The 142,657-nt window shown below is 47.2% G+C and overlaps 2 protein-coding genes across 3 annotated transcripts in view; both read left to right on the forward strand.

The window, feature by feature from the left end:
- The first annotated feature begins 5,770 nt into the window (after nucleotides 1-5,770).
- PRICKLE2 (prickle planar cell polarity protein 2) lies at nucleotides 5,771-109,792 on the forward strand. Of its 2 annotated transcripts, XM_053989700.1 has the most exons (9): nucleotides 5,771-5,845; nucleotides 6,109-6,194; nucleotides 77,565-77,748; nucleotides 89,066-89,179; nucleotides 90,876-91,013; nucleotides 91,655-91,858; nucleotides 93,524-93,710; nucleotides 96,003-96,866; nucleotides 107,103-109,792. In XM_053989700.1, the coding sequence occupies exons 1-9, from the start codon at nucleotides 5,804-5,806 to the stop codon at nucleotides 107,969-107,971; spliced, it is 2,688 nt and encodes an 895-aa protein (XP_053845675.1). In that variant the 5' UTR covers nucleotides 5,771-5,803; the 3' UTR covers nucleotides 107,972-109,792. The 2 variants fall into 2 exon arrangements, with proteins under 2 accessions (XP_053845675.1, XP_053845676.1); XM_053989701.1 differs by lacking the exons at nucleotides 5,771-5,845; nucleotides 6,109-6,194 and adding an exon at nucleotides 67,700-67,788.
- Nucleotides 109,793-137,061: 27,269 nt separating this feature from the next.
- The window catches only part of PSMD6 (proteasome 26S subunit, non-ATPase 6), a 6,580-nt gene continuing 984 nt past the window's right edge, over nucleotides 137,062-142,657 (forward strand). The window contains exons 1-6 of the mRNA XM_053989593.1: nucleotides 137,062-137,305; nucleotides 138,338-138,543; nucleotides 139,057-139,202; nucleotides 140,161-140,380; nucleotides 140,489-140,597; nucleotides 141,685-141,853. Coding sequence (XP_053845568.1) covers nucleotides 137,161-137,305; nucleotides 138,338-138,543; nucleotides 139,057-139,202; nucleotides 140,161-140,380; nucleotides 140,489-140,597; nucleotides 141,685-141,853 — 995 coding nt within the window. The 5' untranslated portion in view covers nucleotides 137,062-137,160. The remainder of the gene's footprint in view (nucleotides 137,306-138,337; nucleotides 138,544-139,056; nucleotides 139,203-140,160; nucleotides 140,381-140,488; nucleotides 140,598-141,684; nucleotides 141,854-142,657) is intronic.

The following is a 142,657-nucleotide window of genomic DNA, read 5'->3' on the forward strand; positions in this document are numbered from 1 at the left end:
GCAGGATGGCTTCACTCCTGCCAGCTCACCTCCTGCCGTGCCTGCTGACACCTGCCTCTCTGCCAGTTGCCCTAAATTGGTTTGTTTTTCCTTGTCTTCATAAATGTTCCTGAAAAGTCAAAGTAGCATGGCAGAAGTGTGAATTTACAGCATAAAGCAAATCATTCTGCTGCACCAAAGAGAGCCCCAGAGAGTGAGGGGAGATAGTAGAAAGTTACTTGTTGCTATAGCACTAGGATGTTGTGTGCAAATTGGCAGAGTCCCACCTGATTGCTTTGTTTAGCCTCAAATTGAAAGGCATTAAGCAACCACGTGAATCGGGGCCATCTCCCACCCCCTTTGTCAGAGAGGCTGGGGGAGCTGTGCTGAGGGGTTCCTGAGCTTGACAGCAGAGAAATACAGATCTGGGAAAAGCTGAAGCACTGGCATTTCATTCTGGAGATCAACAGCCTGACGGATGAGCAGAGGGGTTGGAAAGGAGCAGGAAGGAGGGAAGGGGGCCTGTGACACTCTGCCACGCTGGTACCAGAGGCCAGGGTCCCTCCAGCACCTCAGCAATGCCCAGCCTGCCCAGTCTGAAAGGGGCAGGTCCCTTTTTGAGAGGGTAAGTTTTATGTCTCCACTTGGCTCTGCATTTCATAGCAGGTGCTCCTCTCCACAGAGTGGGACTGGGCTCCAAGTTTTTATTGGTGTGGACTCCAACTCCCAAATGCTATTTACAGGGAAATTGAAGACCGCCTTCAAAATTAACAATAGATGGCTATAAATCTTACTCAGTTACCTAGCAACTAACACAATAAAATCCTAAGGTTAAAAGGAGAAGGGTTATTTGGAGATACCTTGGGGAGCACATAATGGCCATTTGCATTCCTGGGTGGGAGGACACAAAAAAAAATTCCTAGGATATTTACAAATGAGTGTATTGATGAAAGAAAAAAGGTGCAATTACTCAGTACTTTTTTAATCAAAATACCTCAGAACAGAGAAATCTAACAAAAAAAGTAATAGTCAAATGGCTGTGATAAAGAGCACTGAGAAAATGTATGGTGATCTAAGAACTTGTAGAAGGGTTTGTTAAGTTGCTAAGCCCACTTTGTTGCCATTTGTGACATTTGAAGTGTGTGTACTGCAAAGTATCCGTGTAATAAACGTTCCAAGTGAATCTGACCATTAAGTGCCTGATGGAATATGCCCCAGAAAATCCTACGCAGTGCAAAAAAAATTTAAAACCAAAGTAACATAGCATGATTCATCCCGGCCTGGGTTCCTGTTATGCACAGCACAGATTGAAATTCCATATCCCCACCTCAAATTTGGGTTTATGTACAGCCTTTTCTGCCTGTAGTAATCGCAAATCTTGGAGCTGGAATGAGTGGAAACACTGAGAACTCCTAAAAGACCCTCATGGGGGCACATTTACCCAGGAAGAAGGAGGCTTGGTGGAGGAATGCTGCAGCAAATCAGATGTGTAGTCCCCATCACACTCCTTCAGCAGCTGTGGCACTTAGAGGTATTTTTAAACCCTCCTTTTGCTGTTTGAAAGGCTTCAGACAATAACTTCCTAATAACAGTCAGACATTTATTACCTTCAGGGTGCTAGATGGAGACAGGATTCATGTTGAGCTGTAATTCACCTGCACAGGCTGCTGGCAGGAGGAACCACGAGGGAACTGACTCGGTCTGTAACAGCCAAATTCACCTTGACATCACAGAGGGGAGAAATGGATGGGTCCAGCATAAAAATGAGAGCTGCTTTCTGCCTTACTCCACTGCTTGCTGTTGGTGCTACCCCTGCCTTGGTGCTGATGGTCAGGGCTGGACTGTAAGAGGCACAGGGGTGTCAGAGCTGATGGAGGGATGCTGAGAGCTTCCTGCATGTGAGTATTTTGGAGGTGATTTCCTGACATGAGACATGGTTTGCAGGATAGAAAAGTCAGGGGCACTTTCCTGGAAAGACTAGCAAATTTTCCTGGCTTCAAACACAAAACTGTTTTGTCTGCCAGCTAACTCCCATCCAGAGCTGCTGGACCAGAGCTGGAGGCAGACTTTCCATGGTCTTTGGTGGCACAAGTCGTCCCCATATTTCCCATCCCCTGGTTGCAGCTACTGCTGTGGACCTGCAGCTCCTCTTCCCAGGTGGTAAGGACTGCCCACTGGGCTTGGACACAATCACTGCTGCTATTGCACATGCTGGTGTCCCACACGGGATGGAGGCCACCAGGAGAACAGAGCCCTAATGACAGCTCTGCCCTGCATCCCAGGCTGCTCTTTTGCACAGATCTATCCCATGCCAGTCCCTGTTCCACCTACCTTGTGACCAAAAGCTAATGCAGGAGCTGTATTTTACCTCTCCCTGAGCTCTTTGATTTTCATCATAATTATTTTGGTAGTATCAGGTACAACAGGAAGCAGGAAGCAAAGAGCATCCCTGTCATTTCCCTCCACAACTTCAAAAGGGAAATGGGTCCAACTCACAGTGCATGAATGGAGCAAACTGGGTTTTAAACTGGTTTAGTCATGAGAAGGGCTGGAAGGAGAGTCATCCCTAGGCAGGTTTGATTGAAACAGAAATGGGAGTGGAAGATCACGCATGGAACAATTTAAGTGACAGCAGAAACAATAATTTGTCAGCCAAACTGTCTAGCATGTATTATACATGTGTGTCTGTTTCTGAGCCTATTTGACAGCAGTATCTGACACCCCCCACCTCCAAGCTGAGTCTGCCTCCACTCAAGAGGAAGATCTCCATATCTATAAAAATAATCATGCAAAATCCCCTTTTGAAAGTAGCTCTCATGGTAGCACAGGTAGGGCTGGAGCTGTATTGCTGTCCCCTGCCTACCCAGCCATGCCAGGATGGTGCATCATCCCCTTTGCACATGGTGAGAACAAGGGAGTGGGAGTTTATTTCCTGAGAGATCTTTACTCTTGGCAGCTTTTCTGGGGGAGGAAAGAGAAGAGGAGCATTCAGGCCAATGAGATAATGTATCCCCTCCCTTTCCCGAATGCATCCCAGAGATGATGTTCTGGCCTGGCTGTTTCCTTACGGAGATGGAGCATCTGAGCATCCCTAAAAGTGGATGGGGTCCTCCCGAATAGCCCTTCATTTACCCTGGATGTCTCAGACCAGAGAGAAATTGTTGTTCCCAGGAGATACTTAGGTGCCCAGGAGTCCCTAAAGACCTGACTTCACTGGGGTCTGTGCTACCCGAACATTTTTATGGCTCTGCATGGACCTGATTCCCCCAGACCCCTCTGCAGGCACAGCAGAGCAGAAGCAGTGAGAACCCCCTCACCTCTCTTATCTGCATCTTCTGCACTCCCAGGCTGAGCCCTCATTTTCCCTCTTCTGAACACGCTGATGCAACAGCATTGATGTTCAGATCCTCCCCTGTGCCTGCACTATCTGCTGGCATGAGCCGGGAGGACACAAGCAAGCAGGGTGACAGGGAAGTTTGGCAGCTTCATGGACAGCTTGGGAGGGAACCAGCCAGCCTTGTTTTAGGTAGCAATTTAGGACTTGCATCTTCATCAGAAGACTGGAGCTGTGATTCAGTACAGCCACACCTCCAAGGAATTTATCCTCCAACTTTGACTTACATTTGCTGTTTTAAACTCATAGCAGATGTCCTCACCAGCCCTGTTATTGAGGGCGCACAGCATCTCATGCAACAGCAGAGCAATTAAAGAGGATTTGCAGGTCACCTTTAAAGCATTTCCCACAGCACGTTGAATCTTGTTATAAGTCCTGTATCCAATACTGCTTTTATTTCAGCAGTTTTAATTGGAGTTTTAAATATTCTGAATCTTATGCAAGACACTCAAAGTGCTGGAGATTTTCAGGCCTTCTCTTGCATGACAGCCGCTCCTTGAAATCCCATTGTCCTTCTGTAGAGCTAACAGTAACTCAGCACCCTGATAATGTATTAGACATTGGATACAGGCTTGAGATGTTTCAATATGAGGTCAAACCCGTCTGCAGCCAGTTGCCCACTGTGTGATGAAATGTATACTTGGAGAGATTGCCTCTTCCCTTGAGAGTTTATAATATATTCCTGCACCACTGTATGAGTTGGAAACTGGGAGAGAAACCAAGAAGGAAAATGATGAGGAACTTTAGCAGAAGGGAGCAATAGAGAGAAGCTTGGAGGGTTTTGGAAAGGTAAAAATAGCAACCACAGAAAAACAGAGCAGGGAGTATTCAATATTTTCTCAGTGCCATGAAGAAAGCCCATGAAGAAGGAAATTTTCTCCATGATAAAATTCTCTATGTGGAGGGTTTTTTTTTTTTTCCTTAGGTTGGGTTTGTTTGTTTTATTTGGTTTTTTTTGTTTGTTTGTCTGGTTTTGGTTTGTTGGAGGTTTTTTTTTTTGCTTTGTTTTTTAAGGAAGCACAGTATTTATAGCAGGAGAGAGTGAAAATCTCCCTGAAACTTTTTGTCTGAGACTCTTCAAAAGGCCACCTCAGCTACACAGCTCCCAGCCCCATTTCAGCCTCCCAGGGAAGAAGATACAAGAGAAGAATTGACAAAAATGAGAACTGACTAAATGAAAGAAATTATCAAAGGGTTACCATTTTAACCAGCTGTGAGGCAGCAAGGCAAGGGAACAAAGAGGCAGGGAAGGAGGGGAAGGACCTGACAGGATCTGCAAACAACCACAACCCTGGGTGAAGCTGTGAAATGCTAATGGCGAAGCTGCTCCAGCCCCACTGGGGAAGAGTTTCGGAGGAGCCCTGTGCCCTGTGAAGCGTTTGCTGCTCCTCCTCTCCCCACGGTTCATTTCGCTCTGCCTTGCGCCAGATGTGCTGTTTGATTGCAAACCTCAGGGGCGTGGGGGGGGGGCATTGCTTTTAGTGCACTGTATGTATGACAAGAGTGGGCTGATGCATGGGCAACCCCCCGGCTCCCAGCCCCATGGATTCCAGGATCACAGCTCCCGGCCCCATGGATCCTGGGATCACAGCTCTCAGCTCCATGAATCCCAGACTCCCAGCCCCATGGATTCCAGGATCACAGCTCCCGGCCCCATGGATCCTGGGATCACAGCTCTCAGCTCCATGAATCCCAGACTCCCAGCCCCATGGATCCCAGGATCACAGCTCCCAGCCCCATGGATCCTGGGATCACAGCTCTCAGCCCCATGAATCCCAGACTCCCAGCCCCATGGATCCCAGGATCACAGCTCCCAGCCCCATGGATCCCAGGATCACAGCTCCCAGCCCTGCTGGCCCACAAGTAGCTCCGGGAGCACCGTGAGCTCCGGGGCTGTAACAGGTGCTCTGTGTCCCGCTCCAGCACCTCAGGCCGCAAATATATTTCCTGCGACAGTGTTCTTCCTGCACCCTGCTCGTGTTTGTGGGCTAAATCTGTTCTCCTTGAGGAGGGGATCAGACGCCCGGCAGGAACCCGGGATGATCGCTCCCTGCCTGGGCCAGTAAAACCCCCCTGCAGGGCGCAGGTAACCTCAGCGTGCGCCCTGCAGAGCCCCACCTCTGCCCTTGGCGAGCTCAACTTCTTTATCGCCACCCAGCTCTGATAACGAGGACATCGCGCTGCCCACTGCACACCCGGCCGAGCGCGGCCGGGGCTCGGGGATCGAGCTAACCCCGACGGGAGCGCCGGCAGCGGGCGGGGGCAGCCGGTCGCTGCCGGGGCGGCGCCTGCCGGGCCGAGGGGCGGGTGAGGGGCGGGAGCGCGGCCGAGGGGCGGCCGCCGGGGGGGCGGGACGGGCCCGGACGGGGCGGCCGCTGCTGCCGCGCACTCGGGCTGGGCTGCGCCGGGCTCCGCGCCGGGAGCGCTGCCATGTTCGGCCGCGGCTCCCGCAAGCGGCTCTCCAGCCGCTCGGTGAGTGCCGGGGGGGTCCCTCGCCCTTCGCCCCCCGCCCCGCCCCGCTCCAACCTGTGGCTCTGTCCCGCCGCCCGCTCCGGCAGGTCCCCGCCGCCCCCATGTGCCGCTTGCTTGGGGTGCGTCCCCGCTCCAGCCCTTCCCCTGCGCTCTCCCAGCCGTGCGGGTGCCTTTCCCCCGGGCGTGCCCCTTTCCTGTCCCCCGGGTGCCTGTTCCCGTCGCCCTCGTCCCGCAGCCGGCGCTGACTCTGCTGTTCCTTGCAGCTGACGGCGTCGGGGGAGCCGGAGCGGGGCCAGCCCTGCAACACCTGCGGGGACCAGTGCCCGGGCTTCGCCCTGCACAAGTGGAGGTAAGCCCCGGCGAGACCCCCGCCTTTCCCCCGGCCCATCGCCCCCGTCCCATCGCGGTTCTCCCTTCCCGGGGCTTTGCGGCGCCCTCCCAGTTCCGTGCGCATCCGGCGTGCAGGTGTGGCTGCTTTGGGAGGGCTTGTGTTAGTCCGAAGCGCGTTGCCCACCCACGGTGGGGGTTCTGGGGACACGGGTGGGCTGCCCCCACACAGGTATGCCCGTGGCCGGTGCGGGGCGCAGCAGGATCCAGATGCGGGACTGGGGTAACTGGTTTGGCAATTACCAACTCGCAGCTTCTCCAGTGCGGTCAGGAGCTCGTCCTGCTGCTCCGGGTCATGCCAGGGGCTGAAGCCGCCCTCACCTGTCAGGGACAACCTGGGTGGGGTGGGAAAAATGAGGCTGAAGGGGTTCTTGCGGTCTGCACCAAACCGCTGCGTGAAACTCCGGCAAAAATGGTATTTTTGGTTATTTCTGTTGTGTCTCTTTACAAACCTGACAGTGCCGGTGCCTGCTAAGCGCAGCAAGCCCTGGCCTTCTCCTGGGTCAGCCCTTTCTCCCCTCCCCAAATTCTGCTGCGTCGAAATGAGTTCCTGTTGGTGTGCGATCTGGGACTTGGTGATATTAAATCTGGGCTGTTGCTCCTGGGAGCTCTACACAGCCTTAGTAGGCCAGGGAGCCCTTGGCGACCTTTTAACCTTATTTTCAGGGTTTACCCTTTTCTCCAGCATCTGCTGTGCTTGGCGTTCCTCCAGCCTCTGCCCTACTTCTCAGAGCTGTGTCTCACCAGATTAGAGCTTGGATTCAGAGCAAGGATGGGGATTGATATATTCCTGTTGAGTTGAATCTTAATGTTTAGCCTTGCAAATCATTGTTCTCTTCGGCATTTGCCCCAGGGTGTGGTGGGACGGGTTCCATAGGCTGAGGTCTGCCCTGAGGGATTCACAGCAGCAGGTGGGGCTGGCCGTGGTCCTCTGGCTGTCCTGGATTTCCTCGTGTCCCTGCAGAGCCGCTTTGTAATCCTTAAAAGTGCCAAGGAGAACTTTCAAATGCAGGATAAAAAGCCGTGGTCACCAACAGTATTTCTCCCTTGCTCCAAGGACTTGTGATGTGCTGTGCTGTGCTTCATGTTTCCTTATGTCAGAGAGCACATCTGTACAGTAGCTTTTGAAGAATTAAGTGAATTTTGATAGGATCCCACCAGAGGCCAAATGGCCCAGCAGAAGGGGCACACCACTGCCTGGGGAGTGTCAGATGAGAGGGATGTTGCAGCTCTTTTCAGATTGTGCTCTCTGCGTTGGCACACTGTGCCTCTAGGCCAGATCCTGCCAAACCCCATGTGCAGGAGCCTCCAGCCTGCCAGGACTACCCATAACCATCTCCTTTGCTGAGGGCCCCCAGACATGGGAGAGGATTTTTGCTAAAACAGTGTGCATTTTTCCAGCAGCTTTCTCGCAGGAAAGAAGTGGTTATGTCCCCTGGGGCAGGAGAAGGATGGGTTCCCTTTGGGTATGGGTGGGGTCAGCCCCCAGAGGCATTGCAGCCTTTGTGCTCCAGCTTTGCATCCCACTGAGCCGGTTAGACCTTACACCGAGTTTCCTTACACCAGGACTCGATTAGCTGAAAGCCCTCCTGCAGACATTCCCATTTAATTGCCTTGATGTAAGAGTAATTACGCAATTAAACCAAATAAAGGCAGTCTATTTGCCAGAACACAATAGAGAGGAAATGTGTTCATTTTTAACTAGCCAGTGGTCTATTAATGCCAGGAATAGGTAAGCAGACAAGTTATTCCCAGTAGTTTGTAGGTCGAATACATGCTGAGGAGCCTGTGCCCTCTCTGTGCAGGAGATGTTGGAGTCACTGATTGGTGGGGCTGCTCACCTGAATGAGACTGAAAAAAACCAAGGGTTTGCAAGGAGATCCTCAGATTAGGGGTATAAATCCAGATCAATTTACCAGTAGAGATTTGTAAGGCTTTTTATAATCCTATGACAGCAGAGTTTTGCTGATAAATGTAAATGGGGCGGGTTTTGCTTCAAAGATGCAGAGTGGTGATAATGCTATAGGGAATTTATAAACTTGCAGACACTGAAGCCATTGCTGAGACAGGCATGGTCTATACCTAATGATGCTGGACTGTGTATTTTCTACTTACCTGTGATTTTAGGTGTGATCTGTGCAGGCACTCCCTCAAGCAAGCAGATTGCTTTGTTAGATGATGAAGATTCCTGTGTTCCTCTGTTTCCTTAACAGCCACTATTCTCGGAGATGGCTCTGAGCATTCGTTGAATTTATCATTCCTAGAAGCACAGGCATGCTTCCTGAGACAGGGAAACCTCTTGAAAATAAACTGTATTCTGCAGAACTCTTTTCAGAATATGCCTGGTCTCTGTAGTGTAGGTGATGTGCAAAAAGATGACAGGGGATTGTTAAATAATTAAATAACGTCCCTGGTTTTTGAAGTTTGTGGAATCTTTGTAATTTTATTCTGAAATTATAATCCCACATTCAAGGTAGTGGGTGAATGATCCTGTAGCAGTGTCAGTATATTTAATGCTAATGTGATGGAAGCAAGGAATTGAAAACACCTCAGTAAACTAGAACCCATCTAGAGCCTACATCTTACTCCCTCAAAGAGCTCTCTTCTGCATGCCACAGATCTCTGCCTCTCGTTGGGAGGCAGAAATTCAATTTTTAGTTTTAAAACATTTAGTCCCAAAGAGGAAAAAGAAACTGGTTTTTCTGAGAAGGTTTGGGGGCGAAGTCCATGAAGACACAGCTATCAAACTATAACCAGTAAAACCCTGAATTTCTCATGGGCTGAGCAGAAAAACGACTCCTTCCTCTCGTCTCATCACTTTCTGCTGTGGTGGGTTGTCAGCAAAGTGCCAAAGGACTGAGTTCATCTGTGTGGGCTCCAGTCTAGAAAATGGAAATGGCGTGTACGTAACCAAATCCTCATTAATAAAGGTGGCTTTGTGTGGAAAAAGGGAAATCAAATTCAATAAAAATTGAACTCCTTTGGAGCCCGGTTGCTGTTTTCTAATCAGATCTGCATTACATTAAACTGTGTGCCATTCAGCTTGTTAACAAGCTTTGGCATTAAATAAAGCTGTCACTGGAGTTTGGTGAATGAATAGCCATTAGCAGTGTCTTTTGCATAATGTCTTGCAGAGAAAAGCCTTCGAGGGAGGTGGTCCAGGAGCAGGGAAGGGAATTTATAACCTAGTCCCGGTGCAATTAGTGTGAATATGCAAACCTTAAAGGTGACAAATGGTTCACTTTTGCTGCTGTTAAGCTTACTGTGAAGAACTAATTTCAGGTTTATTCTGGGTGAAGTAAAATTACAGCCTTAGTGCCTCAGTTAAAATAGTGGAGCCTTCATGTTGGGAGATTGGCATGTGTTTAGCACACAGAACCATGGTTTGTTTGCTCCTGGAGAAAGCCAAAATACTCTTGCAGTTCAGCAGACCTTGCTGTTCCCTGCTCCCTGCCTTCTCCAAACCCACCAACTAAAAAGATAGATGCAGGACACCCAGGTCTCAGGATGGTGTTTGAGCTTGGTGTGAGGAAGGGGGGATGTGCCACCTGGTTTGCAAAGCCTGCAGGGGCAGTGGCATACGGCTGGTTTCTGAGGGAAGGAATTTGGATACTGTGACAGAGAAGACAATTTTAAAAATAGAGTCTGAAACCCTTTGGAGAAGTCTTTGTTGCCATAGTTATTCTTCTGGTTTGCAGAAGCATTTGAAAAGCAGTAATAAACATGACATGAAGACAAAGACTGGTTTGCCAGGGTTTTAGTTTCAATGTAAGATTATGTCTTACATCTTTTCTGGGAGCATCTTTTTCCTTGCATACGTCACACAATCTTTGTCCCTCGGAATCACATTTTGCCAGGGAAGAGATCTGCTTCTCTTCATACGTTGCTGTCACAGGTTGTGCTCTTAATATCAGTGGTGCGTGTTTGTACAGCACACAGTGCCTGGCCCTTGCCTTTCAGGGCAAATTTAAGTGACCTGATGTAGTATTCAGTGATATTCCATATTAGCAAATTTTGCTGCACACAGTTGTTTCGAGCATTTATTTATTTATTTCCATAACTCAGCATCTTGCTATAATCTACTGCACTTGGTCCTGCTGAAATCTGATCTCATCTGGCCTTGTTGGATCAGGGAGCATCTGCAAAGACAAACTTCTCATCTTCTCAGGAGAGAGCTGCCTGGAGATCCCAGGTGATCAGCCCAAAGGGTTGTGATTGACCACTGGATCACAGAAACCTACAGACAAAGGAAAAGAGACGTGTCTCATGAGACAGTGACCCAAAATGTGGTGGTGGACCAGAAGCCCTGTGATGTTTGATGTTGTTGGGTGATGGTGCACAAGTCGTTTTGCAACTCCCTTCTCTGCCTTGTTGACTGTAGGCAGGGAGTTGCTCGTGGCAGTGGATATTTGTTTTGTTTGTGAGTTTGTTCAGTGCTCTGGAGATTGCTGTGCACGAGCAGTGAGAAATTCTGTGTGTCTGCAGCCTTTGTCTGCATTCCTAGGGCTCTGATCCGGCCCATGGGAGGTACACCCCAGCAGGCTCCTGTATACATCCCTGGGTGCCTTTGGATCTCCAGTTTGCTGCCTAGTTCCTCATCCAGAGAGCAGAAACAAAAATATTTGTAACACAGCACATGAACAAATAACACCAAATTCTGAAGCATTTGTTTCTACTCCCAAAAAAAAAAAAAAAAAGTACAGATTATTGCTTCCATATGTTTTCAGCATTTCTCATAGGTTATGTCTCTTCCACATATACACTCCCAGCTTTTCCCTGGCATGAATAACAGGCTTTGTGCCTCTCTTCTTTAGGATTCAGCTATTCCACACTTCCTTGCATGTTTATTTGAAAGGATTTGGAGATGTGAGAATAGCAATACCTTATCTTGAATAGTCTGATGTTCCTGTCACTGCCATGGTGAATTGTACTGGCCTGGAAGGTTTTAGAAAATTCATCATTTTGCAGTTGGGAACCTGCTGAAATGGGCAGAATTCAGCCAGTGCAGGTCTAGCCCAGTGCAGATCCATCACAGCACTCCTGAGGTGAGTCCCCAGGGGCTGCTGTCCCTGGGGGACCTGTTCCTGTCCCTAGGGTTGGGCAGGAGTCACCTGCTTCCCATAGATACCCTCACCCTGGCAGAGGGGATGCAACAAAAAATCAAAGGCTGGTTTTGTTTGCTGATTTTAAAGCCTTTCACAAAGCAGTTGGTATCATTAGCTTGTTTTTAATTTATTTCTTGTGTGCTTATTTGGTCACAGGTTCAGAAAGGAGAAGCCACTCCCTGCCAGGTTCTTCAGTGACAGTCAGTGCCCTTCAGCCCCTGTGCCCAGGGTGGTTTGGCGTGGGTGGCTGTGTGCACTGGGGCTCAGCTCAGGGGGATGCTGCACTGTGCACTTGGCTTGGCATCACTGACTTTTCAGCTGTTCTATTTTCTTACACCTGAGAGATTAAACACTTGTGTAAGTGTTTGGAAAATCAGGTCTACTTTTCTGGGGGGGCTTTTCACCCCCATAGTAGTAGGGAGAGCAAGGGTAATGAATGATGGCTCGTGCTGCTCCCACTGTTCCAATAGCAGCTTTACCAGGGGCAGCTGGGCCACTGGGATGGGGGTTTGGGTGGATTGTGGTGTAGTTATCAGCTTTGCCCTGCCCTGGGACAATTCTTTTCCTAAATGTTGAGTGCACAGTTACATTTAAGGAACTCCCAACCATTTTTCCTGACTTGTGGGTTCCATTTCTTTGTGCCCTGCTGCTGAAACAGCACTTGAAACAGCACTTAAGACAGCCAAGACTGATAAGGTATCCTGTTTGTGTTGGCTGGGAGACACAGTATCCACATTACCAGAGCATTACAGTGTCAGAGGCAGTGTTGTCCCTGGCAAAAAGCCTAAAATAAATTCTTTAATTTTTTGTATGCGATATACAAAAGAGCAGGTGAGGTATGTATTTGTTTCCGGGCAAGCCCAGGGAGCCTGTTTGAAGTCCTTTACAAGCCACTCAGGATTGTGTTGCAAGAACTCAAAGGCGTTTGGACACTTGTTGATTGAATTTCAGCTGAGCACAGAGCCCTGTTCTGCAGCTGCTCTAACTGGAGCTGCTCTGCCTAGCTCCATTGCCACTGAGCCGCTGGCAAAAGCCAGAAAAGCAGAATTTCTCCTAGGGAACAGGCAGTGTGGGTAGATTTTCTGTCTGTTTTGAAGTGGCCTTGTGCAATTCTATTTTTATGAATGGTGTGAAAAAAAACACTTATAAGCTGTTGCAGGATTTGAGCTGATTTTGTGGGGTTTATTCTGTATCTGGTGTGATTGTGAATTACACTGATGATGGATAGCTGTCTGCAGAGCAGACACACTGAATTCTGAGTTTGTGTGATATTTTACTTCTAAACAAATAATTTTAAAATTTGGTCGGCTTGGGTTTTTTCTTTTTTTTTTTTTTTTTTGTTTTTTTTTGTTTTTTTTTGTTTTGTTTTGTTTTTTTTTTTTGCACTGATCTTTTTTGGAAAGTGACTACAACTGCTTCTTGGTATGCAAAGAGTAGAAGTTTACCTGCCTGGTACGACACAGTGGGGTTTGGCATCCCAAAGGCAGAATTTGGCTGGTGAGAACTTTGCTGGTGCCTCAGCCACGGGGCTGTGCTGCCGGACACTGGCACAGCACAGTTCCCTCATGGAGCCTTTCGAGATGGATTTGCCCAGGAGAGACCCACAAAACTTGGAAGCAGGATGGGTTGGCTTGCACTGAGATCTCCTAGAAGCAGACAGCTGTTGGTGCTGGGGGCTGCAGTCGTGGATTTGGGAACTGTGTAGGCTGTGATTTAGTGGGACGTGGTGAATGATTGAACAGCGCAGTGCTGCAGGATGTAAAATGTCCTGAGCTCCCTGTGCACCCACCCAAGCCCAGGGAAATGGGTTAAATCGCTCGTTGAAGCCTCTGCTGAGCTGATGAGAGGGAGGAGGTGGGAGATGCAGAGTTGTACTGGTCCTGTGACATGCAAAGCTGAGCTGTCATCCTTATCCCCTTCCCGAGCCGTCCTGCCGGTGCCCCTGGCCGGCCGCACGGATCCGCGCTCCCCCGGGGATGCTGTGCTGCGTGTGGCCTGTGCTGGGCAGGCAGGAAAACTCCTACTGCTTTATTAGAGGGTTTGCAACAGGCCTTTGTCCACCAGCGTGGTGTGGCGTGAAAGAAAAAGCTGGCAGCCGCCGCTTTGGTGGGATAAAGGCTGGAACCCGGCGTCCCCGCTGGAGGGGCCGGGCGCAGCTATTTGGCTGACGCCCACTGCGCGCTGCCCTCTTCTTTGTTGCTCTCGGCTGTAGAGAGTCTGTTCAGTGTTTTCAAGAGTTTTTCTTTGGTTTTGTCCTTTTTCTGTTTGCCTTTCAGAAGTCAATCTGCAGTCTTTTAGACTTTTTCAAAGACATTCTCCCCCACTCATCCCCCCCCCCCACCCCCTCCAGTAATCCATCCTTATTACACCAGCGAGTCACTCTTCAAATAAATGAATTGCGTTTTCATTGTCTGGCTCCTAAGTCTATCACGGAGTTTAAGGATGGCCGATAGTATCAGCTGAGACCTTTGGCAGCTGGCTTTGCAGTTTGTGGTGCTCATTTGGCTATTTGCTTTTTTCTCCAATGAATAATCTCCCAGCCCTGGTGGTAGAAAGCCGGACCCTTCCTGTGCTTGTAGCATCTCTGCGGTCACTATCTAATGTTGAAGGAATTTGTAACATTAGCAGAATTGTCTGATGTGAGGAAAACTAATTTCAGGGTAAACCTCATGAGCATGGCTGTAAAGAACATTTTTCTCATGCTTGCAGACCCCAGACATGCTTCAGTGCAGTCCCAATGGTCAGAACCTTTCTCAATTCCCCAGTGCTTGGGTCAAGAGGTGTACAGAAAACTCAGGGTGCTCCTCTCTGCTGCTGGAGAGGCTGTTGGTTCCCACATGCGGCTCTGCTCTTCACAGGACCCTGATACCAGAGCTTATCACTTGGAGAGCTCAGTGTGACAATTATTCTCACTGCGCAGCAAGACACTTTGTACTCAGCCATTGCAGCAAGTATTTCATCCCCTATCCATTGCCCTTGTGTGGATGCTGCCTCTGAGGTGATAAAAAACATAATGGCTGCTTTTGCTGATAAGGAGAGTGTGTAAGTATAATTACTGAAATCCCTATGCAGAGCTCTGTGGATGGATGGAGAGTCCTTCTCCCTGTGAGGAGTTCCTGTTGCTCTGGAGCCTGTTGGGGAGAGCATGAGCCTGCAGCTCCTGGCAGCTGAAGTGGGAGCTGCTTGGACACAGCTGTGAGCAATTAGTAAAGGATGTCTTCCTCCCTCCCTCCACTTTCTTTCCTCCTCTTCTCTTTGAAACCAAGTCACAGGCTCCAAGGAGTCCAGAGGAGAGCTCAAGCAGTTCAGGTTTGAGATGCTCCTGGACCAGCTCAAAGGTGGCCACAAGCGGCAAGGTGAAGGTCTAAGGATCCAACCCAACCTTGCAGGAAGCATACTGCAGCCAAGGATCCAGAGATTATTTAGATCAAGCCAACAACAACAAAAAAAAATTTCCATGGCAGCAGTAACCATAGGAAACCTCCTCAGCATGTCTTGGGTGGTTCCTGTTTCCCTGCCTTCATCTGTTTGCTTTGCAAGTGGAGCAATGGTTGCAAGTGCCCCTGGTGTCACCAGGAGTGGCCCATGGGCCCTGCTGTCCCCAGGGTCTTGGCAGCCACACTAGGGGTTGTGTCACTGCTCCTTGATTTCTCTTTTGCTCTAGTTGGTAAAAAAGATGCTTTGAGAGGCTTCTTTAGATGCCATAAAGTCTCAAAGCCACTTCTTTACCTGGTGTCAGCTCACAAATGTGCATTTGATCCTTAAATACCCAAGGCATAAAAGCGAATTGTCTCCCAGGGTCCAATTCTTCTTCTTTTCTATAGCGCCTTAGAAAGATACTTTTATATTCCCTCTGGCTCAGCTAGTGATGCTTGGCCTTCAACCAAGACAGGGAATCTAGGACAAGAATCCCTGAATGCTCTGAGAAGAGCAAGATGAGAAGTTATAAAAAACCACAGCATTTTGTTGGCGGAAAAAAATGCTGGTAAAAGATTTTGTTTAAAAAAATAATCTGGAATATTTTTGATCAGCTTCATGTGGACACATTTACAGGAGGGTGTAAGAGGAGGCTTGTTTTCCTGGGTAGTGCCTCCTCTAGGAAATCCAAGCTGTGAAGTGAATACAAATGCTGGAAATTGAGAGGTTTTGCAGTGAGTCACTGGAAGGGATGAGGAACCAGTTGTTCTGGTGTGACTGTGCTGATGACAACCAGCTCTTTGATCTGCCAGGACAAAGTGACTGTGTGGAAGCACCTGAGGGCTTGGGCATCTCAAGCCAGCACCCAAGGGTGTTTGGATCCCCCTGTCTCCCTCCCTCCCTCCAAGGGCAGTGTGGAGGTGTCCTCACGGAGCTCTGCAGAGCAGATGGGCCCTGCTTGCAGTGCCAAGGTATTGCACAGAGACAGGTTAAAAAAAGATGTCTCCTTCTGTGGGAGCATGACACAGAGAGGGAGAAAATACATCGTGGTGCCAGGAACTGGGATTTTGATGCTTGTGTAGCAGACAGTGCTGCTCTGACCTCTCCAGGCTGTTGGGTGCTTGTCATGGCAGGGTTTGCTCTGTGGAGAGAGACCTGGCTGCTCTTTGACCCATCTGCCTTGGGTGGAGGTGGAGCCCTGTGCAGGGATGCTGCTGAGCTTGGTGTCCCCTGTCTTGCCCTGACTCTTAGCAGATGATTTAATACCTGTTTTTGCAAAACTCCAACTCTACCAAACTCAGACTTTTGCTTGAAATTACACATTTGAAGAAGTGGAAGCAGGATGGGGACAAGGCTGATTCCCTTTCTCCTCTCACCTGTCAAACAGTGGGAGCACTCATCACATTGCTGTGGCTGGGCCCTATTACCTGCATTTGATGCCATAAAGGCCACGTGTTTAAAGTGCAGCCCCTTTAAATGTCAGATGTGAGAAGAACTGGGACGTGAGAAGACAATAAAAGTTAATATTCTAAAGTCAGGTTTGTGCAGCATAGCTTGGATTTTTAATATCAAGTGCATAATTTATTACAAGGTGTAGCAGTTCGAAATACATATATTTGAATATGATTTAATATTATCTTTCCTTTCAGTAGCAGGAACACTGCTGCTTTACAATAGAAAAATGATTTCATATTGCCACGTGACAGTTTCAGCTTGTACCTCTAATAGACGTGTGATTTGCTGAAGTGTGAAGGCTATCTGATAAATGCATGAATAATAAACCTATATTGTTTGTTCTGATCTCCCTTTGTCATTTTCAAGTGTATAAATAAAACATTTTCACATTGGACCCCGTGCAGTTCCAGCCCAGACTTATTTACTTTCTGCTGATGTAACTTGGAAGGGACATGAATCTTTTAGTCTGACAGGAGAAATCAGGTGGCATCATTATTGCATGTTGCGCTCGAAATGATCAAATGTAATGTTAATAAATATTTTCCTAAGAAAAGTTATAAGTATTTAAAGAATATTTTTAAACAAAGAAGAATTTGTCTCATGTACAGCAGAGGGCACTCGGCATCGCTGCTGTACTACTCGGCTGCTGCTCCAGCTGCCCAAAGGGGGAAAAAAATCCCTGTGCTTATATTATAGTTTGAAGAAATGAAATACTCTCTGTGTGTTTGCTTATAGAGGGGTGTGAGTGTGTATATAAAAAGACGCAGGGTGGCGTATATATAAAAATAATCCCAGCCCATAATGTAAAACTTAAATATTCTTAGTGGTTGCTGAAGTTAGGTGAAGCACATGTTGTGTTGATTAATGCTCTGCCTGCTGTTGTGCTGAGCTTCAGAGAGGACTGAAGTGTGAGAGGAGAAAATGAAGAGGCCCTGGCTAATGAAGGGTTGCAGTCTTCATCTTCTTGAAGGCACAGAGTCTGGAGATAGCCTAGGATGTTGGGAACTACCCAAGCAAAGGAAAGATCTTGAAAGATGGATAATATTGGAGGGTGAAGAATTAAGAGTCCTTCTGTCTATAAAAGCAGCAGATCTGGGAGCTTGGGGGTTCTGTGCTGGAGTTTGCAGTGCTGAGGTCTTGTTCCCAGCAGCACCAAAGCTTGTGGAGCTGCAAGGCTCTTGTGAAAGTCCCTGAGATTGTTCTTATCTTTACTGTATAAGTTATCTGTGTAAGGAGATTTAATATATCGAGGTTTGTGCCTGGAGCAGAAGCAGCCCTAGCCCTGAGGATGCTGTGTAAGGGCTGGATGCTGGCTGGAGTGTTGTTGGTTGGAAGATGAAGCACCTGCTTGCTGGGGGAGGGACCCCATCCTGGAGGTACAGAGGTGTGTGCTTCAAGGTCCAGAGATGATCACAGAGATTGGTGCCATCTCATCTTCTATAATAAGTTTTTTCCAACAAAAATGGGCTTTTTTCATTTTGTTCCCTTTAGCTAATTGCTTAGACACTGCCAAGGTACTGCCAAGGTGTGTTTCCAGTTTAACTCTTAGTGCACCTTGTGTTTTTCTTTTAAGAGGGAATAAAGAACTCCAAAGCCAAGTCCTTGATCAGCTTTTGGCAGCATTTTAGTGCTGTTAAAGTATTCTGTGCAGTTGGATTTTGTGCTATGCTTTGGGTGATGTGTTTCATGGTAAAAACCATATAATGCCATGCTGAATTTTCAGATTTTAGTAATTAATTCAAGAGAAATTCAGATTTCCTCCTGTCTCCCCCAGTGAGCTGCTTGCGTTGGGCTTAATCTAAATCTCTCAAAGCAGGGCTCCTGCAAGAGTCTGGAAATGTCAACACTGTTGTATAAAATATGGGTCTGGTAACAAGAATGAGGGTGCATGTGGTTCAAGATAACCAGTTTATGCAAAATACACAGCTGGGTGGATTTTGCTAGAGAGTATCTGTGGAGTATAATGATCAGAGAAATATGGAAATGCCAGAGGGGCTTTATAATAATGGGTGCTAATTATGATGAAATGGATTTGGGTGGTAGGGAGTAATCCAAGATTACAATAGTAAGGTTTTTTTTTTAAAGTAGCTCCTGCTATTTGGGAGGGCAGCAGAGCTCCTTGTTACATGGCTTAAAACAGCCTCTCCATGGGATTGTCGCAAGCAGCGTTCGCCCTTGGCTGGTTATTTCACAAGGGCTTGGTACAGCTCAGACATGACATATGTGAGTAATTTCAAGGATACAAGCTGGCCCACGTGCTGCAAAGCACCTTCTCACTAGGATAAAGATGCTGTTATATCATTGTGCCTGGATAATTACTTTTCTGGAGGTGTCACTGGAGCTGGGCTCCGGGATGTGGTGTTTTGTCCCATTATGGTGGTTCCTGGATTGGTTCCTGGTGGTTTTGGGGCTGTGAGAACAATATGGTGCTGCCACCACCAGTTAAATGCTCCTGCCTCTGCTGGTGGGCTGGGAAGTACTGGGAAAACGCTGCTGGGAATAAAATGTTGCAGTTCTGGGATTGGGACCAAAAGCAAGTTGTAACACCACAGCCTGGAGCACAGGATCCTGGTTCTGCCCTTCTGGCTACAGGTTTTTGGGCAGGAGCACATGTGTAGAGCCAGGCACGTATCTGCTCGTGCTGTTTGGCTTTTCCTTTCTTGTAAGGATTTGCTGGTCTTTTTTCAGTGCTGACCATGCCACAAAGCACTGGACTTAGTACACAGAGTGCCTCAGGTACTTGTCTCCTTGGGAAACAGTGGTTGTGAAATGTTTTGTTGCTGTTAACAGAGATGTGGCAATGCAGAACTTGAAAAGCTGCACTCCTGAATTGTCCAGCCTTGTGCTGGAGACCAGCAAGCCTTGTGACTCACCTTAGCCAGTGTCAATAGAAATGAAACTATTTAAATACACAATTAAAATATGTTGTTATGTTAGCATGTGGACCTCCATGCAAGCTTGCTCTCCAACTAGATCAATTAAAGGACCCCCATGGAAGAGATGTAGGAGGCTGGTTAAAAAAAAATCCCAGTCTTAACTGCTTGTTTGCTGCCAAGTAGATTTTGGTCTGAAGTGAAAGGCATAAAGGCACCTGGGTTTGGGGGATTTATCTCCACTTTGGGACTCCAAAATCTTGTAGGCAGTGAGAAGAAATGTGTTAAAAAGATGCTGCATTCTTCCTTTCAGAGGATGAAATCCAGCTGCCCTGTGTGCTGGCACACAGTGCCCGAGCCCTGGTAGCAGAAAGGGTTGCTAGCCATGGCTAGCACATCGTAGTGATTCAGCTCCACCATCTCCCTCGGCTTTTCCAGATGATCCAGGAGCTTGAGTAGTTCATAAACGGAGTGAGTAGCCAAATGGACCAATAAAAGGAGTTTGTGGAAAGGCCCAATATATTTTATGAAGAAAGAAATGGATCCTCTAATGCGAGGGTTGTGTCTTGTAAAATTTTGCAGGGCTGCAAGTGCTGTTAAACACTGGCTTCCTGCTCCAGCCGCTCCTTGGAGCGCACGCAGCAACTGCCGAAACTTTCCTTTTGACCTGAACTCTTCCAAGTTTGGAGTGAAATCCTGACCTTGGGGAAGTCATGTCATGAATTTCCCAGGGACCAAGAAAGTGGTCATCAGAGCAAGACCTGTGATAACAGTCTTCGAATAAAATCTGTCTGGCCTTTGTGGGATTTTTTTAGGCAATGTGAAACACAGCTTTACATCTTAATGCTCTTTGATGGCAACAGCAGCAGCTGGAAGGCCAACATTTGGCCTGACCATGGTTATTGCTGGGAAATGCCTTTGTGTGATCCAGGAAAAGTGAAGCTGTTGGATGTGAGCAATGAGTGAGTTTGCAGAGTGGGATGCTGCGTGCATGCGCGGTGCTTCCAATGATGGCAACCCAAGGGGTGAAATTTCAGCCCGGCACAGAGGGCACAGAGGTGATCAATGATTTAGATCCCACCTCTCCCAAGCTGTTTAAAGGGTTTGAAGCTGGCTGTAGCACAGGGAGCTGGGGTGCCCTGCCACCTCAGGTGGCACCATCTGTAGCTGCAGAGATCTCATCTCACCATGCCATCCTGAATGCTGTAGGATGGGGAGGCAGCAAGTGAGGCACAGCATCACTGGATGTGGCATTGAAAGGATGGGCAGAGAGCTGCAGGAAAGCAGAAAACAAGGATCTTGCTATTGATTCATTGTTTTCTGTGTCTGCACAGGAGTGTCTGCAGCTTCGATCTTGATGCTAGACAACCTGTGAGATTTTCAACTAAACCTTTCTTAGTATTCTCCTTATGTAGTTTGAATTTATTCTGATGGACTGCAGTGATGTGGTGGTGCTCAAGCCAGGCTTGAGTTTCTTAACTGATAAAAATTTGATTGTATTTCTTCTGTCTTGGCCCCAAAGAGCAAAGCTTCAGAGCTCAGTCAATCTTAGAAAATTCCCTGTCTTATTGATCTGACATCTTCTGAGAAGGGTTTCTTCTGCACCCAGACTTTAAAATAGGACAAATTCCCAATTTCCAACCTGCAATTAAATTTGGCTTCAAAGTCAATGTCTTTGGTCCTAAATGCTGAGCAGTGACAAATTTTGGGTTGTGTCCCTCTGCAAAATGACCACGGAGACAATGCATGCAGGTGCCTGGCCTTTCACTGAGCCAGGGATGGGGTGACCCCAACTGCAACCCAAGAGAAGAGTCCAGATTTTAAGGAAATGGCATTACATTTCCCAGTCTCTGGAAGTCTTTATAGTCAAGGGAGGATTACCTTTGGAGATGATTTGGTCTTTCCCAGTTCTGGAGAGCTGGCTTTGCTAAGATCTCCTCACTGGGAATGCTGAGCTCCCCTTCAGCTTCATGGGAACACAACTGTGTCTCCTCTTGTGGACAGAGATGCTCAAAAAAAGGGGATGTGGGACTGAATTAAGTTGCCATCATTTGGCTACCAGGTCCCTTCCTGTGAGCCTTCTCAAAGGCAAAGGTTGGGTTTCACTGCTGGAGCTTGGCTGCTGCTCTCACTTTCCCCACGGCCACCTCTTGAGGGGATCGATGGTTGGTTTTGGCAGGAACTGTTTTATTTTGTGCTTGGAAACACAGTGATCTCAGCTGTGTGCAGGTCTGCGTGAGGCTGGGTATTAGAGCTGCTTTGATGTCTGCACTGATACATCTTAAGGCAGCTCAGGATGATTTTATGCAGTAGCCCTAAGGTGCTTGCACAGAAAAAGGTGCTTTAGAAATGTAAATTCTGTTTGAAGACAGATTTTCCTCTGCTGTTCTCTCTCAATTCAGGATGAGGCGGTAAAAATGTAGCATTTAATTAAAGTTTGTAAAGGTTTGGAAATGAATTGCCATAAACATAAAGGATGTAATCAAATGTCTGCCTAATCCCCACCTTAAGGGCACATTAAACGCAGAAAGAATATAGTATGTTAGAGACCAGGATTGAAAAGCGATGAGGATTTGGGAGTAGATCTTTTTTACCTGAAGCTTATAAATTATTTTACTTCAGGCTTAGGGATTTAGACATCTACGTACAATAGAAAGCCACGTAGCAGCCCAATTCTCAGTCAGCACAGCTGGCATCATTCTACTGAGTCATTTCAGCTACAAATCCATACGGCACAGCCCTGTGACGCGCGTTGCAGCGCACTGTCCTGACGGAGTGTGGCATGGGAATCGTTCCTCAGTTCATCACTGAGTAGGGGGCTGCTTCTCTGAACTCAATAGGTAATTAGATAAAAGCACCTAACAGGTTTTCATTTGTTGGGGTAGAACAGGATGAGGAAGGGGATGTGGCATTGCACAGTGTCAGCTGGGGAGCTGGGCTTCCTTGGCTGCAGAGATGCCTTCTGCCATCTCCAGCTTCAGTCTGAAATTTAAAAAAAAAAAATAAAAAAAATCATCCAGTTTTTGTCCTGAAAAACTCAGCAGGAACCAAAGGCTGTTATCTCCCTGAGATATTTTTTTTACCTGTGACATATTTTATTTCTCTCTAGAGAGATAAAATCAGGACACATTGGAACTGTCTGGCTCCAATTGCCATTCCCCCTGTATCCATGGGAGCCAGGCATCCCGAAGATCTTCTCTTTCCCATGGAACTGCTGGACCCTGAGGCTACCCCTTAGCAGTGCCCTATCAGCAGGACCATGCTGTGGTTTTGGTTTGCAGTTAGTGACATTTGGCATTGTTCGGTTTTGGGTAGAAACCAGGCTGTGTTCTGTGGTCCAGCTGTGATTCCTGTTGTGGTCTGTATGGAAATCAGGAATATTTCTCTTGGTGGAGAAAGAGCACAGAGGTGTCACCAACACCCCAGCTAGACCCATGTCTTGTGACACTTCGCTGGTGGCAGTAGAGCTTTGCATTCTTTGGGACCGAGGCTTGAGGATGTGGGATGGAAAGGGCTGCAGGGAGTTGGCTCTCATGGATTGTGGTGGAGATGGTGATGACAGCCCTTAGAGGAGCAGAGGTGGTGGTAGGCAATTGCCCTTGATGGTAGGTAGCAGCAAGGAACCAGCAGAGGATTAACTCATCCTCTAACTGACTGGCAGGAAAAGAGCTGGGGTTAAAGGGAAGGGGCCAAAATACTGGTGGCAGAGCTGAAAGTAGCCTGGTTAAAGGTAAAATCAGTCCCATGTCTTATACTGCAGGGCCCCATGGAAACGGGGAGGGCTTTCTTTTTCTGTTGAATTGGGCTCTATGCCAGGTGAAAGAAAACATTTTCCCAACACCAAATGGAAAAATGCAAGGCAGACATCTTAAATGAACTGTTAAAGGAATAGAGCCGTGAAAAGAATACGTTTGCTGTGCACTGGGGTTATGGATTTAACAGATTTTTTACTATATGCGACCTTTGCAGTTTGTAAAAAGTGAAATCTGCTGCAGAAACTCAAATTGTTTCAAGGCTGAAGGCAAACCTCAGGTTTCATCACTGTTCCTGGCCTCAGCTTCACTCAGGAGGAATGGACAGTGTATCTCTGTCCTCCTCAAGTCTTGCTGTGATTTTCCTTTTTCTTTTAGCCTTCTCCTTGCTCTTTCTACAGATCATTGGCAGTTCTGCTCATGCTTTAAAATAACCCAGGCTAAAAAGTGTGATCTGCATTTCAGCGATTTTTGATTACACCCACGTCCTATATTTATTGCCGTTTAAATCATCTATGTTAGTTTGAGATGTGTTTCTTTTGAGCAAGGCAAAAAAAACATGACTCTGTTGCTAACTGTTGCTAAGGCAAAGAAGATATTTATTCATCAGGGCACTTCTTCAGTGCTGTGAGGATGGTAGCCATGGAGGAGGAGTGGAAGGAAAAGAACGGTTATGTATTGAGCCCTTTCTGTTATTGTTGTTGGCCTCTTGCCATATCTGCTGATGGTCAGCAGATGTCTTTTTTCTCCCCTCCCAGCATTGTGCATCTTGGATTAGAGGTGCAGTTTGGGTTATGGTGCAGGGCAGCTGGTCTGAGGAGCCTGGTGTGAAACCCAGAGGGTCCCTGGGATTATCTGCAGGGCTTTGGAGAGTCCACGGTCCCACAGGTGTTATGAGGCTCCCATGTTTTGTAGCTCTTTCCCCTCAGTCTCTTCAAAGACACTTTCTACTTCCTGGCTTCAGAATGTCCTTTTAAAAAATCCCATCAAATCAAAGCCACCAAGAGCCAAAAATGATGCACATGGTTGTGTTCCCTCCCAGAGCTGCTGCTGGGGGATGTGCGGCAGTGCTGTTAGCTGGCTCTTGCCAAGCAAAGAGGTTTTCCTTTCAGCTGTCATAGCAACAAGAAAATATTGTTTTGATGGGGATCAAATTAAAAATTAAATTTGTCTTTTTCCTAGTAAGCAAATTGCTCACTCATGAAAAATATAAATCACTTTGATCAGGGTAGATGTCTTTTTAAGCACCTCTGTGGAATTCCAAAGTGAATTCTGCAAATGCCTCATGCCACGTTATGGCTCTACTGGGTTTATGTAGTGTCCCATGAATCTGAGCTTTATTTAATAATAGACTTGGGTTGAAAACCTCCTTGGTAAAACTTCCTTGGTGCTTATAACCGGCCAAAGCATGTGGGGGAGAATTGGGGAAACAGGTCTGAAAAGTGTCTGGAAGCAAAAGGAGTGACTCGTCAAATGCAGCATTTCTATGTTTTTAACTAAAAAGCCAGACAAGCAGACATTAATTTGGTGGTTTACAGGATGCTCTGGTTCTTGGAATGCAGCGGTGAACACAACCTGAGAGTGGAGAGGAAGGGGGTGAGTCAGGTAATGGGGAGTGTCTGTGGCAGTGCTGGGGAGAGAACAGTGTCGGTCTCTCACATGTGTTCCCACACCCAAAGTATTTCCAGTTTGGAGACTTTCTAAGCCATGGTGAGTTCCAGGTATTAGGTGTCCCTGGGTGCCTTTCTGTCCTATAAGTTATCTCCTTCCTTTGAGCCCACGTGGACTTGTGGCATCCACAGCATCACTCACCGTGGCTCGGTGCCCCTGCATGGGGGACCACCTTGCTGAGGTTGCTCTGAACCCAGGTAACTTCCTTCAGCAAGGTCACACCATCCAGGTGGGGAAGCAGAGGGGGGGGGAAGGACCTTCCCAGACTGCCCACAGGTCCTTGCCAGCACCAGAGCTGCACTGATGGCCACATTTCTTCTCAAAGCAGTACTTGGAAATCTCTTCCAGTATTGGCTCATAGCATAACAGCAGTTGCAAATTTACTCAGCCTATCTCATTCTCTCATCAGTTTATCTGTAATAAAGATTCCTAATAGATAGGGAAGAAACTTTGTGGTTGGATGTAAAGCAAAAAAAGGAAAAGGGTTTTCTTGGAAAGCATTTAAACATCACAGGCATTCTTCTGCAGAAGTGAACAACCCCCTGTCCAGTGTTGTGCAAATAATTGGGTTTGTTTTGTTCAAAAGTCATCCTGGTAGTGCAGATGCTTAGATGGTTTGTGGATGTAGCCAAGTTTTTTGACTGCATGAATGACTCTGACCTGACATCTGCAGTGGAATACAGTATATTGAGGGCTGCAGAAGTCCATGGTGCTTTGATTGAAAATGATCTCCCAGATTTTGGTAACAGAGGGAGGCCAGGAACTTCCTACAAGTTACATGGGGTGTACAAAGTCAAGCTGTCTGTGAGAGGGGCTGTCCCTTTGGCTGTGTCCCTTCAGCTGCTCTCGAGGCAGGCTCTGGCTCTGGGTTGCCAGAAGCAGGGGAAGAGGGAGAAACCATCTAGAAAATAACCATTTTATACCAGTGACTGGTGGGCTTTGTAACATCTGAGCTCTCCACGTGCCCAGGCCTTGGTGCAAAAGTGCTGACTTTTGTAATGACTGTGCCACACTCTCACACACTCTTGCACACTCAAACACTCACAAACATGCAGAGTTACACACTAACACATAGACATGCTCACACACATTTTCCTCTTATATATTTGAAAAAGCAATACTAAATTACATCTATAAATGGCAACATCTGTTACGGGAGCCTGGTCCAGGCAAATTACTGCTTTAGAAAGTCAGTGCAGATCCTCCTGTGATTCACTTTTGTGCTTGCCAGAGTCACATCATACCCACAGTGCTTTTTTCCAGCTATGATAGGTGTGTCTTTTTTCTTTTACACCCACATCAAATTCCTAAAATAAGAGGAGTGTAAAAGGGAAAAGTAACTGGAGTTTATTTTCCTCTGGAGTCCATGGGGCTCTGGAAGTTATTATTAGAGGTGAAGTCATCACAGAGGAGGCTGTAGCCCTTGGGGAGGGGTGTGGGCGATGCTGCTCTTGCAGAAAGAGGGATGGTGGAGTCCTGGGCCAAGGGGACACAGGCACTAGTGGGGAGGCTGGAGAAATCCCTGTCTACACCTTGTCCATGTCCATGATTTTGGCTGGATTGGAGACAGTATTCTGCTGTGTGTTCCTCCTCCAGTGTGGTGGCTCTGGCAGCAGAGCAGAACTGCCCTGGGTGCTCCAAGCTTCACCACGTCTGCAGCACCATCCCGTCACTGGCTTAAAGTGCCCACACCACTATGGTAGCTGGATGGAGCTATTCTTTATTTTTACTTCACATAAAAGAGTTGGATCCTTGTTACCTAGGAAACCAGCAGTCCTAATTATAAGGAGTTTGATTCACTGGATGTAAAATGCTATATGATTCTCCCTTTTCTCTTTAAAAAATAGGAATTAAAAATGCATTTCATAGAATGATAACCCCTTTCCTAATGTGAGGTTAATGTTGAATGTTTAGAGTATGAGTGGTATCCTAGAAATATAGAACATGACAGTTTTGCTGTGTCTGTAGTGGTGAGCCAGGCTGGGATCAGCAATACCATCCTTTGCTGCCCACTGCTTGTGCTGAACCATGGCTGCCTTCAGGCCAGCACTGAAAACAAATCAAAGTCATTGCATTCTCTGTGATTTTCTTGAGGGAGGGTTGGGTTTGGTTTGATTTGATTTTCGGAGATTTTTTGTTTGGTTTTGTTTGTTTGGTTTGGGCTGTTCGGTTTTTTGGCTGTTGCATCATGTGCAGCACGGAGAGAGGAGATAAAGCCAGAGGGCAGAAGTGAAAATATCTCCTGCCGGGAACTCCAGATTGCAGCCAGGCAAAGAGCTCAGCACCGCTTGGTGCAGAAAGGATTAAAGTCTGTGCAGGGCTTATGAATAGCCCCATTGAGCAACTGCTGGACTGGAAGCTAAGCAGTTGGCTAAAGTGTTTTGCCAGATCTGCTGGAATTTGCATTTTTCAGACAGCAGTGAAATAATATTATGGTTTACAACAAAACAGGATGCGAGTCAATATGTAAATGCTGAATAAAGAATGCTGCGTGTGTGCAGAGTGGCCTTTGCAAGTGGTCTCAGAGTTCATCCTCCCCAACCCTCTGTCCTTTGAGGGCAATAGCTGAAAACTGCAAAAATTAGGGAGCGTTTTGTGCCTTGGCTTTCTGGTTTCCTTTACTTGATGCATACAGCAAGGGGACCATCCCATGCCGGTCAGAGCATTGGCTGTATTTGGGTCAGGAAGGTTACCAGGAGGGCAGAGATTTGCACATGGAATTTATTATTTTATTCCATTTTTAGAATGTGCTTACTATGGTTTAAGGCTAGAATTCGTCTTGTAACACAGATATTTAAATCCTGGCCTGGAACTGTAGCTAAGAGGAGAGCATTTAATACTTGCTAAATCCCTGTTTCAAATAAACGTGTGAGAGAGCAGCTTTCTGGTTTATTGGTGAAGAAACAAAGCTGATATTTTAGAATGTATCCAATTAAATTCTGCAGAGTGGGCTTTCATGTGAGGATAAATACATTCAGTGCCATGTCCCTTCAAGCATGAGAAGCAGGGACTGATGAAGAGGTGTTTAGCTGTAACTTCATCCATGGTTTTGACAAGGACTTTTTCCAGCCCTGGGTGTGGTCACTGATGAGCTGGGAGCCTGTCTTCCACCAGGGAGTGGCTGGCATGTTCTGGTTATATGGCATCATGGAAGGAGCAAGGCTCATTTTGTTAAATTTATGCTTGGAGTTGATGATCTTAAGGGTCTTCTCCAGCCGAAATGATTCTGTGATTGCCACCCTTGGTTGGGTCTGCATCACATGGATGAGAAACCAATGTGGGAATTGGTGGGTCACAGCAGCTCAGGGCCTTTGCTGGGGGATCCTGGGCTGCCTTGTGGTCTCTCTCCATGGGCTGCACCCTCTGAGGCTCCAGCATCCCTCTGGCACATCCTTGTCAGGATGCTCCTCCATGGGAGCGAGCGACTGAACAACCTGGGTAGCGGAATGCTTTCTGTCCAGGGCAGCCCAAGGGTGGTTTGATGTGTTACTGACCTTCGCTTTTGTGGGGATGATCAGCACCGCTGGACACTCTTTTAAGGCCTGGGGGAATAATTTGGGAGTGAGGCAAGCAGCATTCCCGATTTGCAGGAGTGGGATGGGTGCCTGCACCATACCTGTGTGCAGATGGGATGAGGGAGCTGGAAACCCCAAGGATGCTCATTCTGCCAATGGTTGTCAGTTAATGGGGTCCTGATATCCCTGATTATGTGGCAAATTGTGTGCTTAAAGTTGTATGCATGAATGGTTTATCAAAGGCAGCAGAACTGACTCCTGTAGTCGGTATTAGGCATGTGTTTCAGTGCCTTGTTGAATTGTAGAGAAAGCAGCTAACCCCAGCCAGGACTTCAGCTGGGCTTTTTCTGGACTGAAAGAATTTTTCAGCCTTTTAAATACATAAGGATTTTCACAAGACATCCATCTCTGGTTTTAAAAACCCATCACCATGGTATAGCCTATCAATGTCTGACAGCTGTGACCAGGTAAGAATTACCATGTCTTGAAGAGAATTTATGAAGCCACAAATTACGTTTTACCCATTGAAAATTAATGCAATGCTAGTGGTTTTGGACTAACACAAAGGAACCACAGTACTTTTTTTCATTTAACAGTCAGCTTGTGACTGATATAATTTTTTAATGTACACCTCCCCAAATGTTTGGAATGTATAACTATATATTGCACATTAAAAAAATTATAAAAACCATTAGGCAAGAATAGCATATTAAAATGTATTTTACGTGTTTTTCTTAGGCTCAGTTGGCCATATGTTAAAATAAGCTTCAGCAATGGCAACAATTCTTGTTTGAGATTATGTCTTAATAAAATAGTATGTGGGTGGTAAATACAAGCAGATACATTTCTGCACAGGAACTGGGATTCAGCTATTTTATATGATGCTTATCTAAACTATCCCCACTGAGTAGCTTCCACCTGCCTCCTCTAGGTTTAGAAAAGGTCCCCTTCCCACTGGAGAAAGCAGGCCCTCTCCAGTGGTATTGGTAGAATGTGCCCATGGGGTAGATGGGCATCCCCAGGGGCATGATACAGAGCTGCTCCTCTGAGAGCATCTTAGAGCTCCTGCATCTACTAAAACCCTTGGTAGATACAGTACTGGGACAGCAGGCAGGACCTGCAGGGCTCGGTGCCTCACAGAGGCTGTCACGTGCAGGGCTGGATGCAGGCGCTGGGAACATCCCACCCTGTGCTCCAGCATGACATAGAATGGTTGGAATGGGGAGGATGCCAGGCAGGCTGGATAATAACTGAATTTTCACCTGAGACTGTAGTAGTGAGGTGCCATGCAGCAGAAAATGAACAGTTAAGTCTGCATTAAAGAAAGTGAGCGGTGACCTGGTGTCACTGTCACCAGTCTAAGGGTCAGGATGGGGACTGGCTCTACCTGGGGTCAGTTTGGAGACCGTGCCATCACCTTCTGTGGTGTTCCAGCCCCTCTGGCTCCCACCTCAATGCCAGACCCATCGCTGGGCTATTTATCTTCACTGCTGATCATTTACTTCACATTTATTCAGGATTTAAAACTCTGCGGCCTGTTTTAATTGGTGGGGCTGCAGCATTGTTGTGCTAAACTCAAGACAGATGGTGCTTGATCAGGGACCACACACAGAGACCACAGAAATGGTGCTGGCCAGTCCAGCCAAGCAGGGTCCTGTGTGGATACCGGTGGGTGGGAGCCAGCCCCAAGTCAGGGATGCTTTGCTGAGCTGCCTTAAACACCCCACATGTGGGGAGAGGCAAAGGGAAGGGGCCATGCTGGATATATTGCCTCTCTAGCTCGCCCACCTCTGTTTTCCCCATGGAATGGAGTTTGTCGTAGAAGAGCAGTGGAGAGTCTGCCAGGTGCTGCTCCATCACCTCGTGGGGAGCCTGTCACTTTTGCTGGAAGGAGGGGCTGGAAGGGCCCTGCAGTGCAATGGCTGAAGTGCTCCCTTCCCCTTGAAGGCAGAAGAGGGAGAGAGGGCAATGCCAGGCAGAGGCTTTCTAATGAGGTAACTGTGTAATGATGTAATTGTGGCCAGACAGGATTAGCTCAGTGCACCAGCTGCCATGGCATCTGGCACATGTTGGCATGAGGGCTGGGATAGCACTCTGCCCAAATGCTCAGACAGTTTGTCTCATTGCTTGGAGCCCAGGAAGGGGCACAGGGATGATTCTCTACCAGGGGATTCCAAAACTTGTGTTCTTCTGCAGCACCTGCCCCAGGACCCCTCAAGGCATCACACATCAACCCAACCCATGTGGCTGTAGTGGTGCTCACTGTGCAGTCACTGTGTCAGTGTCTCTCTGCACACCCTGACAGCTCTTCCTGCTGTTGTTGAGCTGAGGGTGAGGAAGGTGTAGTCCTGGCTTCAACAAGGTGAGGCTCCTCACAGGGCTCTCTCAGAAGATGCTGGTAGAAATTAAAGGGAGGAGCACTACCAAGGACTTATGAGGATTGGTGAGTGAGCTGGCGGGGCTCAGCCTGGAGAAAAGGTGGCTCAGAGAGGCTCACTCTCTACAATTCCCTGAAAGGATGTAGTGAAGTGAGAGTCAGCCTCTTCTCCCAGGCAGCAAGCAAGAAGACAAGAGGAAATGGGCCTCAAGCTGCACCAGGAGAGGTTTAGACTGGATATTAGGAAGTAATTGTTCACTGAAAGGATTGTCAAGGGTTGAACAGGCTGCCCAGAGAAGTGGTTGAGTCATCATCTGTGAAGGTATTTAAAAGCAGACTAGAAGAGGAACTCAGGGATATGTTTTAGTGGTGGGCTTGGCAGTGCTGAGTTAATGGTTGGACTTGATGATCTTGAAAGTCTTTTCTGACCTAAATAATTCTGTGATTCTGTAAACTTGTTCTCTCCTTGAGATGATTACAAGCACCATGGGCACATGTTTGTTTGGTGCCTGCTTTGCAGCTGGGCTTTTTTCCCAAGGTGTGTGGGTGTCCTTCCTTCTGCCCATGCACCAGCTGTTGGAGATGTAGGGCAGAGTGTCCTGAAGAGAACATGTTGATGACCTCAGACTGTGAGAGGACATGATTCACCAGAGCCCTCTGATGAGATTAGAGATTTAACCACTTGAATTTCTTGAGACCTCTGAAGAAGGAGGAAGCCACTGGTGAACAGACTTGTCCTCTCTTGTCCAGTCCTGCAGGCAGGCAGTGAAGCTGGTGGACAGTGTTTTTGTGAGCTGCCAGGAGAGCCAATAGAATGTGCTGACCTTGTGAAAGTGCGGGGTGGTGCAAAGGCTTTCTCATCTCCCTTATGGAAATTGGTTGGCAAGGAGAAGCAGTTCTGCAATTAGAAGTTCATCTGTCTGTGACTCGGTTGTATAAAACACCTTCACACCTTCCTTGGACTAAATGCAAGGTAACAAATGCTGGGATGCTGACAGCTGGATTAAGGGTGATTATCACAGGATTTCAGGGGAATTAACGTGACAGTAAAATCAGAAGAAACCCTGGGAAACAGTAAGAAGTACAAGAGGAGTAGACCCATCGTGTCAGTCTGCCAAATGGCTGAGTGCTTGGTGTGGTCCAGTCAAAGCTGCTTGGGAAACGGGAGCAGATCCAGGGCTGTGGACCTTGGATACATGACTGGATGGGAAAGGCAGAGTCAGATATCTGTCTTGGGGTGTAACTCACCCAGTGTGAAAATGCAGTCCTGGATTGTTGGTTGTGCCGCAGCCAGGGTGCTGTTATGTGCATTTTTATGAGGCTTTTTATCTAGAAGTGCTTTTTCTCTAGAGGACCCTTTAAATTGATTTTCCACACCAACTTATTTTTATAATTGCATCATGTTTACTGATTCTGGTTCATGAACTTATAACATCTGAATGCTGTAACTGCGAGGCAGCCAGCCTTTCTGGGGGGGCTGCCTTGAATAAATACAGTACAGAGGAACAGATAAAGTTAATTAATTAGCTTGTACCGAGCCTCAGTAACGAAGTGGCTCACAGGGTGTTTATCCAGGGAGTTGCACCTTGCCCTGGGCTCTGCCCAGGGACAAGCAGAGAAGTAACCTTATTTCAATTGGCTGCAAGTCTGCTGGTGCAAGATGAAAAGCAGCAGAGTGGAGCCAATGTTCAAAGCTGAAGTCTGAAATCTCTAAATAGAAAATTGAAGTAAACAGAATAATAAAAAGAATCTTTATTGAAATTCTGATAAACAGCTGAAGTAATGCAGATGAAAAGTGAGAGATTTTGTTGTCATTAGTGAAGGGTTAGACAGGATTTTAGATAATTTGATGTGTAGATTTTTTTTCTTTTTTTTTGTACTAAACTCATTTGAGTTGCCTGGTCAGTCATTCAGGGAATACCATTTTACTGGGGAATATTGGTTTCCATCACATCAGCTGCTGATCTGTGGTGCAAATCTCTTGCTGTAGTAGTGCAACTACCATTTCACTCGATTCCTCTGGCAGGATTCCCTCCAACTGTGGGGTAAAGTGGTGACAACAAAGCAAAAATCTGTCCTGACCTTGCCACAGTCAGACATTTCCCCTCAGAAAAATGTGCCTTTTTAGAACCTCTTCGGACTTGCATAAAAGGGGTTTGCATTTAGGGCTGGCTCGTGGTGCATTAAGAGCCTTCCCTGGCATGGCAAGGTGCTCAGAGCTCCAACAACTCCCTGGTAGCAAGCTGGGGTTCCCTTTGATTTACACCCCATCAAACCTTCCCGCATTTCTCAGATTTTCTGCCAAAGTGTGGGTGCAAAGTTTCACAGGCCTTGGTTCAGGTGTTGCACTCTGTGTCTGTCATTAATAAACAGGATTTACATAAGTAAGAGGGTGGAATATTGCTCACAGCCCTCGTCTGATGTAGAGTAGCTCTCCACTGATAAACTGTTTATGTCAAAGAGGAAAATAATGTTCAAATGAAATGGATAAGCAAATAGCTGGATTTGGCAAACAGATGTGAGAAGTGGAGTAGAAATCAAACCGTGTAACAATAGGTAAGATATTGTCAGGATTTAGTGTCCTAGTTCCCCTCCTCCTCTGGTCCAGCATCCAGGCAGACAGGAGGAGCAGGCACATGGTGACCTGCCCCACAGCAACCCAAGCAGCTTCAGATGGGAATTTCAACCCATAGTGAACATTTCTTTAAAATCACTGAGAAGCAGGAAATTTTTCAACAGCTTTGAGAACAGCATGTTGATGGCAACAATGCAAGTTTTTAATAATGAGGAGTGGAGAACAGTGTTATACTCCCAGGATCTATTGCTCTAACACACAAGTTTGTACTAGGATGATTTCCTAATGTGATTTATTACCAGCCTCGTTATTATATGGCCTTTCTAAATGATATTTTATTAATCCCAAGTGTTTGTTTGGTGCTTTTGAAATAGAAAAGAGCCAAATCTGACAGTCTGATAGTTTGATGTATTTATTGAGATCTCTGTACTCTGGTTATCTCTCCCTCCAGCTCCACGATAGGTTTCTTTATGCTCAATAGGGGTTTATGTACTGCACATGGAAGTACTATAAAAGTTAAAACCTTTGTTTTTCTTGCTGTCTGAGCTCCAGTCTCATAGTACATCCCAGCCATCCAGAGCTGGGAGAATTTGGGGGGAGGGCAAAAGCAAGGTGTGGCCATTCTCATTCAAATTATTTTCTAAAGTAGGAGGCCCCATTTTGCATCAATAAAATACCTTACGCTTAAAAGATAAATCTTGGTACAAAAGAGGCACAAATTATAGGAGAGCTGTCATAAGGGCTTCTTGGAAAAATGTAAGCAAGATATATGTGTGCTATAGATATACTGCATATGTAGATACTATTCTTTTTATTCTGTTTTATTTTAAAAGAGAGGTTTTTTCAGTCTCTCTTTACCAGTGGTGTGGTCTCATCTGGAAACCATTCTTTCAGGCCTCCATCCCTACGCAACAGATCACTATTTTGTTGTTTAATATGAGCCCAGTTCCCCTGGGCATTCTGTATATCCAGGCACTGGATGTATTTCTTATCATCTATATTGCCTCATTAATGCTGCACCAACTGACCCTGTAGCTGTGGAGCTGCTTTTGTGTGCCTGGTGTCACCTCCTGCAGGCAAGCGAAGGCACGTGCCAGGGAGCCCAGGTCACAAATCTGGGCATGCAGTGTAAAAATAAGGACTTACAGGGCCATTAACCACCACAGCCTAATTAAAGTTGGACTCCCATTTTCTAACCCTCTGACCCAACAGATTGCTGGAGGTTTTTTGTTTTCTGGGCTTTTTAAAAAAAAAAAAAAAAAAATCAAAATAAGCCTCATATGAGAAGTCTGAAGGAGGGGTACTTCTGTGATGGCTGAAGGGTCACTGCGTGCTGGGCATGTAGACGTATCTTGGAGGCAACGGGATGGGGATCATGTGCTTTGAGGTGTTCACCTGGGGCCCTTTTTTTGGCATCCATGTCACTAAGCAGATTTAAATGAACCCCAAACAATTTTCCTTAAGGTGGGAATGACTTTTTTCCAGATGTAATAAAAGTGAGAACTTTTCTGCTGATGGATAAGAAAACATGGAAAGTTCCCAGTGCAGCTCAATGTGTAAAGAACCCCACTCCTCCAAAAAGGAGGAAAGAGAAGTCAAGTCCATATGGAAAGCCCTGCTAGAACCGGGAGGAGGGCAAAGGTGTGCATGAGCTCAACCTTACTGAAATCCAGCAGGATTTGTTATCTCAGTGAAGAAGCTTTTGAGCCACTGTGTTTGTCTGGGAGGAATGATGTGCACCCAAAGAACCATAGAAACAACAAATAATAACGGCGGCACTAAATGGCTTGCTCTAATCAAAAGCAGACTGTTGTGGTTATATTTGAGCACTGTCATTACAAGAAACTCTGTAATGAGGGTTTTTTTTTTTTAATTTTTCATTTGCATCGTATTCCTTGTATTAGCATTAACATCCTTCTGTGGAGCCCAAGGTATTTACAAATTCGATGGTGCTGCTTCAGTTTTGTGGGAAGATTTTCAGTTCATATTTAAATCACCCAAGACAGTTACACTAGGCAGATTGGAAACATGAACTACGTGGATAATAGCACACATAAGCTTTGCTGTTGATGAGTGCTCTGTGTTCCTATGCCTTTGGAGACCCAAAGTACTGATACATAACATATGTAATATATATAATGTCTATTGATTTACTGTGTTGTGGCTGTGATGCCAAATGCCCAGAGCATCTGGGAAGGTAAAGATGGACCATCCTTCTGCTAACAGCAAGTGAGTCTTTGTTTTTCTCATTTGATTAATCCCCTCTTGTAGAAAACTTTGGATTTTGATAGTTGATAATTGGGTTTATTCATAAGATGGTGCTCTTATTAATTGAAATGTGATTTGCCAAAAGTACTGTGGTTAATATTCTCTTTGTAGGGGGAGAAAACATATCTCAGACTCGTGTTGACATTCTGTAAGGAGATTCTGCTGTGGCATTAGTTTTGTTTGCAAACAAGAAGCATGTTTATGGTGAAAGGAGTCTATCCCTAAATGCTTGGCGTAAAAATGTGGCTGAGGATTCACAGGGGGTTGTATATTTCACCTCACAGTTACCACAGTGCCTCTGCTTCATGATGATTTCACCTCCATTCTCTGAGGTGAAAGCAAACTGTCCTCCAGCCTCAGCCTCTCACGTCACCAAGGGCTGAGCAGGGATCATATCTGCTCCTGAGTCAGTTATACCACAGATAACCCCACCTTGCTGGTGCACTGCATGGATGTGCAAGTCCTAGTACTGCAGAGGTGGTGACTGAGGGTTTCATGTTAGCTCAGTCAGCATCTAAAGTCTGCCCACGTCCTCTGAAAAAAATAAAAAAGTGCAAAAAATCCCTGAGCCAGCCAGTCTGCCAAGGGGTATCCCAGAGGGGTTTAGTGGAGGAGAAGGTAGTGGCCTGGAGAAATGCCTCCTTATTTCTAGGGACAGGTATAATGTGGTGATCCATATTGATTTGCTGTGGGTTAAAGCCTAGAATAACCAGGATTACTTTCTTTGGTAGAAGTCACAGCACACAGAGGACATATGGTGTCCTCCATAAAGCTCAACAGTGAATGTTTAAAGGCACATTACAAGTATTTTAAGGACTTCTTACAAGTGTATTTGTCCATTTCCTGGTCCTAGTTATGTCTGATGGACCTTTAAAAGCAAGGAGACTCAGTGCAACCATACACAAGCAGCATGGGGCTGCCTAACAGGAAAGGACAGAGCTGCTCTGAGGTTTCCAGAAACAAAATTGCAAAGCCAATTCAAGATTCTTTGGTTCCAATCAAAATTTTACATCGCAGCCAGTTGAGCACTGTGATTGCCCTGAGAAGAGAACAGGCCCCCAGTGTGGCGTGTGATGAGCAGGGACTTGAGGTATCTCTCAGGGGATGTTTCTCCAGCAAACCCCCTTGTAGGAGCAAGGCATGGCCATCTGCATCCTTGCCGTGTTTTGGTGGTGCATGAAAGCTCTTTTGTATTGTTTTTTCTCCCCTCCCTGTTTTTTACTCACCAGCCTCCCTTATTTTAATGGCACTCTTTCCAGGCATCTGTGTTGGGGCCACTCCTGATTAATATCTTCACTGATGATCTGGACGAGGGGATTAAGCCTACCAGCAGTAAATTTGCAGATGCCACCAAGCTGGGAGCATGTGTCAATCTGTTGGAGGGGAGGAAGGCCCTGCAAAGGGACCTGGACAGGCTGGAAGGGGAAGTTTAGGTTAGATGTCAGCACTGAAAGAGTGATTGGGCAAGGGAATCGTCTGCCCAGGGAGGTGGTGGAGTCACCATCCCTGGAAGTGTTTAAAAAAAGACTGGATGGTTTACTTGATGAGGAGGTGTTAGGTGAGGTCATAGGTTGGACTTGGTGATCTCAAAGATCTTTTCCGACCTCGTTAATTTTGTGATTCTGTGATTCCACTTGATCATTTCCGAAAAAACAGTTCTGAAAGCAAAATCTCTTCTTGTTTCTGCATTACTGTGTGATCACTCCACCTTGCAAGGTCATCCCTCGTCAGCTGAGACATGGGGTCAACACCCTGGACCAACATGTTTGTGCAATTTAGCACATGTTTAAACTGGGAATGGAAAGTCTCCTTTTCAGGTCAAGATATTTCTTTAGTTTTCGACTATCCAGAGACTTTGCAGAGTTTTGGAATACTTGGATCTTGTGTCAGCTTTCATTCTTTTTGGCATCCAGATGTTAATTATGGATGAACCAAGCAGCACTGCTGATGAGCCCATTCCCACAAATAAATGCATATGAAGTATAAATGAGTATCTTGGCTGGAGCAAGCACACGTTCCTGCTCTGCTTATATGACTCCACATACCTTTGAAATAGATTCAAATCCACGTGTCACCATGTCACCATATGTTCTCAATATAGTGAGCATGTGTGTCTTGGGAGATGGAAATAATAGAATCAAAGTGTAATTCAGAGCCAGTTGTTGTTGGTCCAATTTCATTTATCATCATCATCGTCCTTATCAATTGTGATTCCGACTGTGGGCTGCTGTTGGGCAGATATTGGCTCTTTTGTGGATGGTGTGGTTGGTGTGTTTGGTCGCGGTGCAGCTATTTTGGCACCATAGCATGAACTGGGAAATTCCTTTTTCATAATATTGTTTTTCTGCTGTTCGTGTGTATGGTGTCTTGGAAGCAGAATGTAATTTTTCACATGATATTTTACATTGTGGAGAAGTAGTCCAAGAGTATTGGTATTAACAAGATGTTTTTTAATGGGAAACATCTCTGTAGACACAGACTCAAGTTTTCATAGCTGTCTGTTCAGTAACTACCGGTTGTGTGCTCATTTAAGCAGATGTGTCTCCACCCATTCCCTTCAGTTTGTGTTTATTAGGATGATTTGTTTGCTTGCGAAGCTCGGAGAATTTCAGTCAACCAATTTGCAATAGGAAATAAGAGAATAATAAACTTTGCAGAAGTTGGTGCGTGATCTGTTTCAGGTACAGGGATTGCTAACTGTTTTTTCAGACATGAGCACAGCCGAGGCTGTTACACACAACAATATCCTGCTGCACTTGATTTCTTCCGCTGCCTCTTCCTGCATGCACAGAGGTAGCCAAGGTCCAAGACGCACACGATTACTCACACAATCAATTCCCCTACCTCTTGGGCAGGTGGTTGGACTAAGGGACCTTGCATGAACCCTTCTTTTCTCATTAATGGTCGAAACATTGACTTTGTATCTTGTGCGCACATAGTTTTGCAGCAGGCTACCAGTTAGATACCATTCCCTGCTCTTTAAAAGATTTGCAAGGTGTTAACCATTCATCAGACATTTGCTATTCAATTCTGTGGTTGTTCAAAGTTCCCAGCAGCTCTTGGCTTTGAATCTCCCAGATACACATTGCAGAAACTACTCTTTTCCACAGTAATCATTGTAGCAGGGAATATCTTGGCCCCAGCTGCTTTCCAAGGCTGTCACTGCCTGGTTTGTGGTGTGCACTTTGCCACCTGCTGATATCTCAAATACTGTTTTGTACACAGGTGGACAGAGTTCTTTTAGAAATGACTCTGGCACTGTTGTGTTCATCACAAGACATGAAAAATCAGCCTTTTTTTATATTGTCCTTATACATCATAGTCTTCTGTTGGGTTTTTGAAAGCCAACTGTTCAGTGCACAGTTGGGGTATCAATAAACATGCTTGACACTTTCCTGCAGTGGCTAGAGAATTGTTTTGAATGTCTCTGTAGATTTTATGTGACTTGATAAACATGCTTAGTTTATCATCCCTCCCTTTCTGTTTCCTGCAGTGATAATTGATTGTAGAAATCTTAATAAATAAATTCAGGCCAATCCATCAAATAACCAGCTTGAAAAACATCGTGTCCTTCTCTCACTTGGCAAACAGATGCCAGATATTAGGGCTGCGAGTCACAAACCTGAGTGAATTTAATGGAGAGGTTCTCATCATTCCCAGGGCCTTTGCTGAGAGTTGTAAAATAAATTATCCTCATTAATTTTAATATTTCATGAAATCTCACAAAGTGATGGCATTCTGGGCAGATTAATACAAAAGCTATAAAATTCACATGTGCCATATGTTATATGAGCACCAAATGGGATGCCTAGGCATCAATATCCTTTTAAATTTGGCTTCAGCAGTGATTCATGACATACTTGTCCCTGATGAGAACCTTGATATTGCAAGTGACATTATTTCAATGTGCATTTGCTCTGTGCAACTGGTTATTGGACTGGATTTATGAAATCCCACCGCACATGGTGTTGGCTGGCTGTTTCAGCTGCCTTGGTCTGTGTGGTGGCACAGTACCACCAGTGAAGTCTCATTCACTCTGGGTTAAATAGCTGGGCTCTGTTGGCCAGGTAGGTGTTTTGGTGCAGACCTGAGCTCTTGGACAGCTGCTTCCACACTAATGAGCCAGCTCGGTTTTCTGCATTAAATCCACCCTTACTGTTTTGTTTTCCTGCTTGCAGCCTCCCCAGGCTCCTCACATTTAGACAGCCCTGGCTAAAAGCAGGTTGGAGTGCATCCTCTCTTGGTCCTCCTGACTGTAAAGTTTATTTGGGAAGAGCTCTACTCAAGTCAGCATTATCAGGTGCTGTTTGTAAACGTACAATATTAAACACAACTGTACTTTGGATATTCCTCCAGTGTCTATGCAAATGTCTGTAAAAGCGGTCTGCCAGCTGAGTTAGGGGGTTTTATAATTACTATTTTTTTTTTTATTTCTTCCTTGGAAACCCTGGCAGCATCAAGGCTGGACTGTGCCAGCATAGTCACAGGCTGTGCTTGCTACCTGGCTCTGCATTTTGCCCTGCCTCTCCTCGGATGCTGCATCTGTTCATTTATCTCAGAGCTGTCCATCATGTCTCAGCCTGTCTCACCCAGACTACTTTTTGGAAGGGGGATGCTGTGAGGAGCCTGTGCATTTCGACATGCTGGGCTCCCTTGGCGTGCCAGGCTCCCCCACAGTGCCTGCATCCTGCAGCAGCAGATCCTGGGTCCCTGTGCCAGTGCCAGCCCCAGCGAGGTGGCCAGGATAACTTACTCCAGCCTCTAGCAGCAAAACAGTGGTGTGGTTTGGTTGTGTTCACTTGCTGAGAAGTTAAACCTGTCCCTCAACAGGGATTTGAGATCCACCCTTGACAGAGATGTTTTGATTATAATTGTCTTAATGCACTTTTAACCTGGAGGTTATTCTGCAGCTCACAGAATGGTTTTTAAAATCCTATCCCATGGGTTTTCCTGTGTGCTGGGGATTAGTGCCATTAACAAGAAGCACAAAACTGTGTGGTTTTTTCTTCCTCTGTTTGCTATTATTTAACATAACGGTCTAATGTGCTTAAAATAGCCCATATTCTTCCTAAGGCACCAATACAATTTATTTCTAAAATAGTCAGTTTTCAGTTTTTCAGGCTGCTGCTTTTTCTCTGAAGAAACAGATTTTCAGAGAAAGAGCTGCAAAATAAAAACCAGATATAGTTACTATGTAGGAAAGAGGGGATTAGCTGGCAACATACTTAGGTTTTTGTAGAAATGAGCCCATGAGGCACGAGTCTGTAGCCCAGTGGAAGTGTAGCTGCTGCTAGACAGTATTTTATACCCCTTGCATGCTGATTTCATAGCACTGTAGATGCCCAAGGATGGTGTAAGCAGACCCAAGCCCTGGCTGCTGTGTATGTACAAGAGAAAACAGAGCCCAGCACTCTGGGCTGGCACTGTGAGTTTATGCCTGTCTCTTGGATACCTCTTGAGAGAAAAGTCAAAGGTCCCCGAAAGCATCTAATCAAGGCAATCCAGGAGCAATTAAAAGCCTGCAGGTGTCTGTGCCACAGAGTGGGTGAGGACATTGATGAGGAAAGCATTAAGAAGCATCCGGGAAAAAGGCATTGGGACTGAGGTTCAAAACAGAAAAGATGTGAAGTGTGTGGATGGATGAGAGCATTGCCTCCTGCTGCAAAACATGCCTGAATTCCTGTGCAGCCCCTCGCTGCCTCCTGCTGTGGGGGGAGAGGGGAGAAGCCCGTGCTGGGAGATGAGTGGGAGCCCCACTGTCCTCATTAGCCATCAGTGAGGAATTAGCCGTGTCTGGGATCTCGCTCATCCCCTGGGCATCCTCATTCCCTGAGCATCCTGTTCCCCATGTGTCTTTACTAGGCAATGGCTGCCCTGCAGTGGTTCTCTCCTCTCCAGGCCTTCTTTGTCCCCTTCTTGGTCCAAGATGGGCAGGCAGGAGGCAAAGACTGGCAGGACAAAGGCAGGGTTAGGCTTTGTGATAGTGCTGCCATATCATTCATTGGTGCTGGGCAGGCAGCTTGCTCACAGGCAGCTCTCTGGAGGGAATAGAGTCATCTGGAAAGCTGAGCACACATTTTTCCTGTGCTGCATGACAGTGGGGTATCACTTTAAATAGGTTTTCTTGATGCGATTTCCACTGTTCACTATCCCCTTGGGATTTTGGCGCGTGTGAGGCAGGCGGGAAAGGTTTCCTAGGAGAGAGACGGTGCAGCACTGTGCCTGCTCACCCGTCTGTGTCCCCAGGGGCATGTCACTGGCTGTCTCACTCCTGGCACAGCACTGTGACATCCCTCCCTGGCGTTATCGGCCTGCAGTGCTGGAAACCTCGTGAGGGTGGAAGAGTGTGGAGAGAAAAAAAAGATGCAGCTCTAAAAGGGTTATAGGGGTGTCACTGTGCCAAACCCACCAGGGCTGAGCAGTTCAGCCCAGACCCTGGTACAGATCCCTGCTGTGGGATGAAGATGTGTTGTGGGGGTGTTGAGAGGAAGCTCTCCAGCAAACAATGTGGTTTCAAGAAAGAGAGGAGAAGAAGCCATCCATGGGTCAGGCAGCCCTGGCCACCCCCAGAGCTGTTGGAATTTTTCATCCTTCCCCCTGTCCAGGGACGCTTGTTTGGATTTTCTGGTGCTATTGCTGAGCTGGGTCATTCCTAGCTGTCAGGACACTCGGGGGTTAATCTCAGCATTTCTCCACTCTTTCAGCAGAAGGACAGCAAGTCCTTGCTGTGTTTTGTTTTTAATCAGTTGGCCAGTTCAAGTAAAGCAATGTCAGAAAAAGCATCTTCCAGTGACAATATGATTAATTCCTTCTTAAGGAAAAATAACAAAAAGAGTTGGGTATTTTTTCCCCTGTTTTTTTTGCCATTACCTGGAGATGGTCTGACAGTAAAGAACCTATGATTAATTGCACCAAAGGAATTATAATAGACACCTTTTTTTGGCACCATCTGTATTTCGTATGATTTTGCTGTTATCTCGTTGGCTCCATGCAGAAAAATTATCTCCAAGACCGCTGTAAGGAATGTTAACTTCCTTTCCTTATTACAGATTGATCTTTGATATCTGCTTTTCTTCAGGAGCTTTTATTCCCACAAGTGATACAAACCTTTTGCTGTTTTCCATATATTACACTTAAGTAGTTCAATACCTTTGGAAGCCCATATGGGAACATTTAATAAAGACTCAATGATTGCTGTATTTTGAAGGTTATATGATATGAGAAATCATATATTGTTTAATAGCTGAATATATCTGTGCTGTTGATTTCAGATAAACCAATATTTTTTAATAAGACAGAGAAACGATACCTTCTTTTTGTTGTTTATATCCACTAGAGTGTGACTATTTTCCCATCTGTGGTTTCCAGTTAAATGGATTTTCAATCTCTCTGAAATTTCTGCCCAAGTCTCAGCAATATTTGCTTAAGAGTAATCAGAGTATTACCCAAATCTCTGTTCAAAGCAACAGTGACCTTACCAGTGGTAAGCAATAATTGGATTATTTTCAGAGCTGTAGTGAAGATTCACTGTAATAAGAAGAGAAGAAATACCAAATGATAACACCACTTGTCTTCAGCACTGTAAGCCACAGCACTTTCCATAGGATAGTTTAATAGCTTAGCATATTATGGACACTGATGAGAAAGGCAGATCTGGGAAATAGATGCTACCTTGCAGCTGGGGGTAATACATGTGCTTATGGCAGGGGAGTTCTTTTATTATAAAATCCTTAAATTTGGAAAAGACCTCTAAGATCACGAGTCAAACAGTTAACTCAGCACTAAACCTTATCCCCAACAAAATCCACATGCCTTTTTGTTTATTATTATTATTATTATTATTACTAGTAGTAGTATCAGTATTGTTATTATTGAAGTACTTTTGTCAGGGTGTGATGCTCTGTATGTGTACCCAGGGCAGTGCTCACCTGCCTGCAAGGTGGGTTTCAGCAGCTGCTGCCTCACTGGTGGTGCACACACAGGCACAGCCCAAAACGTCCTCCCTTGGTGGCTGGGAGTCCTGCTCACACAGCCTGGCCCTGGGGTGCAGGAGCAGCAGTCCCATGCGAATACCAGTGGGGTTTCCTCCAGAAGACAAATTGGAAACCATTTGGGAGAGCAAATCCATACCCTGAGCCTGATTGCCTCCCTCTCCTGCTTTTAATTGTAATGAATTATCTGGCTCAGCACAGCGGGGTGCTGAGACTCTTGGCTGAAACTTGTGTAATTCACGTAAGTGTTTACATAAAAGCCAAGTAAATGTTAAGCTTCCTACAGATTCCAATATACATGAAGCCTTGTTTGTATTCAGTTTGGGAGACTGGGGAAGCAAAGCAGCCCATATGGCTGTGCACTGGAGCAGGGAATGTGTGTGTCTGTGCATACACATGCACAGGTCTCTTGTGGCACTTCAAAACAGAGTTCAGTGGTGGATGTGGTATTACTGGTTAATGGGTGGACTCGATGATCTTAGCGGTCTTTTCCAACCTAAATGATTCTGTGAATTGCACATATTAAAATAAAAATGTTGACCTTTAATTTTCCTCTGGAGTGGGTTTTGTAGTGACTTGTCTGGTTACCCCGCCAAAAAAAAGAATTCTGTAAAATTTTGGTTTATTAAGAGAAGCTCATAGGTACAGGGGAGTTTTTGCCTGTTGACCACTAAAAAAAGAGTCTTGTGCTATCGAGGCTACCAGTGTCCTTTGATGTCCAACCATGTGCCTATATCATGCTTCTAATTACTACAAATGAGCCTCCTGCAGCCCAGGCTGCTGTGTAATTCTGACCAGGTCTGCTCGCCAGATGGGATCCTTTCTAGGCAAGACCTTGGCAGTGTCTGTCCCCACACTGGTGACAGGCAGCATGTCACACAAGCAGGACGAGGTGTTGGTCCTGACCTGTGATGGCACCTGGTTGTGGAGCAGAGCTCCCTTAGCCTGGCTGTGCCCTGGTGGGTTGGGAGGTGACCCCTGGCTCTAACACAGGCTCTGCCCTGCAGAGCCCCGGCTCTCTTGGCTTCCCCTTGACCCAAGAGGAGCCCAAATTTGTGATGCTGCACATCAGCCAAGCCCTTGTTATTGTCCTGATGAGGCCAGGTTTGCTTTGAAATAACCAAACCAGACCAGGCTGTTACGAGATTTTGCATTAAGATAATTCCCTGGGCACAGTGCAGCCAGGAGATCTCTATACCTGGATGTAATTTATTTTTAGAAGGCATATTTAGGTGCATAATGACCTCATTACCATGCCAGTTGCAGCCCTGCCTGTTTAGGAGTATTTAATTGTTTTCATCCCCTGTGCACAGCCGTTTGAGTGGATAGGGCAGAAGCAGGAGAGGAAGGGAGGTTGCGTGATGGGAAATACTAAAAAATGCTGAGGCAGAAAGCAAAGTTCTTGTCTTGAAGCATCCCTGTAAGATTCCCCCTCCAAAGCATCCCAATATTCAGGGAACCTGCAGTGTTTTGGAGCCCTTTCCTCCAAAGAGGAAAGACAGCTCCTTCCATGGCCTTCTGAGGAGCCGCCATTTTTTCCTCTCTTAGGTTTTTTGCTAAGAAAAAAATGTTTGAAAGGCGACCTGAGCTCCCCTTCATCAAATGTCTGGAAGGTGGGGATTGAGGAGGGGGACAGTGTGTGCACTGCCCCTTCCTAGCTGCTCCCCAGGGGTTTCTGTCATGTCTGCTTGCCAAAATCTCGAGGTCTCTCTGCCTTTCCCCAGACAACCCCCCCAGAAAAGAGAGTAGCCAGCTGCAGCCTTCCCCCCTTCTCCCTCCCAGCCACATCTTTTGTCTCTTAAGTTACCGGTCGTTATCATCTCTTAGGCAACAAATGGGACAAAATTCCCTGAGATAAAGGGGAAAAAAAAGGAAAAATCCTAACCTCCAACACCTCCTCACTGCTCCTGTGCAAGAAAGAATGTATAAAAGCAGGTAAAAGAGAGAAAATGAAGAGGAAAAAAATACTTATGTTTCTCTGGCAGTGGTTTTCTAAGGAGCCTTGATTATTCAGCAGCAGTGGAAAAAAATACAGAAGATGTAAATAATCGTCAGAATTATGCTAAAGCCAAGGTTCAGTCATTTTCCTGGAAAAAAAAAAGCATGAGGTCTGTGCATTTAATAACGATCAACCAGCATTTCTCTAGGGCTTCTTATATTTTCATTAAAAGGATCAGTTGTCTTGAAGAGAAATGGTAATTCTGGTATCTACAAATACCCTTTGGTTGGGAAGCATGTGGTACAGGTTGGTGTGCTTCTGTGATTGGACTTTTTCTTCCCGTTTTCTTTTCATGATACTAATGTACATTCACATCCATGGTTACACACTAAAGTGATCAAAAGCAAAGGCTGGGTTTATCATGAAATGGCAAACCAGGGCTGTACTTTGCGGTGCAGGATGTATTGAGATAAAAATGCAGCATGATTTTTAGCTTTCCCTGTGTTTATATTTGGTGCCAGAGGTACTCAAGTGATTTTTCAATGTGTATACATTACAGTCAGGTTTAAAAAAAAAATGATAGTATCTGTTGAAATCTATACAGGATCTTACCCTGCTGGGCTTAATTTTAGACTATTGAGTTTATCGTTCAAGTGGAAAAAAAATGGGTTTGTTGTGTGTATTTAATCAAGTGCAGCAAAAAAGTTTCACAGGCATCGTTCATCTTCACAAGCCAATTTTGATTTCTCTTTTGTAAAAAAACCCTACCCTAGTAAATGAACTCATTTATTGTGCAGATCTGATGGCACCAAGATTACAGCTGCTGGCAGGTATCAGCTGGTTTATGGGGACACTCCCCATATGGATTTTTGTTTTTATGGGGTTTCAATGTTGAGAACTGTGTGTTTAATCACTGTAGAAATGCTGGGAGCCAAGGATTTAGAGATGCTTGGAAAAAAGGGATAGTGCATGGTGTTCCCATTGCAGCTTCCAAAACACGAGAAGTGCTGCAGATGCCTGTGGCTGCTGGATTGCCAGCAAATGGCAGGGTTTAGGATGCTCATGCATCCTTAGGCAGCTCTGATCCTTCACATCCATTTGCCCTCCTGGGAAGCCCCATCTATGGAAGAGGCACTCATCCCTTTTGTGGTGAACTCGGGTGTGGTCGAGCAGTTGGCACTGGGCATGAAGGAGGTCTGTGGTCCTTCTCTGCTCAGCTTCTGCTCCATTCCTCAGGCTCTGGGTGTTTCCATGGAGTGCAGCACCCGAGGTGATGAGAGGAGGATGAAGAAGGGAATTGTCCTTCATAACTCGTGGCAAGGAACCACTTGGGCCAGCAATGAGTGCATCTCCTCTGTGTGAGGCACAGCCAAGGTTGTGCTTCCCAGCAGACAAGGCTGCAGCTGAAGCTCCTCTGGGGGGAACCCTATTGGCTACAACTACAGAACATTTTAGTATTTAATAAAGACTTGAAGAAATGTTGTGATGTGCCAGTCTGGGCTTTGGTGGCACGTGGGTAGTTCAGAAGGTACTTTGGCTGTGGTAGTGGTCACACATGGGAGCAGCAAGGGAGGTGCCTGGCTGGCATAGCCTGAGCAACAGGCATCCTCACGTGGGCAAATTTTGGGCAGGCAGGCATGAAAATCCACGTCTCAGGAGCGGGGTTAGTAAAAATACTTGGCTTTGTATCAGATAGCCCTTTGTGTGTGGGACATGCTCTGATTTATTAGTGCAAGAGCTTGTCAAGGTGGGACAGTGGGGCTCACATTGCTCACAAACAAATCCTGGTCATCACTACTCAGACGCCTGCCTGGGGTTTGTTTCCAGCAGCCCTTAACTCAAGAAACAGTTTCTGTCCCTCCAGGTTGAGACATAGGCAAAGAACTGGCAGGGGGAGAAAGAACTTATGTGTCCTAAGCTGGAGGAAGGGAGCACTGGTATTTTTCATAATTTTAAGTGCTAAAACCATAATCTTCCAGTTCTGAGCACCCTGGCTGTCTCATATATCTGTGGGCTGCTGCAGCAATATATTCTTCTTCAGGTCCAGACATGCCAGGGGTGATGGCTTGGGAGCTATACTAGAAATACAAAAAAAAAAAACAAAAAAAACCAAAACAACAAAACAAACAAAACAAACAAACAAACAAAAACAAAAAACCCAAACCAAACAAAGCTACAAACAAACAAACAAAACAAAGGGAAAAAACCTGGGAAGGGGGCAGGGAGGGTATGTGATGCCAAGTGGAACAGCTCTGTCTCACCCGTCTTGAAGAGAAATGATGGAACACTGAAGGAGACAGGTTCCATAGCACAGATTAATGTGCAGTGTTTCAAAGCAGCCAAGAACGTTTTATACACACACGGCGGGGCTGGAAGGAGCTGGGTGGCTCATCTCTGCAGAAACTATTTCTTCCCCTAAGAGAACATTTTTTAAAAAAATAAAAAGGAGAGTACAAAGGTCTCCAGGAGAGCTCAGCTGCTCAGGCAGTTTAATTGGCTGAAAGTAGAGCTTTACAGTTGGGATTAATATGAATATTTCTTAATAATGTGAGGTGACACATTGTCAGGAGTTCCAGGGTCAGGACTGCAAGGCTGCACAGTGGTTGCAATGAAAATTCTTGCCTTTTCCTTCTGGTTTTTATTACTGCAATAACTCCCAATAGTGCGTATTGAAAGGAAGATGTTGTTAAGTTGGTTTCTTCATTTATTCCTCTGGAACTAGTGAAAAAAGTGGAAAGATGAGAGGAAGAACAACCTGCAGAGCCTGGCAGTGATGCCTGCATTGTGGGTTGGCTAGTGGATCCACGCAGGTTTTGACCTGCACATGGGGATGTGCAGTGCATTAGCATAAATCTAAGCAAAACCCACCAGAAAGCAAGTAAAAGTGATTTAGCAGTGCTTGAGGTGGCTCAGAAGGACCTGAGACCATTAGTGTTTTTACAAGCATTTTTCAGCTGGCCTTACTGCCTTTTATCTCTGTGGCTCTTCCCTGAGTGACTACCAGCAGGGGTTGCCTGCAGGGAGGAGGTGGCTCTCCTGTCCCTGCTCCCAGGCAGCCAGGGGATGTCTGTGGCCGTTGTTGAGGGTTATTTTGCTCCTTCTGGCTTTTTTCCTTTTTTCTCTCACCTTCCCTTCCCTCCTGGTAATTTCAGAGCCCGGTAATTTCAGTTCTGGGAAGCCCGCCTCCTTGATCAGCATGTGTAATTGCCACCAGCCCTAATGGGATGCACTCAGAAGAACGTTTCTGTAATTTCCCTGCACTCCCACCTGCCCTTGCCCCTCTCTAGGAGTGATTGCCTCCACAGCTTTATAATCAACATCAAAACCACAGAAGAGAGGTTCCTGTGCCTGAAGCCACTGCAGAGCAGTGAGGCTGAAGCCTTCCCCACTCTCTCTAAAGCCTGTGCCCCTCTAAATTAGTGGCACAACAGCGAGCAGCGAGCACACAGCTGATAAAAGTCTCAGTGAGGCGTTTGTTCCTGTAATGATTGTCTTTTATGCATAGATAATTTTGATGGAGTTAGACTTCCGAAGCCCACTGTCATCAGGGTGGAGTGAGCTGACCTGTTAATCATAAGGGGAATTAAGGGGAATTACAGCTGCTGCAGCCCCCCTCTCTGAAGAGCTAGGTTCAGGGGTAGCACAGGAGGGGAATTCAGAAATGAAGCAGCGTGTGTTGTCCTTAGAGATGCAGATAAAGTGGCAGCAAGGCTGTTCCCTGGGGAGAAGGGAGGTGTGGAGGAGATAAACTCCAGGAGCACAAACACCAGATTAACAGCCTAATTCTCAGGAGCATGAGCACACATGCATTTTCATTGCATCTACTTGGTAACTAACAGAGACTTCTAATTTAGCCAAGAGGGAGACCAGAGCTGCCAGGATTTGCAGCCTTTCTGGTGTCTGTATCCAAAGGAGAGCCAGGTGGGATGATCCTGCATTACCTCTCTTGATGGGACTTCTGTGGTGTAAGTTGATTTAGCACCGTTGATGTGAAGTGAAATTCAAAGGATTCCTGCTGATGTTTTACCCTATCTGAGGTCCTGACTATCTGCAGATATTAGCAAACAGCTACTAGATAAATTTCACCAAGCATTTACTCCAAGTTTTCTTTTTAGGATAACTTGCATTTAAAATGCCATATATCCATGCAGCCTACAGAGATTAAAAAAATGTTTATCTCATCCATGCAGAAGACTAATAAAGTCTTTAAATATACTTTATATTGGTGTTTCTCAAAGGAAGGGCTGATTATCTGGTCTCAAATATCCAGAATGTGATCATTGTGTGCCTGAGCGTGCGTACAAAGAGCTCTCTGATGAGTAGTCAAAGAGGCTGCTCAGGCAGACCATACTTAGGAATTTGTGAAGAATAACACAGCAAGTTGCATTGAAATGCTGTTGTCATTGTGCATTTCAAATGCACGTGCCAGGGTGTGGAAGAGAGGACAGCAATTAGTCAGTCCTGTTAATAATGAGCATGGTGCTGGGAAGGGAAAAATGATGATAGAATGAGTTGTTTCTTTTGTAACAGTAAAAGGAAGGTAAATGGCATTTGGTCAGTTCCATGTGTGCACTTCAGGTGTATTTAAAGTCTGTTTATCAGTTTGGGTACTAATTGATAGGAAGGAGGGGCAGGTTTAATGCAGAAGTAGCAGCAGGCTTGTACTTTGGGAAGTGTGATGAAGTAATCCTTTCAGGGCAGCTGAAGAGAGATGCCCTCAGTGAAGGTGATGTCCTCGCCCAGCACAGGCACTGATGGGACCGTGGGCACCCCTAGGCTGTGCCAGCCAAGAGGAGTTTCTCTGTTCACATGGCTCCCTCCAGCAGCAGTGGGATTCCCTATTTCCCCAGAGAGCAGCAATGGTCCTGCCAGTGCATGGGGAACAGCACGGCCGGAGAGGAAAGGCTGGTTTGGAAATAAAGGGCTGTTTCATGAGCAGGTGCATGGAGCTGAGTGGCATGAGTAGAAGCAGCAACACTGTAGGATGGTGCTTTCCTGTGACAGAGACCAGGAACATGGGTTTTGACACAAAACCCACAGCCTGAGCACATTGCAAAGGCTGCGTGGACACAGCCTTTACCTGAAGTTCTACTCTATGGTTGCAAATGAGGGTGTGGAAGTCCCTGTGCAGAATACTTGGTCAGGAAAGGGTGAGCACCTTTCCGAAATAATTAATTTTGGGATCTTCAGGATGTCATTCAAGGATTTAAGACTGGGGGGGGAAATACATTACACTGATCTCTGATTGTGCTGTCTCTGGCTCAGCTGAGGCTAGCACCAGGTGGCACAAGGGTGGCTTTATCTGTGTTTGTTATGGGGAAGCTCAGAAGGTCCCTGTTTGCTGTCCCATGTCTAGTGGTGAGGTGCTACTGCTCACCTACCGAACAACCCAGGTTAAATAACACAGCGGGGAAAACTCAGACTTGCAGGGGAGGGTGGGGAGAATATATTTTGGGTAGTCTGTCAGTCAGCTTGACACTAATTGGTTGCAGTAAGTAATCGTTCTCCATGTAAATTAGGCTCCAATTTCCTCTGTAGTCTGTCTGTTTGCTGTGTGGGCTTCGGTCTCTAATTAGGCTCTCACGTGGCAAACCTGGTTTGTAAGCTGCTTTTGTTCCTGGAAAGCCAGGCTCAGCCCTCCCCGAGGCTGCCGGTGCTCTCCGAGCCCCGCTCCCCAGTGGAATGTTTCTTAGATTAACACTGCCAAGTTCTAAGTTCTTCTTTTAATGTACATTTTGATTACTTCTATATTTAAAGCTTGCAATGGTGGTGGGGTTAGAATGCAAAGAGGCTTATTGGACTTGCAATGGGAATACTCCTCCGAAATGCTTCCTCTGTGCTCCTGGAAGCCCTGCTCGCTCCTCCATGAATAGACCTCATTGAATCCCCAGCCCGTGCTAGGGCTGGGGCAGCTTGCCCACATCTGGATTCTGCTGCCTGTCGGCCGGGACACCTGGAGTGCAGACCACTGGCTGGCTCCCCCCTCGCTTGGAGGAGCTGTGTGAGCACATTCAGAGGTCACCCAGATGCCAGCCCATGCTCTGGAGCTGCTCCAGGGTTGCACATCTGTAAGTGAGTGCAGCAATGTGCAGTTGCACGAGAGGCTTTTATCCCTGCCTGTCGGTTGTTTGCAAATGAATGCAGGTTTCCAGGTCGCTGCCTGCAGCAGGCAGCTGCCCACAGTGTAGCCCTGTGCTTTCTGAGACCAGAAACACAGAACCCGGGCAGCCAGAGTGTCAATCAGGGTCAAGCATCTAGGTGTGTGTATAGCAGAGAAAGTCTTTTCTCTACAGTCAATGTCTGCACCAAGCTGACAAAAGAAAAAGGCAAACCGTGTGTTTTGGCCAACCAGGCTGTTTGCCAGCAGCACTTTATGTTTCAGTAGTTACCTTTGTGAAATTCAGTATAACTTCAGGACCCATGTGCTGACGGTTTCTGCAAACCTTCTCCGTTCGTGTTACAGTCCTGCCCCAGATGTGACAGGAGCACTGGTAGGCTTTCTTACAAATAGCCTTTTATTGGCATCCTGATATTTACCATACTGATTTTTGATCTGGTGATACAGGCTGAGAGTTGCCAGCTTTCTTCAATGCTCTCACGTGGCTGTTGCTCCAAGTAAGTAAATAAGAAACTTGTTTTGTGAGAAAGAGGTAAAATAAAATTGAGCATGGGGGTGGGTTTTTTTTTTTTTTTTTTTTTTTTGCTTCTCCTTGTGTGATTTTTACATTGGCAAGGTAACTGCTTTCATACCGCTAGTCAAAACTGGAAAGGATGTTGCCTCTGCAGAGAGCTACATTTGGGTAAAGGGACAGGATTGGATCAGGGTTTAGGATTTTCACCAATAAGCTAAAGCTGCGGTGGGCGTCGCTCCGGCAGCCGGGGCAGCCGCCAGGGTCCTGCCCTCCCCAGATGACCACAGCCACCGGCAGGGCACACACAGCCCCGGCTCCGGCTTCTGCCATCGCCGAGGATGCTCCAGGGTCTGTCCTGCCGCTCCTTCCTTCTGCCCTCACCCGTTCCATGGGGCTTTTCCAGCCTGTGAATGCCTGTTTAGCCGGGGTAAGTAATCGCGCCCCATTTACAGCACCTGAAAATATAAGTGGCTTTAATGCTCTGCAAATGTTTGCATTAGGGAATGGTTTTCTTTTTCAGCTCTGATTCCTGCCTGCCTTTGCGACCATCGGTTCCCTTCGCAGGCAGAGTCCAGGGGCAGGCAAGGGCTGTCGGGGGCCAGGCACAGGAGCAGGGTTGTGCCGTATCCTCTGCTAATATTTGGCTTAATATCTGGACACAGTAAAACTTTTCCTTGATGCAGACATGACTTCTGTCGCCAGTCCCTGAGCTGCTCCTGCGTTTTCACTCTCTTTAAAACCCATGAAGAGTAAAACCCCGCGGGAGGCTGCAGCTTATCTTCAGCTCTGGCTTTCCAGACGTGCTGTGTGTCTTCTCAGCTGTTGCAAGGATATGCGTGGAGTGACAGAATGTGGATTTTGGGTCTTTGGCAGCTGTGTTTAATGCAGGATAAAGGGGTATTTTAACTTTGGGATGTTGGATTTCTTATGCCTTTGTTAATATGAATTCAGGAGAAAAACTCCAATTTTCTTTCAGGCAAAACAAAAGCTTCTTTTGAAGGAAACAAAGTGTTTTAAGTACTTAATCAACTTGCCGAATTCAGTTGCTTTAGGATAATTTAGGAATTAAACAGAAGGAGGCTCTGTTAGTAACAAACTGCGGTTTTGGTTGGAAACAAGGATTCATTCCTGCTGGAGAAGGCAGAGGAAGCCGCAGCCTGCGGGCAGAGCTCCTGGGTCTGTTTGCTAGGCAGGGGGGTGGGGGTTTAACAGCATCCTCTATTTGCCTTTGTTTAGGCAGTGCAAATTATTTGTGTACTTTAGGATTCCTTCTCTCCTTGAGCAGATGTTTTGTCTGTGCAACTGGTGGAATAATTAGTGAGAGATGTGGCACTGGTGTGCAAACACCCCTTGGGAGTGGGTAGAGAAATCCCAGAGTCCATCCTGGGAGCAGCTGGCTGAGGAGCACAGTCAGCACAAGATGCCAGAAGCAAAATTCATATGGCCCAATGTATTTGACTTCATTTCTGCAGAGGGTTTGTTCTCCCCGCTGCCAAAAATAGGCAGAGGCTGCTTCTTAGGGGAGAAGACCCTGCTGCTGCTGCTTATTGTGAATTTCTCTCAACATGTGAATCATTCACTTGGGATTTTTATGGTGAAGGCTGGGGATGATTAAATGTTCAGACTGTAGGAAATTACCAGGAGATTTGAGTGTTTTGCTCAGTGGCTTTGCCCTAGTGGTGGTGTGACATGGGAAGCTCTCCCTGTGTGGATCAGGCTGACTGTAGATTTTGAAGTTTCAGGTTGCATGAGCATGTTTTAGCTCAGCTGCCATTTAAGTAATGGCAGCAACATGCTGCTTGCTCTAATGATCTTGATTTAAGTTATCAGTTATTTCCTTAATTAGCTACTTCATCTACTTACACCTTAAATTACTCTATTTGTTCACGCAGAGAAGGGGGGAAAAGTTCTTTATTTTTCCCCTCTTAAAGGGTGGCAGTGGAAATGTGCTGGCATGTGCGGTTCTGACTCCAGGAGATGTTGGTGCTTCTTGTGGGCTGACTCTCCTGGCAGCACAAATTTGAAATGAGATGTAGATGTACATTTATTCCTGGCATCTGTGTTAAGCAGACAAACAAAATGAGTTGAAGTGATCCTTTGAAAGCCCTGCTTGTGTGTATTAGCTGGACAGAGGCTGGGTTATGTCTCAGGAGCAGTTCTGAAGGGGATTTTAATCGCCAGGGGTTCTTTACATTTCCCATACATTAGCACATGGCACTGTGTTGAACACCCACAGTCTCCACACAGCACTTCAAAATCAACCTCTCTAGCTGGCACCAGCTCCTCACCAGTATTCCCCACCATCCTCTGCTGCGCTTTTTCCTGAATCTCAAAGAAACTCAAATGTTTCTCTTTGGAGACTCCTTGTGATACATGTGGCAGCAGCCCGTGCTTCAGACCAGTCCTGCTTTAGTACTGTTTATTACTTTAATGATGTTCTCTTCGTTAGCCTTAGCTTCACACTCTCCCTGGTGCAGAACTCGCTGAAACACATATTGCATAATGAGCCTGCTTCCATATTTAAATCAGAGGGACAAGAGCTGGGACTCTCCCAGCTAAAATAGAACTAAATGCTTGCCCTTCAGTTACATTGAAGCATCTGTGCCAAAAAATTATGTATTTGGGAGGAATCACCAAAAGTTCTGATGTACACAAGCTTTAGTCCTTTGAGTCTTCTACATTTTTAGCCGTTTGGAATGAATTTGGACTGTACGACTTCCCTCTGTCAGAGGAAACATTTCCCATGGCCCATGTGAAAGGCTGAGCATTGCCCTGCAAAGCAAAACCACAGTGAGCAGCACAGACATGTCTCCAGCACCAGCACTCACTCCAGCTGGGACCTGCTTGGATGGCAGTGCTGGAAATCCCACGTGTCACATTTGGCAGCACACACAAACCCCCAGCCCCAGTGCTGCCAACCTCAGCTGACTCTGGGCTCTCAGCATTACTCTTGTGGTCTTGGGTATCCCAGGGGAATTGCAGCTTTTGGGTTGATTTTTGAAATAGCTTAGGGTTGGTGGGAAGGAGTCAAATACGGGAATTGTAATGGCCCAGAAAACAATATCCTAATATTTCTATGTCGTGATTCCTAAATGATTGTCCTGATGTTGTGCTAGCAGGCGTGGTGGATCTTGTGGTCAGCTGTGCTTTGGACAGCACAGTCACTGATTCAGCAATGCCTCTGGGTGATCCACGTTCCCTTACATGTCTGTCCTGGATTGCTTGCGTAACCTTGGACAAATCATGGACACCCTCCAAGCTGCAGAGGCGGGAGAACAGCAGAGTTCCTGTTGCAGCTGTTCAGGAGTTGGTGTCAGAGCAGAGCCAGCCCCAGAGTGGTACCCAGGGATTCATGTATCCGGAGGATACCTGCAGTGGGCCCCCACTGTCACAAGGACCTCCAAATGCAATGGAAAAAGACAGTAAAACCAAATAAGCTAGACTCAAGAAGAAAATACATTGCAGGCTTGTTCCCTCTGCTTTTCTTCCTCTGCTGATCCTGAGAGGAGGTAGCTGAGAGGAAATATTTGCTCTTAACAGGGTTCAATTTCTCTTTGCATTCCTTGGAAATCTGTGTTTGGATTTTGCCCTGTTGGTGTTGGTTTATGCAGTGATGTTTCCAGCAGCTCGATTGTGTGGGTATAATTCCAACTCTCGGTATTTTATGCAAAGATAAAAAAGAAGGAAAGATGGTACTGAGTAATGAGGTGGCTATTTAATCACAGCAGGACTCGGAGGAAAATGTGCATTAAGTATTTATGGGACAGTATTCATTAACATTTTCACTCTGTTGGCACTGGGCAGTTAAGAAAGCTGCCGAGAGAATTGGAGTCTGTGTTGCACAGCCACAGACCTGGAAAGGGCTGCAGCAGAGGAAAGGCATGAACGCTGGCTTTGTTACCAGATGTGTCCCTCGCAGCTGGCATTGCATTTGGAGCTGCAGCAGTAAGCAGGATTTCAGTAGTTTCACTTACCATTCTCAAAATGCTTGTGGTGAATATTTTAGGTCTGATTTTTCTGGCTGCCGTGTATTACGAGAGTGCAAGTGGCTGACACCAAACCCCTGGTTCACAGGCAGGCAATTAGAGAGATAAGCCTAAGTGACTTCATGTGTCTCCTTTTTAGATTGCTCTGAGTTGATGTAAAGGGCTGGGATTAGCAGAGATTGAGTTCTCAGAGTGCTGGAAACCAGCTGTGGCCAGGGGCCTCATCCAACATGAGCTGTAGGTACAGAGTTATGGAGTGAGTTTTCTGTGGGCATGAAATGATGCCAGGAAGATTAGAACTGATGATAAAATGGTATTAATGCTTGCTTCATTAACAGCATAGCAGGTATCAAATTACTCTGGTGCTCTAAGTCAAAAGTGTTTCTTATATTTGTTAAGTGAAGCTATTTAAATGGTTGAAATACATTTACTTGCTCGCCAATGCATCCTCAGATACAGGATCACAGCAAAGTGTATTAGATTTCCCACAGTGTTAATGGAAGGTCTGAAGCAGTAGCAGTCTGATGGTTTAAATTTTCCTTTGAGGTGACATGGGGTCTTGTGTTAGATTTTAGGATGCCTTGTTCTGGACCAGTACTGTGAGCCCAAGACTGGCCTCAGGCTCGTGTCAAAATCTGTAGTGGTTGCACAGGTCTGCTAGATTTGGGATTAGGGGCCAAAGGTCCATGATGCTGGCCCTGTCCAGCCACAGCAAGTGACATGCCCAGATCAAGCTATGCCCACAGGCACCTCTCCTGCTGGAGAGAAAGTTCCTTTTAGGATTACTGTCATCAGGAGACAGCTTTGTCCTACTTTTTAACAAGTGTAAAAGGGACATACAGAGAGAAAATTACCTCCTTTACCTAAATGCCTGTTGGATAAAATAAATGTTAATCTTGACTAATTAGCAAATGGATTCAATATGGATGTTTCTGTGATCCATTTATGTACTTGAAACCCCCATTGATTTCCACTGGAGCCATTCAGCAGAGCAGCAAGTGAAAAGGTCTGACTGTAGCCGTGCTCTTGGCTTCCTGACACCTTTCCCCTGTCCTTTGTATGAGAAAGGAGATCCTGATGGCAGTCAGGACAGTTGTGTGGTTTGTGCCAGGTGTGCAGCACACAGAGCTCTCACTGGGCCTCAGCCTCTGGTTTGTCCTGTTTTTCACTGTGCATGAAGCGATGCCTTGTGGCACCCCACGTAGATGGCTTTGATTAATTTGCCTCTGACTTTTCACTGCCTAACTGGTCATTCAGGGAACATTCAGCAAACCTCCTGGTTGCAGTTATTCCTGAACTCTCCCGCCCAGCCTGGGCTTCTTCCTTTCATGAGAGGGTAAATTTACTCAACATAAACATTTTCTGCTCTCTGAGCTTGTCCTTATTTGTTGTTTTCATACTATCATTTTCTTAAGCACTGCAGGAAACAGTCCCTTGCTTGAAGAGCTTAGAGCTCACACCTCCAACCATGTTCACAGCAGATACTTTCTGAGTGTCATAACACCCACTAAAAATCATTGGGATCTGAATCCTTAACTACTGCCAAAATATGCAGATACCCTGAGGATCTGACTGCTTCCCCTGACCACCTCCATTAGACCAAGGGATAGCAGAAAGGAAGTGAGATGAGCATTCCCTCCTGGAGCTTGAGCACCAGAAATTACTCAGAATTAGTCTGAGTCTAAGCCACGGCATATTTTTGCAATTTAGGTCCTGTAGCTTGCCACATCAGCAGATTTGCAACCTTTGTGCTGACTGTGGATGTTGATCCAGCCCCTAAAACTGGTGGAAGAGCATCGTTTTTTTCTGTGCTATGTGCTCACTGCCAACTTTGTTGTGCTGCAGGGAATTTAGCTTAAAGATGTGTCAGGGAAGGACATTAGACAAATACCCACCAGTGGAGGATGGTTGTATATGCCCACCAAAAATTGTATTTGTCATGTTTTGCCATTTTGTGTAGAACAGCTTGTCTGTGAGGGTTCAGGCACTTCAGAAAGTTGAGTATGGCAGGTTTGCCTCAACACAGAGGAAACAATGTTTTGGTCAAAGTCACAGGCAAAATCATATTTGACATCAAAACTAAACCCAATTTCATGTCCCTTCTGTCAGCACTCAGTGCTGCTCACTCAGGTGGAGGTGGAGAGGCTGGAAAAGCACGTACGTGCTCTGCTCTGTGTCTTGTGTAAGTGAATGAAAACTATGAAAGTCAGAACTTTTTTCACAGCGGAGACGTTCAGAGTGCAGCAAGTGTCAAAGTCCTTGGCCATGGTTTGTGCCGGTGCGTGCAGCAGACGCTCGGGGAGGGCAAGGCAGCTGTTGGGCTGCGATTGCTGCTTATTACACTAATTACAGTCGTCTCGCTGGTATCTGAGCTCCCCTTCTCCTTCCCCCATCTGTCGGGTTGGCCATCCATGGTTGCTCATCTCTTTGAGAGACGTTTGAAGTGCTTATTACCCCAGAGAGCCTGACTGTGCTCCCGCTCTGCTTCTCCCTGCTGACACAAGGGAATGATCGCAGTTTGTACCGAGAAGGGATTTTGGGGGTTGAGCTGTTTGCATTGAATTAAGGCCATGGAAAGGGGAGGTGTTGCCCTTACTCTGCAACTCCATGTTTCTGAAAGTCACAGCCAGGTGTGCTACCCTGGTCTGGAGCATGCCAGCTTGTTTGGGATGGAGGGAAGAGGACTTTCTTCCTACTTTTTTTCTTTTGCCCTATACCACTACAACCAGGCTAACTACTGGTCAGAGCAATCCCCTCCAGTCAGGGCATGCTACAGGAAGGTTCCCAGCTTTAACCCATCCATGGTGTTCCAGAAATAGCCTCAAATCTCTGCTGCAGGAGCCTGGCTAACCCTGCCTTCAGTCAGCTGCTGAGCTGACCCCAAACTGCTGTTGTTTTGTTGCAAGGAGACACTGTAAATTAAACACTCAGCAGAAAGAAAGCCCCACTCCTTGGATGCCAACCTGTTTTTTATTTCCCTGAGGATGGGTTACACCTTGTCACAAGGTGCTGGCTTTGCAGAACAGCCCAAAGAAGCTCGGCTTCCAAAGAAGCCGGCTGAGCCACAAAACAATGGGACTCACTAAGTCTCCAGCAGCAATAGTTGCTTCTAAAAGGCTGATGTATTTAATCTGCTCGTGTTTAGCAAACGTCTCTGCTTTGCCCTTTGATGATAATGTTGCGTGTTCGACACAGCTTGGTAGGAGAAAAAAGAGGAAGAAATGGCCTATAGTTTCATCACGTTTAATGAGCAGTGGCTGGTGGGAGCCATAGCATTCAATAATGCTGGTGTCCCCTGTTAATTGTCAGCAGTTGGGTTTCTCCACCCCTCCTGGTGCTTGAGCTGTGGGCAGGTTGCCCTCGTGGACTCGCATAAGCCCCACAGCTGAGGCTCAGGCTGGTGGAAGGCCAGCAGCAGCCTGGCAGGGTAATGTGGTCTCTGCAAGCCATGCTTCAGTGTGGCTATGATGGAAACAACAGCATCTTACAGGATGGCTTTGAACCTTCCCTAGGACTGTTTCCAGGTCTGGCACAGTGAGAAGTGATTCTCTTGTGACACTGCCTGCATTGGACCCATCCAGGGGAGTGGGGACACTGTGGGACCCTGTGGAGGAGGGAGCCAGTGTAGGAGTCAGTGGCCACGTTTCTGGCCAGCCCTCTCCTGATCCAGTCTTAATCCCTCCCTGCAGGTGCTGATTCCCACTGATCCCCCTTTTCCCAGAGCAGACTATATAGTTGCATTTCCCTATAGATGATGATAAGATAAAAGCCTGGCCGTGTTCTACAAGAAGAGAAGCAGGTTTAGGGGATGACAAGCTGCTGCAGGAGGAAGGGATGCAGGTTCCCAGCTGCCGCCAGGCCGCCTTTGATGAGGGCTGTGATTGATGCTGTGTTTGGAGCAGGCAGTGACGCGCTGACCTTTCCCTGACGGGCTGAGCAGCTCTAATGATCTTGATGGAGCTGGTGATTTGTGTATTGGGTTTGATGTACAAGGCTTGACATGGCATGGAGAGATGGGACTGGAGTATGACTGACAGCCCATTCCCATTAAGGATGGTGAGGCACGGGCTGTTCTCTAGCGATTCCTTTCAGTGAGAATGCTTTGACGAATTATATTGCAGCAGAGAAGTTTTGCTCTTAAATACCATCCTTTTAATAGCTTCAAAGCAGTTAAAAACAGATGAGAATGAAGTAACTTGCAGGCCAGAAGGCTTATCACTAAAAAGGCTGTCCAAATTACACACTTAATTAATATTTAGTGAATTATTTTTACTCTGACTTTAATATTGAGTCCTGAGGCAGATAAAACAATGCAGTGGCTTGCATCTGGGATTCTCTTTTTCTGTAATTCAGCTGTATAAAATTTCAAACCCTGGACTTCTTGCAGGCAACATTAAAAGCTTTTAATTTCCATGAGTTGAGCTGTGTATAAATCACACCCTGGTTGGCACATCTCATGGGTGCTTGTGGCAAGAGTAATGAATTTCATGGTTTGTTATGAGCTACTAAAACCAACAGAAACACAGAAAGCCTGTTGTAATCTCAGCATATCATTCAAGGAAGCAATTTATTCTTAAGTATGAACAAATGTCAAGCCACGATAACAAGTTGTTATTACTAATTAAAACAAAGGGAAGAATAGCAAATATCTCCTGTCATGTGTGTGCAGTTGCCAGGCTGTCTGGAGGACACTGGAGCTCTATCCAGCTTCAACCAGTGGGACAGCCAGGCTGGGAACCTTGCCATTGCCTAAGACAGGACGAACCCTCTCTGTGAATTCCAGGAGGGGCACTGGGCCATGATCCTAAGTGGGCTGGGGCTAGGAAACCACCCAAGCTTAAATAGAGATGCCACTTTTCAGAATTTTACTGTTTTCTATGTTTTGGAGGTTTTTTTTCTAAATCAAGGTTGGAGTTTAGGGTGTACTGAAACAGCACATGCCAGTCCATCTGCTGGCACTAGCTGGTTTTGTATCATCCAAGGCCACTTGCTCTAAGCTGTGAAATAAAAACCCATTTGGGCACCCTTTTTCCTACTGCTCTGTTGGGAGGTGAGGAGCCAGGTGCATTCCTGACCATGTCTGATCTCCCTGTGCTTGCAGATATACTGGGAAATTTAACACTTGAAGACATTGCAAAAGCCCCTTCCTGTTCATGACCCAGCGTGCATGATTCCCTCCCTGACATCATATGAGAGAATTGTCTGGATCCAAAAATGTGCTGAATTTGCTCCCTCCCCGTGCATTTAACACAGTTTGGGTGCAAGCAGCAAACAGGTCTTTTCTCTTAGTTGGCTCTGTGTCTCCTGGGTGGGAGTAGAAGCATGGCCATCTCAGACCTTCGCTGGTGTCAGGGGACAGAGGTTTGTGCAGCCCTGCAGGACATGACTGGGAGCAGGGGCTCATGTCGTGCCAGCCAAAGTGAGGGAAGCACTGAAATCCTGCTGGCAGCCAGGGAAGATGTGCACAGCCTGGTTTAAGGAGGTAAAAACCAGGCTTGTGTCACTTGTCCAGGACTGGGCTGGCTCAAGACTGGCCTCTGAGCATGGAGATGGTCACTTCCCCCGGTGCTGGGGAATGCACAGCTTTGGTGGAGGGGCCAGGCAGTGCATGACTAGTGCAGAGGAGAGCTCAGTGACTTAAGGCAAGAAATCCTCAGTACATAACCACTGACCCGAAACACCCTGTTAGACAGGTTTGAAGCCAAAAAATAAAATAAAAATCATCTGATGTGACAGCGACCCTGACAGTGTCAGGCAGTGAGAAGGGAGGCAGCAAGGGAGTCCTGAGCTGCTGCCAAGGCACATGTCAATGCAGACTTGCAGGGTTAGTTGGTTATCCTGAAAATACATCTTCCATTTTATGTAAATGGAAAATTAATTTGTTGCTGATCAAAGGTTTAGATCTTTGGACAACATACCACCAGATAAGCTGAATATTTATGCATTTCCTTTGTAAGGTATTTTCAGTGAACACTTTATTGTTTGTGGAAAGGACCCAAGAAAAAGATATGTGAAAAAAATAACTGTGTTGAGTTTATTTAGCTTAAATTACGATAGACTGCTTTAATGAGGCTTTTGTAGACATCATTAAAGGACATAATTAAAGTCTTCAGATGAGAAGCCTATCAGGCTAGCAAAGGGGAGAAAACCACAGGAGCATCTGGATTCCTCACATTCAGTTACAAATTTGATTTCAACATATAAAAGTAAAAAACATATTAGTGCCAAGTTGAAGCTGGAGGCTATGAAAGCCTTATTGTGTTAAGCTCTCTAAAGCTTCTTACATTAAGGTGATTAAAAAAAAAAGAGAGAGAAAGGAAGAGATAGTGATTGATGAAACCCTGTTGTTGGTGGGCTCTGTGTGTCACACCAGGGCATGCAGAGCTGGGGTAGGGATGGTCGGTGGGTGAGGGTCCTTTTGGGGTGCCTTGCCATGGAGGGGATTGGGGTACCAGGCAGTGATGCTCAGTGCAATGCTCAAATGCAGGGATGATCAACAGTGTGCTGATCATCCCTGCATTTGTGTGGTTCAGTGCTGCCAGAGGACCTGGGCAGCACTGCATGAGCTCATGGCCACACCTCACTGTCCAGCTCTGGCTGTGCACCAGAGGGTGCCAGCCAGGGTCAGGCCTGTCTTGCTGGGTGAGTTGGTAGGAAACACAGAAAATTGTCTCCAGAATCAGCTGCAGTGTGTATGAGCTGTACCTCCCCTTCTGCGTCAGCTACTGCTGGGCTCGATGGTGTTTTAAAAACTAAATTCCTCCTTGCAGAATGACAGCACAGATCCTTACCCATGGCTCTGCCAAAAATGAGTGGAAGGCAGCAGTGGTGACAGCCAGAGATTGGGTCTGTTGTGGTTGGTCTCAGGCAGCAGCCACGTGAAGGTACAAATGGCAACCCTGAGGAAAAGTGGAGGAGGCCAAGTTTGGGGATTAATGATCTGCATCTCATGTTGGTCTCTCTGCCTCTCTGTCTATCCCATTTTTCTTTGTGATAAGGCATCCCTGCACTGAGAGCCGTGAGGAAGCATTTGCTGCCTTGCTCAAAAAGAATAAAGAAAAAACAAAGCTCATCCACATTTGAAGTCCTGACCTGTATTTCATGACTCAGATTCTCCAAGGAGCTTTCCCCACACCTTGGGAACATGTTTGTGTGTGTCTCCTGAAGAACCAGGTATTTGGCTGGGCACAGTGGGGCTGTACCCTGCCACATAGGGTCATTTCCCTTCCCTGTCACTCACAGCTTTTTGCAGTCATCTTGCCTTTCCCATCCAATGTTTGCAAAGCTGTGCCCTCTCCAGCCTGCTGTTCTGCTGCTTATCATGCCTTGTGCCCAGGGACCACACTGGGCTCATCCTATGCTGGCACTGGGCTGGGATCACTGGCTCTGCCAGTGGGGATTGCTCTGCAAATTACAGGGTGAGTGTGGGAACAGTACAGAAAAGAAACCACTGTAGTGTCCAATTCTGCATTTCTGTGGTCAGAAAGAGCGATGGGAAAGTAATCTCTTACCATGCCTGTGGCTGTGAGCCAGGATGGGCTTAGTGGTGATGGTGGTGGGGACCTGCAACCCTCCTGGTCCAGGACAGGCTGGTGGTGTGTGACATACAAGGGACAGTCTGTGTCCCTGTGGGCAGCATTTTGGGGTGGCAGAGTCTGAAGCCTCTTGTGACATCCCAAAGTAGCAGTGCTGTGCAGTGTGCTGGTATGCTGCAGCAGAGGATGCTCACTAAGTAATTCAGAAAGGCCACTTGATGTGACATTCATCAGGTTAGTAGCCCAGTGACCTTGAGGACAGCAGTCTGCTGTTGCTGCGTGTGGCTCTGCTGTGCAGCCCATTGACATCAGGAGAGTCAACATTGTCACGTGGAACTCTATTGATTGACAGACAATCAATACATCAAGATGATAAAACACAGCATTTATGAAACATAGGCTCTTGCAATGATTTGTTAAATTAGACATAGGTCTGAGTTTGTGCAAGTGGCAGAAAGTTTAGAGTTGACTGGGTTTGGCTCCTTGTCATTAAAACTAGCAACAAAGGGAAGAAAGATGGTGCTACATTTACGAGCAGAGCTGTCTCTCTACACCCTTGAATTGAAGCTGGGGCTTCCTGCTCTTGATCTTTCTTTATTTTAGTAGCTTTTTACTTCTGGTCGTTTGCTTCATTGCTGGCAGTTGTCAGCATCTATCCTTGTAATGGTGCAAATCCTTCACCTAACCTTTGATAATGTGCCCCACCAGCTCAGTATTCTCCTTGCTGCCTAATGAAACACCCATTTCACCTGCATAATGTGCAGAATCCGTCAAGAAATCTTGTGTGCCTTCTGGAGTTATTCCAACACATGACCTTTTCACAAGCCTCACAGTAGGTAACGGTAATATGGAGCAATTGCCAGCAAACCGGCAGCTTTCAAAGCAGGAAGGCTCATTTCCATTTCCCTGAGACAGTTGCGTGTCCAAACGTTACACAGCTTCTGATCTGATTTCTTGTCTCAGAAGAGGCTGTTTGTTGGATTTTGTGAATATTTAGATTTGCAAGTATTGGAACAAGAAGTCTGTCAGAAGCAATGACAGTCATAGACTCTGTTTGGAGACACAAAGCTCTTCTGCTCACAGCTAGCCCTGCAGCTGAAGTGTTACAGACACATTGGTCTTTTACTAATCTTTTACTTTAGTTTGTCATTCTCACACCAGTTTTATCTTTGTGGATGAACTTAGACTGAAAAGTTTGCAGTTCCTGGTATGATCCCTTTGTGTAGATGATCAGTTGGCCAAGAAAGCCAAGCAGAATTCACCTTTAGGGTGGTTGGTTGTGTGCAGATGACACTGCCACATGCCCTGGGTTGGGATCATGTCAGGCTGGTGCAGGGTGACTGAAGGTGCTGTAGATGGTGGCACAGAGGGTGTTGTACAAGAAGGGTGGGGTTAGACACTCATGCCTTGCCAACCTTTCCCAAGGGTGAGGCTGGCTGATGGAGACCCTTGGAGCACGAATAGAGAAGAGTATGTGCAGGTAAAGGGCCTTTCCTCCTTAGAAGTTAATGTTGATAAAGTCAGGCATTCTTATTCATGTTGGGTGAAAATGAGTGCCCACAGGACATGCCCTATGGAGCAGGACATGTTCCTTGTGCCTTTTGTAGCCCTGAGTCACTGCTGAGTGCTTTTAGGGATGTGTTTCCAAGGAACACATGTAATTTCTGCTCTACAGCATTTCTGCTCAACATTATCATTTTATATGCAGGCTTCTTTATTTGCTTCTGTCCAATTCAGTTTTGTCTCATTCCCTTTGTGTTGTAATTAACATGTTCTGAGTGTAAGAGGAAAAGTAAATCATCTTGGGGCCATGGCACATTAACCACAGAGAGGCAAGATTGACAGCCTGCCTGCAGTGCTGATTCAGACTGGAAGGGGCAAAATGGGCCAGTTTAGGAAGCTGAAGGATCAGGGAAGATTTTTTCCTACAAGCTCTATTGCTCTTTGTAGTTGGAGGAGTTGAAGGAGACCATCCTCAGCACTTCAGCCATCTCTAGCAGAAGCCTCTGCTCTGTGAAAGGAAGGTCTGATCTGGCTGGATGCACTAAGAGTCAGTGCTCAACTCTTGAACTTGCTGCTCAGACTTAATATAAATAAAAAAGAGAGTTCAGATCACTGCAAATTCTTGGTTTGTCCCACTTGGCCGAGTAAGTTGGGGAGGCTCTTAGAACTGGGCTGGTTTGTCCCAGCTGCAGATCTCATCCTTGAGATTTTGAGTGTAATTCCATGTAATTAAACCTAATTTATGAGCCTTAATAATAACAATTTAAGGCATTTGAGGCTGCAGAAAGACTCACAGCTGTAGTTTCTGCATCCTTCTGTGTTCTGTAAACATAGTTAATATTGCCAAAATCAAGGGCTCTGAAATCTGGAGTCAGGCATCAAAAGTCAGGAGCGTGCTACAGAATGTTAAGGCAACTTCCCAGCCTGACCATTCAGGAGACTCTCTGGCAGTCACAGTCCCAAGGCCAGAGATTTTGACTTCTGGAACTGAAATCCCTTCATGGTGGCAGCTCCAGTGAGCCTAGAGCCCTGCTTGGCTTCCCCACACACCCCACTCACAGCCAGACCAAGTTTCCTCACCGGTTCAGCCCCAGGTTTGTCATAGCAGTCTCAGATGTCCTGTTCCATAAAGCCATTTATTCCCGGATCAGCAACACAGATGTAGCCTAAGCTGGTGCCTCTGAGAACCCTCCAAGAAAGGAACTCCTGGGCTTTTATCCTCTCCCAGTCTACCCAGGCACAAGTCTAGCCCTTCCCCCCAGTCATCTTCCAGGTCCTGCTCTCCTTTTCCTGTCCACCCACCTCCCTAGCATCACTGGTCTTCAACGCCTTTGTTATCCAAAAGGTCAGCAATTCCCAGTTCCTGCAGTGTCTCTCAATATCCATTCTCCTGGCTGGCATCCCCCATCATGTCCTTTGTTATCCCAAAGGTTGGTAGTTCATGGCCTCTTGTCTCGGGGTCCCACCCAGAGTTTAAAGTACATTTCAATCTCCATCTCAATCTGCAGTTTGCGAGCCCAGCTACCTGGACCAGGTGTATTCCTTAACAAGAAGCGCTACGTGTTGGGAAAGTTTTAGTTGCTTTCTGTGGGGTTTTTTTTAGTCCACAGAAAGGAGTTTTTTGAATTTCACGCACTTTTTGCAGATGCTGAAATCTGAGAAATACGCTGTCCTCCAGACGACTGGAATGATTCATTTGTGACCACCGAATTCCCAAACAACGGACTTAAAGAGCAGCAGAAGAGATTTGGCAGCGTAGCTCCTTCTCTGCGTTTTCTTTTCCAAGGGGAAGGAAGCACAGGGGGAAGAGGCTTAGCATCCCCGTTGAGGTGGTATATTCCTGGGGCTCGCAGTACTCACCTGAGACACACATAAAAAGGTGTGAATCGTTCATCTGTCGTGGCCGTGTGAGAGAAAACGCATTAAAATATGCAGTGACCAAAATGCCACACTAATAACTTGTATTCCCCAGAATATGTAGCCCTGCTGGTCACAGACATGCTGCGCCTGAAAACCAGTAGGGAATCCAACTAGTGTAGAAGATAATTGAGAGGGCATTGAAAGCCAGGAGAAAAATGATCCGTTGCTCGGAGCCAGCGGATCATTGCGTTAATAGCCCGCGTACCTAAGAAGCATTACCTGAAGTTTGACAGCAAGTTGAGGTTCGGTCAGCATCAAATAAGAAGGGAAGGATAATTAGTGTCTTCAAACCATTCCATTTAGGCTGCTGGTGCGCAGCCAACTCTTTGAAACACGCAAGCGAGCGGGGAGGATTTTTTTTTTTTTTCCCTCTCCCATTGCCCAAGCAGCCTACGGGATTTATTGATTTCGGAGAGCGGGCTGATTTCCATGTAAATAAAGGGGCGGGTGGCCGGGCCGTGGCGCCGGTCCGGGTGGGATGCGGTGACTTTGGCTTGCTGACATCATTGCTCATTAACATGCAGGAGAGGAGAGCAATGCAACAGCAGAGCCCCGCGCCGCTCCCGCGCCGCCAATTATTCTCCATGGGCTGCATCGCTCCTCGTTAATGTCTTGCGCTCGGCGAGCAAATTGGACATCCTCTCGCCACCTCCGAGGGTCACTTAGTGAAAGGCAGGCTGGAGGGGGGAGCTGCTGGATCCGTTCGGATTGGGAGCAGAGAGGGAGGGACCCTCCGGAGCCGGATCTCAGAGCGAGGCAATTGACGCGAAAGCTGCAGACGCGGGGCAGGAAAGGCTCGTTTCTCCAGGGCAGGTTTGCTTCGGGAACGAGCCACGGTCGGCGTGTGCCTGCTCGGCAAGGCTTCCACAAAGCCCCGAGCGGCCCCGCTGGCGCTGGCCAGAGCCGGGAGCGAGGGATGCTTTATGGCACTGCGGTGCTCCGGCTGGTCCTGCGAGCAGCCCGCAGGCACCGGGCACAGCTAGGACAGCTGGGCAGCTCCAGAGATCCTTCCCTCCTGCGCTCTCATCGCCAGTGGGAACAGGTAAGGAACTGCCTTTGGCCAGCGACTTCAGACGTGTCGTGGATTTTTAGAAGGGATAGAAAGTAGAAGGGAGGAGGAGGAGGAATAAGGAGCATTCCATGGATGCACGCAGCGCTAACTTTGCTCAGTGTGCTGCTGGTGGCGAGCTGCGAGGGACTGCGCTGTTTTTCCAGCCTTTGCTGTTCTCTTCTCTGTGTTTATGGATGTAAAAGGTTAATTGTTAAATTGTATTTCTGCAGCTGCAGGACGTCAGGGTGAAATGCTGATGCTATTGTAATGGAGTTCTCGTTTTAAAAATAATCAGGAAGGCTCAGCTGGCTCTAATAGGAGTTAAAAAATCTTCATCTCTCCGTGTTAATTGTATTGCTCTGGTAAATTCAGCCCCGCGAAGCCTGGGTTCTCTGCACATTTTCTGAGCAGACTGCGTGGAGGCTGGGGCTGTGAATGAGGACGTTGCCGTTCAGATGTTTATTTTGGTGGTTTTACCTTCCTGAGAATAGGAAGTTTTAAAGTAATAATCTTTCTAAGCCCTTGTTGTTCATGCCAGAATGGCAAACTATAAACCAACCTAGAACTGCAACCTGGGGGTTATGTTTTTCAGTGCAATCTTTTCAAGTCCAATTTCCTTTCTTTTCTTGTCCCTTGAAGGAACATTTTAAGCAGATGTGACACAGACGTGACCTGTGACCGTGGAAAGATTTTAATCCAGTTATTCTTTGTTTTCTAGTCATGATTCCTTGGCGGTGCTAAGCAGTGATTGAATCTTTTTGAGCAGTTGAGGATTAGCGCTGGACAGAATAATGCCAAAATAATTATTTGCACCAGATGCAGTGTCATCCTTTCAGTTTTAGCTCTCTTATCTTGTAACTTATCTGACTTATTTTCATTCGGCGATTATTTCGCCTGCTGTGGGAGCACTTACGTGTCTCGCATCACTGCATTGTGTTTATAAGGGTGCCGGCTTGAGCCTGTGATAAAGATTTGTAAAGTAAAACTGTCTGCAGCTAACAAGATTATATTTTGCTTCGTATTTTAATCTTCTCCCGTTGTGTGTTTTCTGCCAGCCAGACTCGGTTTAACAGAATGACCCAGCCTTGCGCATTTGCTGTTGGCAGCCTGGCTCGGGCTCAGCCAGCACGGGCAGGGATCAGGCTGGCAGTGTTTGTTTTCACATGGGTCAGTATTGCCTGCCTCAGGGGACACCGTGTGAGCCTTAACTTCTGAAATAATGACAATTTTCAGCCTGGCTCATCCTGCTTCTGAGCGCTTTGCCCATCAGCCAGGTTTTTTTTCCCTTTAGGATGTATGGCCTGCGAGATGCTTGGATTGCAGCATGTTTACTGGTTCCCGTGGTTTCTGCTTGTCATGCTGCAAATACAAGTGAAGGCCCTTAAAAGAGCGTGTACGGCCCTGGGGCAGGATGCTGGGAACTCACTTAGCTTAGCTAGTCTGGAGTGATGGCTTGGAGCCTGGAATGGGATGGGGGAAAGAGTGGGGCAGGAAGATAAATACTGTCTGTGGAGAGCCCAGAGTTATTAAAACATGAGAAAACAGTGAAGATCTGCATGCTGAACAGAGATGGGTTTCTCAGTGGACAGCTGGGTTTGGATCCAGAACCCCAGGCTTGGAATTTCTATCTTCAGTTAAGAACAAAGCAGAAAGGACCTCCTGTGATACAGCTCTGCATCTTGTTGGTCTGAAAACCCACCCAATGCTATCATTAAAATCTGACAAGATAACCCTCAGGGTAGGGCAGGCCTTTGTCACACAGACCCACATTGGCTCTTGGATGGGGAGCCCAGAGAGAGAGTTCCTCAGGGCCCAGCTGTGCCTGCTCCTCCACTACCTCCCCTGTCCCACCCCATCAGCCAGAGGCCCCTTTGGTCTCTGGGATCCGTGGGGTTGGGGTTGTCCTGCCATGGGGGACACCAAACTCTTGAGTGTCCACAGCCCCTGCATCTGCCCATCTTGTACCTTCTGCCTTTTATAATCATGAGCTTGGCTTCAGCATTGTTTGCCCACCAGCTTCAGGGTTATTACTGCTGCCGCTGAGCCTGTTCTTCTCTTCAACTTGTAAACTAGTGGTTTGCATTTCTTCTCCATGACTGTGGAAAAATATGTGGTTATTATTATTTCTGTATGCTAAGAGCTGGACCTTTAAGGGGAAAAACAACAACCCTAATATAAATATGCTGAGAGTAGCGGTAAGCCTGTGAGCTGGCAGACTGCCTCCATCATCTTGGATGTGAGGGAGCAGCCTGTTGGATGCCTTTTCTCCTGGTAGCATGGCTGGGCAACAAGCTGGAACTCACTGCAGCTTCTTTTGCCTCTGCTCTCTCTCTCCCCTTTTCTTGATCTGCAGCTCACATGGGTGTAGCACTTTGCCCACTTCTGTCTAACCTCTATTATGAAAAAAAAAAATCATTGAATCTTTTGCAAAATATCCTGAGAGATCCAAGTTGAGGGTTCTTCTGAGAGCTGCTGAGTTATTAATATCCTTTAATTTAACCATCTCATCTTTATGCGTCAGAATTTTCACAGTTTGTGTCAGGGGTTGTGGCTCATGGGAGCAGCCTGGCACTGTGGCTCAGGTCAAGAGGGTGTTTCAACACCCTGCTGCTCTTACCCAGCTCACAAGGAGAAACTGGAGCCCAAGCAGGGACCTGTGTTCACTGCAGAGCACTGGGGTGCCCCAAAATGGCCTGTGATGCACCCCAGATCCCCCACTGTGGCTTAGCCACAGACTGGAAAGATTGGTCCTGTTTTCATTCTCATCCTCGGGTGTTGCTGAAAAGTCTGGCCACAGCTTTGGCCTGTGGTTCTGTGATTCCTTGTTTGCCCAAGAGAGCACCAGACAGATCAGATGAGGAATTTGGGGGGTTTGTGCATTGTGTTGTGTTTTGTTCTAATTTCTTGGTCTGCCTCTGGTGTGCTGGTGGTTGTTCTCTGCCATGTGGTGCCTCAGACCACAGCAGGACTGGGAGCAGCCTGGAGGCTGCCCCAGGCTGTGCCTCAGGGAAGCAGTGGTTTGGGGACAGGGCAGTGGAACCCACGGGCAGATGTTCTACCTGCTCGTGAAAGGGATGGTCCTGATTCAGGATGGAAGCAGAACAAATGGAAAATCCTCAAAGGCTGCTTGTGCTCATATTTGGCTGCAACTGGCAGTACTGGGGATAGTTTTTTTTTTATTTTTCTTTTTCTTAATTAAGCAAGAATAGCTGTTGCATTGGTAAAGGATGAGTTTTTAAATTAAAATTAGTCTCCAGCCTGAGGCCAAGCATGGACAAATCAGCTAGAGAGGAGAATTTCTCCAGGAGTGGAAATGGGCTTTGTCATAAAAGCTTCAATGCCATCCTGGATGCCTTCACAACTGCTGCTGTGGGCACTGCAGGGGTCAAGGGAGAAGTACAAGTAAAACAATACTGTAAAGAAAGTTGACTTGCCTTGAGCAAATTGAGGGGGGACACAAAAACATGAATGGGGAAGATGGAGAAGAGTCTGGTTTGCAACTCCTCCACCCTCTTAGTGTTTCCCCACCTAATGTAGACATGCAAATGGGTGGCTACATGTGCTTTTCCTGTGGCCTTTGGGATCTGAGAGACTTGTATCTGTAGGATGCAACCGGTTTGGTTGCTGGATTATTTCTCTCTTCCTTGGTTTCCTGGCATTATTGTTCTGCCAACTCTGTTGCTACCACCTGATGTTGATCTATCAGGCCAGCTGTTCCCACAACATGTTGTGTCAAGTGAATGTTGGCATCCCTTGACTGTCCTTGCAGGCCACCAAGGGCACCTTGTCCTCAGACTTTAAATTCCTACTATTATAGGTACCCATGTCTAATTCACCTCCTCCTACCTCTACAGTGGGCAGGTAAAAGCTTTTTCTAAGCTTCCTTTTCAACCCAGGTAACACAGAGTCTTTGCAGTTCATTCCCACTGATAGGTTGGTTTGTTTTTTTTTTTCATCTGCAGTGACTGGAAGAGCTAGGAAATTGCAGAAATGTTTTGTCTGGAGAGATGCCCCTTTGTCACTGAGATCCATGGGCCCGGAGGCCATGGGCAGCAGCTGGATGGGGGCTGCTGGGGCCATTTGGTTCAAAAGACAGTGTTAGAGAAGTTGGGGAAAGAGGCAGAACTTCAGCCTGAACTGTCTGTTTTGAGCACAAAAGCTTGGGGCTCCTCTGATGTTTAGGAAGTCCATGGGGAAGCCACAGCTGGGTGCTGTTTGTGGTTGCTCCATGCCTCAGTTTCCCTGTGCTGGAGAAGAACTACTGGGCTCTCCCTGTGGCAGTGAAGGGTTGTTAATTTTTCCATTTAAGTAAATATTTGCCCTGCCTGTGGGGTCTGGAGAAACAGGTCTGTATAGCTGGAGCTCACTTGGGATGGGAAGATGCCTCATTAACTCTCAGTTGAGGGGAGGAGATAAACAGGCAGGGATATTAAGACACCCTTGTTAAGAGACTCAGGGGTCATAGAAGCTGCCCCAAATCCTGAGCCTCCTCTCCCTTTTCCAAGAGGTCTTGGGGTTTTGTCATTTACTGACTGACAGCTGACCCCAAAGCCTTATTGCAGTCAGAATGATGGCACAATGCTGGAAAGGGATCAGGCTGCCACGTATGTCTTAAGCCAAGTGAGAAGGGAATTGTCCATCTGCATTTACACACCCCATCTGAGCGGAGCAGACAATTGCTTTTTGAGGGATTCCAAACCTTGCATGTTAATGTGTGCACAAATGCATGCAAATCCTGTATTAGGGAGCACAGCAGAGCCGTCGCATGGCCGTGCACGGCCATGGCATTCCGGCTTCTCGCTTTGTCTGGAGAGAGAGCTGCTCCCTGATACAGCCCATTTATTTCCATCCCAGAAGAAACAAGTGAGAAGCAGAGATAAGGACTCGCTGGTGGGTGATAAGGGCTGTTTACTGAGTTCCTTCTTTGTCTGAGAGGAATTTTAACATTCCTGCCACAATTTTAAACTCTGCCTTCATCCCTGCTGTTGCTCTGCCCTTTCTCAGAATATCTGTGGATCCCAGCCTGGGCAGGCTTTGCCTTGGTGCTCTTTGCTGTGTTATGTTCTGCATGCCCACCCACTGAACAGGAAGAGAAGAACCCTGTGGTCAGGAGGTTTTCCTGCAGGAAGGGGTGTGATGCCTTCAACATCTTAGGGGGTCCTATCCCAAAAGCCAGACAGGCAGGCTCTCCGTGGGAGAGGCCAGCTTACCTGGCTCCTTTGCTGGAGCTACACACTATTGGCAAGGACCCCCTTTGCCTTGGTGACAGGCTGCCCTCCATCTCTCTTCCCTGACTTTTCAGCTCTGCTCATGCTCTCCCCAGTTGGAGTCTGCTGGTTTTTCACAGCAGGGAGACCTCATCTCTCTTCAGAAAGCTGGGGTCACGCTCGCAGCTCTCTCAAGAGCCTCTTGCACAGCACTAGTGTTTTCAGCATGGTTTAGCTTTTTGTTGGTGCCATTGCTGAGCTGAAAGGGCTGCGGGAGGCTCCAGAGATGGCAGAGGCTGTGCTTTGCTAACAGGGTTGTACAACAAGGGACTGCCTCGTCCCAGAGACCTCGCAGGTCAAGTGGCTTCATGTCAAGATCCATGTGGGTGAACCAAAGCTGGGAGTGTACTTCAGCATCCCAAGCAAGAGGTACTTTGAAGCCATGTTCTCTGCTTGGTGTGTTGGGTTCTTGTTTGCTTCAGATTTCCTTTGTGTGCCTGTTTTCATCTGTAGGGAGAAAAGGGCTGGTGTGGGGTGGTGGATCTATTTGCACCTTCCTCCTGCACCAGTATGTGGGTAAAGATGTGACTGGGAATGGACTTAAGGTCTCCTCTGAGGAGAGGACTTGCCCACTGTGCCAGGAGCACCATGTAAAAGCAGCCAATGCAAAATAAAACACATCCATCTTGTAACTTCGCTGGCCTTGAGGAGAAGAAATTTTTCAGTCTGCTTCTGAGACGTTGCTGCTTTGTACCATGTGAAGTCAATTCAAGGCAGGCTCCTTTCCAGCTAAATCTGACACCAGGAAATGTTCTTTTTCTCCCCATTTGCTTCCCGCCGTCCTGGCCCCAGTACAGGACAGCTCTGTGTGCAGCTCTGTGCAGAGCAGCCCTGCCGATGCTCCCCAGCCCGTGCCTCCTGCAGCAGCCTGGCTGCCGGCTGGCTCCTGCTTGCCTTTCCTCCCTGTCCACAAGCTACAGCTGCTTAAAAGCTCCTTTATTCACCCTCCGTGCTCAAGGCAGGCATGCTGTCAGCCATCCTTGCTTCGTTGTTTTCACCCCAGTGCTGGTGATATCTCTGAGTCACCGGGGCAGATTCTTCCCTGAGACAAGCCTGCAGACCTGGAATGGGAGCAAGATGGAAAGGCTCATGAATGAAGACGGAATTTCCAGACAGTGATTGGTGTTAATTTATTCTTGCTAAAAAAAAAAACCCGGCTGCCTGCACTCTTCTGAAGTCGTGCAAGGCTGCACAGGCAGCAGAGGTTGTTGTTGCTGAGGCTTTGGTGGTGGTGAGGCTTGGCCAGAGCCAAGCTAATGGGTTTCCCTTCGGAGGAGGTGCCACCCCACATGGGCTGCAGCTCCTTGTCCAGGATAAGGTGTGTGACACACCAATGTGCTGAGCATCTGCAGGCTCTGCTGCACTTCTCGTGGCAGGGGCTGAGGAGCTGCTGCTGGCAGGAGCAGCCAGGCAGGCTGCCAGCCATGGCCCTGCTCCTCTCCAACAGCCACCAGCGTGCCGCTGTGGCACCCACATTGTCACTGTGGTCACTGCAGGCACAGGCGAGCGCTGACACGTGCGTTGTCTCGCTTTGTGCCGCGCTGCTCTGAGTGCAGCAGGGGAAAATGTTTTTTTCAATTTCATCTCACATTTGAAATGTACATTCTGATATTAAATTTTTGCTATGGGGAATTATTTTTAATTATAGTGAGCTGGAAGATGATAAAATAAAGTTGAGTAAGTGGGACCTATGTGAAGAAGTCATGGAAACCTGATCATAGAAGTGGAAAGACACTCCTAGGACACTGGGTATTGTTCCCATGAAACAACATATCCTAATGTAAAGAAAATTGTAATTAAAGCTGTTAATCATCTGCTTTTAATGAGGGGGAAAAAGCTGAATATCTCAGAGACAAGATCTTGAATTTTGTACTTAGCCCAGGGATGTGGCAGAAACACCATGCCTGGAGATGGTCAAATTTTAATGGCGCAAAATTGTCCTGGCCTGGGGACATCACTACTGAGTAGATAAGCTACCCATGTTGTTTTCATCCTTTGCTTTTCTGACCAGGGAAGCCACCCACCAGCAGTACTCACTTGCCTGGGATGGAGCAGGAGGGAGGGTGGGGTAAACCAGCTTCCTGATGCAGTCCTCAGGCTGCTGGCTGCACGTGTGTGAGCTGGGGGGTGGGAGTGATCCCTGGAGTCTTAACTGATTATACATCTCACCTATTCAAGTCTTTGACACTGTTATTACAAGTCCTGATTTATTTAATTTATTAAAAGACAAGATGTCTGATGCTCTTCTGCCATGTCCCATCTCCTGAAGGGGATATATTTAGAGTGGGAAGGAGGAAGAAGCCTGTGGCTGGCTTTTTCCCCATCGTAGTGCTCATGCTCCCACTGGACTGTTGGGTTTGTCCCCCTTTGAAGCACATGATCAACATCCCAGAAGTCAAAATTTGGTTAAGTTCCTGAACTCCCTTAGAATAACTAACTCTAGTGACAAATCTGGGGCTCTATGAGTTATTCTTAAAATCTTGTTTCATATTATGTTGCTTTTAATCGTATCATGAAATGAGATGGAAACAGCAATAGTACCAGTGACTTTGCTGAGGCAGAATACCCATTCCACACCCTTCCACGGTAGCTGATTAATTAAAATATTCACATGAAATGGTACCTTGATTATTTTTTAAGGAAACAGCCAAAGGTGATGCCGAGACTCTCCGACTGGACGCAAACCAGACGCTGGAGTGTGTGGGGGTTGCTGTGTGGTTTAGATCTGATGAAAGGCAGGAAATGGGAAAATCTGGCAAATCTCCCTGGCTTGACTTAACGGAGCCTCTTGACTTTTGCTAGAGTGCGTTTTTTGTGCTGTAATGGCCAAATGGAAATTTAGACTTGAAGCTGGATCCGAGCACTGCTATGCTTAGCTGGCTTGTACACAGCAGTGAAAGAGAAGGAAAGGTGTTTAAAAATTCCAACCCCCAGGTTTAACTATTGCTTCCCTCTAAATTTCTTTGCTTTACCGCAGAGCAGAGATACCTGCAATAGCAACTGTACATTTCCCTTGATTTTGTGTGGTACCTTCTTATTTCTGAGATTTCTCCCTTCTGCTACCCAAGTGGAACCTTATCTCATTCCTCAGAAGTCAGTGGTGCTTCATTAGTGCAAATTAATTCAGAATCCTGTGTGGTTGCTCTAAAATAGATACCATTGACCCAGCCTGTGGAAAAGCATTGAGTTTTCAGAAATAGAAGCCAATTTATCAGCATTCCCTTTAACCTCTTTTTCTTTGTCAGGAGATGTTTTCAGCCAGGTTTGTCCTTCGCTGTTACTGTGGTGAAGGGGTGTGATGATTAGAGGGATGAAACACCTGTCCTGTGAGGAAAGGCTGAGACAGTTGGGATTGTTCAGCCTGGAGAAGAGAAGGCTCTTTGGTGACCTTATCAGCCTTTCAGTACCTGGAGGAGCCTACAGGATTGCTGGAGAAGGACTTTTTACAAGGGCATATAATGTTAGGACAAGGGGGGATGGATTTAAACTGAGACAGTAAGTTTAGATTGAATATTAGGAAGGCATTCTTTACTGTGAGAGGGGTGAGGCCCTGGCACAGATTGCCTGGAGAACTTGCAGATGTCCCATCCCTTGAAGTGTTCAAGGCCAGGCTGGATGGAGCTGTAAGCAACCCAGTCTAGTGGAAGTTGTCCCTGCCCATGGCAGGGGGTGTTGGAACTGAATGATCCTTAAGGTTCCTTTCAACCCAAACCATTCTATGAGCCTGTACTGTCCTGGCAGCCCTGCAGATAAAAGTTCAGGTTCAAGCCTGTGAAGAAAATCTGTCACAGGCCACAAGCTGGAGGAACAGCCCCTTTAAAGAAGCGTTAACAGATTCTTGCAGTGAATTAAGCTGATGGCTGTTAAATTGCAGCCTCTGTGGGCTGTTCTTTCAGTTCTTGTGCTTTCCTCCCAGAGCTACTGAGCTGTGGCATGTGCCACCGAGCCAGGTGGTTAAGACTCCACTGCAGTGTGAGTGTGGGTTTTGTAGCCTCCCTTAATTTAATTTAGCTTTGAATGTTCAGATTATAATCAATTTTTATGCTACTTTAATAAGCAAATTTATGCTGTTAGCATGCTAAAGAGACTTGTCATTCACAGCTTCCCAGTCAATCCACCATTTCCCATTTTAGCAAAGTGCTCAGTTGTCCTAAATTTGGTAATGACTCTACAGTTCTGGCTGGTAAGTCAGCCCCCACCAGGCATGGCCTGTGCCTGTGCTGGGCCCTGGAAATACTCTTTGTGGTGCAGTAAAGGGACAAGCAATTGCATATCCCCAAACTTTGGGCAGTCTGACTCGGATGGATTGCCAAGTGTTGTTACAGCAAATATGGACTTTTATTTCCCCCTCATAAGAGAGACAAATCCTGTGTTAGAAAATGCCTGAGCATAAGAAAGCGTTGAGTTTAGTCTCTGCAGGCCAATGACTGGCAGGAATCACTTTCTCATGTAAAGCACTGCTCACCGGGGCATCTCTTTTTCTCTCTCCTCACCTTACAGGAAGATTTGCCTTCACTGTAAGTGCTCCCAGGAAGAGCACATTGTAACAGTTATGCCTCTGGAGATGGAGAAGACAGTCACGAAGCTCATGTTTGACTTCCAGAGGAATTCAACTTCTGACGACGACTCGGGCTGTGCTTTGGAGGAGTACGCCTGGGTCCCCCCCGGCCTGAAGCCTGAGCAGGTAATGATGACACCACCCAGCTACCAGAAAATAGTTGGTTTTGCATAGAAATAGTTTACCTGATTTTTCTTCTAGAGGTGCAAGCACTTGTTGCGTGTGGCTGTGTCTGGGTGCACTAGAGAGACTTTGCAGGGTCTGAATGCTCAAATGGAACAAAACAGACACGTGATCCTTGCAGGACCTGTGGTTTTCTGCGTCTGTGGATGTAATTGGTAATTGAGAGGGGGGAAACAAAATACCTCCAGGATGGGATTTCTTGTGGTTGTGCAAGGGAAAAGATGTATCTAATGTTTCACTGGGAAAGAAGCGATGGGACTCAAGTGTTTCCCAGGGGCTCAGTGCTTGTGTTCTGCCCTCCTGCACTGTTCTTTGTGGTAAGTCCAGGGCAGACAGTCAAAGCTGGTAGATAACTCTGAAAAATGAGCCAAAAGCTTTGTGGTTTGGGTTTTCCAAGCATGATGTTTATGCCTTGCTGGAAGGAATAGCTTAAATAAAGCTCAAGTCTCTTGGTGCAGGATTGAGTGGGACAGATTAGACCTCAGTGTGCTCTGTGGAGCATGCACTGATTCTGCTCCTTCCAGTTTACATGATTCCTTTGACTTTTTACACTGGTCCTTTATATGTTCAAGTCGGAACTTCATTGGCAGTGGAGGTGGCAAAATGAGCTTAGCCTTCATAATTGCAGTATGATATGATATGGCAATAATTTTAAACTGTGTAAGGAGGCTGGAAGGGGGTGGAAAGCTTTCATTCTTACTGCCATAGTTGCTGTCCTTAAGTACTGTGTTTTCCTGTGCTTTTATTCAGACAGGCTTAGGAATTTCCTGAAATATTTTGGCACCACCCGTAGGCTGTAAATATTATCTGTCTGATTAGAGAAAATCCAGTTGTTTGGTGCTTGTTTCTTTTTTTTTTCCTTGTCTTTATAAGCCTTGCTCAGTGTTCACTTGAAACTCCACAGCACCATGTGTTTCATTTGGTGCCATCCAACCGTGCAAATCAGGCAGCAGCCTTGTTTTCTGTCGCCTTCCTTATGTCAGAGGCTCTCTTTTTGCCTCGCAGGAGGTACAAGATGTGGTGTGTGGAGAAATGCAGATGGTTCTGAAGTGGCTCTGCTGGTCCTTCGTGCTGTGGCAACATGAACTGGTTGGGTTTGGGGGTCCTGTTGGAGGACCATACCCAAGCTGGTGCCACCTGCTCTCATTGCTGGTTTCTGGCCAGGCGTGTCAGCAGCTTCTGGAGCTCAAGGTGGCCCATGTTCCTGTAGCTTTGGGTGGAAATACAGGTATTTAGTGACAGGTGGCACCTGACCAGGTAGACATGGTCTCTAATGAGTACATCATGGCATGGGCAGTGATTGAAACCCTCTTTCAGCATGGTGGTGACATTCCAGGAGACCTGTGTGCTTCTTTGATCCCTTAGGTGCTCTTTAAGTGTAGCATCAGGGAGTTGGGGATGCTCAGGAGGAAATAGAAGTCCATTATCTCTACCAGTAGCTATTGACATCTCATGCATTACTCAGATTAATGTGATTTTAGGTTCTTCCAGCATCTATTTCTTGCAAAGGTCGTGGTGCTCCTCAGTCCAAACACTCCTTTTCTCAGTACACTCCTCAGTCTGCATCACTGGGCCTTTCAGCAAATTTGCCACTTCAGACCTGTCTCTAATTGCAATGGAAATAAAGAGCAGCCATAAGCAGAGCCAGAGACAGTCCCTGAAATCCATCCAGCAGAGCTCATCTGCCAGCCCTGTCATGACTTTTCACATTAGATGAGCCACTAAGATGACAAAAGCGAGGAGTGACTTCCCTGGGCTGTGCAAGAGCCACACTGCAGGCCTGGGTTTGTCCCTGGGTGAAGAGCAGCACCCTGAATTTCATGGAATCACAGAATGGTTGTCCCGTGGCTGGGGATGCCCCATAGTGCAGGAGGAGCAATTTACGTCCCATGCTGCAGAGGAAATGCCTCTGCAGCATCTCACTGGGGATGTGCCAGTCTGCAGGCAGATGTGTGGTTTTTTGGTCAATGAGTCAGGTGTGTGCACGTGATGTGGAGCCTCTGCCAGGCTGGTGCCTGCCATGGGGCAGCTGGTGGGCTCTGCCCTGGCTGAGGGTAATGCTGTCAGGCTGGGCTGAAAATACAGATTAACAGGCAGGGAATTTTTCTCTGCCTCCTGCTGTTCCGCTGTTGTATTTTTTTGGATGTGAAACAGATTAAATGAAACAACTTTTTCCGCAATATTCTACTTTATTAAAATCTCAGAGCAGTATATGAACTGGGGAGGTAAGTGTTCCCCTGAAAGACTAATGCAATTTTCTTATTTTACTTGGACGACAGCCTCCCTGCTTCACTATTCTTGGGAGACAGAGCTCATGGCTCACTCAACACAGCAATTTACAGGATTTCAGTGGGGAGGAGTTGGCCTGCAAACGTGACATTGTGTTTTGGCAGTGTCCAAAGGTCATTTCAGTATTTGAAGAGTCCCTTCAATCCAAAGCTTAAATTACTGTCATCTAGAAGGGAATTGACTCAAACCTATAAGGTCTCAGTGTACTCCTGGACACTGACTCCGGCCTCAGCTGGTCTGTGGTACATGTCACTAGTGAAAATCATGTTGGTTACCCAATGCCCAGTACTGAAGACAAAAAAAGCATTGGTCCAATGTTCACAGATACTGATCCAAACATTGTAATGAGGAGTGGAGCTGGAAGTTATCCTTTATATTATGGCTCATCAGTGTGTAAGGCTAAAAAGGGCTTTACTCAAAAGCCATAAATGCAATATATTTCTAAATACACAGGGATATTAGGATAGTAATTTAAAAATTTATAGCACCACCCCTATATAAGGTATGATAAATTTTTTTCTGGTAAACCAACTAAAATGTATCAAGAAAGTAGGGTATAAACTGGAAGGGCACTGGAAATGTTATTTCATTGAGAAGCCTACAAGAGCTTAGTTTGTCCAGCCTAGCAAATTGTTCATTAGAATTGTTCTTCCCCCTGTTCATTAGAGAGGGAAGAGCAGTTATCCAAGCTCCAACTTTAGCCTAAGAACATGGACATAAACTGTCTACAAATGCATTCAGGCAGGAAATTGGAAGAGGTTTGAGACTATCAGAGGTGTAAGGCTCAGAGACAACCTGCCAGCCAGGAAAGTGACAGGTAAAAACCTAGGACTGAGCTCCATAAATCACAATGTGATAAGGAAATAGAGTTTCTTGTAGTAGCAATCAGCTACACAGGATGGCCAGGAGGCTTCTGTGGGGTCTAATCCCACTTGGATTGGATTCAATGAGAAGTTGTCTTACGGCAAAAGAGGGACTTCTCTTCTGGAAGATAGGGATGCAGATGGGAATGGCAGAGATGGGTGTACAGAAGCAGGGACATGGGCTTTGTGAAACGCTCTTTTTTTCTGCCTGCAGTTCAATGACTGGATAAAGAAATAAGTGTCAAAGTCTTTAAATGGGCAAACACCTTTAGAAGTGTGTCCTCAGCAAAGCAAAATCCCAGGCTGAGCCTGGCTGCAGAGACAGAGGAAGACATCTTTGGGAGTCAGTTTGTCTGCTGGGGCTGGCAGTCTGACAGCTGATCCTCCTTGCACTGACATAAGTTTGAGGGCAGATGCTTGAAAATAAGTCCTTTTGTGATGTGTTTTTCACATTTTTAGGCAAAGCATGTGTCTCAGTATTAGGAGCAGCTGGTTATGGGCAGAAATTTCCAATTAAACAAAAGATGGGGCTCTACTTCAGCCTCGCTGTGACTTTTTTGTATGGCTCTGGCATGCCAGCATCTGAGAATCTTGCATGTGCCGTAAGAACTTAATTCCCCCTTGTTGTCAACACAGTTGCTCTGGTCGAGTCCCTTAAAAAGTTATGAAAATCTCAGCTAAAATGAGCAGCATGAAGGTTCAGGGGACTATTTTTCTCTAAGGCAGCCATTAGAACTTGGACCTCAAGAGTTTTGCAGTGGTGTGAAACTTGTAGCTGTCACAGGGAATTTATTCAGGGGCTAACACACATGTTAATCCTTCTTCTGGATATTTTGGAAGACTTGTTGCTAGGGCTTGAGTTATAAAACCTCCAAGTTTCATCAGTTGCTGTTCAGGTCACAAAGTGAGGAAAGGAGAGCAGAGATGAACCTACATGGAACGTGCCTTTACACCTTACATAAAGATTTTCACCATTCTGGTGAGGCAGAAAGTACATTATGTGGGCCAGGCATCTCTGGGGGACATGTGTCTCACCTGTGCCTGTGTGTCACGGTCGTTGTACCATCTTGTTCTTTCTTGAGCCTTCTGAGTTCAGCAAACTGTTTCACTCCTCAAGAGACTGAAGTCTTGCAGGCAGCAAGGAAGGAGTAAAAGAGACCAAAGCAACCCTGTGCCCCACAGTACAGTGTGTAGTACTACACACTACTACCTGTGTAGTAGTGGGAAAGAGACAAGCTAATTTACAACCTGGTAGAGGCAGGACAAAAGGCCCATGAAGAGCTCTTCCTTCCTGGTAGATCCTGATCCTGAGAGCAGAGCAGTGTGGATGGAAAGCTGAGGACCCTGCGGAGAAGCTGTCCCTCGTGTACCCTGCTCCCAGGAGCTGCAGCTGCCTCTCATTTTGCCCACTTACACACGTGCACGCTGGAGTATTTTACCCAAAAGCTGCCTTTCAGCACATTTTCAAAAGCTCTCCAGTTTCACTTTGAGGTAGGGTCAGTCCATCACCTCCCAGGTGAACTCTCTCAGTATCTAAATAGCCCGGCAGTTAGCGGCTCTTATTTCAAGGCTGGAGCTGTCTAAATCCAGCCTCCAGGCATCAGACTGTGCCGAATGCTTCCCAGCTGCTGAATGGAGCAGCAGTCCCGCACATGGAATGCTTTTTCTGCGTGTGATGCCAGTGATGCATGACTTGGGGGCAGCTGGAGTGGGGTAGGAGGTCCTGGAGCTGTTCCCCTGCCCTGGAACAGAGTGGATGGAGATGTGTGAGGACATCCCATGCTGCAAAAGAGCCCATGGCAAAACCACGTGTCTGGACATTTGCTCCATTTCTGTATCCTGGGGTGTTGCCCTGAGCGTCATGAGCCAATGGAAGCTGTCAAAATTACTTAATACTTGAACAATCTTATTATCAGGGAGGGAATCAGCTACTCTTGGTAGGTCACAGAAACCACTCGCCTGACATGGTTTGCTCGATTCTGAAATTTGAAGAATATATATGGAGGTCAGCAGAGGTGAGAGGCAGGGGAGGAGCAGGGAGTGGAAAAGGAAACTGAAAACCCTGGACTACCCAATAGAAACTTCTCCTGGAGCTTTATTCCAGTGTGCAATTACAGCTTTTCTGAGTTGCGGTGTTATGCAAGTGTGCTACCCCATGCCTTAGAAATCCAAGAGCATGTTATGTGGGATACCCAGGGGAATGATCGGTGATGATCAATGCAGCACATGATCATTATCATTCCTGGTGCTCCAGGGGACCCTGAGCCCTGCATGGACCTCGCAGCATAGCCTGCTCTCCATGCTGTTGAAAGCACTGATCTGGCTCTTTTTAATCCAAATTAAATTCCTGCTTAAAAAAAAAGAAAAATCATGTCATAGGCTTTCACAAGTCTAAAACGTGTGGACGTAGGGCCTTCATTCAAACGTTCTCTTTGATGCCAGCAGGAAGCAGCGCTTCCGCGGGATCTCTCGCAGCCCGAGAGCTGCTCCAAAGGCTTGGCAGGGATGGATGTCGTTCTCGACTGGGGAGCAGCAGCGCTCCGACGCCTCAGCTGCCGTGGGAGAGGAGCGTGCGGAAAGCCGCAGAGCGTGCCAGAACAAATAGCACTTAGAAAAACGATTTTTCCTTTGTTCCCTGCCCGTGTCCCTCTGACTTAGGAGCGGGTTTCCAAGAGCAAGCGCAGCGTTGCGGGATGCCGGACTGCCCGGCGCCAGGACTGCATCTGCCTCCCGCTGCTGCGCCGGCGATGGGCGCTCGCAGGTCTGGGGGTGACAGGCCTGCTCCCAGCTGGGGCTTTGGGCTCCCAGGGGACACTCTGGATCCCTCCACGGTGCGTGCCTGCCTGCATCCCCATGCTTGGCAGAGCCAGCCAGCAGTTCCCACTCTTCATTTCAGAGCATCTGGCCCTGCTGTAAGGATTGTTTTGCTTCAAAAAAATAAATCAGTGTTTTGTATCCTAATGGCCTTGGAAAAGGAGGACGTGCCAGACTCAGGCCAAAGCACACTGAACCCGTTTTCCAGGCTCACACGTGCTGTCATCTGTGGAGCTTGTGTGTGAGTCAACGTGTACAAGCACTTGCAATGTTTCACAGACATATTGGGAAGGTTATTTGCATGTGGTTTGTTTGGGATTTTTTTCCCCCTTGCTTTTGCAAGGGAGCCAGCAGGAATGAGAGACATACAAAGCATCAGGTACGTTTGTCTGTCAATTTTACGTGCTCATTGTAAAGGATCATTAAAGCCTGACGTGTGCTGTTCAGAAGCTGGCACTGGGGAGGAGCAGGCAAGCCACAGGAGCAGCCCTGCTCGCCCAGGCCAGCACAGGCTTGTCGGAGCCACTGGCTGCCTTCTTCCCTCAGCAGCCAAATCCCGTGGGAGTTTGCACGCAGCAGTGAGCCAGAAGAAGGGGCCACAATTGAGCACACACACATCAATGTGCCACCAGCTCCCTGTGCTGCCACGGGACATCCCTGGCTGTCATGTAATGGGCTGCCAGGGCTGTGATACCCTGGCATGTTCCCAGGGGTAGTGATGCTGTCCTGGGCATGGGGGGACACTGGGGAACGCTGTATTTTGAACAGACACTGCTGTGTGTGATGCTTTACTGCACTGTGCCTGAGTGCTGGCTGACTCACCAAGATCCCCTTTTTGGGAACATCCGTGTTCAGGCACCCCACTGCACACAGGCCAGCACGTCCTGCCCTCACAGGGCTCTTTGCAAAAGCCTTGCAGTTGGTTTTGCAGTTGGTTTGGTTTCAGGAGAGCCAGGCAGGCTGTGCTGGAGCTGTGAGGGCTGAGCAAGTCGGCACCCGTGCCAGGACACCGTGAGCTCCTTTGTAGTCCATCCCAGCCATACAGTCATCCCAAACAGCCCGGTTTGGTGGGTGCTTTAGGAAGGGGTGTTGTGCTCAGGGCGAGTACAGCCAAATGCTACTTCCCAACAGCAATTTGTGGCGTAAGAAATATGATATTTCCCCTCCACCTCCTTTAATTCATTGATCAAAGAGATCCTTCACCAATAGTTTGAATTTACAGGATGTTTGCAAACTTTTCCTTCTAGGAGGTGTAAGGCTTTGCTCACAGATATGCTCATGTGGGTTTTGTCTTTGGTCACCCTGGGACCGCCAGGACAAGCTCTAGTCCTGCCTTTATTTAGCAGGGCCAGAGTAGGTTTGTAAACTGTCAAAGTTTAACTGGAAACATACTCCAAACCTAAGAAGACCACAGAACACAAAGGCATTTGTAAACTAATGTAATTACTCTCCTCAGTGCCTTTGAATAAAGTTGGCTCCAGTTTAAAGGCTTTTTCCTACCCTGTTTTTACATTATGTTCTTTCCTTTCTCCTGGTTTGTTACTTTTTTAATTCCTACCTCCCCCTCTTCCCCTCCTCCATTTTAGCATCAAGCAGCTGTTAATTTCCAAAATGCGTATCAGTTTTTGTTAGCAAAACCTGGTGTTTGGACATTTTCCTTGTGAAGGTGAGAATAACACCTTGGGAATCTGCTGTGCTAGGTTCTGGTAGCATGGAGCCTGTCCAAGTGGGACCTCCCTGGGGCAGGATGGAGCTTGCCCAGCCTGCCAGTATCCCATGGCACCTAGCACCCACAGCTCTCCCCACATCCAGTGTACTGGCCAGACTATGCCCATGGCATCTGCGACCTTGAGATGTTGTGTGAAGCTTTACTTTAACTCAGCATGATGTTTTTCAGTCTCTTCTGGGATTTCTCTCATGCAGAAGTCAGAGTGAAGTGGAACAAGTGGGAAAACTGAGGATAAAACCTAGTCCAGCCCCACAAGTGGCTCCTGTGTGTTAATAATGTTTGTTGGAGTAACCAGGGGCAGAGCAGATCTGTTGCGAGGGGCAGTAGGAGGATGCAGAGCTGCTGTGTTGTACAGCAGAAGTATTTAATAATAAAACAGTTAGAGATACTGCACAGTTTAAAGAGGAAATGTTATCTCTCCGGGGTCACTGCCTGCACTGTTATCCTTATCTGGATTGCAGAGCCTGTAAGGGCAGTGAGGAGCCATCAGCAGGCACGTGGGGGGTCTGGCCCTGGCCCTGCAAGGCTCACCAGCTCCAAGGCTTGTGCGTGCTGCAACACAGAGCTGGATGGAGGAGGAGTTACTTTAGCATAAAACAGTGACCTTTTATACAAAAGCAAAGTGCAGACTGAGCAGTTTTGGTTTCCCAGCAAGATAACACTTTCTGCAGGCTTTTTCCCTGAAAAGCCAGGTTGATCTAAGAATCCCCTTTTCCTTCTTTATTTTTGGGCATCATGCAGGCCTGTTCCAGCCCAGCTGCCAGCTGCTCCCACGCCAGGTCAGAAATGCTGTGGGCAGCCAGCTGGGCACAGAGGCAGGCACATGGGCAGCCTGTGACCCTGTCCCTCCCAGTCTTGGGTCTCCCATCCAAGGAGCTGGGTTCATGCCATGAGAACAGGAGATGGATCAGAGAGTGTTATATGCACAGGCGTGGCCTAATGTCAGCCTGGGCAAGGGCTGTCCTTCTGCTCTTCATCTGCCCTCTGGGTGGATCTCTTGGGATAGAAGTGATGTCCCGGGTGAAAGGATCTGTGCATCCCTCTGGTTCAAGGGGATGGTGGCTGCAGAAAGCCATTGGCAGGCGTAAGGATTTTCTCCTCATGAGATGTTCCACAGGTACTGGACAAGGATTGGCGGCTGCCTCTGCTCCATCCTCTCCATGAACACTCCTCTAGAAGGTCCCTGTGGCTGATGCAGATCCAAAGCAAACCCTTTCAGGTTATTTCAGGCAATGGAACACAGGTTGGAGCCTGTTGTATTTATTTTGTTTTGCTTCTCAAACCAAATTGCCCATCCCTGCCAAGCTATGTTGCTGGTGTGATGGGAACCAGTTCCTGCAGTCCTGCTGGGAATAAATGGAAAACTTCCCAGCGGAAGCAGGAGCGGAGCTGGGCACGTACGTCCTGCTGGATTGTGCTCCGGGAAGGCAGCACCCAGGCAGCTGAAGGAAGAGCTCCCATCCTTGGTTTTTGCCCAGGGTGAGCGTCTTGGGGTTCATCACTTTAGTAACTTGGCGGCTCTTCAAAAAAAAAAGTAATTTATGGTCTCCACCAACTTCAAGGACTGGGTGGGCAAAAAAACTTCATTGCAAGAAATCAAAACACAAGCTAACCAATGTGAGCACAGGGCACAGTGAACATCCTCTCTGCACGTGGGGAATTTGGCAGGAGAAGCCACAGGAGTGTGTGCTGGCCAGGCACGCACAGCGTGGCCGTGTGGAAGCCTGGCAGCCCAGGAGAGGGTCTGGTGTGGCAGCTGGGGCATTGCTGGGAGATTTTCAACTGCAAACTCTGCTGCAGACTTGCTGCATGAACTTAGGGAGCTCATTTAACATCATGATGCTGCAATTAGTCCTTTGCAATGTGTATATTTGCTACCTTGTGTAGCATGTCATAAGAATTTTAGTGTTTTTAATGTGCTTTGATGTTCCTGGATGAAGGATGCTCTATAAATGCAAAGTAAGTATTCTAATGTATGCAGTTTGTTTTCTTTTTAACATAACAAAATACTTTGCAGCCATTCTTTCTTTGACAGTTTCCATAGCTGGTGGGTCTGTTTCTGCTGTGCCTTAGCAAAACAAATTTAGGGTTTTGCAGTGGCATATGCTCAGCATGTTCCTCAGCTTTGCAACACAAGCAGTTCCCTTGTCATCAGCACTGCAGACCTGCGTGTGGAAATCTGCTAAAATCTCCCTTTCTGGAAAACCTGATGATGGGGGAAGGAGGATGGTGACATCAGTTTGGGAGGAACCATAAATTGAGAAAACCACTGAAGCAGCTCTTGCTCTCAGGTAGTTCTGAATGAGAGCAGGGAGTGAGATGAATGCAGAGCAATTATTCCTGAATAAAGCTAGGTTTGGGTAGTTATTCTGGAGTAAAAGGATATTTCTTTCTGTAGAAGATAACTGCGTGTGAGCCACCCCCGTCAGCCTGCGAGCCCATGGGTGAGCTCCCCTGCCAGCCAGCCCTGTGTGACCAGCTCGTGTCCCCATTCCTCCCAGTGACCCACAGCACCCTGTCATCCACAGATGCTGTGGGGCTGTGCAGGCAGGGAGGGCTTCTCTGGAGAGAGCTGGCCCAGGTGATGCTTTCTAGGCCAAAGTCCAAAGCACACAGCAAGGGGAAAAGCTGATCAGAAACTACTGCAAAGGAAGTGTTATTTGGGAAAGCCCTGTGAAAGCTGCAGGCAGTGCAGCCACTCCAAAATGAATTGCTGATAGCTTAGGGAGCATCTCGGGGCTAATCCCACCATGGCAAAGGCAGAAAGCTGTGTGCACTGGGAGAACAGCCTGCATCTCTCCAGCCAAGAGCAGATTTAAGGAAGCCAGCCAGCCCTCTCCTTCTGCCCAAGCATCTGGAGACATCTGGGGCTGCAGTGAATCCCAGGCCCAGCTGAGCTTACCTTTACCTTCTCCTGGTTCTTCCCAAGCTGGCCATTTCAGAGCGGATCCTCAGCCAGCGAGTCTCCTCCCGGTGCTGGCCCGGCCCTTGAGTGCACATCCCAGGTGTGGCAGTCGGAGGAGAGATGCTGGGGTTCAGGGTGTGCTTCCTCTCCGGGCTGCACTGCGCTCCCAGCGTCGGGCACGCTGCTTCTCAGCCTTTTTAATAGCTGATTTTAATTACACGCTCTGAGACGAAAGAGAAAAACTAAGCCTTCCAACAGATTTTATCTGCTGTTTATTTCCACAAATTGCTGCAGAAAAAGGCCCGGAGGGGTTTGATGGAGGTGGAGGCTGAGATAGCCGGCAACACAGAGACTGCTGGGGCGCAGCCTTTTTAACCTCCCTGCCGAGGCAGGTGCCGACACATCCCCGCAGCCGGCGCAATGCTCACGCTATGGAGGCTGACAGAGCAAACGGTAACGTGCCCACCTCGCCGGGGCTGCCACCCCTCTGCCTTGGAGGACAAAAGAAAACAAACCTGAAGCAGTTCCTGGCAGTGTTTCCCTGCTCAGAATCTTGGGGAAGACCCAGCGCTTGCTGCCTCAGGGGGTGGCTGCTGGCCGGGCATAGGGGCATGGGCTCGGCCAGGGAACCCCACTGCAGTCCCCTCTCTTGCTCCGTAGGTGCACCAGTACTACAGCTGCCTGCCCGAGGACAAGGTTCCCTATGTCAACAGCCCGGGGGAAAAATCTCGCATAAAGCAACTTCTTCACCAGCTGCCACCACATGACAATGAGGTCAGTATCCAGAAAATGTCCTTGGACATCAGCACGGCTGCGGGTGGGGAATGGACGCTCCTCCTGGGGTTGTTTGTGGGAAGCGTGGCTTTCCTTTCTCAACTCCTTTTGCTTTTCAGGAGAATATACTTGAATTTCGGTCATGTTGCTATTTAAGTTGCCATATTTGCTTCCTGCTTTGATTGTTGGCAGTAGGGAGTTGTTTGTTTCTGAAGTTAAATTTTTTTTAAGTCATGTTTCTTCAGCTGTCTGAAATAAAAGCATTTTCTCAGCCCTTGGAGGCCAAGGCCCTGTTAAAAGTGGCTTGGAATGCTGTTGAGATTATCTAGAGACAGATTCAAAGTTGCAAAAGCCTTTTCCCAGGTGCTGCTTCCGACTCACCTTGGAGTGGGAGTAAGTGTGCTAAGGAGGGGCTTTCTGGGCTGAGCCTCACGAGCTGGGAGAGCCTGCGAGGCCGCAGGTTGAGTCAAAACCAGTCAGAGCAAAATAAACCTTCTTACCTCTCACAGGAATGATGTGAGGCAGCAAAAAGGGTCTGGTCTTTGACGTCCTGATCTCACCAGTGAGAACACTGGCTTCTGGTAGCCCACAAAATTTCCCTGTGTAAACAAAAAAATTATTTTCATGCTGCTTTCTGAAGAAGCCGCTCTGGGAAATACGTGCAGGTAACTTGTTTGATCTCAGTCAGATTTTTACAAGTTTGCCTGCATGTGGCTGGGTGCCATGGGCACAGCACTGTCAGCATGAGGGGAGCTCCAGGCACAAAGAAGGGACTTCTTCCCGTACACCCTTGGGTCCCAACCTGCCTGCCTGCTTCCCTGGCAGCTGCTGGACACCTACGGCCTCTGACAGCCAAAAAACATAAGAATAAATACACACAAATGCTGCTACTGCAGCCTGTTTTCCTGCAAGTTGGACTTGCAGGTCTATGTGTATTTTCTGCAAATTGGCAGATTTTACATCCAGTTTCCCTTTATGCTCAGTTTTGCTCCTTTTAACATTCAAGGTGTGCTGGTTGATCATGTCAATAGCCCTGCTCAGCTCCATGAGCCTGCTCTCCCAAGTAACGGAGGGTGGATTGTGTGCTGGTGCTACATTTGACCTCCCTGGCTCTTCAGTTGTATTCCCCATTGAAAAGCAACCAGCCAAGAGCTAAGCCTGCAGGATGGAAATAGCCAGGAAAACCTCAGAGTTTTATAAGCTTCAGGGAAATTGCATCATTCATTGTTTGTATCCTTTTATTTTACTTATTTCCTTATTACCTTCCAATGCAGAGGTTTTGCAAATGAACAAGCTTGATCCTGTGCTGGAAAAATAGTTTACAAGTCACTGGAACTCTGTCTTTTGTGCAGAGAAAAGGGTCTGTGCTCTAGAAATGCCACTGTAATATTATGAAGACCTCTGCCACAGGAGGCTGATGGAGAAAGCAGGAAAACCATCAGTCCAATTGCTGCTCTGGGTGCAACTCTGAGAACCCAACTTTTAAGACTTTTCTACAAATTGAGCGCCCAAAGAGCAACAATCCTCCTGCCCTTTTTTCTCATCTCAACCTCTTGAAATTCTGACCAAACCTCAGATTTCTGAAGCCCATTGTTTCTCCAGCCTCCCCACATCCAAGGGCAGAGGTTTGCAGGGCCCATGGAATGGTGGCAAGCCAGGGACACCCCAGGCACTGAGCATCACTTGTGTTTTTTAGGTTCGCTATTGCAACTCATTGGATGAGGAAGAGAAGAGGGAGCTCAAACTCTTCAGCAACCAGAGGAAGAGGGAAAATTTAGGGAGAGGCAATGTTCGGCCATTCCCTGTAACCATGACAGGAGCCATCTGTGAGCAGGTGGGTAGTGGCTGATGAACTGGTACTTGCATCACTCAAGTGAAACACATCTCCTCTGAAGACAGGCTGAGAGAGCTGGGGCTGTTCACCCTGGAGAAGAGAAGGTTCTGGGGTGCCTTAAAAACCTTTCCAGTACCTAAAGGGACTACAGGAGAGCAGAACGGGGACTTTTTACAAGGGCCTATATTGATAGAGGGAACGGCTTTAAACTGACAGAGGGCATGTTTAGATGAGATATTAGAAAGAAATTCTTCCCTGTGAGGGTGTTGAGGCACTCGCACAGGTTGCCTAGGGAAGTTGGCTACTTCATCCCTGGAAGTGTTCAGGCCAGATTAGATGAGGCTTTGAGGAACCTGGTCTAGTGGAAAGTGTCCTTGCCCGTGGCAGGGGGATTGAAACTGGATGATCTTCAGGTCCCTTCCAAGTCCCACAATCCCATGATTTAATGACACGAAAGAAACATCTGCCTGTGGCCCTGCCAGGTGTGAGTGCTGGGGTCTGTCAGGGCACCTTTCAGGATATTTGACATGGACTTGTCAATCCATCTCCTGGCATTATGCAGGGCAGTGATTGTGAGAGCATCCTGTTGGTGGCAGTGGGGTCACTCACACGCCTCCGTTAATCCCCGGCTTTTCTGACAGTGCGGCGGCCAGATCAATGGAGGGGACATGGCCGTCTTCGCCTCACGAGCAGGACACGGCGTCTGCTGGCACCCTCCCTGCTTCATCTGCAGTGTCTGCAACGAGCTGCTGGTTGACCTGATCTACTTCTACCAGGATGGGAAGATCTACTGTGGCAGGCACCACGCCGAGTGCCTCAAGCCCCGCTGCGCCGCATGCGATGAGGTAAGAGACAGCATCTACCATGAGCTGCTGCCCACTGGGGTGGCACAGGAGAGTTGGGTGGCATTTCCCCTCCATCCCTGACTTTTTCTTGGAGGCATACACACCAAACCGATGGCTTGGCTTTGCCAAGGGCTCAAGCAAGCTTTTCCTGAGGTTTCAGATATTCTTAGTTGCAGTCTGCCTAGGACTGTTATGAGTTAGGACCTCATCTACACACAGGAAGCTGGGGGGTTTCCATGAGTGTTTCCAGTAGAAGCACAGCCCCCTGGCTTTGTGTGTTTAGCCCAGCTGGGTGTGGTGATCTGCCCTTCTCCTCCACTTCCCCAGAAGAAGCCCCTGGTGGGATGAGTGCTGTATTTCTTACAAGTCGGTCATGTCTGAGTACACGCCGAGCTGAAATAGGCTTTGAGAGAGGCGATTAACAGGCTATAGGAAGCTGAACAAATAGAATACAAAACTGAGATAGAAAACCATACAGAGTCGCCTCTGAGCACTTCTCAAGTGTCAATCTCTGTTTAAAAGGCTTGTGAAGGAAATTGCTCTGGTTTTTAAAGTTATGAAAACCATAGTGTAGAAAACTGTCTGTACTATAAAATACCACGTCCCATCCTTGTAAGCATGTAATAGTAAATATCCAAGGCTATATGCACTTCAGTATAAAGAGCATTGACGTATGTGTCCAATTAAATTTGTAGTGTTACTAGTGACAGACAACCCTAACCATTCAACTAGATCTATTTCTTTGTAGCTTAGGCTGGCTAATTTTTTTTTTCATGTATTTTTTATCCCTGCAAATTCTCGTTTAATTCTTTCATTCAGCCCATTCTTCAGCATGCTTTTCTTCCCCTAAAACATCAAGTACTAATTGTGAGAAACAGTAATTCAGGGGTAGGAGGATCTGCAAGGGAAAAGCTTTTGGTGTACCCTGTGCCAGTGTAGAGAACCAGGGAGCAGATCTGGGGCTGCTGGCTCCCTTGGCTTTGGGAGTTGAGATGGGGGGGGGATGAGAAGAAGACACAGCAAGAAAGCATCTGCTGAAGACATTTTAGATGGCTGCTTCTCCAACTCATCCTTAACAGCGTTCTGTGCCTCAGTTTCCTCACTAGCATAATGACTGCAATCACTTTTATAGACACCCAGACTGGGGTAGGAGCAAGATGTGGAGCCAAGGTAGCTCCATCTTTTCTCCTCTCTAGAGAGCTGCCACTTTTCCTTGTGTTTTTTCTCATCCTTTGTGGTCAGGTCCCTGTTTCAGAGATGAGAAAATGTGTTCCAGTAAGCGGCTGCTCTGTTCTTCAGAAGTCCACCAGATCGATAGGTTGTATCTAAGTGTGTTTATTACCCTGATCGACCTCTCTGTTTGATGGGTGAGCTTACAAGCACATTACAGCAGCTCTGCCTTAACACTTCGTAGTCTGGGCACTAACATGCTTCTGAGGAATTTACATTTTAATAGATTTTCCTAAGAAATTATGGGTGCCCCTGCCACAAACCAAACCATGGGAGTTTCTCATGCAGGACTGGGGGAGTTAGCTGTAAAATTTGGAGGTTGCACCAACAAAGGGGCACATGTGCCATGCAGGGTAGGAGACACAAAGATTGGCGTCTGCATCCCGGGTCCCTTTTCTGACCAACCCCTCTCCACGCTCGCGTTTCTTCCCGCAGATCATTTTTGCCGACGAGTGCACTGAGGCCGAAGGGCGGCACTGGCACATGAAGCATTTCTGCTGCTTCGAGTGCGAGACGGTTCTGGGGGGGCAGCGCTACATCATGAAGGACGGGAGGCCCTACTGCTGCAGCTGCTTCGAGTCCCTGTACGCCGAGTACTGCGACACCTGCGCCCAGCACATCGGTACGTGCGCGAGGGCACGGCCCCGCTGGGAGCTTGCTTCTGACGAGAGCTGGTGCTTTAAGTCCTTGACAGCACCGCGGGGCTGCGGGCAGGACTGTGCATGGCTGGGGCGACCAAATGTGCTTGTGACTCTCTCCCATCCCACCAAGGAGGTAACATGGTGATTTATTTGGTTAAACTGCTGTTTATCGCTTTTGGTAGTCAGAGAGGGGAGGATTATCATAGGGCAACTTCAGGAGCAATGGCAGCTAGGGAAAGCTTTCTCTGGCGTAATAAAATTTCTCTGGCACGTTTTTTTCCCTTTAAATCTCATTTTCTTGTAAACAGCCTGGCTCTTCAACTCAGATTTTTCCCATCCAAGCTTGGCAAAGGATCACATGATTTGATGAGCTACTGTCAGAAAAGATGCTTGTTCATTAGGCATCATTATTGTTTCTGAGTCTTTTTCAATCAACTTGCAGATAGATGTTCTCAGAGAGAAAGAAATAATGCATCAGGGTCAATTTATGTTTCTAGAGCAGTGATTTAAAATGCACTTCAGTCAGGGGGCTCGCTGTCCCCAAGCTGGGTGGGCTGGGAAGCCCCTTGCTGCTCTCCCCAGCCCTCTTTGCCCCTTGGCTGAGCACAGTGAGCATGCAGACAGCCCTTCCTTTGTCCATGGAGGTGAGCTCACATGTTCAAATACTTCATATGTTGCAGAAGAAAAAAAAACAAACATTTTGCTCCCATGCAGCAGCCAGATGGCACAGGGAGGGGAAACACAGGGTTTTCAGTGAAGCACTTGGAGGATGCATCTACTGTGACCTGCAGCACATCCTTCCCAAAATCTCAGCTGCAGAAAGGTGAAGAAGCAGCTGATAATGTTTCTTGCATGGTCCCTTCTCTTACGCTTCCCCCATCTGCTGTCCTTCACTCCAGCTGGCCCACTGGAGCCTGCTGACTGTCAGGTTTTCAGGGCAAAATGTCTGGCTTGGTGCATATTTGCACATTTCTAGCAAAGGAGGGACTGCAACCATTTTGCTGCAAGTCGTTCATAGTGGTGAACAGGGCACTGTGCTGACAAGGTACATAAATCAGAGGTAAGCATGTGATGAAGCCTTGTAAGGCTTGCGTTTGGTAGGTGAGGATGAAGTAAAGAGGCTGCACTCCTTCCTCTGCAAGATGGCTTTGGGCAGTGGAAAAGGAGCTGATAAAATCCCACCCACCGTCTTGTCTCTCTTTTGCCCACAAGTGTAGCACTCCCATCTGTATAAAAGCATTTTGCTCACTATAAAGGGAGGAAAAAACTGATTATACCAAACCTAATTTAGCTTGGAATAAAACAGACCATTAACATACTGCTCATTTATAAGTTACCTGGCAGCACTTGGCCCCACAGCGGGTGAGCAGGCACGTGCTGTGCACATGTGGTGTAGCACCCGCCGTGCCAGCCAGCCCACACTGTGCGTGGCAGTTTCTTAGGGAACAGAGGCAGCGAGGGCTTTGGCCAGGAACAGCAGCTTAAACAAGTGTGTAAATGTTATAATTGAAACCTCAGGAGGTTTGCTCACAGCTCTGACTGAGAGCACTGTGCAGATGTTGCTCCCTGGGGTTTGGCTGGAGGGAGACAGACTGTCTGTGTCAATTCCTTTACTGAACCCAAGGGGGGCCTGGTGAAGCAACCCAGGAAATGTGGCTGGGTGCAAGGCAAGGGTGTGTGCTCGACCCCTGGGACCAGCTCTTTTGAAGCCAAAATAAAGTTAGGATGGGACCACAGTAGCATCAAGGGACAGGGTTGTCATCTGCTCTGTCACATACTTAACCAAGGCAGCACAAATTCCTCATTACGGTTTAGCTGGAGGCTTTTTTTTTTTTTTTTTTAATAAGCAGCATATTGCTTTTACTTCAAGGACTTTATGGAGAACTTCTTGCATTCCTTTGCTTTATGATCGGAAATATCCCCATTTAATACAAAATAGCTTGAGGCGTGGGTCTGCTGCCTTTCCCAACACTGAGTAACTCCCAAGCAAAGGCCTGGAATTAGAATTGGGAAGAATTAAAAATGATATTAACTTCATGCATCAGAGAAACCCTGAAAAAGGGCTTTCAAGAGCGAGGCTGAGTGCATGTCACTCACAGGGGATCCTAGAGTCATAGAAAGGAACCTTAGAGGTCAACTCATTCCAGCCACCCACCATCAGCAGGGACACTTTCCACTAGACCAGATTGCTCAAGAGCCCATCCAGCCTGGCCTTGATGCAGGTGTTAAGTGCAGTGCTAGATGGCCCTGACACTGTGATCTTCTCCCTCAAGGCATTGACCAGGGCCAGATGACGTACGACGGCCAGCACTGGCACGCCACCGAGACCTGCTTCTGCTGCGCCCAGTGCAAGAAGTCGCTGCTGGGACGGCCCTTCCTGCCCAAGCAGGGCCAGATCTTCTGCTCCAGGGCCTGCAGCATTGGTGATGACCCCAACGGCTCCGACTCCTCCGACTCGGCTTTCCAGAGCGCGCGAGCCAAGGAATCCCGCCGCAGCGCCAAGATCGGCAAGAACAAGGGGAAGGGCGAGGAGGGGGCGCGCAGCCCCTGCAACCAGCTGCAGGTCACCTCCAACCGCCTCTCCACCGACGTGGACCCGCTGTCCCTGCAGATGGATCTGCTGAGCCTGGCCAGCCAGACACCGAGCCTCAACAGGGACCACTTGTGGAGGAGCCGGGATGAGCTGTATCACTATGGGGGCAAAATGGAGCAAAGCCAGTCCCAAACCCCCTTGCAGCTTCTCAGCCAGTGCAACATAAGAACCTCCTATAACCCCACCCAGGTCCCAGGCTCGCAGTCGGATTTATGGGCAAAACACTTCAGCAACCAAAAGAGGAGCTCCTCATTGGCCATGAAGAGCCATGGTGGCAGCTTCATCCAGGACTGCAGAGAGGACTACTACTCAGGGAGGCTCCGCTCGCAGGAGAGCTACAGTGACATGTCCAACCAGAGCTTCCCAGAGACCAGAGGAAGTGTCAAAGTCCCCAAGTATGAAGAGGAAGAGGAGGGTGGGATGCCAGCATCACAGTGCCGCACACGTCACCCCATCAGTGCCCTCAAGTTCACAGAGGACCTGACACCCACCGAGCAGACTCCCCGGGGCTCCATGGAGTCCCTGGCACTCTCCAATGCTACAGGTAAGTCACCCCTGCTCCTGCCACCCTGAGACCACCCCGGCACACCCTCCATGCAGTTGAATCCCTTGTGTTCTGGTGTCTTCCCAATATGAGGGTAACCAAGCTTGGGGACCACTGCTCAGTGACACAGACTTGTCTGCCTGGTCCTGACAAGCCTGACAGTTCCTCTCCATTTGCTTGCTTGTTTACCAAATGCAGAGTTTTATAGATAGCTGGCCTTTCTGTGCAGCTCAAAACAAATGTTTTCAAAGTCTTTAATCCTCTCTTTTGTGAAGAGAGGGGGAAAATCAAGGCCAACTGCTAACACAGAGGCAGATTCCAGTTTTCAGCACTTGAAGGACTGCTGTCAGCTGCCCTTGCAAGCTAAAAATATTTTTGAATGCCTTGAAATAGGCCCAGTTAACCCCTTTTGAATGTTATGCAGTCCTCAAGCACGTGACTAGTTAAAAGAAGTTCCTCCCCCTCTCTGCACAGCTCTTTAATTCCTTTTCCCCAGCCCCTTGGTAGAAACTGCAGGGAAAAGCCAGGCAAGATGCTTGCCCCATCAGGCTGAGCTTGTTTCTCACGAGCACATCCCAGGGTCATATTTCTCAGTCCTCTCACCCTAAACATGTTTGGGTTTCACTCGTGGCTGCAGGGGTGGGTGTGTGTGTGCACGGACGTGTCTGTGTGCAGCTCTGGTCTGCAGCCGGCGCTGGGCAGGCTCTGTCCTTCCTGCAGCCTGCTCTGCTTCGCTCGCCCACCACAGCTCCCACGTCCCTCAGCACAGAACTACTCAGAAAAGAGAATACTGAGCCTGGTTTGTTCACCAGAGAAGCTGCCTTGCTTTTTCTTTGCGTCTCCCCTGGCTTTCCTCTGTTCCAGCCAGTCATTGCTTGGATTTGGGCAGGTCCTGCATCTGAACCCCTGCAAAATGGAGCCTTTCTGCCTTATTTGCTGGCAAGGAGTGGCCTGTGGGGTGTTTGTGCCTGGTCCTGAGGATCCCCCACAGGTTCCTGTCAATGGGTGGTGAGGATTGCCAAGTCCACAGAGAGCTAAGCCCTCCTGAATCCCAGTTCTGGGCTCTGCCCTGCCTGGATGGACAGGTTTGCACTGCTGTGCCCATGCCTCCTCATCTGGGGTTTGGTGTGTTTGTTTAGGGAAGCTGCCAGCCCCATGCCAAGATGTGAAATGATCTCTGTTTCAGCCAGGATCTCCCTATCCAGCAAGTGGAAAAACAGGGGAGGGAGAGGAGAAGCTAATGAGCTAGGAAGGGTTTTGCTTAAACAGTCTCATATATACACAGAGGAAAAATAGATGTGAAATGGTGAGGGAATTGGGAATTGCTCTCCAAAACAGCGTTTCCCTAAGCAAAGCTCCACATTTCCAAAGCCTCTTGTGTTCCTGAAAACTTGTATTGTGTAAACCCCATCAGTACAAAAAGTCTTGAGCAACACCAAGCTTGGATGAGCAATCCCTGAGCAGTGGAGAGGTTGTTGCATGCTTTGGAGCTGAAGTGTAACATATTATTGGGGATATAGGTCAAGACACAGAAAATATGGCAAGGCCTCCATATCAAAGTGAAAATCATTCTGCCTTTTATTTTAGAAACCCCTTTTTAAAATGGTGGGAGGGAAACCTCCCAAAGGCATCTGTCCACCATACAGAGCCAGAGTTTGAGTTTTCTCAGGGGCAGTGACTGCTGTGTTCCAGCTTTCTGGAGCAGATGCTCAGCGTGATGAGGCTTGCAGTGAATGTTCATCATTCCTCTGCAGAGTGAGGTGATAATATTTTTATTAATGTGTAAGGTTCTAATAATTTTCCTTGCTCTGGGAGCTGGCTCAGCTGAGCTAGGGGCACTGCAGCAGCAACAGGCAGCTCCCCCAGGGCCATGTCTGCAATTACGGAGGACACAATTATCATCCCATTTAATTGGCAGTGTTTTGAGGACAGGGAGGTTTGGTGACCTGGATGAGGTCTGTGAGAGAGCAGGTTTTTGGTCTAGTGATGTCAGGGCACAGCGTCTCGCTGCCTGGCTTTCCCCGTCCCTGCACTCCCTGCTGTGTTTGATCAAGCTCCCCACAGAGCTCCCCCCCACCACAGCCTGGGGTTCTGGCTCGCCCCATGTCCTCCACCCTGCATCCTCCAGTTCTGCTTTACCAGAACCTCCCAGGCATCCACATACAAAGTCCCTTTGAGCTACCAATGCTGCGCAGTTGCTCCACCTTTCACTTTGAAATAATTAACACCGCATCCATCTAAGGTTTTATGGCATCGCTGAAAACAGTCTGTTTTTTATAGGGAGCTGAAGGGCAAACAGTCCCTGACCTGGAGAGCACATGTTAAAAGCTGGTACCTCCCTGGCAGCGGATTTTGCTGTGATGTTTCTACTAAGACTTAACTGCTAATTAGCCAGATACAGTCAGTAATGCAGATAACTCAGGGCTGTGCAGCAGTAATCCCTGTCCTTTGGCCGGAAGGCTGCCTGCCGTGAGCAGATGTTGTTCCCTGTAATATTTCAGGGTCAGCCATTGTGTGGGTCAAGATCTACGTGACCCCAATCTCCTGCAAGACCCCAGGTTTCTACCTTACCAAAAGGCTCTATTTAATCGCTTTAAAGCCAATTCCCCACGGGTTAGTAAAGAGGTGAGACACCATGTTAATCCTGGGCACGTGCCCTTACAGTGCTGGGTTGTGCTCTGCTGTCACCATGGGCAGTACTGCAACAGCAGACATGTGAGTGGCAGAGGTGGCTGTGACCCTGCTTGTGCTCTGTGTTGGGGCTGGAATTAGGTGGGAGTGTCTCTGCTGTCCTCTGGTTTGTGCGTGTGTAATTGTCACAAATGCTGATGGGATTTAAGCACATCCAGTGGCAAAGGGCAGTGTCTCCTGCTGGTGGAGGGCATCTCTCCTTGCATTCCACGTTTCTATTTGAAAATCCCTATTCTGCCATCAGCTGAAGGCTACAACAGACTCCAATCTGCTACGGCTTCTTAGAGACTGTATCCTCCTGCAATACATGGCCATTAGATGGAGAAGCAAAAGGGAACAGTATTTCTCAGCTTTTCTGAGAGAGAGCTCATTTTTGCTGATTTTCTATTATCTTTTATATTGTGCTTCCATTGTCTATTTTTGGGGCTTTTGGATTGTTGGGGTTTTTTTATGGCAGTAACAAGAACAAAAACCAGTGGATCCTGTAGCAATGTTTGCCTTGTAGCATTAAGCAGGGACAATGCTAAGATGGAATTTGTCCAGGAAGGTTTTCTCATGATGAGAAGCCTGATCTTACCAGAGGTTAATCACTTCCCAAAAGACACTTGGCCCATCAGCCCTGCTCCCTGTGTTTGTGTTTCCCTCCAGAAAGGTTTTGCAGTCACTGCATGTGCCTGGCAGTGGAATTAGAAATCAGGAGCTGAACTCTGCTGATTCCAAACAGTTATTTCCACAAAAGGACAGCTGGTCAAATAGCCCACTTAAGAAAATACCTGCAGGCTAAATGTTGTTCTGTGGGAACAGTCCCTTTGTGTGCTGCTTGCAGAGAGCAGGAGCCTTTTGGAGGTAGAAGTCACATTGAATGGTGATACTGCTGTGTGCAAAAGGAGAAACAGATTTTAAGGATTCCTTGAGAAGATGAGTTTGGGTGAGGGGAACATCTGTAACAGGCATAAATCCAGTTTAAAAATATGTTAAACTGGTGCTGTTACAGGGTGAGATGTGATTTCATTTGTATGGCACACACTGTGCTTGTCATCATGTGTTGTGTGATGCCCAAAGGCCCCAAATAGTTTATTTTTTCCAGACTAGAGAACTGTGACATAACCAGAAAGAGGAGAGAACAGGGCTGATCCCTGCATGTCTGAGCTTCAGAGTGACCTGGCAGCATCATCTGTCTCCAGTCCCTTTTCTTCCTCTGCCTGCACTGGGAGCTAAAAGCTGCAGGGCAAGTGAGGGTAAGAACAAGCCCTGACTAAGGGCCAGGATTATATTTTCTGGAGAGACATTAATTAAGCCAGCCTCTCCTGCACTGGGGGCTTAGGAGCAGCTCCTGAACAGCCTCAGGGATGGCAGTGAGGGGTCTGGATGCTGGTCTCCTTCCCCCTGTGCTGGAGAGGGGCAGCTGCCTCAAGTGCTCCAGCTGAGTTATGCAATCCAGAAAGTGAAACATTGGCTGTTCCTGAGTTTTTCTATGAAAAAAGGAGGCTCCCAGCTCTTCACCATGTTCTTATCACTCTCTTTCTCCCAGACACAGCCAGCACAAAACTACTTCCAAGCTGGAAGATCAGATCCCTGGGGGGAATTCTTGCGATTTTGAGGCACAGGTGTAACATTTCTTAATCCAAAACAGATCATTTCAAAGCCGATGTGAAGATAGAGGTTTTCCACCCCAAAGGCCCAATGCCAAACCACTGTAAAGCTGTCAGGAACATTTCTTCTCCCCCTCACTTACCTTTTGCCATTCAGCAGTGGGAGGTTTGGTGTGCCTGCTGCGGGGGCCAACCTCTTGCACGTCCTCACCCCTTCAGTGTCACACATGGACAGTGCAGAGCAGGTGGGGTAATGCAAACCAGAGGGACAACCAAAATTGACTTCTGGAAGATGTTATTGGTGGAGGCATCATCCTCAACATGGCTTGTTGGCCATCAGCTGGGGAGGATGCAGGAGATTGGAGTGCTGATAAAGGAGCTATAGGGGGACTTCTAGGTTAAAATCCAACTCTTTTCCAAGCAGCGAGGGACTTCTTCCACCAAGCTGGAAAGGACTGATTGGGTGGGAAATACCCAATGACAATCATGGGTCACGCATGGGGACATACCATGGGAGGCTGGTGAGACTGTGACCCACTTGGTGGGGGCTGTGCCTTCCCCCAAATTGTTTATTTTCCATGATTTCCAGTTACATGAAGGTTCTGCTTTATTTCTGCATGCCCTGAGGTCGCTCAGAAGTGAGACAGGGCTGAGCTATAAACAAAGCTCTGTGCAAGCTGTTTCTTCTTAAATTTCTTTTTAGTTCTACAGATTGACCTTGAAATAAACCCTGTTTGAGGGGTGCTGAGGATGCCTGGTGCTGTATGAGAGAGAAGGCTCTGGCATAGGGGACTGGACACAAGAGACACTGTGCTGTACCCTCCTGTGCATCTCTAGCTGCATTTAAACACTGGCTGTCGGGGTTGGGTGCTGGGTTTTGGTGCTGCCAGGCACCTCTGTGGGGCTCTGTGGTGAGAGCTGTGATGCACAGATGTGTATGTCTGCTGTGATAAATGTTAAGGCAAGAAGCAAGCGTCAGCATAGCCCTAGCTGTTTGCAATATCCTATGTCAGGATATTTTGCATTCCCTGGCTGGTGTTCTCCTGCAGTGCGATGCTGGCTCACCCCGTGTTAGCACAGCTTCACGGGGAGTTTGATTTAATGGGGGCTGGGAGCTGCTTCCCCTCATGGGGGGCTCCATTCCCAGCCTCACACCCAGCCCACGCGCTCTCCGGGGCCTCTCTGCTGTCATTTGCCGAGTGCTTTAATAATTCATCGTGCAACTCGCAGCCCCCGTTTAGCAAAGCACACGGCGGGACTGAAGCGCCTCCGAGTGCTTTGTTGTGGCAAGGTTGTAGAGGTGATGTTCACCAGGCGTATCTTTGTGCTGTGGCTTTGCTTATTTGGATGTTAATTCCCTTGGCAGTGTTTATGGGATAAACATGGTTCTCAGGAGGGGTGGGGACAGACTTCAGAGGGGATGGTACAGGGTGTTCTTAGCGAACCTGAATGTTAACCAGAAACCTGCTTGGTTTTCTTGGTGCTGCAGCTAGCTCCACTTCTTTATCGAGCACCCAGAGCCGAGCTGCAGCTTTCCCTTGTGCCCATTGGAAAAGCACATGTTTCCATGGCTGCAGGGTGAAATACTGAGCCTGGCAGCCCCATGCAGTGGAGAGCAGCAGCAGAAAAACCTGCTGTGTCTACGTGTGCTGTGGTGCTGGCACCAGACTGGCTCCAGGACGGCCACCGGCCGAAGCACCGTGCTGGAGGCAGCAGTGACATCTCTTCCAGTGCATGAGCCTCTGGGGCAGCCAACAGTGGATGTGCTCAGAGTCTCAGAGCATCATGCAGAAGTAAATTTTGGTGGGGTCAGCATGTTATACCTGGGTTTTCACCCTTGGAATGGTCTTGGTGATGTGGTAACAACCATCCCACACCACAGGGCTCCTGCTCCCTTGGATGGCCTTGGGAAACAGATTCTCACATTTCTTTGTCGGGAGAAAGTCAGGGCTGCATGGTGGGGTCTCACCTCATGTGCTCTTCCAGACTGCAGCTCTCTTGGGTTATTAGCTGTCTTCCCAGATGAAACACTTCATTAAGCAGGAGCTGCAACAGCTGCACATAAATACTGGCAGCTCAGGAAGATGGGGCCTCATGGATGGGTGTAGCTCTGGAATGGCAAATGACCTCAGGAGACAGGGGTTGGTGCCACCTTCGCCCCACCCAGGGCAGTGTGGGACCAGGAATCTGGAGACACCCTGCATGTGCCTGGGCACCCACTGCCTTTGGGTGCCAGGGAAACCCGCTGGTGCCAGAGCCTGCCCGAGTCACCTTCTGCTGTGATTACACAGGAAGGGTTTTCTTCTTCTCCAGTCTGAAACTTTCGTTGCAGGAGTCAGCAGACCTGGAGAGTAATGTGTTTGCTCCTCTTTGCAAGCATTTTTTTCTGCCTTTGAAGGTTGTTACTATATCCCCTTCAGCTTTCTCTCCTCTAGACTAAACAACCTCTGCTCTTTAAAACTTTATTCCCAGGTCATGTTTTCTAGATGAAATTTTTTTAGACAAATGGTTATTGCTATCCCCTGATCTCACTGCGGTCAGACTGGAGCACTTTTGGCTTGTTCCCACTATGCCTCCTGAGGTCTTGTGGCTCCACAGAGAGCCATAGAGGAACATTTTGAGACCTTAGAAAGACTAATCTGGGCCTAGCCCTGCTCATGATGCCTTGGCATAAATGTTAACTTCAGCCTGGAGACACCTTTGTGTTTTGCAAGGATTCTGAATTGCATCCTGGACCTGTAACCTGCTGTGGGCACTATAAGAGCCGTGCAGAGCTCTCAGTGCCTTCAGCTGGAAAAGCAAAGCTTTGCTCCTGAGCGAGTGGAATAAATCCTCCACTGTCACCTTCAGCAGATAGTTTCCCTCTCCCAACTGCACAGCTTGCTGGGTCACTTCCAAGCGTGGCTCCCAAAAAAAAGGCTTGTGCATGTGCAGCCTTCCCAGTCTACCTGGGAAGACACAGCATAGAGCCTTTTCCACTCTGTCATATGGAGAGATGAAGCCACTGGATATTGGACTGGCTTTGCATCAGAGCCTCCTGAGCACAGGTTCCATCAACCCAAGTTTGGTGTGCTGGCAATAGTGATGGACATGTTCAGTACTGGATTCCTCTTACAATCAGCACTTTCCCAGCGAATCAAGATCTCAGAATATTTGTGCTTCATTACAATCAAGCTGTCTGAATGATCAGCCAGAAGCATCCCCATGACTGATTAAACCTCGCACTCTGAGCATGAGCCATTCATGTGGTCACAGGATCCTTGTCTGAACTCACTGCCCCGTGCTGTCTTCTAAGGGGAAGAGACTAAAGCACTCATGGTTGTCTGCTGGAGGTGTATGAGGGGCTGCAGACACTTGTCCTGCACAAACTAAAGCAGTGAAGCTCTGGCTGTGCCCTTCCCAAGCCAAAGCACCTCATTTATCACATCTTGCTTTACACAAAATGAAACAGGTTTCCCTCCTGGTCGTCCTGCTTGATCTTGGCCACATCATTCCTGTCTGTGATGTGAAGGATGCAGATATGTCTTGTTTAATTCAAAAATGCTGTTTCACTCTTGCCATGTCTCCATAGCCTGTGCCCAGACACTTGTTTTATTCTTGCTGGATGCAGGAGCACAGGAGGGAGATGGCTGTGAGGGGCAGCTGAGACACACAGGTACCATCTGATATGGCTGGCAGTGGGAGCAAAGCACCAGCTCATGCCACACCCCTGTGAGTGAGGCAAGGTCAGCCCCTTTTTAATGATGCTGCCAAAATCAATGTGTTGATGGCACAGAAGTATCCTGTGGTGTTGGAGCTGTATTTCTGCACAGCACTGCTGTTGCTCGTTCTTATTGTAGAGCTGCACCGGCTCCCTTAATGAAGTGCTGCATAAATGTCACCGAGGGCTCATTTTCCTTGGTGTCAGCTATTGTCTGACAGATGTGATTAAGGCCACATTGGGCTGTCAACAGCCATGATTCTCATTGTGATCAGCTCTGCCAGCAGAGTCCCACTGTTGCTCCAGCTTTTCAGGAAGTCTTGCACATGTTACCAAGTTGCTTTTCCCTCCCCAGGGGCTGCTGGGCTCCTCCACGGTGGCACAGGAGGGACATGGGGAGCAGTGCCTGATGTGACAGATGCCTTCACTGGCTTCACAGGCAGAAAATCGCAGCTCCAGCGAGGAGGAGAAACATAATGGGAGTGTGGAGTGTGGGTGGGCAGGTCTTCAAAGGGGACAGGAAGCCCATCCACAGGGCTTTTTCCAAAGGGCAATGAGTGGGGTTGGGCTTGCTCACTCAAAGTCAGTGTGACTTAAGGAGGAAAAAAGTAAGCATGAAGTTGACTTAAAAAGTCAAAAAAAACATGGCTTTCCCTTCTTTTTAACCCAGCCTCTCCCTCTTCTTGTGGTGTTCAGGGATCGCCTTCACTTTACCTTCCTCTGTAATCATAAACTCCAAAAACATCCCCATTAACAACAGAAAAGCAAAGAAGCTGGGACTCGGGGAGCAAAACCAAACCCTGTGAGGGCCAGGCTAAAGCTCTCCATGATGGCACCGAAAGCAGGGTTTGGAAGACTCTGTCCAGCTTTGCAGGTTCTGTTGATCTTTTCAAGGCTGAGCCCAAGGAAACCCTGAAGCAGCTCATGAATGGGGTTAGTGACAGCAACCCTTGTCCTTGTTCAGGTTTAGCAGCAGCAGCTAATGGGAAAGGAGCCGAGCTCTTGATGAAATGCAAGCAGCTTTTGTTAAGGGAAAAAAGGCTTTATTCTTGAATTGTGGGCTGGGTTGTTATTTTTTATAATTAATTTACAAAGTCATAAATGGTTAGTGATTGCATAAAGGCTGTGCGTCATGTTGGAAATTCTGCTGACAATGCACAGTGTTGGGTCTGCACTGGGATGTTGTCGGAGAAGGGACGGGGAGAAGGCTGCCAAAGCAAACATTCCACATTTGATTTGGGATGGAACGGATTTTCTTTGAAATAACTTGCGAAACATCTTGTCCTGAGCTTGCAATGCAACCAGGGGCTGCTGCCAGTTGTCAAGCCAACGGGGAGATAGTCAGAAAATAGTCAGAAAACACCCATGAAACAAGCCAAGGACTAGGGCACCATGGGGTGCATTGAGTTTCTTGTTGACAGGCGGGTGCTGAGCAGACACCCCACTTCTTCCCTGCCGCCAGGTGAAGGCTTCCTGGGCTGAAGGAAAGCACCTTGCAGGAGCTCAGGGCTCGCTGGCATATTGGAGAGATCTAATGGGTCACCTTCCCAAGCAGGGCAGCCCATCAAGTTGGAGCTCACGCTTCTGGCTCCTGCCCATGCACAACTCCTTGGATATCTGCAGGGATAGTCTGACCCTCCCACTATCCTGCTGCTCACAGGGAGCTCCAGCAGACCCTCTGGTGCTCGGGCGTTTCCTTCCTTCCTGGGAAACCCAGCTGCAGCTTTGGTCTCTCCATGGGTATCATTCAGGGGACCTCTGAGGTGCTGCATAGTGAGAACCCTGAATTAAGTCAGTGGCTGTGTTTTCATCTGCCACTGACATTGTTTAGTCCTCCAAAATGTGTTGTCATTGCAGAAGGTGTGAGTGCTGGATCATGGCACCCTAGTTAGCTCGGTGTGCAGGAGGCCTCAGGTTACCTCTGACGCATGATTTCTCCCTGGCATCGTTGGTTATTCCTATCAAGTCGCAGACAGTGTAGACATATGGGAAAGGAAGTCGTGAAAAGCAGCTTGGAATCCAACTCAAAACACCTTAAATTGGTGTGATTTCCCCAGAGGAACTGCCTGCTCTTTATAAAAAAATTAAAGTCCTCCTCTTAAAAAGGGCTCTTTAGGACAGGATCAATACCACTGAGTTACTTTTTAAAGCAAAAGTCTTGGGCCAAAACCAGCCTCCACCCTGCATCTTGGCTGACAGAAAATTCTCTTTCTTAACTTCTTTTTTTTCCCCCTTTGCCCTTTTCATGCAAAGGCCTCTCAGCAGACGGTGGAGCCAAGCGCCAGGAGCACCTCTCCAGGTTCTCCATGCCTGACCTGAGCAAAGACTCGGGCATGAACGTCTCGGAGAAGATGAGCAACATGGGCACCCTGAACTCCTCCATGCAGTTCCGCAGCGCCGAGTCCGTGCGCAGCCTGCTGTCGGTGCAGCAGTACCAGGACATGGAGCCCACCCTGCACGACCTCGCCAGCCCCCTCGGCTACCAAGAGCGGCCGTCGCACGGGCGGATGCACCAGAGCTTCGACTACGGCAGCGGGGTGCCCGGGGGCAAGCTGGGGGCGCAGGAGATCCCGAGGCACGCCCCCATGAGCGAGCGCACGCGCCGGAGAACCGTGCTCCGCGACGACGACCGGCACTACCGCCCGCACCGGCCCCGGCGCTCCCGGCGCTCCCGCTCAGACAACGCCCTGCACCTGGCCAGCGAGCAGTGCTACCGCCTGAAGGAGAGACCCTCGCTCCGAGCCAGGGACGACTACGACCCGTTCATGCACCAGAGGAGCTGCAGGGAGACGATGGAGCAGGGTCCCTGCAGGGATGTCTACGGCCACTGTCCCCGGACGGTGTCGGATCTTGCCTTGCAGAACCACTTGGGCGAGAGATGGGGGCCCTACTTTGCCGAATACGACTGGTGCTCCACCTGCTCCTCCTCCTCGGAGTCCGACAATGAGGGCTATTTCCTCGGGGAGCCGATCCCGCAGCCTGCCCGCCTCCGGTACGTGACCAGCGAGGAGCTGCTGCACAAGTACGGCTCGTACAGCATGCCCAAGTCTTCCACGGTGGGGGCCAGGGGACAGTTGCACAGCCGGAAAAGACAGAAGAGCAAGAACTGTATCATATCCTAATGGCATCCTTGCCAGGCACCTTGGGAGAATGTAAATTAACTCACGATCTTGCACTGTTTTAGATCATGTAAGTGCTTTTATTGTAACAAAAAAAAGGCCCGAAGAGTAGGGATTTGTTAAGAAGGTTATAGACCGGCTTCTATAAATAGTCATAATCCTGGGCACAGTGAATATATTTTGCACATCTAACTTTGGAGATAAAAATTTTAAAAGTTCACTTTAGCCTGTAATATTTACCCAGTAGTTTCTCTTCCTTCTCCCAGATACTGCCACTCTCTTGAGCTCTGTTTGTCCGTATGTTTTGGTTGCCACTGTTGACTCTCAGCATCAGTTTGCTGGTAGGTTTTGCTTTCCACCACATTTTTGTTTTCCATTAGCCATGTTGGTAGGTGATTTGTCTCTTGGACAGTGTGGGAGCCTAAGTTATTTCCATGATTGTTGTAAATGCGATGTAAATGAGAGTTTGGAGAAAATATTTTTGTATTTTGTAATATCAGAGGAATTTCTATATCTTAGGAGTCACTGGGAAAATGCATACACGTTCAGAATTGTTTTTGGTCAGAGCTAACCAAACAGTACTTTGGAACCCCCTTTCCATTTCATCATCACTTAAGTTTATCAGTGAGAGTCTGAGTTTTCATTGGTTTTGAGGGTTTTTTTTTGTTTTAACCCTTTTTTTCTGTTTATTTGTTTTGATCCTGGTCAATAAACAGAATGTTTTTTGATTCATTAAATCTTGACAAGCCTCAGTGGCATTTTGAAGCCTATGATTTGCAGGTACACTCCATTAGTCAGATACAGGAACCTCTGACAGCTGCAAAAGGGCCTTTTTTTTTTTAATTATTACTATTACTAAATAGGAAAGACCAGAACTACCAAATGTCTGCAACATTGTAAATTACCAAAGCTGGAGAAGGAATTTCACACCTCTGTAGAGAACGCTGAAGTTACTAAACATTGAACTATTATTTGGAGTAAATAAAGTGTAAATGGTGCAATTGTGTGATGTCAGCATGACGTTGTTTTGAATATAGACTTGTCTTATGGTGCTCTAGTCTCCTGGGTTAACTGCTGTTCATTACCAAGTGGAAGTCTCAGTATTGCCTCCTGCCTACGACATATGAGAACACCTGCAAACTGCTCCCCATGGGCCCCTCCTGCCTGGCAAGATGCCCTCGCCCCTCTGGGGTTGTTTGTGGCCAGGGCTCGTCCCCTGGGGGGCTCAGCCCAGCCCCTTGCTGCGGCAGAGGGCCCCTACATAGGGCTCAGCTGTGTTGTATTCTGGTGGATGTGAGTTTGTTCTCTGTGTGCTTTAATCCATTGGGGTTCTGCCATCCCAGCTGCAAGCCAAGGCCAGGTTGTCCCAGTGCTTCCCATAAAGGAGCAAGTTTGCAAAAGGGGCTCTTGGCACCCAAAGCACCTGTGGGGGTTCAGATAAGGCTGGGCTTTGAGCCACAGGAGGGCTGAGAGCTTAACCAGCTGTATTGCCCTCGGCCCATGTGCTGCTGGCACCTCAGGGTGTCCCTGCACCTTGAGGCCAGCCCCTCCCTGCACGCAGGGAATGTGGATCCCTGCAGGGATGGCACTGGCAGCCCTGGGCACACACAGGGACACCCCCATGCCTACCCAAAGCAGCAGATGCAGAAAAATCTAGAAGATGGATGTCTCCATACCACAGACTATTGCTAGGATTTTTTTTGTTGTTTGTAAAGGACAATGTGATAATTATTATTCCTTTAAAAAGAAAAAAAATAAATGATACTTAAATATATTTAAAAAAATGTTTTTTCCAGTTGGAATAAATGGAAATATTCATCCAAAGGGAAGAGTCTTGTGTACATTTTTTGCTCTTAAGGAGTGTTGGTTAATTGTGAGTAGAAGACTTGATTTTTACTGAGCTGGTCTTGCAATAAAAGCACAAAAACCAGCTCAGCTCCATCGTTGGCATGGTGGGCAGGGAAAGCTGGTGGAAGAGCTTCTCCTGCACACCACACACCTTCCCCAGGGTTGGTGACCTGCTGTGGTAACATCTGGACCCATTACTTCTTGTTAAAAAAGCCACATCATAGATTCATCTAGGCTGGAAAAAAACTCTAAAATCATTGAGCAAGAACAACCAAGCACCACTATGTTCACCACTAAAGGATATTCCCAAGAGCCATATCCACACAGCTTTTGAAATCTTCACCTGGTAAAAGCCAGCACAGCTCAGCTGAAATCCCTGCTGGGCCTTTGGCATACTGGGGGAGACTATCAACCTGAAATGTATAAATAACAGCCTTTTCTTAGAAGTTCACAGATTTTCCCATGTTTTCTAAAACAGACCTGTTAAGCTGGATAGGGATATTGCTTACAGCAACAAATATGACACTGTAACTACAGGTTATTATCTAATTGGAATTTAATATGTACAGTTTAATTTATTGTCTGTGATTAAAAGCACAACCAATGTCTGTCAGCTCTGGTACAGCTGAGCTGCTCTTGTGCAGCAGGAGCTTGGATTGCTCAGCAAATGGTAAAAAACTAATCCCCAGCCTTTCCCCTTTCCCTGCTTGCTGCCTCTCACCAGGGGTAACAGAACAAGTTCAGTGACTCCTCGCAGCAGAATTGCAGCACTCTGCACATGCAATTTTTGTACTAAAATCCCAGGCACAGTGCATCTGTTCACATGATGGTTTTGCTGCTGGAAGCAACTCTTCAAAATTTCGTTCTCACTGCAGAGCATCTCTGCATCTCTGCAATGCACTCCAGTTTTAAAGCAGTGCTGGAATTGGAACAGATGGGCAACAAAACAGGGGAGAAAAGAGTCTCTCGGGTGATGCTCCCCTCTGATGGACCCTTCACCAGCACCACAGAAAAGTGGCAGTTCACATTTTCTAGGAAAGTCAGAGTTGGTACAAATTTCAGCAATAAAGGCAAATGCAGCTTCCAAACACTTTTGATTTTTCATATGGGCTCCAGAAGTCCAGTACACTTTGAAGCACGTGATTGAAAAAGAAAATAGAAGGGGTTTTTTTTTGGGGTGTTTTTTTTTTTTTCTGCTTAGCCCAGTTGGAGTATGATTAACCATTTCTGACAAACCCACTGAGCTTGAGGGATGGAGCTACAAGTCTGTAAAATCTTGCTCCATTGCCATCTGGCCCTGCTGATTCCCCTCTCTGTGCCCACTGCACGTGGAAGCGGGGCCCATGTGCTGACGTTTGCTTTTGCGTCTCCAGAACTGCTGAAGGTGACACCACCTAAAGCTTGGGGTGAGTGTCAGTGGTTCCCAGTTTCCCTGGGGTCACCTGCAGTTTCCCTGGTTTGGCCAAGCAGGAAGCTTTTTGCTGGGCTCCTCCAGACAGTTGTGCTGCCAGAGCCAGCCTGGCACACTGTCATTGTTGCTTACAAAAATAATTAAATCTGATTGCTAAGATCTATTGCTACCACAATTTTCTTCTGTAAAATATCTCTTTTATCCCCCTTTTTTTCTCCAGAAAGTCCTTGGCAAAACCCACCCAGTGTTACCATGGGATGGGCTGGTGTTTACTTCCATTGCAAAGCCAAGGTTCACATCAAACACTTGGCTGTGAGGCGTGTGATGGTGGGAGCACAGCATCCTTCACATCCATGTTCCCCAGCAGACATGAGGGGCTCCCTAAGGTCCCTGCAACACCTGAAATGCCCCATGACAACATGTTGGCCCAAAAGCCACTAAAACTGTGCAGAGAAGCTTCCAGCACACTAAGGCTTGTTTTTCAAGAAGCCAAAAGCCACACAGCCTTGAACCTGGCAGATACATCATTAATGAGATGAGCAAAGCCTCTGCAGAAAGATCAGAAGTGTAAAGTTAGAAATGTTCAGCAGCACCTTGTCTGGAAATGATCATCCACAGATAATCCCACATTTGCTAAATGCCCAAGTGGCTCTGGCTAGCCCAAAGCACTCACTGGCTTTGAAAACCCAGTTGCTTTTGAAGAGAGGGACAGCATTGCTGAGTGGAGGGTTAATAAATTACATCAGCTTGGCAAAGACCACTGCTCCTGAGAAACAGACACATGTTTACCCTCACAATTTGATACCCTAAAAATCCATGCCTGTGCAGTATGGGCTGGCAGCACCCACCTGGCACTGCTGCTGTGCCCTTTCCCCAGCTCTCAGGTAGTCTGGGCTCCTGGGCTTTGAACTGCCCTGGTATCTGATGAACTTTGCTCTTTCAGGCTTAAAAAAGCTCCCAGTTCCTTGCATTTACATACAATTATGCTATTCTTGAAATCTAGGCTGTCCTCATTCTCCTGAAGATTATCTGCCACCTATTAGATGACCATCCTTCATGTCTAGAAAAGCTCATTAACTTAGAGTCATTCCAGAGGATTTTATTTTAAAGGTTATCTTTTTTTTTTTTTTTTTTTTTTTTTTTTTTTTTTTTTTTTTTTCCATGCAACACACTTTTAACCTAGATCCTTAGAACTATTTAGGAATTCAGATCCAGTTTGATTACAAAGAGGAGGCACTGGAGAGCTGGGGCCCCTTTCCAAAAGCATCCACAAGTGGTGGCATTTTAGTGCAGGGGAGAGGAAGGAAGGCAGGAAGGCAGGAAGGCAGGAAGGAAGTTGCAGAAGGAAGTTGCGGAAGGAAGGAAGTTGCGGAAGTTGCGGAAGTTGCGGAAGTTGCGGAAGTTGCGGAAGTTGCGGAAGTTGCGGAAGGAAGGAAGGAAGGAAGGAAGGAAGGAAGGAAGGAAGGAAGGAAGGAAGGAAGGAATACACTATTATAGTCATTTCTAATGCCAAGAATGCTTGTCTGAATCTCTGAAGAGGGGAAAAAAATTAAAGTTCAAATTATTTGAATTTGTTGCCTCTGCCCCTCAACAATGGACTTCAGTGTTGTGCTGTGTGTTCCCTCCATGTTAAAGCATCAGCTTCATCTGCAGCCAGGCTTCATCCTCAGCTGGGAGGAGCAGAGGAAGCCAGGTCACAGGCTTTACCCACCTATGGGACACTGGCCCTTGGGTCAGTGAGCAAAGGTAGCTCCACCTTTCTGCTTCTTCACTTCTTATTATGCACTCAGCAAATTACGTTCCCTTGTTCTAGGCAAACCCAGTCAGTTGCTAAAGCATTCTCAGGAGAGTTTTCCCCTTGTAAAAGCAAATATTTATATCTGCTGTGCTCTTAGAGGCTCTGGATATGATCAACTCTTAAGGCAAGATTTAGCTGAAAGAGATGATTTATTAAAATGGATAAACAAAGCCCTGTGAAGCAAGTTAATTCAGTCTAAATAAAGCATTACACTCTGAAGAGCACACATCAGATCACAGTATATATGTATATGTATATATATCCCATGTAATTCCTGCAGCCAAAAGCACAGCCCTCTGGACTGGGATGCCATACCAACACCCAGGAGAAAGCCAGCCCTGAGCCAGGCTGGCTGTGCATTAGGCAATGAATATATCAGCACACATGCTCTGCTCTCTAACAAACCCAGCCAGGCAATCCACTCCCACCCCAAACACAGGGATCCCTTCGGCTGCCAGCCTGGGTGTGCTCCATGCCTCAGTTTCCCCATGTCCAAACCTCCACCCACAATCATGCTTTTAACAACAAGGAACTTAAAATCTGGGGTGAAGGAGGCTGGCAAAGGAGTTCTGATTTAAACCAGTGGCTCAGGGTTTGAGCCAGCTTTGTTGGCACTGCATGCCAGGAATTTCTATCAGAGTTGTTTCCTCCCTTAGATTCTTTAGAACTTTAGCTCTATACAACTTGGGTTTTTTTCTTCTTTTCTGTAAGTTGGGCCTTAATTGTCAATTATCTGCTCATGAGAATGCTTTCATGGCTGATGCTGGAGCAGACTCAAGCAGTTTTTATTTTGGTACTTGGATTAATTAGCTTTATTGGAAGAGGGAGGCAGGGCAGGGATTCATTCTTGCTGCTCATCACATATTCATTATTTACATTTTTCAGTATCCCAAGTAACTCGGCACAGAAAACAAGTAAATGAAGACTGAAACATACACAAAACATCTGGAGCCACTGCAATTCTATAATTATCACTGCTCATTCACAATGCACAGAGTGCCTGTTGGAGAGGCCATTCATATATTGGCCCAATGGAGATTTTTCCTGTCAGATGCTTCCAATGAGCCCTCCCCCCCCACATCCTCCTGCTCCATCTGCCTGGCTTAGGTCTGACCTTCACTCCCCACCAAAAGCCAAAGCAGCAAAATTGCTCGTTGTTGGGAGCAGCAGCCTCTGGAGCTCCTGGCCCAGGACAGTAAACACAGCTGGGCACATTAGGGTTGCTGAATAATTTATGTGATGACTCTTCAAAATAGTAAATCCTGCTCCCTCAATCCACTCCATCCTTCATCATGTGCCTGCTGAGCAGTTTGTGAATATTTAGGAAGTTTTACTAAATTCATAGACTCCTGTAGCAAACAGTTTTAAAATGTTGAGTGAAACACTTGCATCTCACACTGCTCACTGTTCATGTGGCCACAGGGGAGCAAAGGGGATTCAGGGAGCATCACTGCAAAATCCTTGTTGCTTAGATGAAAATTTTCAAGATTTTGGTCCAATAGATGCGATGCTGCCCTGTGCCTCCCCTGCAGCTTTATGCCCCTCTGCTCACCCACCACTGAGGAGTTAAATCAAAACTTCATCCTTGGGTAACACATGGATGAAATGGCAATTTTTTTATATGCCAGGAAGACCAGGTCTCAGCACAGCAGCATTTGAGTGTGGGGAACCTCAATAAGACCCTCCGAAAGTGCTGACATGGCCCCAACCTGGAGTGGAGATGGCACAGCTGGCAGCACTGGTGGGTCTGCCAGCCTGAAGGAAAAGGAAAAAAGGGAAGGGGAAAAGGAAAAGGAAAAGGAAAAGGAAAAGGAAAAGGAAAAGGAAAAGGAAAAGGAAAAGGAAAAGGAAAAGGAAAAGGAAAAGAAATGCAAACGGAAAAGGGCAAAAGGGAAAAATAAACGGGCAAGAGAAAAGCAGAAAGGCAAAGGAGAAGAGGAAGTGAAAGGGGAAGGGGAGAAGCTTTCTCCTTGCTGGGCATACAGCAAGGCACCCCCTGGGCAGGCGCACTAGAGCAGCCTCCTCTCCCAACACTTGGCCTTCTAGCAGTTCATTTTGGAATTCACAGTGCTGGGAATAAATGTGCCTGGCTTCACAACCTGGCCCAGTTGTGACAGTAGAGGGTTTTGCTCAGAGGAAGCAAATCTTTGCATATTTATGAACATAATTGTTTACAGCAAAAGATACAAAGAGGAGAAGTAGATTTGGGATGCACAGAGAACTGGAGCAAACAAGCCTGGCTCTCCACAGGGCTTTACTGCAGCCCCAGAGATCCCTGCATTTAATGCTCCTGGATTAACAGCTGGGAGAGGGTGGGGAGAGCCTGTCTAGGGGGAAAAAGGCAAAAATCTCCCAGTTTCACTTTCATAATTTGGAGTTTCAAACCAATGTTTATGACAATGTCATTATTGCTGAGCATCCACTGGGCTCAGGGAATAAAATTCCTTTTATTCATCTCCAATGTCAGGATTTGCAAGTGCAAGAGATTTTTCAAGAGCTTGTCTCAGTCCCTGTTTGTATGCAAATCATGTTGTAACATTTCTTAGACTAAAAGACCTGATTTTTGCTGTCATCAGTCAAAGCATCTGTCAGCCTTGTCAGAAAAGAAAGACTTTGATTCTTTCAGGTCAAAACAAGCCAAAATTATTGCTATAATAGTGAGATTGGTTTAAGACATGAAGATTACAATGAAAATTGCTCACTCCTCATTTTTCCTTTCAATGAAATTTAAATTTTGATTTCATTTCCACATGTAATGCAATTTTTTTTTCCAGGTGACAGTTTTAAAATCAGAGTTCAGTGCAATATTCCAGATCTCCATAATTGGGCAGGGAGCAGTATTAGATTCAATCACATGTACAGGAGAAAACTGGGATGAGGAGTGAAACAAGCTAAAGAATGGGCAAAAATAATAGAAAATAGGCTTGAAGGCAGCAAGTGAGGCTCCAAGATCAAACACTTCCAGAGATGCTGTAAGCACCAAGTGCTTGGGAATAGGGTCCTCTCCAGGAGGTAAATCTTTTTTCCAGAGAGGAAAATGTGCCATTATCCCTGCACATATGGACCCCAGAAGTCTGAGGTTTTGTTCATTATAAAAACAAAAAAGTGCTGGTGCCTACAGGAACACTTTCCCCTTGGTGTGGCCTGGGTCTAACTTTTGGCAAGACAATCAGAGCATCCTCCACATGACATGGGTTGGCTGGAAATGGAAAACACTGGTTAGCAAGTGACACAGTCTTTCTAAGAGCAGGATTTCTGCTTTCTCATGAAAATTATTTTTTAACAACCTGCTAGATGGAGAGCTCATGATGTTCCTCTGGGTCTCTGTGAGGGGCTGTCACTCTGCTCTTGGCAGAGAAGGTTCCATCTCCCAATAAATCCCTACTGACCCACTCACTTGTCATTAAGGAAGTTGCTAAAGCCTGAAAGACTTCAGCCCAGCTGCCAACAAAAACGGCACCTCCAGCTCTACATGTGGATAGAGACTGGGAGGATTGGGATGTGGATCTCCTCCAGCACCATCAGCAGGTTCCCTGTCTGTTGGCATCAAAGTGGAGTTCAAACCCCCGGGTTTGCTGGGAATAAAGAAACTGGTTTGAGGGTCTGTCCTGGGGCCAGTGTTTCTCCATGAGCCAGCGGGAGGAGGCTGCCCAAGGTCCTGTTCTGTGGACTGGAACAGTGGTGTAAGCACCCCAGCATGGCCCTGGTTTGTCTCCATCTGGATTCTCTCCCCACAGAACCAGCAACAAGCTCTGCAGCAGAAACAGGGAACCTCCCAGGTACCCCAAGCTGCTGCTTTGGCCAGCTTTAGAATCTGGGAGGTTGCCAGAGGAGCCACATCTCTGTCCTCAAACAGGTACAGCAAGTTCCTCCCTCCTGGTGCCTGCAGCTTTACACCTTCAACTGACCATTGCTCACTTTGACCACCAGAGCAAGCAGCCTCTGCCTGGCACTGAGCATCCACCTCCCGCACAGAAAACAGATAGATTTTCATTTACAGAGGCATGAGTCTCTCTCCTGCACTTACACACACAGACATCACAGCCTCCATCATTTATACAAGGAACTGTGAAGAAATAATGTATTATAATAACAGCATGGATATATCCCTCAAGCTCTGAATGATAAGGCAGTAATCATTTCACCAAAGTGAAGAAAGATTTCCCAGCACTCTTTCCTAAAGATAAGCATGTTCTGGGACCAGCATGATACCCTCTCCCCACCAGCATGCATGGTTTTCCAGAGAGGTGATGTTCCCAAAAGCCACTACATTAACCCATAGGCAGAACAGCCACTTCCAAATCAGCTCCAGATGTGCTTCCATCTAACAGCCCTGATAAACACCTTGCCTGTATTTTCATACTGCATTATTTATTCAAGGCACCTTGGGAAATGAGGAGCCTCAGGAGCAGTGGGAGGACACTACATACCCACAATTTAATATTTCCCTCTCATTGATGTGTTACCATCACTTTCCCAGCACAGGACTGTGCAAATGCATTGCCCACCAGCATCTTCCCAGGCCTCTGCCCACCTGCAGAGCACATGCTTCTTATTCTTCTCTCAACACAGCACAAGGCATGGGGGGCATTTTCTCCACCTTAACCTGATTGCTAATTTCCTCCCTCAGTCTGTGTGTCTCTATTTCAGAAGCCTGAATTTCTGACGTTTGTGGCTGCCTGACCCATCTATGCTGCCAAATGCCACTTGCACCAGCAAGTTGGAACCTTTGGATAGGCAAGCACTTGGGCATGAATGTGAACGGTCACTCCTGGGTGTGCAAACATGACCCTGCAACACACAGAATCTTAGAATAGTTTGGGCTGTAAAGGACCTCAAAGATCATCCAGTTCCACTTCCCCTGCCATGGAACACCTCCCACCAGAGGTCCACATGGCCCATCCCACCCACACACAGCAAGGATGAACTGACAGCTGCAATCATGGTATAATATTTTGGTGCCACAGTATTTTCCCCTTCTAAATTAAGCACATGAAATGAGCAGCTGGTATAAAGTAAACTGGATGTGTGGTGGTGGTGATTATAAACTCCGATTTAAAATGGTAGGGAAAAAGCCCAATGGCTTTCCTTGACTTCACCCACATTTCCAAGGTCAGTCACCCAGTCCTGAATACCAGGAGGGAAATGCGAACACCTCTCCAACTGTTTTTGGACAACTGAAACATTTTATGCCAAGGCCATTTGGTCCTTGTCTCCAACTTTGAGCTAAAAATATACCGATTTCTAAAAGGCTCAGGTGAGAAAAGAAAAGAGCATTTAAAGTTCTTTGAAAAAAAAAATAAAACAAGAAAAGGAGATACAAATTCCTGGGAGATTTTTACCTATTTCATGCCACAGCTTCAATCCTGTAATTAGGTCTCCTGTCACTTCACTTGATGCTCTGTCCCATTTATCTGCAGCTTTTTGACCCTGTTTTCATATCTGGTAATATTTTTTTTTTCCATTAGCATTCTCAAAAGAAGAACAAAAAAAAAAAAGGATTCTTGACCTTCATTCTGATGCCTGAAATATGTAAGAACTGTTTTAAACTTTCAAAGAAGGTGATCATAGTGTCAGGGTAGGATATCTATAAAGTAGGATATATATATATATATATATATATATATATATATATATATATATATATATATGTGCAGATATACAGAGATGATAGATAGATAGATAGATAGATAGATAGATAGATAGATAGATAGATAGATGATAGATTAGATAGATAGATAGATCGATAAAAAGTGGGATGTTTATAAAATAATGGCATCCACAGAGCAGGTACATCCCAGTCAGTGCCCCAGTGGTCTGGAAATTGGACCCTGAAAGGAGAGGGCAGTACTGGGTGCAAATCTGATTTTTTGGGCAAACCACAAATGCAAGCAGTGGCTGCAGTGAAAAGCTGGGGCACAGAGGGCACCTGCTTATCTTGCAATGAAATCTCAGTCAGAATTTATTAACAGTGAAGGACCTTCCTGCCTGTGAAATGGTACATGCTTCCAGGCAAATCCAGACAGTGAAACCATGTTCCCAAATGCCAGATCTCAGAATAGATGAGCCTGATGTCAACTGCATCACCCTTTTATCTATTTATTAAGTGAAGACAGACTATCTGTTGCATAAAAGCAAGCCAAGCCACCTGCTGCCAAAGAGCCACCTTCCCTCCGCCACACACAAATGTGTTCACAGCTAATTTATGCTCAGACTGTACTTCAAGTCACACTTTGCTTGCCAGATTTTGAAAGACAGGATTTCTCACTGCTACAACACAACCCCAAAAGCAGTTACCTCCTCCTCCTCTGAGTATGAACACCCAGTGACAGCCACAGCTCCCTTGGAGAAACTCCTGGCCAGGTCAGTGAGACCAACCAGAGAGAACCTGCAAAAGGCTGGACCCAGGATATTTGGGACAGAGATCTGGTGTAGCAAACCTTTCCTGTGGCCAATCTCCTTTTGCAAATATAAATCTCAAACATGTCTGTATTGCTCCCAACAGCTTCACCACTCTGGTGATGGGTCCTGCTCCAGCCACCAGCACCTGGCTTTGATCCCTCCCTGCAGCACAAGTGCCCAGGCTGAGGCTGCTGTTCCTCCCACACCAGTGTCAGGCTGTGTGGCCATGTCCCCCAGGAGGGATGAGCCAGCAGCAGCAGGAGCACTTCACCTGGCTTACAATCAGTCTTGGCATCTCCATGGCAACTCCAGCAGATGCCGTATCCCTAATGGCTCCCAAGGAACCGCTGCACTCTCACAAGCAGCAGTTGCAATCAACTTCTGTCTTGGTCATCTCCAAGGGAGCAAGAGGATAATGCAGAAGAAATTATTAAGAGGCATTGAAACCACTTTGAACAGTGTAATTGCCTCAACAATTCCTCTGGATTACAATTAGTCTGTTCTCTAAAATGCACAATATTTCTTGTGTCTCTCAGCTTTTGTTCTGCTGCTGCTGCTGCTCACTGCTGCCCTGTGCATATCCATGGAGGAGGCAGAAGGGGACTGTCTCAGTTTCGAGACAAATTTCAGGGGGAAATGCCCTGGAATGAGCATTTCCTCTAAGGAGAAAGGGCCTCAATATCTCTTTTTTCTTCTGCCAATGAGAGAAATAGATAACAGGGGGTGAATGTGAAGAAAATCAACTGTTTATTAACAACAAAGAATTGAACAAATGCTAACTATTGAGACTGTGGAACCTTACCCCCCTCCACAAACCCAGCCCGGCCTCACCCGGCCGCAGGCACTTTCCCCTTCCGTGCAGTTCCGGGCACGGCCAGCAGGGGCGCTGCTGGCTCCCGGCCGGACACGGGGTGTGATGATTCCCCCGCGCCTGCAGGGGGCGCTGTGGCGCGGGCTCGGCCGCCTCCCTCACACAGCAATGGCGGGCACAGCCTTTACAACTGGGGGCTGCCTTTACAGCTCACAGGGACAGCTGGTCCCAGTGCCCCTCTGGACAGCGAAAGGGGCTGTAGCAAAAAACGTTTAAAGCAGCAAGCTGGAATGGCAGAGTGGTCTCCCTCAGGGCAGCAAGCGAGAGGCAGCAGAAAGTCTGCAGCTGTACCCAGACTGAGGGACCTCCTGGCAGGCAGAGGGTGAAACAGCTCCAGCGTAGCAATAAAACAGAGCAGCAGTAGAGGCATGGCACAAACAAAACAAAACAGATCAAAAACCCTAAAAATAGTATGGGATAATAAGCCATCCCCAAGACAGGGACTGAGTGGGATGTGCCATGCTCAAATGTGGTTATTCTACCAGGATGAGGTTTCACCATGAGAACATGACAGATCCCAAATGCAAGCATGGAAAATCCAAAATCATTACCCTAGTGTGCCTTTCAACTTCAGCATGTCAGGGGGAGATGTCACTGAAAACCTACTGGGGAGTTTTTGCAGTAAAAACCCTTAAACCAGTCACATTGTAAGACATAAAAGAGTCCTGACTTAAATTCTACATCAAAGGCTCAGTTCTGCCCATAAGAGCACCTCAAATCTCCGACCAACCTGCATCTTTCCTGAAATCTTTCACAGGTGGATGATCATACTGCAGCAACACCTAGGGGATTTTATCTTTTCAGCTAAGTGAAAAGTGTATTTTTTTCTCATGCAAAGCTGCTGGGCAGCTCTCCTCAGGAGCCACAATGACACTGGAGTTTGCACCCAGTTTTGGGGCAGGAGTACACCTGACACCACTCAGGCACCCCCAAGTGATGTCCCCCCTCACTGCTGGGGTGCATCCCTGAGGATCACTGGGCAGGATTTAGCTATCCATCACTACTCAGGAACCAAAAGGCATTTCTGTCTCATGGCCCACATCTTACTCACCCCCAGGCTCTGTGGTGGGAGTTCTCCCTGCCAGCTCCTCCAGCTCCACAAACCAGGATTTCAGGAAAAGCAAATTACACTGGTTTTAGGGTTAACATGTTTGCATTCATATTCCAAGACTTGCTTTCACATCTATAACTCATTTTCCAGCATCTTCAAGCAAATTTCACACTGTTGGAAAAAATGTCAAAGGTTTACTCTGATATGTGTGATACTTACTGATGCCACTAGGGAGGGAAATGATTGTATCTTCCACTTCCCATCATGTTTCTTGCAGGAGTGAAAACATGTCAGGAGAATTCACTGGGTTTCACTATACTTGGTACATGCAAATGAACACAAATCAAACTCTCTGAGGAGCACAGACAAATAACTTTGCATATAAAGAGACCCAAGCTTATGTGACTGAAAGCTTATCTGTTTTTTCCAGCTGCATGAGATGGTCTGAGGAAATGTGGCTTTGCCAATGAGCTTTGCCATGGCTGTGACCTGCATCAGAGAGCAGGACCTGAAGCCTAGGACCAGCCTCCTGCAAGGGTCATGCTTGGCTTCAGCTGGATTAAGAGAGGAATAAACACAGTAAGAAAAAGATGAAGACTCTAATGAATACATCAATACTGGGATTTTTGCTCAGATTAGTGTATTCCCTGCAATATCAGCAGGAAAAGATTCCTTCAAATCTGCAAGAATTCCAGAGAGGGCTTCCACGCGCAGCACAGAAGTCAGTGGCAATCTTGTGCCACAAAACAAGCAGAAGAAAGCAAGCAGGAATGAATGTTCTTTCTTTTTTGAATTGGTTTGAAACCCAAAGTTTAAAACAAAGTGGCTGCAGACTGGAAGTTAATGGTTTGCAGAGCTGTGGTGGGGCTGGGGCTCCCGCAGGGTCTCATTGAAGGGCTGGCAGGGCTGATTTGGGCATTGTTGCCCTGTGTTCTGGGCATACTTACTGGATGAGCAGCCAGTCCACAGAGCCATGCAGGAGAGTTTGTGCCACGAGGGCTTTGTGCCATGAAAACAGCTGAAGGATCTCGGGATGCCCAGTGCCAGAGGGAGCAGGGACATGCTGCAGGCTGGAGCCCCAGCTGCTCACACTGTGCTCAGGCAGCCGGGCTTGCACCACTTCACATCCCAGCAGAATGAAGTGGCTCCAGTTAAGCCCTTTGCTGTGGCAAGTCCTTTTCTCTACTGAGATAATAAATGCTCTATTTTAAACCTTGGGATTTGGGAAACAGAGGGGGAAAAAAAAAAAAAAGGTTTAATATTTGAGTTTGGTCCTAGCCCAACCACCTGCAAACCCAGGGCAGGGCAGGAGGCAGGAACAGGCACTAGTACCAAATGGTGGGTGAGGAGGAACCCATCGCTGGATGGAGGGGACCAGGCATGTCAAATGTCACCTGGCATGTCAAATGTCACCCAGCCTGTCCAATCCAATACCCACATTGCTGCTGGCAGCCCTCGTGGGCCTGTGGATTAAATTCAGCTATCACTAATGCATGGCATTATGCTGATACCCAAATATCAATCAATATTATTGACTTCAGTAAATTCTCCTCTGAGCTTATAACTGTAATTTAATTTTGCCCAGACCCAATTAGAAAAAAGAGGCTGCATGAAAGCAATATTCCTACGGCTTCATTTCGGAAAGACATTTGGATCTCAGAAATAGGACTTGAAGTGTTTGTAGCAAGGAATATGCTTAATTAGATTCATGTCTGAGAAGTCCCCAGCTGTTCTGCAGACAAACAGAAATATCTGAAATTTCTTCCAGCTCTATGGAGACACAGAGATTGGCTTTTCTCCCTGTTGCCCCAGTCTGAGAGATTTGCACCTACGATTATTATCTGGTGTTGTTTCAGACAATACAAGATGCCACACAATCTCTGAGCACAGAGCAAATATTCCAGCATTTTGTTTCATGATTACTTCCACCCTGTTCACTTCAGCATCTGAAATATTCTTTGCTATTGTTTTTTTTCATGTGAAAGGCTTTCTGGAAGTTGGACGTAACATACATTCATTATGAAATGAAAATACCTCATGTGTTCAGGATGGAAAAAAAATCCCTAGCTTTCAAGAAAGCTTTGTGAGCTTATTAAAAACAAGAGTGCTCGCTATGCATGTTATTCTGCCAAATGAAAAATTCCCTCCTTGCTTCTCAGGCTTGTAAGCTGCTTTGTGTGCTCAAGACATCTCTTTCCAGTGTCCAGCACATTTTCATCATTAGGCCAACTTGGAATAAAATATTAGCTGCCTTGTACCAACAGAAGGGACTGCAGGCCAGCCATTCCTTGGCTCCATCTTCATTAGAAAGGAATTCTGGAAAAGTCACCAGTGACAATGCCCATGCAGCCCTCAGACTTTGGGAGCAGACCCCCGTGCCACAGGGAACCTTCATACCCAAACCATGCATCTGGGGAGAAGCAGAAACAGCAACTGTGTGCCAAAACCACAGCAGGCCATAAACACCCCAGCTCGAGAAGAGGCATGACTGCCTCCAAAATCCACATCCCTGGGGCACTGCGGCAAGTCCAACCACAGAGGGAAAGATGCAGTCTGGGAGCTTCAGTTCCAGATGCAATTTCCAGGCCCACCTCACCAGCCTGGCTACCTTCCCCTTCTCTTCCTTGTCTCCCCGTTACTCACCCTAGCCCTTTTTTTAGGGGTCCCTGCCCCACTCCTGGCTAATGCTTTGAGACAAATCTGTGGTGCATGGTAGGGGCTGGTCAATGTACAGGTTGGTCCTCCACTCCTTCTTTCCTCTAATTTCTTCTGCTACTGCTTGTACTTCCCCATCCAGGAAGTACAACCTGGATCCAACAACCCAGGCTGAGCTGGGAAGAGGTGTCAAATCAGGCAACCAGCCACTCACTGCCCATGGAGGAGTCCAGCTGGGCATCCTGGCACAACCAGCTGCTGTGCTGCTGGGTACAGCCCTGAGCATGGGGCATTTTGGAAATGGAGCTCTTTCCAAGGTTGTACCAAGGAGCTGGGGCTGGATACAGAGCAGAGCATGGGGACAGGAGAACATCAAACACGAGTGATCCTCAGGAAAGGGAGGTTAACCCCTTACTTCCAAAGGTACCCACAAGGGGATTTCTCTGGTGAGGCACATCAGACAAGGAATATTGCCTCAAACCCTGCTGCAGCTGGGCTGGATCTCACAGTGAGCAATACACAGTGCAAGGATCAGACAGACAAAGTGCATCTATGCAGATCACCTCCAGCAGCCAGTGGAACAAGTCAAGGAACTTAGCCAGCAATTCACCCCACATGACTGCAAAACCCTGCATTTCATCTGACTAAGGATGAGATGAGTAACAGCAAATACAAGGATGAACAACCATTTCAGGAGCTTTGAAGAGCTGCTCTCAGTAACCAGCAGCTGCATTCATTATCCCATAGCCACCTGAAATGGGAGCTCTCAGTCTCCCTTGCCACCCTCCAAGCCAAGTCAGTCCATTGGTCAGTGGTGCCATTTGGGTGGCTGGGTTGGTAATTTGGGGCTATTCAGTACTGAATCACTCACAGCTCATGTGCTGTGGAAGATCACACTCTCCCTGTAAGAGCTTTCTTTCCTCTAGTTCTTCATTCCCATTTATCTTACAAACAATTAAGACTCTTTAAGAAGATAATCAGTTTGGACTTTGAAGCTTTTTTCTCTGATCAGTGCTTTTTCCTTAAGATATAACTTCAAATGTTGTGGCATTCTGGATGTCTTCTGTTTCAGTAACAAGCTGCTAATTGTAATTAGTTTTATCATGTGGAAATTCAAAAATCTGCTCTGAATGCATTCCTTTGGATTTAGTTAAAAGGTACTTTTTGAGTTGACAATCACTTTGACTGTAGTTTGTGAGAAAGAATCAAATTTTAAACTTACAGGAAAAGCTCATTTTACCGCAGGGCTGAGAATCCACTGTCCCAGAGCTCACTGGCATTGAGAGGTGCTAGTGAGAGCCAGAGCAAATATTTCTCTGGGCTTCCACTTTCAAGCAGTATGTTTTAGATTACACTTAAGTGGATTCAGGAGAGGAAACTGGGGGTGGTGGGTGGAAAGGATGCAAGTAGGTAAGAATGAAAGGAGGCAGCACATGGAAAATTGGAAGGAAACAGTCAACTAAAGAAAAAAAAAAAGATGCACAGAAAGGGTGAGGAGGTACTGGCAGGATTGAGAGTAGATCATACAGAAAGGTCAGTTACATGTATCAGACTGAATAGATAAAGATAATAAGGAAATGTATAAGGATAATATATCAAAGGATTGCTGCTGGGCACTTCAAAAATTGCTGTGAGTCACTAGAGGTGGGATGGGGAAAACAGGAAAAGGAGAATGAGCGGGAGAAAAACACCAGAATGATAACAACATTAAAAGATATTGGAATATATATTGAACAGTATACAGTTCAAAATATTAAAAGTACATTATTTTCATGTTTGAACAACTGTGCAGGAAGAAAGTGGCATCCTGTGCCCAGGAGGGAGGATGTGGCCAAACAGAGGCTGTGCCTGGTGGGGAGCTGGTGTTGGGGAATGGGGGGCAGGAGGCAGCCAGGGCTCAGGTTCTGCACAAACCAGCACCACACATGGCACAAACCCACTGTGCCCACCCTCCTCTTCCATCCTACCAGGAACCAAACCTGGTTTCACTGCACTGTGGGGCAGTGGGTTACTTTGCACCAGGTGAAGCTAATGCTTTGTGTGAGTCCTTCTGTGGACAATGTGTCCTCTTCCACCACCAGGATATGCTTCTCCTTTTGAGGATGGGATGTCTCTGCCCTCCAGATCATTCCCATGGCAAATAGGCAGGATGCAGTATATATTACAGCAACCTGCACAACTCAAGTAGTGCTAGTGGGATATAGAGAAGCTATGGAAATAAAAACTTACATTAAACATGAACTTCTGCACTCAGAGTCTCAGATGAGCAAGAGCAATGGCTGCTTTGCAAAACAGCAATGGAGGGCAAGGCTGCCTCTAACTCTGGGGATAATTGTCATGGAAACTACAAGTAAAGTAGCACAAAACACAAGTAGGTATGAAAAAGGTAGCTGAAAATAGCTGCTCTGGAATATTTCTTTGCAAAGGTTCTAGACATTAAAAGGCAACTGAATAAACAGCTTAGTAATTTTAGATGTTCTTGGAAAATGGATTTTAAAAGGAAAAATGGGGCAAACCACAAAACTGTGGCTCAGGGAACACTCCAGGAAAAAAAAAAATCTCTGAGATAAAAATGAGTGCAAGTATGACTCCTACAAGATTTACAATACACATATGTATAGACAGACAGATAAACTAATGCATGTGTGTGTGATTACATGGAGCACAGAGTGTGTATTTTTAAGTACATAGAGTGTGCATACATAATATATATACATTACAGGGAAAAAAGGCAGCACAAATGAAATCCTTCCTGCATCCAGCTGAAGATGAGAGGGTTTCTCAGAGGTTAACTTGACTGAAGTCCAAGGCCTTGAGCAGGAAAGCAAGTTGTCTGATGAGCTGGACCAGTGTCTAAATGGCATCTGCCCAAGGATGGCTGTGACCAGAAAACACAGAGAGAGGGTGAGATCCAGCACCCGACAGCAGAATGGATTTGTGCCAGAGAGCCTCCAGCCAACAGGAGGCAGTCGGCAATTCCCAGCAAGCAGAGATGGCCACAAACCAGACACCTTCGTCTCTGCTCAAAAAAAGCAGCAAACTGCATTTCACAAAGTGCCTTTTCCTTGCTCCGAGGAACACCTCCCTGTGCCGGTCAGATGGTGGCACATCCAGGGATATTCTTCCAGCCAAAACTGCTGGTACAAGGAGCTGCAAGCACAGGGGAAGGAGCAGGGGTGCCAGTCCAGAAAGTGGAGCAGCAGGTACAACCTCATGTAATGGTGCTGGGAATGACAGGGCAGGATTCAGCATGAACACAGAGGAAAGCAGGTGAGATGTGGAGGTACTGTCATGCAGGCCACACCGGAAAAACATTAAAGGGTGGTTTATGCACCTGGAGAGGAATGAATTGTGTTGTAACAGAGAAAAGTGTTAGCTGGAAGATGTGAGAAGCAGCAGAATATATGTTACATCACTCAGCAGTATTTGCTGCTGGCTGGGGCCAGGATAATCCCACCCCAGTTCTTGTGCCACACTGGAGTAAACAGTGAAGTAACCAGGAATAATCCTGCAACAGCAAATTGTATATATGCCCTAGTAAGTGCCAAGCACTATGTTTCAGCAGGCAAGACAAAAAGATTTCAAGGTGAGTACCAGAGGTGTTCTGGCATTGCAGCAGGTTCACATGAGTTGTGGAGGGGATTTTAGAGGTTAGTGTTGGGGGTTAGGATTTTTCCTTATGTTTCTTTCTCTCATGGAATTATGTTCCACATGTTACTAAGAGATAATAACGACCCGTACTTAAGAGAGACAAAAGATGTAGCCAAGGGGGAGAGGGAGGAGTGTAGCTGGCTGCACTATAGATGAGGAGCATTCCCTTGGGAAGGGCAGAGATACTGTGAGATTTTGGTCTGGGGGTGTGGCAAGCACATTCCGACATCTACAACATGGGGGGAAAGGGCTGGGCACAGCTCCAAACTCTCTCTCGCTCTCGGAATTGGTGGAGCTGTTGCTTACTGCAGGGAGAATTCACTGCCACCACCCGGTACGGAGCAAGCAGCCGTTGCACTGGGACCTTATTAACACCCGATCTGACTGGAAAGGACTCTCACCATCTATTTGGGCACCTTAGGAGAAAAACCTCGGACCCCGACCCCCTCCCCGTGTGTGCGCGGCACCTGCTATGGAGAAGCCTGGCTGCCGCTGCCCAGCCCCACTGCTTTCCGCGCTGCCTCGGGCTTTTTCACTGCACTCTAACCCACCACCCCGTGTGCACCCGACCCCCACGGCTCCAGCTAAGACTGCGGAGTTTTTGCTTACCTTTCTGCAGGCTGTGCCAGCCTCTGCTGTCCGCTCCGAGGGTCCTGCTGCTGCGCCTTCTTCCATCTCCTCGGCCGGCTGTGCCCGCCATTGCTGTGTGAGGGAGGCGGCCGAGCCCGCGCCACAGCGCCCCCTGCAGGCGCGGGGGAATCATCGCACCCCGTGTCCGGCCGGGAGCCAGCAGCGCCCCTGCTGGCCGTGCCCGGAACTGCACGGAAGGGGAACGCGCCTGCGGCCGGGCGAGGCCGGGCCGGGCTGGGCTCTCTTTGGGGCTGCCGGGGCTCTCTTTGTGGGTTTGCCTCGCTGTACATCTGCACACTCGTAAAGAACTGTTGTTCCTATTTCTATATCTTTGCCTGAAAGCCCCTTAATTTCAAAGTTATAGTAATTTGGAGGGAAGGGGGTCATATTTTCCATTTCAAGGGAGGTTCCCACCTTCCTAGGCAAACACACCTGTCTTTCAAACCAAGATAGTTGATCATATCCACACCATATAAAATTTAATAATCAGTAAGTAAGTTAAGTGACACCCCAAAAGGAGGCAACAGCAGAACCATTTCATTCACTAGAGGTGATTGCTACTCCCAAATGCAAGGAACTGGGGGATAAAAAAGGTCCAGAGAGCAAAAGAAGAGGAGAGGAAGGTCAAGGGAGAGGAGAATGGAAATGGAGAGAATAGTAGCACTAGCTGAGAGGCAATTCTAATCAGCTACAGGGAGAGAGAATTCAACACAGCCCCAGCTGCAGAGCAGTGTGCCGTGGGGACAGGAGGAAAACTGCACAGCAGCAGAAGCTGGATGCTGTAGCCAGTTAGAGCTTTACAGGGCATGAACCAGGTATTTATGAAATACCGTGAGGCACAGGTTTCTTTACTTCTGAGTGGTTGCAACATAGAAAGATACCAAAATGGGACTTTTTTACTCGGTAATGTCAAGTCACAGCTCAGGAAGATTAAATATGCAACCAGGAGTTACCTACATTGACGTAATGCCACTAATAACAGTAGCATTTATAGAGGGTTAAATCACACTTTCCTTGCTTAAGGCCTTTCTCTCTGACCTTTGAAGGTTTGATCTCGAGACTTCATGTAAATCATCTGGAGAGTTTTCTTCACCTCTACTAGGTGAAGGATATTCCTACTTTGTGAAAGCAGAGTTAGTCTTGCAAATAAAAGAAAGAAATACACTGGAGATATTTCTCTTTCAGGGCACCTGAGTTCTCTTATTCCCAAAGTCACTCTGTGCAATGGCAGAATTCTTTCCATCAGTTGAGGAGGATCCTCTAGCACTGCACAGAGATAGACTCTCAATTCCAGATGGTTTGAATTTTCTGCTCACTTATTAAAAACAACATTAAATCCCCTAAAGTAACAATCCAGCTTTTTTCACCAAAACTGAAGTTTCTCAGGCTAGCAACTTGCCCATTAGTAAAATCAAAACATTTAGGGAGATCAGTGCCTGGGCACAAGGGCATGGCACTGTGTGTACCCTGAAATCCCACTTGTTCTGGGACTCAAAGGTGCACTCAGGAGAAGGAAACAAGAGCACCTTCCTCAGGTTAACTGGTGTTCAAGTCTATGGGCATCTTGCAGGTGCTCTCCAGGTATTCCAACAGTCTGCAGAAACAGCCAGAGCTAAATTTCCACATGTTTTAAAGAAATGCCTTGTCCTCTGAACTTACCAGGATGTTCAGACTGTGGTCACTTCAGTGCTGTGTTTATTTTAGAAGACAACACAATATTAAATCATCACACTATTGTTTGTGTCAAACACCCTTTGCCTTAATTAATAAATGTGTGCTTGGTTTGCTGTGAGATCTCAATAGAAATTACACAACACTTCTCAGCCAAGTGCTTTTCCTTGCATGATGTGAAAATCACTTGTGTTATAAAGAGTGAAAAAAAAAAAACCCAAACAAAAAACCCCAGGCTGTGTGTTTGAAAAGAAGCAGTGGAAAATACATCAATATTTGCAATTACAGTGGCAGCTGCTGCTATGTGAGCAGTCAGGGATAAAGGCTGCTTTTCCATGGATCCCGTATCCCTTCTCCCCACTCTATCCCATCCCCACTACTACAGTGACACTCCCAGCTCTTCCTTCCTCTGCTCTTCACTCCTATGTATTTCCCATCCCTCCATGCACCCTGCAATGGCCACGCAGCAATCTTCACTGCTGGTCACATTCCCTAAGCACCAGCTGAGCAAAAAGCACAGGAATCCCCTCACTGCAGGGCAGGATGGTGTGGGTTAGCAGAATGGTTAATCCTCCCAGTTTGGATCTGCCCTCCCTGATCTCACGTACCTTTGAGGAATTGGACCTTACTGAGAGCTCATGACATCGATCAGATTTGGTTCAAGCTGACCAAGGGCTTCAAAGGCATTAGAGCACAGAAACACAGGCTGATGGCAGAGGGTGTAATCGCATGAGACTATTACTTGAGAAAAACAGGCTTAAAAAAATCATCAAAGGACAAAAGTCACTCTGGAAGAGCAGAGAAGGCTGAGAGGGCTGAGCTAAGGAGGAAGAAAATGGAGTAGCTTCCCAAGTGACTGAAAGATTTCAAATTCCTTGCTCTTCATTTCAAATTATGTCAGTAAACTCATAACTATCACATCAACCCGCCAACAACCTGAGGATTTAAACAAGCTTTTTGCCACCAGCACATATAAACCCTAAGGTATTCGAAACAGATGGTTTATTTAAAGATCACATTATATGTACTACAATCAATATCCAGATTATGCCAGGGCTGCTGAAAGGAAAACAATATCATTTTAGGCATGTAAAACCCCTCCAGTTTGGACAGAGGCTGGGCAAGAGTAATCAGCACTTCTTAAAAATGTAGTGAAAGAGCTGAAGTGTGTGTGTAATTACCAGTGAGAGGCATTGTAGCAAAGCAGATAAAGTTAATTATACAGTACTGGAGCGTTTTCAGTTGATGTGGTAGTAATCATAGTCAACAGAGAAGTGCCCAACAGAAGGATCCATATACAATAAAAGTAACCATGGGGTGAAAGTGTACAGCACAAATTACCCAAAAAACAAAGGCAGACACTGACACATAGCTGGAGCCACCAAATTAATGCAGATTTGTGGATTTCTACGCATAATAGGATACCTTAAACAACAGCACACCTTATCCTATGCATGGTACCCCCCTAAAACTGTCACATCAGTCTGGAGGAGGTATCAATATTTGTGCTCTATGCGGGCCAGATCCAGCACCAGCCTGTGAAAATATTGACACCATTTATCAGGGAAATACTGGGTGCTGTTGCTGTGTATTAAACAAATACATCAGTGGGTTGGTCTAGAGTATCTGTTTTCTGAAACTAAATTGATACTTAGGAGACAAGATGCAACAAACAGACCTCACTTTGATTTCAGGATTGCATGCTACCATCTCCCATGGACCCTCCTTTCTGCATTGTAACAGGCGAGCTGGAACACAGGATCTGAAACAAAAGGCTCAAGCATAAAACATTTCTGTGTGTGTATATTTATACATCTCCATAAATGTCATTTCAGTGTCTCTTGGTTTGATGATGGGACAGACACTGAGCAGGATTTCACTCCCCTGTTCCAGCAGACTTCTCTCCCACTCCCCATTACAGCCATTTCACCCATTAGCTGTCACTTGCTGCATGTCTTCATGGCACCAAATCCACTGGGTTCTCACCTGTTCAGAAAGAGCCTCTCCCCTGAGATTTCCTGAGGCAATGGTGTTAAATATATCCAGCCTCAGGCAGCAGTATGCTATCACCCTTCCCTGCACCCAGGGCTGCCAGAGGTGTGGAGCAAAGGAAGAGGCTCCTCCACTGCCCCTACCTGTCAGTTTGATTTCTCATGGCCATTACACATTAATAGCTTCTCAGATCTCTAAGTAATGATGCAGGAGCCCTCTCTTCCCAGGGTAATAAACACTCCCAGCATGTCTGTTTGTTGGAACGCCCTGACTCTAATGCTGCAAAAGACTTAATTTGGACACTACGTAAAATGTTGTCCTTCAAAACAAGGATTTACTGATTTGAAAATATGCAAGGGAAGAAAAGACACTAATTACTGTGAAACAAATACTTGACTGATCAGATGCAATTGATAACACAGAAAGGATGACAAAAGACTATCAGAGAAGTTCAAGAGATGCAGAAATCCCACTCCAAGGGCATTTTTCTAGCTGTTCTTATGGTGATGCCAGGGCTTGTTTAACACCAGACAGCCCGTGGAGCTGTACTAGCAGAGAGCTCGACCCTGTGCTTTTCATTTCCTGCTGACAACAGACCGTAGTTTCTGAGAGCCAGACTTCCTGAGACAACAGCCATACCTATGCCAACAATAATTACCTAGGAAAACAGGCAACTTCTAGGAGCTTATTCAGAAGAAATCAATGCCTAACACTTGTATGCTTATACAGTGCCACTGTGAGTATTGCTGTCAACACTTCCACTACTGAAGGGTGAAGAATGAAGCCAGATGTGATTCAAGTGCCATCTTTTCCCAAGTTCAGTTAAACCAGCCCTGCAAATGAAACAAATGCACCGGCCTTAAAGATGCCTGAGGATGACAGCAAGGTATGAAAGCATAATTGGTATTGCTGAGGTGAGCCTGCAGCTCACAGCATGGTGGCTGTGCACACAGAGCTTTTTGTTACAGCATGGACATATTGAACAGCTCCCAGGGCCCTTCATGCATTCTGCAATGGGAGTTAAAGTCACTCGGCAGCACTTGGGTGCAATCCTGGGTCCTGCTGCAGATCCTGATCTGCTGGCAGAGGATGCTCACAGTGCCAAGGTGGCTCCTGTCTCTGAGGCCTGGGAGAGCCAGGTAGGGCTGCAGGACCTCCTTGGAGAGGAAAGGGGAGCACTCTGTGACCTGCTGCTGGAAAGTGCCACATACCCTGAGTGATGGGAGCTTATCCCTTTATGGGCTGGGAGAGAGGAGCCCCTGCACTTAGCAGGGCTGGACAAGCAGAGGGATCGGTGACAAAGTCCTCAGCTCCCTTGATGACACTGGCAAGCAAAATACTCAGCTCCTGACACTGCCATAATGGGTATGTTATACATCCCTGCCAGCAGCAAAGCGGTGTCTGGCTGGACACAGGGGTCTGCAAACCAGGCAGTGGCTGTGGAGGGCACACAGCTGGTTTTGGGTGGTCTGTGGCCCTGCAGAAGGCTGGCAGTCCCCAAAGACGTCAGTCAACATTCAACAATGTTGAATGCTGTTGAAGCAGGGCTTCACTTGTCACCCTGAGGGGAGAAAGGCCCAGCAAAGCATTCAGAAGGCAGAGACACCGTGTAGTTACTGCTCTGAAACACTGGCACCTTGTGGCAGCTCAGCTCCAGCTGGATACTCTGTGTCTGACTGTCCTGCTGGACATTGGGGTGGCCTGGGCACGGCTCCAAGAGCCAGGACACAAGCAGGAACAACATCACATAGATGCATAGAAAGCCACCTTGCTCTGGGTAGCATTTAGTAACTAACAGCTGCTACTGGGGAAGGAGGAGATCTGGAATCTGTAGTTGCATTTCCAGCCCTGTTTGTGGCCTCCCACAGCTACAAAAATGATAACAAAGAGGGTGGCATTATGTGGGATGCCCATGATCACTGTCTGGGCCACTGACCACACCAGATGTGTCCAACCCAGGAAACTGCAAGGAGTAAACAAAGCTCTTGATGCATGTGAAGATCACCAGGGCAGCGAGGGGTCTGGACCCACCTGCAGCACATCCATACTGTCACTCTTCAAGAAAGAGATACTAGGGACGATCACAGGGCTCCTCACTGCCCTGATGCATCTTGTAAGGAAGGAAACAATCATTTGAGATCCCTTTTTGAAAAAGAAAAAATATTTGGATCCTTTTGAATGCTGTAAGACCACATTAAATTATGGTCACCACAAGGTCTTATTTCATCATTTTAATATTTGAGATATAAGTATTCTCCCTGATTTTTTTTTCCACATTTAGTAGTGAATGTCACATGTGTGTACCCAGATCCTTTTCTCCCTGTTACTGCTGAAATACACATAAATATGAAAATACAGGCAGATATTTACAGGCAATAAATGCTGTGTGGGGTAATTAACTAGGTTTCATATGGTTACAAACCAAAACATGACATTTCAGTAATAACTAAACCCAGGAAAATGAAAACTCAGTTCCCTTACTCTTCTCACACCTAGCACTTTATTTTTTAGCCAATTAAAAAGTGGCAAATCCAGAAATGGGAGAACGAAGAAATTTTTCTCCCACAGTACATAATGAATCTGTGGCTTTTACTGCCACAATGAGCTGAGGATACCAAATCCAGTGAGGCTGACAGGGTGTGGGTGTTTCTATGGACAGTGAGAATGGCCAGAACTATAATGGTTACGAATGATGTGAATTTTGGAAGAGGGCAGACCTCCAGCTGTGGCTGCAAACCAATCTTTATTAGGGATTAGGAAAAGAGCTACGGTGACAGCCAGGTTATCTGCTTACAAGGGAGCTGCACATTCTTTCCACCTTCCACCCGTCGCTGGAGGGACTCTCTGCAATAACTGTATGTTGGAGCTGGTTCAATTTTTTCCGTCTTCAATTTTTGTGAGCTAATCCCAGCTCAGCCACTCACACAAGCAACACTGACCCGTGTATGCAATGCCTGAGCACTTGGAACATCAGCCTTACTTAGCAGAAAAAACCCCAACCATCCTTTTCTTCCCAAAGAAGGCATGCAAAGAATAAACAGCATTCCTTAGCTCCAGAGCACGCTGCCTAAGGAATAGAGCTGGGGACAAGATGTAAAAAACAAAATAAACAACCATGCAAGATGCCTAAAAATGTCTGTCATAAATAAAACTAATTAATATGCCTGTGAGCAAATGCAAAGGCCAAGAGGCAAATAACATAAACACTGCTGCAAGAGATCAGCGTGCTGTTCCCTGCAAAGCATCAAAGCCATTGCTCCTTGTGCAATCGATACAAAAGTGATTGTGGCTCCAAAAGAGAAACAGAAGACAAAGGAAAAAATGACTGCTCCTAAAGAAACAAAGGAACTGCCCGACTTAAAACACACTTTTCTCTTTATTTTATTCTAAAATACTGTAACTACAAGCCAATAAATGAAGGGGGGGGGAAGTCAGAATCAATGTAAAAAATCCTAGCACTTATCAAAAACACAGCAGGCAACTGTTTCTTCCAGCAATCTCCTCAATAATTCATGCCCAATATACAGAAGCAAATCTTGGGAATACACAGTGCCAAAACAGTCAAGGGAACTGTTTCTCCCATCACCCAGATGCAAAGTACAACTCCAAAACAGAGGCACTGGCCAACAGTATTGTACTTAAACCCCAGTTCCAACAAATAACACCAAAACGTGTCTGGAGGAGCTCAGCTCAGCAAGCATGGTCCAGGAGGTTGGGTGGGATCCTGCATCCCACAGGATAGCCCTGGGCATGCAAAAATGCCCTTTGCAGGAGCCAAGCACCCTGTGCCTGCCCAACCACCCAGCCGTGTTCCACTCCAAAAGCACCAACTATGTTTTTATCCCATTGCCAGCTTCCAAGAGAATACAGTGGCTGATATAGATGGAGTTCTAAGGATAAAAAAAGGGTTTGACTTCAGGTATCAACTGGGGATGAACCTCAAGGACTCCACACACAGGGCTATGGAGGCACAGGCGATGCCCCATCCGTAACATATGGCACAGACAATTTGTGGGCAGCCCTGGTGAGGAGGGAGAGCAGGGCAGGACCAGGGCCATGGGGACATGTGGGGACCACCCAGCCCTTCTGCCACCGTCTCCACTTGACATTCCCAAGGGAGGGGAACGCTGCAGCACTGGCAGCGCTGTGTGAGGTCACACACAGTTTGCTGTGTGAGGTCAGGAGAGACAAAATCAAATATATCTAACAAACAGATGGAGAAACACCAAGAAAAGCAAAATGAGAAGTAGATGAACACAGGCCAGAGTCAGGTATGACCTTCCCACCGTCCTGGATGAAATATAACTGAAACCAGGGATGTTTAGAGCCCCCTTTATTTGTCATCTACTTGTTTTGAGGCACAAGCTCTGGTGTAACACATTCGAGCTCCTTTCTGAAACAATAAAGGCTACAGACCCACTTTCTCCTGTGACCCCTTCTAGGTCTGTGTCCTACCCCTGTGCTCAAACACCAGACAGGCCCTTCCCAGGCCTGTTCAGCCTTGAGGAGAGACCACTGAGAGGGCACCTCATCACTGCCTGCCAGCGTCTGCAGGGAGGCTGCCGAGAAGGTGAACCAGGCTCTGCTCAGTGGTGCCAAGCAACAGGACAAGTGACAACGGGCACGAAGCGATGCACAGGAGGTTTCACCTCAAGATGAGGAAAAACTTTCCTGTGCAGTGACTGCACACAGGAACAGATTGTCCAGAGAGGCTGTGGAGCGTCCCTCGCTAGAAACATTCCAGAATTATCTGAACACAGCCCTGCACCGTGTGCTCTGGGATCATAGAATGGTTTTGGTTGGAAGGGCATTTTGAAGATCACCCAGTTCCAACCCCCTGCCATGAGGAAGGAACACCTGCCACTAGACCAGGAGCCCCTTCCAGCCTGGCTTTGGACACTTCCAGGGATGGAGCCTCCACTTTTTCCCTGGGCAACCTGCGGCTGTGACTCCGCGATTTAGCGGCTGTGTCCGTGTTTGTGTCCCCATGTCGCCGCGTCAGTGCCAGGCCCGTCCCCGCCGCCCTCCGCCAGAGGCCGCCCCGCGCCGCCGCCGCCAGGGGCCTCCGCGCCGCCAGGGGGCGCCGCGCGGCGGAAACGCGCGGCCGCTTCCGCCCGTCGCGGCTGAGTCACTGCGCCGCGCCGCCCTCCCGCTGCCCAGAGCCGCCCGTCCTGCCGAGCCCCGGCCCCGCGGCCCCCGTCCCGCCGCCGCCATGCCGCTGGAGAACCTGGAGGAGGAGGGGCTGCCCAAGAACCCCGACCTCCGCATCGCCCAGCTCCGCTTCCTGCTCAGCCTGCGGCCCCGCGCGCCCGACCCCGCCGCGCGCGACGAGCTGATGGCGGCGGTGCGGCTGCACAGTGAGTGGGGCCTGGGGGAGGCTCTGTGCGTGTGGGGGGTTCTGTCTGTCTGCTCGCCGGCCCCGGCTCCGACCGTGTGTCTGTGGAGCAGCCGTGTGACCGTCCGTGGTCATGGATCCCCGGGCAGGGAGTTGTGCCGCAGTTCGGCACCGCTCTGCCCCGGGACCGACTCCCCCGGGACACGGACAGCCCAGCGGGGCAGGGCGAGGGCCCTGTCCCCAGCTCCGACAGCTCTTACATCCTGCTGGGACTGCAGGAGCTGTGCGGGGAGCACCGCGGGCTGCTGTGCTCACAGCGGGATAAAGAGAGTCACAGAACATCCTGAGTTGGAAGGGACCCACTTGGATCATCAAAGTCCAGCTCTTGGTCCTGAACAGGATGCTCCACTCTGCCTGAGAGCATTGTCCAAATGCTCCATGAGCTCTGCCCTGGGGAGCCTGTTCAGTGCCCGACCACCCTCTGGGGGAAGAACCTTCTCCTGGTATCCAGCCAAAACCTCCCCTGACACAGCTCCGTGCTGTTTACTCAGGTCCTGTCACTGGTTTCCAGAGAGCAGAGATCAGCGCCTGACCCTCCACTTTGTCTCATGAGGAAGTTTTAGACAGCTTTGAGATCTCCCCTCAGTCTCCTCTTCTCTAGGCTGAACACACCAAGTGCCCTCAGCTGCTCCTTATACATCCCCTCCAGACCCTTCATCATCTTCATGTCCCTCCTTTGGATGCCTTTTAACACCTTAATGTCCTTCTGGTATCGTGCCCAAAACTGCCCCCAGAACTCAAGGTGAGGCCACCCCAGTGCAAGGCAGGGAAAGTGCAAGTGGGAGCAGTGTAAAGAGTAGTGATGGAAAAGGATCAGTGAAAGGAAGCATGAGGGGCAAGGCCTGCAGGAACAGTGGCTGTGCTGTACCTGATTCAGCAGGTACCTGGTCACAGAAGGGACATCTCTGGCGTTGACAGTCCTGTTGTCCTTTTAGGAGCAAACACACTCTCGTTGCAGCAATGAACAGCAGAACCCTTCCTGCTTCTCTTTCAGACATGGCTCCGTACTACGAAGCCCTGTGCAAGTCTCTTGAGTGGCAGATGGACACGGATCTGCTGAACAAAATGAAGAAAGCCAATGAGGAGGAACTGAAACGTCTTGACAACGAATTAGAGGATGCAGAAAAGATCCTGGGGGAGAGCGAAATCCGGGATGCGATGATGGCCAAGGCTGAGTACCTGTGCAGGATTGGGGACAAGGTTGGTGACACAGAGGCTTCATGGACTCGTAGAAAACACTGCATGGGAACCCTGTTAGCTGGGCAGGTCCCAGTGAGCGCTGGGGGACTTGCAGAGCATTTTCTCTATGGCACAGCTCACACATGGCTGGCAGACAGGGGAAGGTCTTACTGAAATATAAATTATCTAGAAGCAAAACAGTCCTTGAAAGAAAATTTTTTTTCTTGACAATGGGAAAAGTTTGCAGACACCGTTATTTACTTTCCTTACACCTTTAGACTTTTCCAAGCTATTTAGACCGTGCAGCTGAATTTCAGGTTTCAGAGTAGATTTTCATAGTCTTTAGCTTTAAAAGATACATGAGGAACAGCTTTTCTAACTTGATTTATACTTGGATACGTTAAGATTATTCAGAATGCATAATGTGAAACTCACAACTACCAGTGGGAGACAACACTAGTTCTTATAACAGGTATTTTGTGAGTGTTCTGGGTGCTTTTAACATTCTTACAGCAGCAAATACTGTTTTGCCAGGAGGGAGCTCTGACTGCATTCCGCAAGACTTACGACAAAACTGTGGCCTTGGGACATCGCCTGGATATCGTGTTCTACCTGCTAAGGATTGGCTTGTTTTATATGGACAATGACCTCATCACAAGGAACATTGAAAAGGCAAAAAGGTACTGCTTGGGTTGTCTGAGTGAACTAAAGCATTTTTGAAACAAGCTGTAACAAAAGAAATGGAAGATAAATACTTTTCTGTCCAGAAATGACTGGGACTATTGTGAGAGAGAATTAGAGTGATGGGTGGGTGTTATTTTGTTTTAGAGCACTTCCTGCTCCTGGATTTTTTTATGGGGGGAAGAGAATGGTTAAGATTTTGTGGTAGCTGTTTTCTAGGAGCTGGCTCCATTTGTATTTGTAGTCCAGCTCCCACTCCCACTTGGGATGTGACTGCTCCCAGTGGCACCCAGCTGGCTGTGTAAAGAGGGAGCTTTCCCTCTTGAAGCAGGAGTGGCATGGTGTGTTTTGGTGCCACTGGTAGCTTCAGTGTCTCTGTGCTCCCAGTGTTTTGAACCTCAGCAGTTCCTGTAGAAAGCTGTGGTTCCAGTCTCTCTGCTGCTGCCATGAGACACCAAGGCAGAGGAGGTTCCCACTTCCCTTGTTCTTGGGCAGGGATATTTTGTGTTGCCTTCTCAGCAGTTTTGTCTCATCCCTGCCCTTCTTACAGCCACACCAGTTTTGTGCAGATCCTTAAAAAGTGGCAACCTGTATCTTTTTTCTATACTGCAGCTTTGATTTTAGTAGCAAAGGCAGTGGAAATCTGTTGCCACAGTCCAGGCTGACAGTAATATTTACCTACACATCCACAGAGACTGTTGTCACAGCTGAAGAGGCTGTAAACTTTTCCTGTCAGCTGAAACTTGCACTGTGTAAAAGCCTCTGGCCTCTCCTGTCCCAAGGAAGCCACTTTCCTACACCAACAGGTGTACAAAGCCTGGGATGTTTCAGCAAGCTGTAACATAAACCAAGTTATTCTTTCTCTGAACTCATGGTATCAGTTGATTTGTACTTGTTTCATATAACTTATTACATGACACATTTACCACAAGTAAATATTCTTTGGTCTATTTTAAGTCTAATAGAAGAAGGAGGAGACTGGGACAGAAGAAACCGTCTCAAGGTGTACCAGGGCCTTTACTGTGTAGCCATTCGAGACTTCAAACAAGCAGCAGAGCTCTTCCTTGATACAGTTTCCACGTTTACATCCTATGAACTGATGGATTACAAAACATTTGTAACATACACTGTCTATGTCAGCATGATTGCCCTGGACAGGCCTGACCTGAGGGAGAAGGTGAGAAAAGCCCATGGAAGCACTGGTGCAACCTGACAGAGCCTTTCCTTAAGCTGTTCATCTCGAGGCTGAAAGGGGTGGTGGTTAAAGATGTGTGTTTGCTTTCAGGTGATTAAAGGAGCAGAGATCCTGGAAGCCTTGCACAGTTTGCCAGCTGTACGGCAGTATCTCTTCTCTCTTTACGAATGTCGGTATGCAGCCTTTTTCCAGTCGCTAGGTAAGGCTGGGCTGTGTCCCTCAACACTCTTTCAGATCATACACAACTTTTGTGGAGTAGCTACAGTCTGGAACTAGAGCTACGTGCAGAGAAAACAAACTATAGAGTTTGTTTCGGATCATACACAACTTTTGTGGAGTAGCTACAGTGTAGAATTAGAACTATGTGCAGAAAAAACAAACTGTAGAGATTGTTTTTAACAGTGACCTAAAATTTTTGGCTTTGATTTTTCAAAGAAAGAAAGATAAATTTCTCATCCAGTGAGCCTTGTGAAAGGTCACATCTGATTAGGTGAAAAGCACGTTGAAAATGGCTATGAAACACCATCTTACCTGAAGAGACAGATCAGGAAAGATCTGAAAGCTTGCTGTGTAAAAGGGTGACACCAAAGAAAAGCTCTTCAGAAAACCCTCATTCTTGCCAGTTCTCAGACTGCTTGTTTCTCTTCTGTGAGAGAATACAAGAAAATGAGATATTTAGAAAAATCAAGGATTGAAAATCAATCCACAATTGATTTTGTGGAAGACTAGGCCTGATGAGACTGAGTTAAACAGCAGCATCTTCCTATTGCCAGCCTCATCCCAAGCTGAGAACCAATGCTGTTGGGGGAAAAAAATCACTTCAGTGCTCGTAAATCCTTGTAACTAATTTAAGAGCTAGTAGCAAAAAATTAATGTTGTGTCAGGAGTGGGTAACAATGTTTCTTCAAGAAGTTACATACCGAATTCTGCTTGTTACCCAGCTCTTTGGGCAGCAGTTCCAGCTCTTGCCTTCAGCGTCAGCGAGGTGAACCCTCTCCCCCCAAAAGAAGGATGCTGTCCATTTTTACAGGCTCCCATTAGCTCTGCCACAATATTGTTTGTATGTTCTTATGCTCCTGGTTCCAGAACTGATACAGATTACATGAATTTACTTCTGTTAGTGCAGAATCCCTTTCATATCCTGAGGAGTGCAAGAATACAATGGAGTTACGGTCACACCTATTACTTATTAACTGATGCCGTGTGTTTTATTTACATAAATGATACATGACATTTCTTAGAAATTACTGACTTCCTTTATTTTGCTTTTTTCTTTTTCTTTTCAGCTATTGTAGAGCAAGAGATGAAGAAAGACTGGCTGTTTGCACCTCACTACCGATACTACGTACGGGAAATGCGAATCCACGCCTACAGCCAGCTCCTCGAGTCCTACCGGTCCTTGACGTTAGGGTACATGGCAGAAGCCTTTGGAGTCAGCGTAGAATTCATAGATCAGTAAGTTCCTTGGCTTTTCTAGTTCATAGACATCCCCCTTTATACCTTTTAAATATTTGTGGTGATCTCATTATGAGTAAAAATCTTTGTTCACTTGTATTCTAAATATGCCAAGTTACATTTCTATGGAAGAGTGTGAGAAGCTGGTATTTTATTAATTACTTTGTTCTTTATATTGCTGTATTTATTGACCTCCATGTGCTAGGAAACTTTACATTTTAGACAGCTTAGTTCGTTCACAGCTATGCAAAAGCTGAGCTGTTCCAACTTTGGGGGTCTGCACATTTTTTGTACTCTGCCAGTCTCCCTGTCTCATTTTGCTTGGTTTCTGTTATGAGGACAGGATCTGATATTTTTCACTTAAATCTTACTTAAATCTTACTTACTTAAATCTTACTTACTTAAATCTTACTTACTTAAATCTTACTTAAATCTTACTTACTTAAATACTCTGCAGTCCCCATTTGAAATTATTTTCTAGAATAAAACGAGCAGATTTAGATCATGATAAGAACGAAGTGGTGAGTGAAGTGAGAAACTGACTTTCACTCTGTGTACATGAAGCACGTTATTTTCAAATGCTTTCACAAGACTTTTTCTTGTTTCAGAGAGGTTTCAGATTTTCTAACATTGAAGACTTACCAAAATATGAAACTGCTTGAAATATTCAGAAATTAATAAGTGTTTCAAGAGAAACCAAATACCATTTAATTCAAAAGTAATTTTTTAAAGTCATGCTAATGCTTATGCTTCCCAGTAATTTATTATGAGTTGTAACTTACCTTACTGTTGAGCACAGGAATA

This window comes from Vidua macroura, chromosome 13 (assembly GCF_024509145.1).
Source record: "Vidua macroura isolate BioBank_ID:100142 chromosome 13, ASM2450914v1, whole genome shotgun sequence".
NCBI classification, from domain to species: domain Eukaryota; kingdom Metazoa; phylum Chordata; class Aves; order Passeriformes; family Viduidae; genus Vidua; species Vidua macroura.

Excerpts from the sequence above, each read along its gene's own strand:
- PRICKLE2 (XM_053989700.1), top strand. The coding sequence starts at position 5,804 with ATGTTCGGCCGCGGCTCCCGCAAGCGGCTCTCCAGCCGCTCG. Across the intron at positions 91,014-91,654 it reads CAGGAGCCATCTGTGAGCAG|TGCGGCGGCCAGATCAATGG; the intron begins GTGGGTAGTGGC and ends CTTTTCTGACAG. Across the intron at positions 93,711-96,002 it reads CACCTGCGCCCAGCACATCG|GCATTGACCAGGGCCAGATG; the intron begins GTACGTGCGCGA and ends TTCTCCCTCAAG.